This window comes from Delphinus delphis, chromosome 19, assembly GCF_949987515.2.
Source record: "Delphinus delphis chromosome 19, mDelDel1.2, whole genome shotgun sequence".
NCBI classification, from domain to species: Eukaryota; Metazoa; Chordata; class Mammalia; order Artiodactyla; family Delphinidae; genus Delphinus; species Delphinus delphis.
This window is the reverse complement of record NC_082701.1, coordinates 43,668,038-43,805,046: the sequence shown is the minus strand read 5'-3', so window position 1 is coordinate 43,805,046 and position 137,009 is coordinate 43,668,038. Positions and strand designations below refer to the sequence as shown.

Here is a 137,009-nt window from a genome sequence, read left to right as displayed (position 1 = left end):
TCCAACCCTGAGTTTCAATAAATAGAGGACAAAAGGGTCTGGTCACCCACCAAGCTGGGGAGACAAAGACCTGGAGTGCCAGACAGAGCACGCTGTCGTGTCTGTGACCTCGCAAGTGTACGTTGTCAAGCACACACCACCTAGGATCATCACACACGCAAAGCCCCCTTGCAGAACATCCTCACATGACACACCATCTTTACACACACACACACACACACACACACACGTACATACACATACACACACTTTCCTCAGACACGTAGGACTGAGCTCACATACATCTCCCTCGAAGACACACATGAGGTTAGGTATACATGTGCCTTTCCCTCAATGTTTGCCTTGGGGCCTGGGTTTCCCCTCCCAGCTCAGAGGAATAGGAACGAGGTGGGTCTTCCTGGCTTGGGCCAGATTATACCGTGGTCTAGGGGCTGGGTGTTGTGACGTTTGCCTGGCTGACCCCACAGAAGCCTGTGGTGTTGGACTGGGCCCAGGAGGGGAATCTGTGCAGGTCGAACATGGGGATGCTCCAGGTGTTGATGGCCAGCGTGATGACCAGGACCCCGATGATGTTGAGCATGAATCCTGCGCGGGCCTGGGGTGAGGAGAGCCAGTCTGGATGAGTGGGTGTTGAGCTGGGCCAGTACCCATTTCTTAGGTGTTCATAGGTGCTCAGGAGCTCCCTCACTAGCAAACCTCTCCCTGGGAAGTCCTCCCTTGGGTCTAACCTGCAGCACTAGGTGATGCCCCTACCACCAGCTTTAATCCCAGTGCTCACAGGGGAAAGGGGCGCTTCCAGAGCCCTGAGTCATTCTCTCTGAGTCCATATCCCTGGGTCCGGGTGCCTGGCATCTCGGTGCCTTCCCTAAGTTCCTCACCCCTCCTCTTCCTCTCAGTGGCCTAGGGCTGGCAGGGCCTGAAGATACTCCAACTGGGGATCACGTTCCAGCCTCCCCCGCTGCCACCCACCCCAACAGGGTCCACTCTAAACTCTGAGAATCTCAGCGGCTTTAAGCTACTTTGTGGTCCACCAAGATGGAAAGACAGAGCAGGGAGTGCTGAGGCGTTGGAGACCCCTGCCACTCACCATGTCTGTCACTTTGAGGCCCCCGAATGAGAAGGCGATGGCGTTAGGCGGGGTGGCCACAGGCAACATGAAGGCCAGGGAGCTGGAAAGCGTGCAGGGGAGCATGACGTAGAGAGGGTGGATGCAGATGGCCTGAGACTGGAGGGGGAGACAGTGGGGCAGAGCTGGTTGCAGTCTCCGTCCCAGAGGGGAAGGCGTGGTCCCCATTCTCCTGCTCCCCTCTCTGAGGGACAACCCCCATCCCCACCCCAATATACACTCTGGCCATGAACCCACCACTTCTGCCAGAAGGTACCTGGTGACCTGGAAAGGGCCCCTTGACTTCTCTGGAGGGGATAAGTGTGCAGCCCTGCCCTGTGGGGCGTGGGAAGGGGAGGGACCCATAAAACGGATCTCAAAGGGGCTTGTGGGTGTCATCATCAAAGGCTGTGGGAACGCGCCTGGAGAAGGGGCTGGGGACGCTCCGGGGAGCAATTTCATGCCGTCACCTCAGGAATGACAAGAACAGGAGCTGGCCCAGGGAGGTGGGCGAGGCCGCCAGTGATCCCCATCAGGATACTCCAGGGGTGATATCATCAGGGATGGAGTGAGTCAGGGGGCAGAGGGCCTTGGGGCCCAAAGTTACTGAAGAGCCTGGGGAAGGGTGGAAGCTCAGGGGTCTTTTCCCAGAAATGAGAGGAGGTGCAGACAGGTCATTCTGACCTTCAGGCAGGGCCCCGCACTTCTGCAGGCAGTGTGAGCAGAAGGGCTGCCTGGAGGAGGTGTCTGCAGGGCCAGCTCACCATGGAAGCCAAGATGGGCAGGAAGATTGTGGTGGTGGCCACGTTGCTGGTGCACTCAGTGAAGGTGGCGATCAGGAGGCAGAGGATTAAGGCAATGGCGGGAGGCGGCACACTTTCCAGTGGGGTCAGCTTGTCCCCCAGCCACTTCGACAGGCCCGATTCCTGTAGGCAGAGGAGGGTGATGTGTGGGAGCCTGGGCTGCCTGGGGCCCCAGAGTCCCCTGCTGAGGTTCTGGGAGGGTCCTGCTCTTGCCTGCGCCTCTCTAGAATCTTCAGAGAAAAGGGCAGCTTGGGAGGGAAGATGAGACCCAGCTGAAACCTGGGGGCCCCCTCTACTGCTCTTGAAGGACAGTTGGGTGTGGGCAGAAGGGTCAGATGGGAAGCGAAGGGGCTTTCTTGGGAAACCTGGGGCTTGGGGAGAGTAAAGACCTTTGACCCCATTTACTCCTGCTCTCCTGACCTCTCTTCAGGAGGTTCCTGGCCAACCTTAGCCCTTTGCCTGCCCCCTCCAGCCTAGCAGGTTGGGACAGGGGGCGACCTTGCTCCCAGCAAGGAGGGAGAAGGGGAAGGGCCCTGGTAGAGCCTGGGAAGAGGCCAACAGGGGGACGCGGACAGTTCACAGGGTCACAAGAGCTCCAAGGTCTTGCCTTGCCCACACCTATAATGCCAGACTGTGAGCCCCAGGGAGCTGGGACTTTATTATATACGATGTTGCCCGCTTAGCACCCAGCACCCAGCACAGCGCTTGGCGCAGTCAGTGAGCGCTTGTTGGAGGAACTAACCAATCCCTGACCCAGGATAGCTCCTGTCCGTGCAGTGAATGAGCTTAGCCAGAACACCGAGGCCTGGGGGTGCAGGTTCAGGGATTTCTGTCTGGGATGGAGGCTATGGGGAATGACGACCCGGTCCCCAGAGCCTGGCTGGGTATGAGCATGGTGCCCCCTGGTGGCCTCAGCTAGCAAACTGTGTCAACCCAATGCCAGCCAACTACTCCCTGATGCTAAAGCTTTGGCATTCTCTGTCTGGCAGGCGGTGAGGGGATGGACTGGGTGATCGCCGAGTACAGTCCCTGCTCACCAGAGAAGCCCCCACTAGGGAGAGTCCCTATGGCTTGTGTTTCCTCCCCCTCTCTTAGGGCTCTAACCTGTTTCTCCAGCTGCTGCAAAGGCTCTGCCCACCAGGGGGCTCCTAAGTGGGGGGTCAGGGCTCCCCTGTGTGGGAGAGAAGCAGGGCCCCTCTGTCCCTGTCACAGGGTCTCCCTCAAGTGGGTTGGGGAGGGAGTGGGGTCTGTCACCTCACTGCCCTTGGCCAGGGCAAAGCCACCGCCCAGAAGGAGCACGATATTCCAAGGCATCTTCTCTTTAACTATCTTCCAGTTGAGGAGGGCAGGAGGGGCCTTCAGCTTCTCTGGTTTTCCTACTCCCCAAGCAGAAGAGGATGGGTCACCAAGAGCCAGCAGGCTTTCCTCCCCTTCCCTTCCCCGCTCTGTACGGGTGGGTCCCTATCAGAGCTTAACGCATGGAAAAGAGGGACCCTCAGTTCCGCAACATCACGACTTTGTCCCTGAGTCCCTGTGCCCTTGGCAAATCGCCCCAGCTTCTCTGGGCTTGGTCTACTCCTGCCGAGTGTGGTCGAAGGGACGTCACATGCCAGAAGGCGGGGTCTGCCCAGAGGCCCTTCTCTGCCCCAGACCAGGTGCTTACCTGGTTCCTGAGTCAGCCCTGGGATCTTGGAGGGCACGATGAACAAAATTACACCGATTAAGATGGCTACTGTCCCGTCGGATGGCATGCTGCGGGCGGGGCAGGGAGGGCAGGCTTAGCGGCTTAGGGCTGCTCAGGGTCACAGGATGGAGGGGGGCTGGAGAGGAGCCCCTCCCACAGATGTGCCAACCCCTCCTGGCAAGTTCCCCCCACCTCAACCCAGCGTTACTTCCTGTTCTGCGTTGGGGGCCCTGCTCCCTTCCCTCCTCTTGGAAGTATTTCTCCTCCCCGCAGTGCTCACCTATTCCCATTCTCATCGGAAAAAGCCAGGTTACCCCAGCCGGTGAAAAAGCCTGGCTCCCGAGTGAACCAGAGCACCACCAATAAGACAAAGAGGATGGTGACAGCCTTTTCTGCAAAGGTCATGGGGCCCAGCCGCTTGTGCTCTCTCCGGATGACTTCGAAGGCTGCTCGCTCTTGTTTCCTCATCTGGTCCCCCAAGCCACAGTTCTTCCGGAAGCTACAGGTAGGGGTGGGGACAGTTCGTAAGGGCACTACACCAGGCAGGGGAGCAAGGGGCTGTGAGTGCCTGTGGTTTTGTTGTTGTTGTTGTTTTGGCCGGTGCCACGCGGCTTGCGGCGTCTTAGTTCCCAGGCCAGGGAGTGAACCAAGGGCCACAGCAGTGAAAGTGCTGAGTCCCAACCACTGGACTGCCAGGGAACTCCCATGAGTTGTAAAGGTTCCCAAGGTTCTGGAAGAAGAGCAGAAGACTCTGGAGCGTCATGGCTCTTATTTAGCAGAGGGGAGGCTGAGGATGGGAGATTGGGTTTCCCTGTGCTTGTCCCTGCTCCATGTGCCCCATTGACCCCTCTGTCCTTCCAGGAATTCTCTTGTGCTGAGCCCTCCCTTGCCCAGAGTGAGGAGGCCCTAGAGGTCTAGACCCCAGGCCTCCTTCTGGCCCTGACTCATCTCTCCCCACCTCCAATAGCCTTTCAGGAAATCCTCCCTTCCCTCTCTTACTGCTTCTGGGCATCCTCTGCCAGCCTGGGCCCCACCCACACTGTCTTCTGAGGCACAGAAGTCTGCAGCCCACTTCCATGTGCTTAACTCACTTTGACTTTTCACTTGGGCAAATCTCAACTCCCCTGCTGGACTTGTGAGTTCCTCAAGGGAAAAACCATGCTTCACACATCTTTGAATCCTTGATGTTGCTTAGCACTGTGCTGGTCTCTTTGACTAACACTTTGCTTTGTACCATCCCCAACCTCAATCCAGCCTCCCTGCACCTGCCCAAGCAATTTTACAGCAACAATGCTTAAAAACTCTCAATGGCTCCCCACTGCCTGGGCAGGATGGACAAATAACAACTTATACCCATAATAACAGTCATACCACCACTCTTAACCTGTACTATAGCAGACATCACTAATCAATCCCAGACTTGATTCCAGCTGAGCTCCAGCAAGGTCTCACATGATTTTCAACTCAGAGCTCTAGTGACTACTAGTAATCAAGGGCTGGAAGTAGGAATAGAACCTCTTTACTACTCTTGGCCTCAAGAGGAAGGTCCATACTCTTTATGTGGCACACGAGATTCCCCATAATCTTCCCCTGCCTACTTCTCCAGCTTCATATGCTGATACTCTTTTTTTCCTCTTTGTGTTTCAGTCACACAGAACTAGAGTTCCCCCAAACCCAGCATGCTCTTTCTTGCCTCTGTACCTTTGTACACAAGCTCTTCCTGCTGCTGGAATGACTTTACCTCGTTCTCTACCTGGCTGACTTCTAACTCTACAAGATTCAGTTCAGGCATCATCTCTGCCAGGGGACTTCTAGAATCTTCACTATCCTGGGCTGTCCTCCCACAGCACCTGGGCTTTCCTCTGTCACTGCTCCTACCTTATCATCACCCATTAGATGGTGAGCTCTGAGGACAGGGACTGTCTAATGCTTCTAGCGTTCTCAGTGCCTAGCAGAGGGCCAGGCACACAGTAGGAGCGCAACAAGGACTTTTGTAACTGACGATGCTCACAGCGTGTGCTTCTTAAGCACCTGCCAAAGGATTGGGGATTGTTATGGAATGGGACCTGGCCTGGGCATCAGGAGATCTGGTTTTCAATCCCAGCACTGACACATCTCGTTGTGTACCATGTCTTGAACCTCAGTTTGCTCATCTGATAGATGGGCTAATACTCTCCAAACAGTAATTCCCTCAAATGCGGGGGGCAAGTGCACAGAAGGGCCTTGGGAGGGAAAGGCCTTCTCACCGGGATGGTGATTATGCCCTTTTCCGCAGGGCTACCTGGGTACCAAACTGGAAGCTCCTAGAGGGTAAGGGCAGGCACCTGGACAGCTCTTACCCACTCCACCACTTACTTGAAGCCTAAGAAGAGGAACTGCAGCCACACCCAGGAAAGCAGCAGCAAGATGACCATGGTGGGGAAGGCAAAGAAAAACCAGGAGGCGAAGTTCACCACGTTGCCATTTTGGGGAAAGATCCTGAAGAGGGATTCAGGCTGCTGTGTGACGTTGCCCGGCGACCAGCCTGCTCCACTTGCCCCCCAGTCAGAATGCAGACCCCCTCCCACTCAGTCACTCACGAGTTGACCTGGCCTTGCAGTACCAGGTTTGTTGTGGTGCCAGTCAGGGTGGCGATGCCCCCGATGCTGGCCGAGTAGCACACACACAGGCTCATGCCCTGGGTGAAGCGGAGCTGCTCCTCGTTCCGCTGTGCCCTGGACTCCGAAGGAACAGGGGGCGCAGGGCCATCCTGCTTGTTGTCTGGGAACAAGGGAGAGCTCAGGTTGGGGATGGGCGCAGGGCCAGTTCTGGGGAGCCTGGTGGGAGCTCCAGGGTCTCTGGGGCACCTTGTCACTGAGCAGCCTAGACCCAGGCTGGGGGGAGGGCAGAGGCTGCTTCCAGGTCTGCAAGGGCCAGCACTCCCTGGAGTCTCAGGCCGGAGTGATCCCCCCAGACACCACCTGGCCCAACCCCTCTTCTGAGAGAGGGAAACTGAGGCACAGAGAAGGGAAGAGGACTGTCCAAACCACACAGGAAGAGTGGAGCCTGGACCCATGACAGCCCACCCAGGCTTCCGCTCTCGGCTTGCCAGGGTGACCTAGCATCTCGGTTTGCCCAGGACTGAGGGAATTCCCTGCCTTTTCATTTCAAAACCAGGAAAATCCCAGGCAAACCAAGGACACGTGGGTCACCGAACTTCTTGCTTCCCTCTTCTCTCCCTCAACGTGCCAGGATGACTACTCCTCTCGTGGGCATCGCCTCAGACCCTCCTCAAGGACTGAGGGTTCGGGGCAGGGCCTGGCGTCACCTTTCTCGTCAAGCTTGGTCTCTTCCTTCTGGGGACTCGGCTCCTGGAGTTCAAAGGTGGGGTTGTTCCTGCCCTCCTCAGCGTCCGTGCCCGTGGGCGTCCCGTGCAGCTGATCCAGGACGGCACGGGCGATGGGCACCATCATGGCAGTGGTGGCTGTGTTGCTGATCCACATGGACAGGAAGGCCGTGACCACCATGAAACCCAGGATCAGCCTAGCGATGGACAGACAGACACGCTGGTGCTCCAGCATCCCTTCAAGGGTACGCTGCCACCCCAGGTCCTCCAGACTTGGCCTGTGGGAACTCACAGGGAGGGCCGCACCCCGATGGTGAGAAGCACGCGGAGGGCGATGCGCTTGTGCAGATTCCAGTGTTCCACGGCCAGGGCCACTAGCATCCCCCCGATGAATAGCATGTTGCTGTCCTTCAGGTACTCAGTGCTGACCTGGCAGGCGGGGACAGTGGAGAAGGAGGAAGGGCTCCCCCCGTGCCTCTGGGCGTACAGGGTGCCGACACTGATATTCCCGCACATGGAGGTTGGTCCCCTGGGCTCTTGGACCCAAATGGAAATGGTCTTTGGATCATCTGCCATTGAATATTAACCAGTTTCCTGTCTTCCTGCCAAAGTCATTCTTTCTCCCCTCAGGAATGACTGAGACATCATCTAACCTGAATCCACTCCTGTCGCAAGCCATTGACTGAGACAGAAAGCATTTAATGCTCTTTCTAGAAACTAACGCAGCAGTTCTCAGTGTGGTCCCTGGGCCAGCATCATCAACAACCTGGAACTTGCTAGAAATGAAATGCTTAGACCCTGCTCCAGATCTCCTGAGTCAGAAACTCTGGGGTAGAGCCAGCAATGTGTTTAAATAGTTCTGCAGGTGATCCTGGTGCATCTGCTCAAGTTTCAGAGCCACTGAACTAGAAGGATACAAACTCTCTAGCTGGCTATCAAGGCCCCCTTTTCCTTCCCTCATCTAGGCCTAGTTGCTCCCACTTTGAATTAACTCTTGACACCAACCACGCACCTGGCATTTCTAGAATGCCTTCCCCCCTGTCTTCTAGTTGACTCCTCCCTCAGTGCTCCCCAACCTGCCAAGCAGAGGCAGGGACCCCTCTTCCATGTGCCCTGTCTGTGGTGAGGCTTCCTCCGTCATCAGCGTCCTAGGGCAGACCCCCCTCCACCCCTGGGAGCACGTCCTCCTGTGGGTGGGGAGGCTTACCACGGAGGCACCCATGATGCCCATCATGGGGAACATGACGGTGGGGAGGAAGGCGGTGATAGCCAGGGGCAGAGCCTCGGTGCACCAGAGGAACGCCATGAGGATGATGGTGTAGGCACAGTAGGCTTCCTGCAGGCGGGAGGGGAACGGCAAAGCTGTTGGAGGGGGCAGGCCTGTGTCCCAGAGTCATGTCACCTCCTGTCCCCAGAGAAAACAGGCCGTTTGTAACAGTGTGGGGAGAGCCTGTGAAACTCACAGTCCTGGATTCCTGAGCCCCAGGTCCCATTTAAAAATAGAAATAGAAAACAAAGCAAAACACTCACCACCTTGTCTTTAACCCTGGGGAGCCTAGACATTATAATCCAGCCACTGGATTATAATCCAGTCCCCTGGGGACTGCAGGGGGCTCAGGTGAGGATCCTTACATGAGACAGGGGCTCATCTAGATGAAACTGGGGCCTGGGAAATGCGGATCCCTGCCTGGCACCCTGGCCTTCCCTGCTTCATCAAGAGCCTGTAAGAGTATATTTATTTGTATGACGATTTAAGTAGTATTTGTTCCTTCTGCTAGGAGCTGAGTTCCATGAAGACAGAGTCAGTTTTGTATCTGGATCCTTGGAGCTCAGGACCCAGGAGGCTTCAGGGCAAATCTTTTCTGAATGAATAAACCACTGAAAAGTTTTAGGAATAGTGGGGTCTCCTTCCTAGTAATCCTGGCATGACCACTGTTTCACATAACTCCCCTATCCCCGCCTTGTGCGGGGAATTGTGGAGTAAACCCTGAGTCATGGTCTTGTGGGTCTTGGGGTACCAGAGGCCCCCCTTTCCCTCATGAGGCTCCCAAAGCTAGAAAGTCCTGACCTCAGGCCTGGGAGGGGACCTGGAGCAGGAATGAAGTCAGACAACCCCAGATGTCAGGGGCCCACCCTCCTTGACAGAGCCTCTCCGCAGGCCTGGGGAGGGAGGACGGGGGAATGATTAGCCAGAAGGAAGCCTCCAGGGAAGGGGGTGCCTGGCATCCAACCCTCCTCGGGACACCTGCCCACTCTTTGTTTGCCAAAGGAAGAGGCTGCCTGCTGGGACTATGGGCTGGGGACTCCTCCTCTCTTACCTGTCTCAACTGCCCTGCCCCTTTTGCTTTCTCCACCTGGTATAGGCTGGGCTCACCCCTTATACCTCACGCCTTTAGTACCCTGAAGCTTGAAGGAAGGTCTTGGGGAGAGGAAGCTGCTGTTTACCGAGGAACTCTTAGGAGCTGGGTGTTTTCATGTTTGTAGTTACAGCCGTGGATGTGTGTGGTGGTCTTATGTTATAGATGACCTCCAGAAGGTATGTGGCTTGCTCAAGGTCACAGAACTAGGGAGTGACAGAGCCAGGTTGGAACCCAGGCAAGGTGTGCAGGATTGCGTAATTCTAAGAGCACTCCCCGACTAGTCTACATCAGTGGCATCCTGGGGGGTGGGGTGGCACCCAGCCTGCCCAGCCAAGTCCGTCTGATGCCAGGCTCACTTTCTTTCCATGAAACTTCCACCACCTTTCTCACCCTGGACATGAACTCATTGGCACATAGGGTGGGGCCACCTTGATCCTTGAGCAGAGATCCACCCCTCCTCCTCCCCCAGCAGGCAGTAGATTCTGCTGAAGCTGCTGTTCTTTCAACCATTTTCTCACCTGCAGTGTGCACAGCCTGTTACCCATCTTCCCGTGGGGCTAAGGGCAAGCCAGCCCTCTGAACCCTGGTGTGCCCCCCATGCCCTCACCCCCCAGAATTCTCTGGCCAGAGACAAGGGGTGGGGGCTGGGCCGGATGCCTTTGCTGATTCAAGAAGAAAGCTCTGCTAATAACGACAGCAGAAGCATCGTCAAGGACTACTCCATGCCAGGCATGGTGCTCTATGCGCTTCAGGTGGTTTTTAATGACATTTAGTTGCTCTGTGAGGGAATGACTATTGTTCCCATTTCACGGATGAAGAAACAAAGGTGAAAATAAATTAAGTAAATGTCTCAAAGTCACACAAATCAGTGAAGAATCCAGGCCATCTGGTTCTTGAGCCCCAGCTTTTTGCTTCTCCCCTGAGCTTTCTCCCTTGCTACTGGAGGGTGTCCCCCAGCCTCAGGTGCGCTGTGACCAGCAGGGTGTACGGGAGTGAGTTAGGACTCTGGATCCAAATGGAACTGTCTTCGCTGGGGCCTGCCACTTCCTGTTGCCCGGCTCTGGGCAAGTTCCTTCACTTCTGGGTCCCCATCTGCACCCTCCAAAGAGAGCTGTGAGCATCAGTGTGTTGAATCTATGGCTCCTCTACTCCTTCACAACTTCCTGGTGTCCCTCTCCGTGTCTGTCCGTCTATCTCTGGATCAAAACCCAAGACCACTTTCAAAGTTCCATTCAGAAGCTTACTCTGGCCCTGGTGGCTCTGGCCCCGTGTCCCCATCCCACCCTCCTGGGTAGTCGGTCCAACTGTAGAGTTAGTTGGTCCGTAACTCGCTGACCTGCTTTTCCTGGTTCATGGGGCTCTTAAATGGGGCGTGGAATGCCAAGGATTCATGAAGTTGGATGGGAAAACAATTTCATCTTTTAGCTAACATCTAACTAAGGTTATGAACAGAGGCAACAAAACCATAGAGCTGCTGTTTTGTGGGGGTGGGCGGGGTGGGGGGGGTACCTCACCGTGCAGCTTGAGGGATCTTAGTTCCCCGAGCAGGAATCGAACCCGGGCCCACAAAGCGCCCCGAGTCCTAATCAGAGGACCACCAGGGAACTCCCAAAACCACATAGCTGTTAACGTTGCTATGGGCGATTTTGTCACAGATACTTGATTGTGGCTGTCAGCTGTTAGGTACCTGCACAGATTAGTGGTTGCAATGGACTCAAAATATATCTCAAAATATTGTTTACATCCATCACTCTTTTGAAATTATGGTAGTTATTATACCAACGCTAGATCTTATTTAATGCTTTAATAAGGAAGCATCTGTATTTCTGAATTGCAATTAATTTTTTCATAGTTTTATAACTGTATTTCAAAATGGTTGGTTTCCTTTGTCATCCTATACATTTTATTTCGTGCATTTCAAAGCAATATTCTGAGAAGGGCCCACAGTCTTCACCAGACAGCCAGTGGCATTCATGGCTCAGAAACGGGAACAGAACCTGGGGGATCCTTTCTCCTTGGCCCCGCAATGTGTCTGATTCCACGATCTGTATCCCCAGTGTTAGAAGTGGGAAGTCGGGAATCAGACCTGGGCTCCAGGGCCGCCTTATACTCTCTGCCTTGTTGCCCAGCTCAATGCATCTTGGGCTGGCCAAGCTCAGCTGGTGGCCTATGGCATGGGCCCCAACTGGCTTAGTCCCCAGTCATGCTACATTGCACGACTCCATATGCCATCGGCAGAGGGCACAGCCTGCGCCCTGTCTGAGGCAGCCCCTCCTGGAGCTCAGATGCCAGCAGGGAATAATTTTCTCTTGGCGGCTAACGCTCTTCTTTCTACCTCTGTCAGTACGTCCTCCTTCTGCGGTCCAGCAGGCTAGTTGTTCCCCAGCTGCTCCTTGGCTGTAGAATGTACTCCTTTCTCAGCCTGGGCTCTGGAGGACAGGGGTCAACTTTCTTTCACCTCCCTGTCTCTAGCCCCTCCCTCTTTTGCTGGTGCTGGCCTGGGTCTATAAATCCTTCCTTCCCACTTGGGCCCCTGGCCCTGCTGTGCCAGGAAACTACCGTGGTCAGATCCCCATTCCTCTCTTCCCCCAGGCTGTCCCTGTTATTGAGGGCTCATCAGGCTTTCACTGGACAAATAACCTCTCTGCTCCAGGTCTCCAGTCCTGCTGGTTCAACACCTCCAATGCTCCCCTCTACTTCTCTCCAGCTCTGGGCCAATAGCCTGGTCCAAGCCCCTGCATCTGTTACCAAGAGTTCTGCAAGAGCTTCCTTATTCACCTCCTAGCTTCCTCTTTTGCCCCTGAAATCTCTTCTTCTTGCTGTAGCCAGAGTGATCTTGAGGCACAAACCTGTTTAATCCACACCCTGTCCCCCAACACACACACACACACACACACCCCCCTAAAAGCAGCTCAAATCCCTGCAGGCTTTCCCACTGCTCTTAGGAAAATTTGGGGGCTGGTCTGTGCCTCTCCTCCTTGCTCTCTCTGGTCCAGCCACAGTGGCCCTCTTCCAGTTTCTCAAATGCTCCATCTTCCCTGTAGCCACAGGGCATTGGTACCTAATCTCCTCTCTTGTCTTCCCTCCCCACTTTGCTCACCTGATGTCTACTCATTCTTGAGACCTTAACTCAAATATTCCTTTTTCAGGGAAGCCTCCGTGTGTTTCAGGGGTATATTCCCCATTTTTCACAGCCTATGCCCCTGTACCTCTTCTGCATAGCACTCATCACGGTCTGTAGTTAAACATTTGCTTTCACAAATTTCTCATGATGAATATCAACCTTTGTTGCCAGACCTTACTCTCCAGGGAGCAGGGTCTGGGTCTGTTTCTGCTCACATTAGCAGGGTGCCTGGCACCTCTACGGAGCTGACACTGGATAAATGAGTGAATGAATGTCAGACACTAGGGTACAGACATGAATCAGACCTGGCCCCGGCCTTCGGGGAGTCTGAGTGCCCTGTGTGGGCTGGTCTGTAGTCATGGTGGGCTGCCTGGCAAAGCCAACAGTGAAGAGAAGAGATAAAGCCTCAGATGGCTTCCAAACCCCAAGGCTGGCAACTTGCTGCTTTTGTGATAGGAAACAAAGGTCAGAGGTCAGGAAACCTGAGCGCCCAGGCCCAGCTTTATTGCCACATGTCCTTGGGCAAGGTATTTAACCTCTCTCGGCTTGGGTTTTTTTTTTTTTTTTTTTTGATAAGTAATATTGAGCATTTCTAACTATACACACATTACTGTCTTTTATGCAGGGTCCTTTTCTACAAATGGGAATAAGAGAAACACACTCCTTGCTGGGTTATTATGAAGATGAGGGGTGTGACTGAGAATGTCTAAGCTGTAGAGGACTGTAGATGGCAGTGAGCAGATCGCTGGGTTGGCCTTGGCGCAGAAACCTGCTTCCGGGCTGCTGCGGAACCAGGGTGGATACATGACATACAAATGAAGATGGTAGTGCCAGGGAATCCAGGGTAGACTCTGGACACTGGGTGTGGGCAGGGTGGGGACCTGTGGGCATCACGGCCTTTACCCGTTACGGGCACAGAGCAGCCTGTGGCCATTGGGCAGCAGCAAAAATGCCCACACTCTCAAAGGTGTCACATCTTATTCGTCCTGGTGATTGAAGGTTAGCCCTGGGGTGGGCTACTCCCACTGCCCCTCTGCGCCTGGCAAGTAGGGATGCTGCTGGGGAGTGAGGCGAGGCCCTGGGTGGCAGCCAGCACCATTGCAAAGGAGAGACCAGAGAATGGAGTCCCAGAGATGGGGCCCCTTCTCTGAGCCTCCCTCCATCTGGACTGAGGAAGGCTTCCAGAGAGGGCACACTGAGCGGGTACTGAGGGATGAATAGGAGTTCTGTGGGTGGGCAAAAGGTGTTAGCATGAGGGAGTAAGCACAGAGGGAATGGAATGAGGCATAAAAGATCAAGATACATTCTTGTGGGGGAAGGGATGTAATGCTCGCCTGCCTGCCAAGAGAGGAATCTAGGACTTTATCTGGAAGACAAAGGTGAAAACGGGAGGAGGCCCTTGAAGGATTGTAAACCGAGAGGGTGACACTGTCAGGTTGGTGTTTCTATTAAAAGATTACGCTGATGCCGCCATATGTGTTTTTTAAAAATGTGTCCACAGGTGTTTGTATACACATAGGAAAATCTCTGATTCAGGGATTCTTACCCTTTTTTGGTACCAGGATTCCCTTAGCAGCCTGATGAAGCCTTCCAACTCCTTCTTAGAATAATGTTTTAAAACGCATTGAATAAAATGCACAGGATTACAAGGGACACCAATTATATCAAAATACAGTTATTAAAATATGAAAAAATGGGTAAGACAGTGATATAATGTGACTCTTAACTACTAAGCTCTTCACGGGCTAATGGCTACTGTAATTTCAAAGTCATGGTTAACATAATATGTCAAGGGACTGGCAACAGCTCTCATACGATTTGAAAATATCTCTGATACCTACTGGTGGCAAAGTCAAAAATATCGTTCTTTACTGTCGTGGTTTGTTGTCCACATTCATCACAGAAGGAAATGTTTCACCCTTTTGTGCTGTTGGACTTTGTGTAATGTGCATGTATCACCTAATTAAATAAATCAATCACCTCAAGATGAAAATAGGGGGCTTACACCTGCGGTACTGTGGCAGGTGGACTGGCAGACACAGAAGCTGGGAGGTGACAGGTGGCCCTGCTGGGATGTCCAGTGGGGAGATGACAGGGGCTCAGAGAAGTCATGGCAGTAGAGATGGAGAGAGAGGACGGACTCCAGAGATGTTAGGAGATGGAAGACAGAGGGTTTGAGTGATGGCTGCTGGGTCGAGTGGGAGGAGGAAAACTCCAGGTGCCTTTCCTGAGTGTTCAGGTGCGTAGTGACCCCAAGGAAAGGAGCCATGAGACAAGACTTGGGGAAGGAGGTGCAGAGTGGGGTGTGTGTGTGTGTGTGTGTGTGTGTGTGTGTGTGTGTGTGTGATATTCATTCCAGGAATAATAGGCCCATGCAAATGCCGAATACCTTGAGAGACTACACATAAAAGGCGACAATGGCCAGTCCATACGCAAATATATGTCCTACAATCTCTGCGGTAACCAGCCCTGTAGCCAAACTACCACCTGCATAGCAACTGACCCCAAATGGGCAGGATTTGCTCCATGACCGCCAGCCTCCTTAATTTTCGATCCCCACTTGCTCGCTACCTCCACTTCCAACTCAGGACTAATCAGTGAAAACCAAATGTGCTCTCCTAACAATCAGAGAGGATACCCCACTTCTAGTTAGCCCCCCTCCAGCTTCCCCCCCGCCAACAACCTCCAGTCAGGGCACCCCTGAAGGCTTCCCTCTTTCCACTCTAAAGCGTCCCCACCCCCTGCCTTTGAGGCTCTGCCGAAAGCAAGGATGGAGGCTGATTCCCTTCCTAGCCTCGTCTGATCTCATCTGAGTGCTCTCTGTTTAATTCCGCACCTTAACGTGAATGCGTTTGTTGCATCATCTTCTGCTTTAAGAGGCCAAAGGGAAAAACAATGGGTCTGAGTGTCTGAGAAAAACAATGGGTCTGAGTGTCTGAGAAAACAAAAGTACGGGGGAGAGTCCTGACATCACAGTTTGGGCCAGGGCCAGGTCCAGGCCCGCCTGCGTCCCCTAAAGAGCAAACCGGCAGGCGGGAGTTGAAGATGAGAGGAGCGTTCCCGCACTCCTCCGTGCATCTGAGCCCTACAACTGCCCTGGGCCCTGCTGCTGGATTCCGTTCAGGAAACCGTACTGCTGAAGAGTCTCCTTGGCTTTCCCATTCTTGACCTTCACCTAGCAGGTGCTGGAAGTGTGGACATGATTTGGTCATCTGGGGGTGAAGTTCGAGTTGGGGAACCTTCTCTCTCTTCTCCAGGGATCTCCCTGGATTTGGAGGCTGGCCCCTACTCCCAGGGCCTTCAGAGGCCAGAAAACCAGACTTCACGCAGTCCAGTGCTGATCGTGGCCACACTTAAGGACCACACCTCACTGCCCTGGGGGTGTTGACCAGACACACCCCGCCTTCCTGTTTCATTGGTGGGAACACCAAGGCCCTCATGAACAGAAGAAGTAGTCTATGGAAATAAGTCAGGTATCTACACAATGCCCGAGACTCTGTGTTGTGTTTTCCAGGGGCCCGGAATTCAGACAAGGGGCAGACGGTTCAGGGAAGCATTGTTTATCAGGGAAGATAGAGGCCTTCCAGGAAGGCCCCAGAAGCGAGGTCCAAATTCCTTGCACAGTTTTCATGCCCACAATCTTGGTCTGTCTTTGGGGTTCAGGAATAGCTTGCAGTAAGGGTATTTTAGTCACACAGATTTTAAAGTGCGTGTGCACGCACACACCTACTGTTCTTATATCCTAGGAATGCAGGGATTCAGAGTAAGAAATCCTGCCCTCTGTTCTTAATGTAAATACAGTCTGGATTTCAGCTAAGCTCTGTTCTGGCAAACATGGTACCACGGGCAGATAGTTTTCACAGATGATTCTGTTGGGTCCTGGGAGGTATTTGCATTTTCGACTCTAACTTACTAGCTCTTTGACCTCTGAGTAAGTATTTATCCTTCGTGACCCTCAGCATAAAATCCTCACTCCTTCCCCGGACGTTCTAGGGCTGACATTGGCTGGCCTCTCTCTACCTCTCTAAACTTAACCTCAGTCATCTTCTGCTCACTCAGGTCCACATGCCGTGCCGGCCTCATTTATCCCTCCACCTTGCCAAGCTCACCCCTGGCCTTGGCTTTTGCACTACGTGTTCTGCCTAGATGGCTCCTGGCCCAGAGCTGTGCTTGGCTAGCTCTTCCTTGCCAGTCAGGTCCTAGGGAAATATCAGCACCCCAGGAGGCCGTCTCTGATCACTGCATCTAGAGCAGTCCCTCCCCAGGCCATAGTCACAGCCTGCTGTATGGTTTTCACTGCATGGACAGTATATGCTTTTTGTGTGTCCCTCCACACCCCCTGCACCCCCAGGATCGCAAGTTCCCCTGAATCCTACCTCCCACCCCCTGCACCTAAACAGTACCTGTCACTTGTTCCCTAATAAATGAATGAACGGATGAGTGAATGAATAGATGTCAGGTTTCTGGCACACCGATGGTGCTTCTTGGGTATCTGGTTGCAGGGGTTGGGGAAGCACTGAGAAGACCTCAGGCCTCACTGGCTCCCAATCACTGGGACCCCGCAGTGGGCGATGGGCATTTCTAGGATTCTGTTGCTAACTCCTCAAACACTCCTTACTATTTCCAATCCCCACGCCTTTGCTCCTGCCATTTCCTTCACCTGGCCTGCCCTCTATTGATGCCTCTGACTGTTGAAATCTCGCTCAGCCTTCAAGGCCTAACTCAGACTCTCCCTTAACTCAGATGGAAGGATTTTCTCCTTCCTCTGAGCTCCTGCAGACTTCTGGCTATAATCTGTGTGGCATGAACACGCGGTCCTCTAGATTGAAAGCATCTTGAGGACAGAACATCTGTATTCCTTTTTGGTAACCCCCAGCACAGAGCAAGAGCTCGACAGACATCCCAGACTGAACGACAGTGGAAGGATTGGCTGACGGCTGGATGGACATGACGGTAGATGGCTCAAGTGGTGACTCACAACAGGGGACTACCTTGCATCCTTAGACAGCCTTAGCCAAGGCCAGATTCCAGTTCAGACTTTGCCTTTTTCTAGCTGGGACTTGAGGCAAATTCCTTTATTACTCTGGGCCTCAATTTACATGTCTGTAAAATGGAGACAACAGTAGTAACCTCACAGTAACTCAGAGGTTATTTCGAGAAATAAATGGGTTAGTGTTTTGAAGTGCTTGGTACAATGACTAGCACACACAAAAATACCGAAGAAATGTCAACAAGTATTATAAGGACACAGGCCTGAGCCTAGTCTGGGCCTCCTCTTTCCCACTTCAGGGCCCAGGGTCATGGAGGTAAGCTCAGGATCCACTGCAGAGAGCAGGGACTCAGCAGGAATTCACGACGGGGCCCTCTTTGCCCACATTCAGTCATTTGACAAGTATTTGTTGAACACCTACTATGTGCCAGGTACTGGGGGTTCTGCATGGAAAAAGACAAAGTCCCTGCCTTCACGGAGCCTACATTCTTATGTAGCGGGGGGGTCAGAAAATAAATAGAAAATAAAGGGATACAGGGCTTCCCTGGTGGCGCAGTGGTTGAGAGTCCGCCTGCCGATGCGGGGGACGCGGGTTCGTGCCCCGGTCCGGGAAGATGCCACATGCCGCACAGCGGCTGGGCCCGTGAGCCATGGCCGCTGAGCCTGCGTGTCTGGAGCCTGTGCTCCGCAACGGGAGAGGCCACAGCAGTGAGAGGCCCGCCTACCGCAGAAAAAAAAAAAAAAAGGGATACATCATTTCAGATAGCGAAAGCCCTTTAAATAACAGGTTTTTGTAATAAAAATGACCGGTGCTGCTCAGAGAAGCCTTTTCTGAGGAGGCGGATTTCAGCTGACATGTAAGAAGTGAGAGGGAGGCCTCTGGGAGAAGAACATTCCAGGCAGGAAGATGAGCAATTTGAGGAAGAGAAAGGCTGGAGAAGAGCAAATAAGAGGCAGGATACGGGGCAGGAGCCCCCAACGACTCGTGGCTACCCTGAGAGGTTTGGATTTTATTTTAAGTTTGACGAGAAGCCTCCATGGGGTTTTAAGCAGGGTAGCGATCTTATGTTTGGAATAGATCATCCTGGAGTTTGGGTGAAGAACGGTCTGGGGACGTAGAGAACAGACTTGTGGTTGCCAAGGGGGAGGTGGAGGTGGGCGGGGGATGGGCTGGGAGTTTGGGATTAGCAGATACAAACTATTATATAGAGAATGGATAAACCACAAGGTCCTACTGTAGAGCACAGGGAACTATATTCAATATCCTGTGATAAACCATAATGGAAAAGATTATGAAAAAGAATGTACATATATGTACAACTGAATCACCTTGTTATACAGCAGAAATTAACACAACATTGTAAATCAACTCTACTTCAATTAAAAAAAAAGAGAATGGTCTGGGGAGGAGTAGGGATGGGAGAGAAACGATGGCGGCCAGGACCAGAGTGGAGGTAGTGGAAAGTGATTCCATTCAGTGTATTTTTGGCGAAAACACTGGTCAACAGGATCTGCTGGTGCTTGTGGAAGTGAAGGAACGAAAGGCATCAGGAATGGCTCTGAGGTGGACAGTTGAGCCTTATCTTGAGGAATAAGATCGCAGGGAGAGTCGGCTGAGATGAGTAATCAGGGTTGTGATCTGGATATGCCAATGTGTATGCTGCATAAAAGGAAATGTTCAGGGCTTCCCTGGTGGCGCAGTGGTTGAGAGTCCGCCTGCCGATGCAGGGGACACGGATTCGTGCCCCGGTCCGGGAGGATCCCACATGCCGCGGAGCGGTTGGGCCTGTGAGCCATGGCCGCTGAGCCTGCGCGTCTGGAGCCTGTGCTCCGCAACGGGAGAGGCCACAACAGCGTACCGCAAAAAAAAAAAAAAAAAAAAAAGGGAAATGTTCAGGGGGGAGGTGTCCAGTGTTAGTTGGATAATACAAGTTTGGAAATTAGAGCTGGGGTTTCAGATTGGGGAATCATCAGCATAGAGATGCTTTTTAAGGCAGGAGACAACAGATCACCTGCGGGCGAGGATAGGGAGAAGTAGCCGGGAAAAATGGTCAAAGGAAAACCAGGAGAAGCCAAAAGAAGACAGCATAGCAAAGAGGAGGTGACCAGCTGTGACGAGCGCTGCCGAGGGGGTGAGGGAGGTGAGCATGGAACAGGGGTTTGGTGACACGGACGCTGATGGGAACTTGACAAGAGCCCTCTCGGTAGGTAGAGTCTTGGAGACTGGATCTGTCTGTCTAAGGAGAGACAGGTAGTGTAGTCAGTCTCTGAGGCCTTCTTTTGGGAGAGAGAGCAGAGAAACCAGGTATTTGTGGAGGGACTGTGGGACTGACGGAGGGTTTGTTTGTCTTTTCATGTGAGAGGGATTAGAGCTTGTTTGCATGCTGATGGGAGAGATGAGGCAAAGAGGGAAAAGTTGATGATGCTGGAGAGGAGAGGATAATTACAGGAGCAAAGTCCTTGAGAGGGACTGGTAGCCAGGGCCCCAGTGGAGGGGCTGGCCTCCACAGATGGAACCTGGGACAGTTCATCTGAGTCAGGACAGGGGAGACAACATCTGTAGGTGGGAAGCAGGCGGCAGGGAGGGGTACAGCACAGGGAACACAGGGGCTCCCGACACATCGCACTCCCACAAGGAGGCCTGGCTTCTCATCCTGACTCAGGCTTTCCTGAGTGACCGAGGGCAAGTTTCTAAATCTTTCTGGGCTGTACCTTCTTGGGGAGTAAAATGAGCATCACAGTTCCTGTCTGTCCTTCCTTCCGGGATTAACACACTTGGCTCAGCCTGTCTAGAAACCGATCTGATGGGTCCCTAGCATAGAGAGGCCACTGGCTTTGGCCTGGGATGAGGATCATCTCATAGGTCAGCCAGGCCCTGCCACCTACCAGGAGCTGTGCCACTACCTCCCTAGTTCTTTACCCTTCTGGGATACCTCGAACAAAAATCTTGCCTCGATTTCCCTGTCTGTGACTAAAGGAAGCAAATGGCTCAATGAGCAAGTGAGGGTGGGGCGGCGGGTGTGGGGTGAGACCAGGGCCAGGATTAGGTCTCAGCCTTCCGGAGGCAGGCAGCACAGGCTTTGTAGCCAGACCACACCCCCAGCTCTGCCACTGCCTAACTATGCCACTTGCCAGAGGGAGGTTTCCTGTGAAGCTTGGACTTCAAGGCCGCCTCCTGGACCTACCCTTCCCAAAGTCCCGTGTTAATTTTAGATTCAAGATCTTGTCTTCTTTTACTTACAAGGGGGGCCCCAAAGTGTATACTATCTGACCTCCAGAAAACAGGATCTGCCCTGGGATTTTGGGTGACTTAACTTCACTTTCCCCGTCTGTAAAATGGGAGTCAGACCTGCGTCATAAGATGGGAGAGAGGGTTCCTGGGTACATGGTACAGGGTGTGCAGTGGGGGCCTCCAGTAAATGAGAGCCGAAGTTATGACTCCTGCTGCTTGCATGGGGGTGGGCAGGAAGCAGTGGCATTTGCTCCTCCATTCAAGGTGTGCATCTGTATTGCCCACTGGCAGGATCTCCTCCTTCAATTCCCACCCCTCATCCGCAGGAGACTTAGCTCTTGGGATCACAGGTGAGCGCCTCCTCTTTCTGTTTGTACTCTTAAATGCACAAACTGTCTGAGGCCAGCTTCCTTCTAATCCCCTTCCTTCCCTCTCAAGCAGCTAGCCCAGCTCATACCCTCCCAGTCAACTCACCTGCTTCCACCTGCACCTCCTTTACAGCGCTAGGTTTCCTGCCTCCCAAGGGAGTAGATACCAAGTGCACCTAAGCAATTCACATTGGGCTCCTACTACTGGGTGCCGAACAAAAGCCCCCCCATTGACCTCTTACTCCTCAGGCCTCAGGAGGACCAGGTGGTGACAGCCTAGGCTGTCAGGCTAGGAGGGATGAATGGGTGATGCTGGTCCTAAGGATGCCCGACCCCAGGGCCACACGGCCCCTCCCCTGCTCCCTTGGAGCTTCTCTGTGCCCAGGACCCCACGTCCTTACCTTAGTCGGGATGAGGATGGGCAGAGGCAGCAGGAAAATGGGTAGGAAGAATACAATCAGGTAGAAGCGATAGGCCCACAGGCCCTGCCAGCAGGTGGCCATGGTGTGGATCCACGTGGGCTGCCGGGTCACCCTCCAGATCCAGGGAACTGCAGGACCGACCGTGTAGCAGGTAGCCGGCTAAGCAGGTTTATATAAAGCCGCTGGAGGGTTAACCATTGACCCACCCTGGCAATCAGAGTGTTTTTAGAGTCCGGGAGGTGACAGTCAGGAAGAAGGATCTGCAGGGAGTGTAAAGATCAGGAAGACTTTGCAAACAAAGGGAGGAGGGCAAGATCCGGGGATAAAGCCTTCAGTTTCTTTCAAGAAGTTGAGCCCAGAGTTAATTCCTTCTGTATGTGGGCTACTAAGGGCTGAATGTGGAAGGAGCAGGAGAAGGAAGGGCGCCTGGGAAGCCCCACAGCCGGCATCCACGGAGCAAGTCCCAGAGCACGCTCTCCAGCCCAGTCCCCCTCTCTCTTACTCCTCCAAAGAGGAGTTCTCTGAGCAGTTTTTACAGGGCCTTGGGTTGGGCAGCCCAGCCTCCAGAGACATCCTGCCCTCTGGGGGTTTCCAGTCTAGGACTGAGGAAGGGCTGCAGTAAGCCCTTCTCCTTCCAGGTATCAAGGAAACTGTCAGAGCCACTGGAACCGACCAACTCGTATGCACTGTGTGCTGTGTGATGCACTGACAGTCATTCTTTCGGCTGCCCTGAGCAGCACGTGGGATCTTAGTTCCGCGACCAGGGCTTGAACCTGCTCCCCCTGCGCTGGAAGTGCGGAGTCTTAACCACTGGACCGCCAGGGGAGTCCTCTGCAAGGACTTCATTTGGGAACAGTCACTTCCTTGTTGATGTATGATAGGGATACAGTAAAGGCTCACTTTTGTAGGTTCTCCCTGGCCCCCCACTCCCAACCCCAAGCTCCCATGGAACACCGGCAAAGATTGTTTCATATTTTGGAAACACGTTTAATCTCTCCATCCATCCATCCATCCATCCACCAAACAAGTATTTGACACTGATTATATCATCAGCCCTGGACTCAGTGTTAAGGAGGCAGAGAGATTAAAATGCCACTGGTAATAGTTAACATTTGCTCAGCATTCAGTACAAGCTTATTAGTTTACTAGTTCATTTACTCTGTACAACCACACCAGGAGTTAGGTGTTGCTATTCCATTTTACAGTTGGGGTAACCGAGGCCCCAAGACACAAGCCAGCCAGAATTCAAACATGCTTTAGGAGTGCCCTGGGGAGGTCCAAACCAGTATGGCAACTCCAGGTGAAAGGAAACAGTAGGAGTATTGAGCAAAGGCTCTTGGAAAAGGTGACACCTCAGTGAAGTCTCGAAGGTTGAGTCTAATTTGGCCCCAAGGTGACAGAGGTACGATCACAAGCAGCGGCAAGAGTGAACCAAGACCTGGAGGATGGAGTGTGTGGATATATCTACCCAGAGCCTCTGCCTCTTGCTACCCTCCCACCTCCCCACCCCAAACAGCTCAGAGTAGAAGCTCAATCCATATTTCTGTTTATTATTCAAGTGTGATGATCTGTGTGCCAGGACAAGAAGGCAGGGTGTCTCAGGGAGATGGTTTCAGGAAGTCAACACAGCCTGGGCAAAGATGTGAAAGGAAGAAGGTTCTGAGTGGTTGGAAAGTGAGTGTGTGGGACCAGGTCTGAGAGCTGGTGACCACGTTTCCAGGGAGTTCAGCAGCTTGGCCTGGGCGGCGATGCCAATGAGATTCTCCTAGAGCCAGTGAGGTCTGTGTGACACAGACCCCCCCACCTTGCCCCGACCCCAGTGCCCTCTGCAGGGTGGGCAGAGAGCTATGCATGGATCCAGGTCAAAGGGCTCCTGGGGCCAGGCTTCATGGGAAGCTACAGTGCAACGAAACAGACTGCCCTACCCCATCCCCCCGCCCAGCCCCCATTCAGGCTCTTTATGGCCTTTCCACTCCCACGAAGCCAACCTGCCACCTGCCCAGGGCAAGGTGAGGAAGAGTCCAGAAGCACGGGGAGAGACAAAGGGTTTCAGAGACTTAAGACATTCCCTGATTTTGTCTCGCCCTTGGAGGAGGCCTCTCCCCTGGCCTGCGGCTCTGGACGAGCCACAAGGGGAGCAGGGCTGAGCCTCCCCCAGAGGGACAACATCCACTGTGTGTGTAATCTGCATCCCAGTTTACCCAACTCTCCACACCAACCCTGTGATATAGGCTCAGAGCAGTGAAGTCCCTTGCCAGGGTCACACAGCATGTGTGAGCTGAGAGAGAACCCGATTCATATCTAAGACCATCCATGCTCTTTGCCTACCCTCCGGGCCCTGGGCCCCTGTGACGGTGCCGGGACAAAACTCAATTTTTCCAAACTAGATGGCTCCTGGGGGGGAATAGCTCAGTGGTAGAGCATTTGACTGCAAATTAGATGACCACTCTTTCACCGAGACCCCCCAGCTTTGTACGTATAGCCCCCTTCAAAGTCATAGACTCTTGGGACCCTTGCTGACTCTCTTTTGCGGACTGGTGTGGGGGGACTATCACATCCCCAGCAGCCAGGCCCCATCAGTGACTAATTCGTCTCAAAGGCGGGAAGTCTCCATCTATCACGTGTGTTCCAAGAACTTTCCCTTGCCCGGTAATCACAGGCAGGGCCCTCCTCTACCGGGCTTAGTTCAATTCTCATTTGCCCCACTTCCTTTTCCTTCAGTTAATGCTATAAATAACTATTCTGGTTTTTGTGACCCATAATGGACTATGGCAGGTGCTGTGACTATCCTTCTTCTGTCCTTGTCACCCTTTGGGTGACAGGCATCAGCACTATCTCAGGGAGGAGTGCCCTGTGACCATTGACCCTCCTTGAGAAGTTCATCTAAGAACAGCTGAGGAAGCCCTAGGGTGAGAAGAGATGCTCTCTGGCTCACAAGAACCGGTTTATCCTCAGGAGCAGTTGGCAGATAAGCTGGAGATAGAGCTGGGGCTGAGGCTGTGGCCCAAAGGTGAGTTTAGGAAGTTCACACCTGGACATGGGAGCCAGACATTCAGACAGAGGCTCCTGCGGAACTGGGTTGAGCAGGTTGGGCCTGGGGCCCACAGGGGTACAACCTAAGTGGACCTGGAAAGACAGGGATGGCTGGACACAGCAGGGAGCCCCAGGAATGATTTGTAAGACCTGAGACTACCCAGACTAGAGGAGAGAAGACAGGGTGTGAGGGTTGTCTTCAAATCCTTGATTGAAGTAGAGGGCAGAGGTATTCTCAAGGACAGAGAGAGACCACAGGTAGCAGGGTTAGGGAGCCTCACTGGTGCTATTTTCAAGGAATCTCCCTCCCCAAGAGAAAAAACAGAGCTGGGTGGAAGGTGATGCATTCCCCAGCACTGGAAGTGCTCCTCCCGGGTGGCTGGCTTGCCCTGAGACAATAGGGTGATGTGGACAGGGTCCCACACTGTGCAGGGGGCCGAGCACCTTGTTCACCCAGAATCTGACTCCAGGGGCCCTGATCTCTTCCCCTTTCTTCCACTGCCTCTCAAACTGGGTCCTCTCATTTTGTCTTATACATGTTCACATCTCCCCTCAGCACCTTGCAAGGTGCTTAAACAACACTACAAGATCCTCTCCTTGCATTCCTCTGCCTCAGCTCTTACCACTCCTGCCTTGGCTCAACTGTTTTCAGATCCTTAACTGCATTTTCTACGATCTCCAGGAAGTTGTCTACGCCCTTGCTTCTCTCAGACACATTCTCCCTGCGTCTCTCTCCCCACTTTACTGGATAAGTCTTGTTAATCTTTCAAGTCTCAGACTAAAACTAAACTTCCTTTGTGAACTCTCATCACAGAGTGAAGGAGAAAGCAGTTGTAGTTGCACTGCTCCTAAGTTAGCGCTAGAAGACCCTGTCACAGCACACATCACACTGCATTTTATTCTCCTGTTAACCTCCCTACATCCCCCACCAGAGTAGGTTCCATGAAGTCAGGGTCTGTCTGTACGGGTGTCCATATGCACCTCTTCAGCCTCTTGAGCTGATACTCAACAAATACATTTTGAAACAATGGATGGGTAGATGGATGAATAGATGGGTGGATGGATGGATGGGTGAGCAGATGGGATGTCCATAGGATAATTTACAAGGTTCATACCAGAGAGCCAAGCCCTCCTTCCAGCATGTTCTGAAGCTGGTCCCTGGATCTTCGGATAGGACAGATGCAGGTCATTGGTCAGGCAACAAGGCAAAGAAGTGGATGGGTTTTTACCACGATCAAGACTGTAAAGATGGGGCTTCCCTGGTGGTGCAGTGGTTGGGAGTCTGCCTGCCGATGCAGGGGACACGGGTTCGTGCCCCGGTCTGGGAAAATCTCACACGCCGCGGAGCAGCTGGGCCCGTGAGCCATGGCCACTGAGCCTGCGCGTCCGGAGCCTGTGCTCCGCAACGGGAGAAGCCACAATCGTGAGAGGCCCGCGTACTGCAAAAAAAAAAAACAAAAAAAAACCTCTTTTCTATTCCTGTTACAGGTTATTTACTGAGCATTTCCATCGATAACAATATCTGCCTGTAGTCAAATTAATAGATTTCTTTTAACAGTTCTTTGTATATTACAGAAGTGGATTCACACAGTATGTACTCGTTTGTCTCTGACTTCTTTCCCTCAGTGTTATGTTGGTGAGATTCACCCATATTGTTGCCTATAGTTGTAGTTCATTCATTCTTGCTGTTTATAATATTCCCTTGTGTGTATACCCACAATTTCTCTGTTTTGCTCCGGATAGACATTTGAGTTGTTTCCAGATATTTGGCTATGTTGTCAAGACTTGATATTTACTTTCAGCTCTTCAGGTATGTAGTAACATTGTATTGTGGCTCCATTTTGCAATTGCTGGTGACAAATGAAGTTGTGCAATTTCTCATATGTTTATCAGCCCATTTGAATATTCTCTTCTGTGAAATGTCTGTACAAGTCTTTTGCCCATTTAAAAAATTACACTTTTCTTATTGATTTTTAAGAGTTCTTTATATATCCTAGATGTGAGTCCTTTGCCAGATAAATGTATTACAAATATCTTCTATTCTATGGCTTGCATTTTCACTCTTTTAAGGGTGTCTTTTGATAAATCGAAGTTTTAATTTTTAATATAGTCTAATTTATCTATTCTCTCCCTTATAATTAGTGCTCTTTGTGTCCCGTTGAAAAAAACTCTTTGCCTACTCTGAGGCTATTAAAGCATTCTCCTATGTTTTCTTCTAAAAACAACCCATCTAGAATTTATTTCTGTGTAAGGTGTAATGTAGGGGCTAATTTTTTCTTTCTATATGGCTTTCCAATTGACCCAGTACCATTTATTAAAAAGACTATCCTGGGAATGGAGATCTCAAGAGATATTATTGTAGCTTATGAAGGGGATCTTTGAAAAATGTAAGTAAATATTAGGATTACTTTTTTTTTTTTTTTTTTTTTTTTTCCGGTACGCGGGCCTCTCACTGTTGTGGCCTCTCCCGTTGCGGAGCAACAGGCTCTGGACGCGCAGGCTCCGCGGCCATGGCTCACGGGCCCAGCCGCTCCGCGGCATGTGGGATCTTCCCGGACCGGGGCACGAACCCATGTCCCCTGCATCGGCAGGCGGACTCTCAACCACTGAGCCACCAGGGAAGCCCTAGGATTACTTTTAATGCTTTTGGTTGCTAGACTGTTGTTTCTCTGCAATAGAGCCCAAGAGGAGGTGAGGTGGAGCCAGCCCCAAAGAGTACTTTGTTACATTCTTTATTTCTAGGTGGAGTACTAAATATCTATTTTTAAAATTTGGACTTGATTCTCGCTGATAGATTTACTGTTAAAATAATTGAGCCTCAGAAGTCGAGAATGCATTCAGTGGACAATCCTTGGGTCCCAAGACCTTTTACAGTCGGCAGACAGAAGGATCTGAGGAGCCCAGGGTGGGAGATGGGGAGACCTCTGGAGGGATAGGCCTGAGCCTGGGTATGATGGACTTTGGGGTTAAAAATATGCCTTGGGAGTTCTCTGGCGGTCCAGTGGTTAGGACTCGGTGCTTTCACTGCAGCGGCCCTGGAGCAATCCCTGGTTGGGGTATTGAGATCGTGCAAGCCGCGCAGTGTGGCACAAACAAACGAACAAACAAACAAACAAAAACCCCTTGATGCCCTCTCAGTTACCTTTCTTCTTTGGGATGCTCTTCCCTTAGCTGTTTGGATAGAAACATAATTTCGTCAGTTTAACTCTATTGATTAAGATCTTGTTACCCCTATTCAGTGCCAGGCACTTGTTGGACTATTTACTTCATTATTTAAATCCTCCAAATAATCCTGAGAGTTTAGTATTTTTGTCACCATTTCATAGATGAAGAAATAGACTCAAAGAGCTTAGTTGGCTTTCCCAAAGTCACAAAGCTTGCAGATGTCCTAAAATTATATAATTTTCCCCTCTCCTACATCTCTGTCTCAGCAACTGATATAACAACCAGTCAGAAAATCAGCAAAGATAGAGAAGAACTAAAAAACGCCATAACTAACAGTATCTAATTGACATTTACAGACTACTCTGCCCAACAACAGCAGAACACTCATTCTTTTCAAGCACCTGGCACTGAATAGGGGTAACAAGATACTCTGGGCCATAAAACAAACTGTAACACGTCTAAAACAGTTGAAATCATACAGAGTGTGTTCTCTGACCACAGTGGAATCAAATTACAAATCAACAACAGAAAGGTAACAGGAAAATCTCCAAACACTCAGAAAGATAAACAACATATTTCTAAATGGTCCGTGTATCCAAGCAAAGTCTCAAAGTAAATTTAAAAAACACATTGAACTGAATGAAAATGAGGCATATTACAACATATCAAAATTTGTGGGACACAGCTAAAGCAGTGCTGAAAGAGGAATTTACGGGACTAAATGCTTACATTAGTAAAGAAGAAAAATCTCAAAGAATAATCTAAGCTTCCACCTCGGGAACCTAGAAAAAGTGCAAAATAAACACAAAGCTAGCAGAAAGAAAGAAATAATAAAGATAATAAAGAGCAGAAATCCATGAAATTGAAAACAGAAAATTTATTTATTTATTTATACTTAACAAAGTATCTTTAATGTTTATTTTTAAATTTAATTTAATTTTTTATTGAAGGATAGTTGATTTACAACATTGTGTTAGTTTCAGGTGTACAGCACAGTTATATATATATGTATATATATATGTGTGTGTGTATATATATATATGTATGTATATATATTCTTTTTCAGATTTGTTTCCCTTATAGGTTATTATAAAACTTTGAGTATAGTTCCCTGTGCTATACAGTAGGTCCTTATTAGTTATCTATTTTATGTTATAGTAGTATGTATATGTTAATCCCAAACTCCTAATTTATCCCATAAGTTTGTTTCCTATGTCTCTGAGTCTATTTCTGTTTTGTAAATAAGTTCATTTATATATATTTTTTAATTCGACATATAAGCGATACCATATCATATTTGTCTTTGTCTGGCTTACTTCACTTAGTATGATAATCTCTAGGTCCATCCATGTTGCTGCAAATGGAAAACAGAAAATTTTAAATAGAGAAGGTCAAATGGGAGGAAGAAAAGCTGGTTCTTTGAAAAGATCAATAAAGTTGAGAAACTTCTAGCAAAACTGACAAAGAAAAAACAGAGATCACATTTTTGCCTGTCCAGAATAAAGCAGCGACTATCACTACAGGCCCTGCAGACATCAAAAGGATAAGTGAATACTATGAACAACTCTACACACATAAATTTGACAACTTAGACGAAATGGACCAATTTCTCAAAAAGCACTAACTAATATAACTCACCCAATATGAAACATAAAATTTACATAGCTCCATAACTATTAAGGAAATTGATTTTGTAACTTAAAAATTCCCCCAAGAGGAATCTACAGACCCAGATTGTTTCACTGAAGAATTCTGCCAAATACAGGTATACCCCGGTTATCGAAAGTTTACTTTATGCTACTTTACTTTTATAAAAGACCTACATTAGTATCTGTTTTCGATAAGCAAAAGAAATCTGAAGAGGATTTTCATTTTTACAAAAGAATGCTAAAAGCAAAAATAGTGTCCAGAGTTTGTTTTGCAGCAAGCGTCACAGAAGCAGCACACATCCCTGGGCGGCAGGAGTGGCACTGCCAAGCTTCTTTTCTGGTAACTCCACTCAGCATCTCAGCATCAAGCTGCCATAGCTCTGAACTGTGCCTGTGAGCATCTGTGCTTTATCTCAACTTATTTTGTGCATCTGTTAGCACAATGTGTCCTAAAGAAGAAGCAAGATGTGTGTTTCTTTGATTTATTCCATTGTAGCTTAGGAAAGGTTTTCATAGGAACGCTCTACTTCCAGATAGCGGAGGAAACTTGTATATAAAGAAGAATTAACACCAATTCTACAGTCTCTTCCAGAAAATAGAAGAAGAGGGAACACTTCCCAATTCATTTTATGAAGCTAATATGACTCTGATACCAAAACCAGACAAAGACGGTACCAAAAAAGTAAACTACAGACCAATAGCTCTCATGAATATAGATGAAAAGATCCTTAAAAAAATAGCAAATAAAATTCAGCAATATATAAAAAGAATTACACACCGTGACCAAGAGGGGTTTATTCTAGGCATGCAAGACTGTTTCAGTATTTGAAAATTAAACAATGCAATGCATCATATTAACAGGCCAAAGAAGAAAAATCACATGATAATATCAATCATTGCAGAAAAAGCATTCGACAAAATTTAATATTTATTCATGATAAAAACTCTCAGAAAAATAGGAATAGAGAGGCACTTCCTCACCTTGATAAAGAACATCTACGGGGCTTCCCTGGTGGCGCAGTGGTTAAGAATTCACCTGCCAATGCAGGGGACACGAGTTCGAGCCCTGGTCCTGGAAGATCCCACATGCCGCGGAACAACTCAGCCTGTGTACCACAACTACTGAGCCTGCGCTCTAGGGCCCACGAGCCACAACTACTGAAGCCCATGAGCCACAATTACTGAAGCCCGCATGCCTAGAGCCTGTGCTTCACAACAAGAGAAGCCACCGCAATGAGAAACCTGCACACTACAACGAAGAGTAGCCCCTGCTCATCGCAACCAGAGAAAAGCCCGCGTGCAGCAACGAAGACCCAAAAGCAGCCAAAAATTTAAAAAAATAAAAAATAAATAAATAAAAATAAATAAATAAATAAAAGTAAAATTACAAAAAAAAGAGAACATCTACAAAAACCCTATAGCGAACATACTTAATGCTGAAAGACAATGTTTTTCTCCTAAGACTGGGAACAAGACAAAGACTCTCTACTCTCACCACTTTTATTCAACAAAGTACTGGAAGTGCTAGCCAGTCCAATAAGACACGACAAGGAGATGGAAGACATGCAGATCAGCAAGAAAGAGAAAACCGTCCCTATTTGCAGATAACATGATTGCCTGTGTAGAAAGAAATTTCAAAGGGATTCACAAAAAGAAAGAAAAAGAAAGAAAGAGAAAAAGGAAAAAAGAAACTCCAAGAACTAATGAATATGTATTCATTCGTACATTAGTACACTGAAATTTAACAATTGTTTAAATAACAATTTAAACAATACCGTTTACAAGCACTCGAAAGAAAAAAAGAAATACTTAGGTATAAACCTAACAAAACGTATACATCATTTGTATGCTGAAAACTATAAAATGCTGAAGGAAGAAATCAGAGAAGATCTAAATGAATGGAGTACACAGAGTGTTTATATATTGGAAGGCTCAACATAGTAAAGATATCAATTCTCCCCAAATTAACATACAGATTTAATACAGCCCCTATCAAAATTATAGCAGGAGTTTTTGCAGATATACACAAGGTTATTCTAAAATTTATGTGGAAACACAAAGGAACTAGAATAGCTAAAAACAATTTTCAAAAGAAAGATAAAGTGGCAAGGACAAGTCTACCCAACTTCAAGAGTTATAATATAGTAAGAGTAATCAAGACTGGTATTGGTGGGGAATTCCCTGGCGGTCCAGAGGTTAGGACTCTGCACTTTCACTGCTGAGAGCCAGGGTTCAATCCCTGGTCAGGGAATTGAGGTCCCACAAGCTCATGCAGCGAGGCCAAGAGAAAAAAAAAAAGGTCGATGAACCCATAATCAATGGAACAGAATAGTGAACCCAGAAGTAGACCCACACAAATATGCTCAGCTGATTTTTTTTTTTTTTTTTTTTTGGCTGCTCTGTGCCATTTATGGGATCTTAGTTCCCCAACCAGGGATTGAAACCCGGGGCCTCAGTGAAGGCTCAGATTCCTGACTACTGGACCACTAGGGAATTCCCCCAACTGATTTTTTTTATAAAGGAGCAAAAGTAATTCAGTGGAGGAAGAATAGCCTTTCAGCAAATGGTCCTGGAGCAGTTGGAGATACATAAGCAAAACAAACAAACAAACAAAAAACCTCAACCTAAACCTCACGTCTTATACAAAAATTAACTCAAAATGGATCACGTATTATGAAAATGAAAACCATGCAACTTTTAGAGAAAAAATGGGACAAAATCTTTAGGATCTAGGGCTAGGCTGATACCAAAAACACAACTCATACAAGCAAAAATTGCTAAGTCGGACTTCACCAAAATGAAAAATTTTGGTCTGTGAAAGACCCTGTTAAGAGGATGAAAGATAAGCGATAGACTGAGAAAAAAATCATTTGCAAACCACATATCCAACAGAGGACTAATATCTAGGACATAAAGGAACTTTCAAGACTCTACATTGAAAAAAAATCTAATTAGAAAGTAGACAAAAGATATGAAGAGAAATCTAATTGAAGAGAATATACAGATAGAACATTTCTTACAACTGCATGTAAATCTACAATGATCTTAAAAAAGAGTTTAATTAAAAAAATTAAATCCTTCTTTACAGATTGCAAGCATTTGCATGACAGAGGGAAGTAAAAATCCCTTTTTTAAAGATGTTGGGAATTCCCTGGTGGTCCAGTGGTTACGACTCCGCGCTTCCACTGGGGGCACAGGTTTGATCCCTTGTAGAACTGGTTTGATCCCTGGTCGGGGAATTAAGATCCTGCAAGGCACGTGACGTGGCCAAAAAAACAAAAAACAAAAACGACAAAAGACTTTGTTGGACTTCCCTGGTGGCGCAGTGGTTAAGAATCCGCCTGCCAATGCAGGGGACACGGGTTCGAGCCCTGGTCCGGGAAGATCCCACATGCCGCAGAGCAACTAAGCCTGTGCACCTCAACTACTGATCCTGCGCTCTAGAGCCCATGAGCCACAACTACTGAAGCCCGTGAGCCACAACTACTGAAGCCTGCGCGCCTAGAGCCCGTGCTCCACAACAAGTGAAGCCACAGCAGTGAGAAGCCTGCACACTAACGAAGAGTAGCCCCTGCTCACCGCAACTAGAGAAAGCCCACGTGCAGCAAGGAAGACCAAACATAGCCAAAAATTTAAAAAAAGAAAAAAAAAAAGACTGTTAATATTCTTCTACACACACACACACACACACACACACACACACACACACACACACACACGACTCCGTTGATAAAACAGTCTGGTCAATGAATCCTTAATTAATGACCATTTGCAATGAGAATTCCCAGCCCCAAAGCCTTAACGTCTCAGAGGAATGACTCTCCCAGGGTAGGATTTCCAGCTCAAGGCCAGTTCAGGGGGTATGGCCATTTTGTCAGGAGTCTCCCACAGCCCCTAACCCCCACTTGTAAATGTCCCTGGCTCTTGATAGCTGTGGGGCCTCTGGGCCTGCCCCATCTGTAAAATGGGAATGTCTACAGGTCTCAATGAGATAATATTGTTAAGTGTTTAATACAGTGACTGCGCCTTCTGTTGGTTTGCAAACTGGTCCGTGAACACAGAGGGCAAGGAGAGTCCAAATAAAGAGACAGCCACTCCAGAGGGGTAGGTGACAGGTTTAAAATCACGGGAACTTACACATCAGGCTTGTTTTGGGTGACTGCAAGAGGAGTAGATCTCCACACCCACCAGCCAGCATCTCTAAACTTTATGTAGAGGCCTTATCTGGGCTCAGTCGTATATGCCAACCAGATGGTCTCAAAACACTTGAGTATTTTAAGGCTGTGTCCTTGGGGCAGCTTCCTGGGGGGTGGGAGCAGGGAGAGGGAAGCTTCTAGAGGGGAAGGCAAGCTGAAGGCACATTCCAGGCACAGGGGAGCGTGTGAGGAGCTTCCGATTGCCCTGGTCTAGCTTGCGGGTCAGCTGGTGGTCCTGTCCTCTCAATTACCCCATCCTTCTCCTCCTCCGCCTCCTCTATTACCTCCTCTTCCTCCTTTTCTTTGAGAATAGGAACACCAATTACATGACGATTGCAAATAGCAGGTCGTGGATTGAAGCCTGATGGGATCTGGTGAAGAAATGCTGGCAATCAAGTCTTGAGAGGATAAGAAGTCTTGTGATCAAGGAAGCCTGGGAAATGAGGTGTGTGTGCTGAGAAGGAAGTTCCTGGTAGAAGGGCATGTGATATGTTGACAGACTAACATTTCAATAGTGTGTACTTTTCTCTCCAGTGAAAAGCCCCACAGAACCAAGAGGGCTAGTCTCTGGGAGGTTCACTGAGGCTGTGGTCTGACATTTGCAAGATTCTAGGAGAGTCCTGGGGTCATGCACTTCTACTCTTTTCAGTAGAGATGACTTAGAACTGGCTTGCTAGATGTAATTGTTCATATTCATACCTTTATAGGACCTGTCATTACATAAATCAACCCATTGAAAAGAATCTTCTCTCTTGACAATTATTTGTTTAGAAAATAACCTTGCTTAATCTGCTGGGTTCACTTTCAAGATGTAGAGTGAGGTCTCTATCTGCAGGTTGGGGACTTCTTTGGAGCTTGGAGAGCACTGTCATACCAGGTGTGGCCACCAGGGGACAAGCAAGAGAGCTTGGGTCAGGTCTAGAGAGAAAGTGCATTAGGAGCAGGATGCAAAGAGATAAGGAAGAAGACAGCTAAGGTTCCCAGTCACCAGGAAGCAGGGAACCTCCCAGGCCACGGAGATTGGAATTAGTCTTGCTGCCGAAGCCTGGTCCCTGGTGTTACCTGTGGGGTGGTTGTCAATGAGCCTGTGCACGGTCCCTAAGTCCTAGCCTGGGCCTTGGTGGGGTCTGCTCTGAAAAGACTGGTGCCCTAGAACCATACTGGCTGCCTGGCTGCTTTTAGGACCATCTGTCCCAGTGCTGTGCTGTTCAGAAGAGAGCCTTGGGTAGACCCTGCTAGAGCTGGACCCAAGGTTACCCTTTGCAAACTGCACTTAATCTTTTCCATCGGGCTTCCTTTATCTCCGGAATCTATCCAAGTTGCAGCTGGGTAGAGATCAGGGTTTTCTCCTGACTGGCAATCAACTCACCTTCTGATAAGAGCGTATTGCTCTGCACGCCCCACGCCTCACTGTGTACAACCTTGGGAGAATCAGGATGCCTCTCCCATGCCGAAAGGGGCACACGTGACCCAGCCAGTCTCTCCATTTCCTGGAAACTGGATTCTTGAGAGTAATGGAATAGGGTTACAGCTGCTTTCTCCTGACAACAGTGTCCAATAAAGTGTGTCTGATGGTTCCTGCTGCCTGGATTCCCAGAACTGTCCTGCATCTTGTCTTCATTGCGACCTGGCTGTTCGGCTTTCTTGGTATTCTGAGAGTTACCCTTCCAGGGCCTTTAAACAAATCCTTTTTAAAAAGGCAGCCAGAATATGTTTCTTTTCCTTGCAACTAGAGAATGCTAAGTGACACATGGGCTGAATCTCACGAGATGACATCAAGTGTAAGGGATACTTGAAAGGGCCTGCAAATGGGTCCCAAAGCCCCTGCACGTGGGCCGAATGGTGGACACAGGAGCAGAGTGTGAGACGAAAGCTTGGGGATTCCCAGAATAACACAGCAGGAGCCAGCAAGGCAGTGAGAGTGCGCTTCCCACCCCCCCAATTATGGTTTAATTAATGAGATCAGGTAATGGGGACAAGCCAGGTGACGCTCACACGGCGTCCTGTAGAGTGATCTGTTCCTGCAAGACAGGTCACTATGGGGAGGAGTCTGGAAATCCCTTCAAAGGAGGAATAATTGGAGGAGCAGAGTTGTTCAGCCTGGAGCAGAGAAAGCACGCTATCTTAAACAATTACTTATTCGATCCTCTGACAATTATTCCTGGCATGTCAGACACGGCTATATAAGGAAAGACACATAACTTACAGTTTAGTGCCCTGATTCGGGGGAGCAGAGCTCTGTGGCTGTGCCTGCTCCAGACGGGGAGTGGGCTTCCTGGAGGAGGGGGGTATCTGAGGTGAGTCTAGAAGGATGTGTAGGAAGGAGTTATTCCAGGAAATAGGCAGGGAAGGAGTGATGGGCATGGGAGAGGGACTTTTAGGCAAGGGCAGTAGCAGGGGCCAAGGGCTCTATGGGAAATGGGCAGAGTGTCTTGCATAGAGTGGGTGCTGTGTGTGAGGGAGCCGGCACCAGATCAGAAAGAGCCTCAGAGGTCAGGCCAAGGGAACTATTGAAGGTTTTTAAGTAGAGAAGTGACACAGTAAGATCTGCTTTGTATGTGTGTGTGTGTGTGTGTGTGTGTGTATATATATATATATATATATATATATATATGTATATATATTTATTTATTTATTTTTGGCTGTGTTGGGTCTTTGTTGCTGTGCACGGGCTTTCTCTAGTTGCCTCGAGCGGGGGCTACTGTTCGTTGCAGTGTGCGGGCTTCTCATTGTGGTGACTTCTCTTGTTGCAGAGCACAGGCTCTACGCACGTGGGCTTCAGTAGTTGCGGCACACGGGCTCAGTGGTTGTGGCTCGCGGGCTTAGTTGCTCCGCGGCACGTGGGATCTTCCCAAACCAGGACTTGAACCCATGTCCCCTGCATTGGCAGGTGGATTCTTAACCACTGGGCCATCAGGGAAGTCCAAGATTTGCATTTTTTAAAATATCACTGTGGAGAAAGATTTGGAAGCAGATGAAGCCTAGAATGTATGAGACAAATTAGGAGTTAGTTGGAATAGTCCGAGGAGAGAAGGGGCCTGGGCTGGTGGAGTGGCAGTGAGGGCAGGGAAGAAATGGATGGGTGAGCTTATTGGGGTGGTAGAATAAGGGGGAGGAGAGGAAAAGAACAGGTCACGGAAGGCCTCGTCCACCAGGTAAGACATTAAGTGGTGAGGGTGGCAGCTTGTCTGAGAGCCATCCTGGCCATGGCAACAGAATCTTGGGCAGTCAAATGCCACTTTGTCAGGACAGCTAGACTGTATCTGGTTTTCAGAGGCTGACATGCAGTAACCAGGCCCATAAGGGACTGCCTCATAGTTCCAAATACCAATGTGTTAACTCTTAGTAGGGAATCAAACTTCGGAAAATCTAAAGAGATCTTTAAAGAGGGACGAGAGTACATGTGCCCATCAACAGGCACTTCTACCCCACTCATCAAGGGCCCTGGAGGCTGGAAGGGTCATCAGGGGTCACCAAGGGAGAAGGAGAATGAAGGGGTGTGTGTGTGTGTGTGTGTGTGTGTGTGTGTGTGTGTGTGTGTAGACACTGTAAGGCTATTTATGAAGACTCTGAGCAACTTGTTGGCAAGGACTGTCAACTGAGGTCTCCATGCTGCCTGTGAAGTGAAGGCTCATGTCTGCCCAGTTCAACGTCTCTCATCCTGGAGTGGATAAATTACCAACTTTCAATAAGAACCTATTGTATAGCACAGGGAACTACTCAGTACTCTGTAATGACCTATATGGGAAAAGAATCTAAAAAAGTGTGGGTATATGTATAGGCATAATTGATTCACTTTGATGTACACATGAAACTAACAACAATGTAAATCAATTATACTCTGATAAAAATTAATTTAAAAAATTATCAAATTTCATCTTTCCCTTTGATCTCCATTTCCTGGATGTCTTCCTCGTCCTATTTTGGTCCACTCTTTTCATATGACACATTTTTCCACTACAAGGAGTGCCTTATTTCTTACATCCTGTGGAAGTTACGGATACAAAAGTTGATAAATAGATTTACATGTCATATGGTAGAGTCCATTCGTAGAGCTCATGAATGCTATAAAATTCCATATTACATAAATGTTTATGAGTATTTTTTTACAACTCAGCATTGTTTAATTTATACATGATTTTTTTTTTTTTTTTTTTTTTGTGGTACGCGGGCCTCTCACTGTTGTGGCCTCTCCCGTTGCGGAGCACAGGCTCCGGAACCGCAGGCTCAGCGGCCATGGCTCACGGGCCCAGCCGCTCTGCGGCATGTGGCGTCTTCCCGGACCAGGGCACGAACCTGTGTCCTCTGCATCGGCAGGCGGACTCTCAACCACTGCGCCACCAGGCAAGCCCAATTTATACATGATTTTTTTGGAGAAACATTAAAACATTGTTTTTGCAACAAGTTAATGACATGAAAAAAAAGCAGACGCGGGGGATGGTAGGGAATGGAGAGACTGTTCCAGAACAAAAGAGATTTAAGAGCCGTAAGGTGCCCTTAAAATGCATTGTGTGGGCTTGTTTGAAGTCTAATTCAAACACATCGGTCATAAAAAGACTTCTTTTGGAAACAGTTATTGAATACCCAGTATTAGATCATGGCAAAGAATTGTTGTTATATTTTAAGGTATGATAATAACATTGGGATTATGTGAGAAAATGTCTATATGTTTTAGAAATGTAAAATATGGGATGAAATGACAGAACAGAACACCATAATGTCTGGAATTTGTTTTAAAATACTTCAGCAAAGGACAAAAGTGAATGAATCTGCGGCAAGATTTTGGTAATTGCTGAATCTAAGTGATGAGTATATGGGGGGGTTCATTGTGCTCCTCTGTTTTGTGTGCCTTTGAACATTTTCATAATCATAAAAAGTTAAAGATGGATTAAACAGTAGCAGCAATGAAAATTAAATTTCTAGGGTAATTTCTTATCACCCTGTTTTCATTCTCTCATCTTACTGAGGAGACACAGAAATTAATTTTAAGGTTGGGAATGAGGGCTTGCTGATGCTGATTTTTCAACAGGGATTTTGTAGAAGATTGAGTGGAAGATTGTGATGTGGATGTGTTTCAGTGACCTTTCTTGAAAATTTTCAAGAGGAAATATTAAACACTTCTTTGCTTGAGAAAGGGCTCTAATGGGCTGGTTGCCTGCCAACAGTTTTGAAGACCCAGGAAGCAGCAGAGAGCAGGAGTGAGTAGTCTAGCTTTGGAAGCAGGCAGATAGGGTTCCAGTAATGTCTTTGATCCTTAATTACACAGGACTTTTTTTTTTTTTTTGCGGTACGCGGGCCTCTCACTGTTGTGGCCTCTCCCGTTGCGGAGCACAGGCTCCGGACGCGCAGGCTCAGCGGCCATGGCTCACGGGCCCAGCCGCTCCACGGCATGTGGGATCTTCCCGGACCAGGGCACGAACCCGTGTCCCCTGCATCGGCAGGCGGACTCTCAACCACTGCGCCACCAGGGAAGCCCTTCACAGGACTTTTGATAAGTTACTCAATCGCTAAAAGCCTCAGTCTTCCCCTCTATAAACGAGAACCGTAATAAGGTTTTATTAGGATTAGTTGAGATATTTCTGTGCTTGTCACATAGTGAGTAATCATTAACCATTAACTACTGTTATTATTCTTGCTGCATTTGGGTCACTGACATTTCTTTGTCGTTATTAATTTATTTTGTAATATGACTTTTTCAGTTTCCTAAGAAACATGCATATAGGAAAGAGTAGGGGAGATCCCACTCTCCGGAAGCTGGACGACTGCTCACATCAGTTTTTACCGGTTCTCTATTATTCATGGGAAACACCCAGGATCTCTCTGCAACACTGCTGCCTTTCCAGAAGTTGTTTTAGGATCCATAGTGGAGGGACATCTTTGCACTCGCAATTAACAGACTTGGAGTATATATGGAAAGCGATTCAGGTCCACACTTTGAAAACACAGGAAATGGAAATAGAGTAAAGAAAAGAAAATACAGACTTAAAAAGGGATTCAGATGTACATTTTGAAAACAAGAGTAATTGTAGAACACAGGTAAAGAATTTATCTGAAAGGAGATTCAGATACATATTCAAAAAAAAAGGAGGGGGGCCACGGTATTTGCTCTGAGGAATTAGGAATTCCTGCAAGAACCCTATGTTGGTATTCACCATCTGTGTTCCAGTTCATACCAGTGATCCTAAGGTGATTTATCCTGTGCTCCAGGTAGATGTTTTTGATCTTAATCCATCCTTTTATTTATTTTTTGGCTGCATTAGTTCTTCATTGCTGCGCGCGGGCTTTCTCTAGCTGCAGAGAGCGGGGCCTACTCTTTGTTGCGGTGCGTGGGTCGCTCATTGCTGTGGCTTCTCTTGTTGCGGAGCACGGGCTCCAGGCGCACAGGCTTCAGTAGTTGCAGCACGCAGCCTCAGTAGTTGTGGCATGCGGGCTCAGTAGCTGTGGCACACCGGCTTAGTTGCTCTGCGGCAGGTGGGATCTTCCCGGACCAGGGCTCGAACTGGTGTCCCCTGCATTGGCAGGGGGATTCTTAACCACTGCGCCACCAGGGAAGTCCCCCATCCTTTTAGAGACATCCCATTTCTTCATGTTTTAGATACACCCCTGGATACACAGTCCCATCATTTCACAGGCGTTCTTTATTTTTTTTCTCCCAGTTTTATTGAGATATAATTGACATACAGCACTGTATAAGTTTAAGGTGTCCAGCATAGTGATTTGACTTACATACATCATACCATGATTATCACAATAAATTAGGTGAACATCCATCATCTCATATAGATACAAAATTAAAGAAATAGAAAAAAATTTTTTTCCTTGTGATGAGAACTTTTTGGATTTGCTCTCTTAACTTTCATATATAACATACGGCAGGGTTAATTATATGGCTCATGCTGTACGTTACATCCCTAGCACTTATTTACCTTACAACTGGGAGTTTGTACCTTTTGACTGCCTTCTTCCAATTCCCCCTCCCCCCACCTTTGGGAACCACAGATCTAATCTCTTTTCCTTTGTTTTTGAAGTAGAATTGACCTATAACACTATGTTAGTTCCTGTTACACAGCATAGTAATTTGATATTTCTGTCCATTTCAAAATGATCATCACAACAAATCTAGTTACCATATGTCACCATATAGAGATATTACATAGTTATTGACTATATTCCCTACACTGTACCCTCCATACCCGTGACGCATTTATTGATATTTTGCAACTGGAAGCTTATACCTCTTAATCGCCTCACCTATTTCTTCCTCCCTCGACTCCCTCTTCTCTCTGGCAACCACTGTTTGTTCTCTGTATCTATAACTCTGTTTCTGTTTTGTTAGGTTTGTTTGTTTGTTTTGGTTTTTAGATTCCACATATAAGTGAGATTATACAGCATCTGTCTTTCTCTGTCTGACATTTCATTTAGCATAATACCCTCTAGGTCTATCCATGTTGTTGCAGATGGCAAGATTTCATTCTTTTCATGGCTGAGTAATATTCCGTTGTATATATATACCACATCTTCTTTATCCGTTCATCTATTGATGGGCACTTATGTTGCTTCTGAACATTGGCTAGTGCATATATGTTTTCTAATTAGTGTTTTTGTTCTTCGGATAAATACCCAGGAGTGGAATTGCTGGATTGTATGGTAGTTCTATTTTTAATTTTTTGAGGAACCTCCATACAGTTTTCCGTAGTGGCTGCACCAATCTACATTCCCATCAACAGTGCACGAGGATTCCCTTTTCTCCATATCCTCACCAACGCTGGTTATTTGTTGTCTTTTTGATGACAGCCATCCTGACAGGCGTGAGGTGACAGCTCATTGTGGTTTTGATTTGCATTTCCCTGATGATTAGTGATGTTGAGCATCTTTCCATGTGCCTGCTGGCTGTCTGTATGTCTACCTTGGGTACATGTCTGTTCAGAGTTTCTGCCTATTTTTCAATCGGATTGCTTGTTTTTTTGATGTTGAGTTGTACGAGTCACAAGTCTTCTTTTAAAATATTTAATTAATTAATTTATTATTTGGTTGCGCCAGGTCTTAGCTGCGGCAGGTGGGCTCCTTAATTGTGGCATGTGGGCTCCCCAGTTGTGGCATGTGAACTCTTAGTTGCGGCATGCATGTGGGATCTAGTTCCCTGACCAGGGATTGAACCCGGGCCCCCTGCATTAGGAGCGTGGAGTCTCAACCACTGTGCCACCAGGGAAGTCCCACAAGTCTTCTTTTAAATTTGCCCTTTTCTTTCACTGCTGAACACCTGTCACTCACTCTCAGGGCAATGAGCTCTCACCTTGGCCCAAACCCATTGCTCTCAGGTGCCTGGTGGCGTTCCGTCTTTTATCTGAAGTATATACTGCAACAGGGTCAGCTCAGGGTTTTCCCTTTTCCCATTCAGTCTTATAAAATAAGGGCAAATGTCAACCAAATGTCAAAATAACTGCATAGAAAAGCTAAGAATGGGGAAGGCTAGTGAGACAGCCTGAAGTGTTGGTTTGGGAGGGCTGCGAAGGTGTCCCAGATTAGCCTCTGACAGCCGACCTAGAAGCGTTGGAGTGTTTAAGTACGAAAGGGTCAGCGCTCGAACCGTGGAGGGCAGCTGTCTGCCTTGACAGGTTACGCTGTGGGGATGGGAGAGTGCGTCTGCTGCTGTCATGAGCGAGCCGGCCAGGGTTGGCTGGGGTTGCACCTTCTGCTTTCTCTCCCCCACTGACTGGGTTTCAGCCTCAGATATGCTTCCCTGAAATTACATCGGTCTCTGATATCAGGCCTGCCTGTCCCTAAAGCTTCAGTCCCACCTCTGAAAGAGGAGCTAATCTCACCCCAGATGTGTTGCATCTTGCTTGTTACATTCTCTAAGGGTGAGCTTATCAAGGGCCATGTTTGCTTCAGTCCTTCGTATTAAATGCCCGGCTGATCTGTCCTTAACCCATTGTGATCTGACTTCTACCCTTCCTGTGGAGCCCAATATCCAGGGCACAGGACAAAAATCTCCAATAACCGAGGCCCCATAGCAACTGTTGCCATGGGCTCTCCCGACCTAAACCGGACAGCCCCCAACTCCATATTAGGTAAACTGGTCACCATGTAGCATCCTGACCAATCACCTAATGCCATCCTGCCAGCAGGAATTTTCTTTGTCTCGAGGCTCTGAAAGTTGGCTGCTGGCCCACAAAGGGGGTGGGCTCTCCTTTGTCTATCAGGAAGCTGGCCTGCCGTATTTGCAGCGCCCCTCACTAACACTGCTCTTTGCTCTCAATAAACTCTCTTCTAAAATACTTCGTGTCTGGAAATTCTTCTTCCAACCCATGCACAGATCACAACACTTCCCTTCCCTTGTCTCACCTGCTGAAACTTCTGGGGCACCCAGCACTGACGTATCGCACATGTCACCAATGTCAGCTGCAAATTCTTCCCTCTTGGCTTCCTCAACATTCTCCTCTGCTTCTCCTCTTCCTCCCTCTCTACCTACTCCTTCTTCCTCTGTCCATCTGAACTCATTGTGCACCTCACTGCCTCCTGCCCAGGCTCCTTGTCACTTGTCCTGTCCTCTCAGGAGGGTCTGTCCACCCCCATGGCTCTCTCTATCAGAGGCGGCTGACTCCCAGCTCTGCCCTTCCTCACGAGCTCTGGGTGCACCTGCCCGTGGGAGCCCCCCTCCACCAGGATGTCACACACGGCCACCTCGAACTCAGTAAGATCCAAACTGAACTCCGCAAGGGCATCATCTGGCCCCTGCTGACTTCTCTGGCTTCACACTCTCTCCCCTTTGTTGTAAGGTGTAGCAATACCAGATTGTGGTGGCCTTACAGCTAATTAAATCAGCAAAGTATGGGAGGAAACAGAATATTTTTCAGATCCTTGGAATAGCAGCTTGACATAGTATCACAGTGATTCCATCTGCCTTCTGTTCAGAACCCATCAATACAGGCCCCAGAGAGACTGGGATCCTGTTCCCAGACAACGGCAGAGCTCGGTAAAGGGGCTGCAATCTTGCTGGCCTACAAGGCCAGGTGTTCTTTCCATGAGTGAAGGTGATGGCGGGGGAGTGGTGAACTGGCAAACACACACCCCACCTCAAAACAGGGGACAGTCTCTTTTTTTTTTTTTTTTTTTGGTGGAATCTTAGTTCCCTGACCAGAGATCGAACCCGGGCCCACAGCAGTGAAAGCACCAAGTCTTAACCACTGGACCACCAGGAAATTCCCAAGAGATCATATTTGTTTAATGGGGAGCACAGAGCAGTTCCCGAAATGGAAGCCAATTATTACTGTATCAGCACTATCGATACATCTATGAAAAGAGCATGTTTATATGGTCAGCCTAGGAAAACAGGGTACATGAACACCACCAAGGAAGGGAAGAGCGAGCCTGGTTGATGGTGCCACAATCACTTCAGTCCCCAGACAGCTGTTCTCAGTGGTGGCTTCCCTTGTGCAGGGAGAAGATAGCCTGCCCCCAACCCCTCAACCATCCTCCTTCCTTTGGCTCTGATTCCTGCTCACCCAGCACCTTTCTGATCAGTAATTCCATCACCCATTTCCCTGTACCGGGAACAGGCAGCCCTAGATGAGCAATGTGGCCAGTACAGTCTGTGAACAGCCTTCTGGTTGGCCCCCCAGTCTCGTGTGAGTTCATTCTCTGGTGCACTCAGAAAACCAGGTGCTTGAGACCATCACCGCTGGGGTTCTGAGCCCGGAACTGAGGAAGGGCCTGAGCAAAATTGTCCTTCCTCTGAACCCCTAGACATTACCCTCATGGTCACCCCCCAACTGGGTCAGCCATGAGGAACTCCTGCAGGGCCTCCCAGAAATCAAGAAGCCTGGGTTCAGTTACCTTATTTGAGAATCCAGGGAAAATAAAAATGAACACTTGTCAAGACAGGTTTTTTGGGTTTTTTTTTTTAATAGCTTTATTATTTTTTTTATTTTTATTTTTTTGGCCGTGCTGCACGGCTTGTGGGATCTTAGTTCCCCAGGCCCTCGGCAGTGAAAGCACGGAGTCCTAACCACTGGACCACCAAGGAATTCCTAAGACAGGTTTTTTTTGTTTTTTGGTTTTTTTGCGGTACGCGGGCCTCTCACTGCCGCGGACTCTCCCGTTGCGGAGCACAGGCTCCGGACGTGCAGGCTCAGCGGCCATGGCTCACGGGCCCAGCCGCTCCGCGGCACGTGCGATCCTCCCGGACCGGGGCACGAACCTGCGTCCCCTGCATCGACAGGCGGACTCGCAACCACCGCGCCACCAGGGAAGCCCCTAAGACAGGTTTTTATAGTACTTTTTTTTTTTTTTTTTTTTGCGGTACGCGGGCCTCTCACTGTTGTGGCCTCTCCCGTTGCGGAGCACAGACTCCGGACGCGCAGGCTCAGCGGCCATGGCTCACGGGCCCAGCGGCTCCGCGGCACGTGGGATCTTCCCGGACCGGGGCACGAACCCGTATCCCCTGCATGGCGGACTCTCAACCACTGCGCCACCAGGGAAGCCCCTATAGTACATTTTAAACATTTACATTGAATAAATTAACACATTTTAAGACACACAACAGAATGCTGTTTAACTGTGCTATTCACGGGATAATTGCATGGACCTGCCTTTCCCAGGGCGCAGAAAGCCCTCTATTTCTTCTCTCTGTTCGCCTGGTGACTCCATTTCACCACCTCATGCTTCAAAATTCAGCTCCTCTGTTGTGAATCCTTCTTTGACTTCCTTGTGAGGACGTTCTCTGAACTGATTTATGCAACTGCATACTTTTCTTATTGTAATTTGGAAGTGGTAGTGCTGCCTCCCACTGGCCTGGGAATTCCCTGAGGGAAGGGATTGTGTAAACGCTAGTATGTAACCCCAGCACCTGGCAGTGAGCTTGGCAAGCAGTCGATGCTAAGTGAACCGGATGGAGGGATGGAAAGATGAGAAGGTCCTATCAGGGACAAAGTGTTTAAAATGAGACCAAGAGCAGGAGTCCCAAGACAGGAAGTGGTCTGGGGAAGCTCCCCAGTCGGGTAAGTGGCTGGGGAGCTGTGCCTGCAGCCCTGCACTTCTCTGGATCCTGGACGGCCTTCCTGTCTAAGGCTCAGCTGGTCCCCTCACCTGGGACAGCCTCACTTCTTTCTGGTAAAATCCCTGCCCATCTTCAAGCTCGATTCAACAGCAACCACCATCCGTGGCACCTGGACCCAGTCACACAAAGTTCAGAGTTGGCATGTGAGAAGCAACAACTCGAAACAGGAAATGTTTTTACCCTATCTAAAAACAAGAACAGCTCTCCAGAAGCTGTGGTTGGCCACTTGTGAAAAGGAAGCAGAGGCTTTGGGTGGAAGTCATGACAAGACTGCCATTTGGATGAGGAATCTTTGCTGCACTTTCACAGTGGTTGGTTGTAAGACAGTGCTCTACGGGCATGAACCAACTGGGAGTGAAGAAACCATTGTAGCTTCCAGGGGCTTCTCCAAAGCTGGTCTACAAAACTTACTGAGCACATGGCCCAGGGCTAGACAACACTGTCATTAGATACTTTTCATTCCTGAGGCCATGGCAGACAGAACTAGTGGATCACATGACTCCTTCCCACCAAGCCAGAGAAGCAGCCCATCTCAATGTTGCAATCCAGATAGCTGCAATCAATCGACTGAGGTTGGTGCATGCCATCAAATCTATTTAACATTTCATTTTATCGCGTGCCAGGCCCATTGCTAGGAGATGCAGAGATGAATAAAACAATGTCTCTGGCCTCAAGTCTGGAGGCAGGATGTGGGTAGGAGTTGGGAAGAGACAATCCTGTGAACACGTACTTATAACCAGGTGATGTCTAAAACCAGGATTAGATGTCTGAATACAGTCCTGTGGAAGCACATACTAAGCAATGATTAATTCTGCCTGGAAGTACGGTCCAGAGATGGGTCTTGAAGGATGAATAGGAGTTGACTAGGCCAAGCAAGGTGGGAAGGGTATTCCTGGCAAAAGGACTAACATATACTAAGGCTTGGGATCCAGAAAACACTGGAGTGGGAAGAGGGAGAAGGAAACCTATACCCAGGGTGGGGAGGACTTTTCCCTGCATCTCTCTAAGCCACAGATATGACATCTGTGAAAATAATAGTACCTACCTCATAAAGTTGTGGTGAGGGTTGAATAAGATAATATGTAATGCCCCCACACAGTGCCTGGTTCAAGGAAAGTCAGCTCCTTTTTTTTTTTTTTGGTGGTACGTGGGCCTCTCACTGTTGTGGCCTCTCCCATTGCGGAGCACAGGCTCTGGACGCGCAGGCTCAGCGGCCATGGCTCACGGGCCCAGCCGCTCCGCGGCATGTGGGATCTTCCCGGACTGGGGCACGAACCCGTGTCCCCCGCATCGGCAGGCAGACTCTCAATCACTGCGCCACCAGGGAAGCCCGAGTCAGCTCCTTTTGATGTCTCCAGAATACCAAGGGGCAGAATTCCCTGGCAGTCCAGTGGTTAGGACTCCACGCTTTCACTGCTGAGGTCCCAGGTTTGATCCCTGGTCGGGGAACTAAGATCCCACAAGCCTCCTGGCATGGCCAAAAAAAATAAACCAGAATACCAAGGGACATGAAGTTGATCTCTGCCAACAGAGCCAGGTTAGGTTTAAAGTAGGAGAACATCAGATTTTTTTAATGTTATATTTTCCATGACTAAAATGCATGTTTATATTAGAAGAGTTGAAAATATTTTAAAAAGAGAAAGAAGAAAAAAAAACCAGTCTGAGGATTGTAACCTGGGAGACAGTCTTTCAGAAAGCTCTGAGGACTGTTCTACCTGTTATAGAAGCTTTTGAGACAAAAGGTTCTACATCAAAGTAACATATTGACAGTTTCCATAGTCCAAGAAGGCGAGTAGTGGGTTATTTTGACCTCTTTACAGGATTGAGAAAGAAATGTCTCCTAAAGAGTTACCTTGCTTGTGCCAGGAGAAAACTGCTTTTTTTTTTTTCAGGGGGCGGGGGGTGACTAGGCATTGCTGTGTCTTCTCAAGGGATCTAGTTAATGTATCATACAGCTGCTCATTGCACACTAAAGGGAGGGGGTGGTGGCTCAAATGGGCAGAGAGAGAATTTTATGGTTAAAAATGTTCTCGTCCTGCCTTGCAAATATTCTTATTTTATTGGTTAGAAGGGGCTTCTCGCCACGTGGGCACCGCAGACTCCAGCTCTGGGACGAGCCACACCCTGTCCCATTCCCAGAGATGGACCTTGGCCTTCCATCTCTCAGTCTTAGTTCTTTATCTAGGAAATGATTCTAAGATTTCAGCTGGGCACCCCTTCCTCACTGTAGCTGACCTAACTGGGCCAAGCTTTTGTACAGGTAGCGGGGAGGGAGGGGAGGGAGCCAACCCAGGGGCTTGTATGTTTAATGTGCCATTTCCTGTCTCTAGGAAGACCACAGGGTGGTGATGGCTGTGGGGAGCTTGGGCATCCTTCAGTCCACTGGTATCTAGCCAGCATCTACCTAGTTTGAGGCTCGGACTCCTTTTGGCTCAGGGGAGGGGGGAGAGTCAATAAGCCAGCAACAAGCCCATGCACAGCCATGATGGCCAGAAACGGAGCTCTCACCACCCCAAGAATCAGGCCTGTGGGTCATGGCACAAGGCTTGCCTCCAGAAATCCACTCAGCTGCCCCCTTGTCAGGGAAGGCAGCCTTTCCTGGCTCCGCTCCTTCCAGACCAGGCCAGTCTTCTGAATTAGTGCCCTCAGAGTCCCACGCTCTTCTCCTTTAAAGGTCTTTCCGCAGTTGAAATCTTAGTAGGATTTTTTTTTTTTTTTTTTTTTTTTGCTGTACGCGGGCCTCTCACTGTGGCCTCTCCCGTTGCGGAGCACAGGCTCCGGACACGCAGGCTCAGTGGCCATGGTTCATGGGCCCAGCCGCTGGGCGTCATGTGGGATCCTCCCGGACAGGGGCACGAACCCGTGTCCCCTCCATCGGCAGGCGGACCCTCAACCACTGCGCCACAAGGGAAGCCCTAATAGGATTCTTTGATGTCTCTCCCCGACCATTCTAGAAACTTCAGGGCCTGGTTGAGGGCTTTGTTTCCTCACTGCAGTCGACTTGAAAAAAATGCACAACATAAGAGCTGTGAGTTGAGTTTATTCAGTTTCTCACTGAGCTCTGAGAAACTGTTCCGAAGAGGTAACGGAGGAGCCGGGATATATATATAAAATTTTTTTGTATGTCTGGGACCATGCTGGGGGGGTGGGAGGGGCTCTGGAAACACAACAGTGTAAAGAAATAAAATGTTGCCTGTCATTCCAGTTCTACAAGGATCAAGCCGTTAGCCACTGCAGTCGCCCACCCAATGGAAAGAAAAACACCTAGTCGAACATAACAAGATTACTGCTAACCACAAAGAACAGGCATCTTAAGTTAATGATTGAGTACTTTTCTATGTTTGGGAAGACACAGGAATCTAGGGTGACTGAATTTTTTCTTCAGATGTGTCTCTTAACTACCTAGGGGCGGTGTCCAAAGCACAGAATTTCCCTCAGGTGCACTGTGGGTGGATGGATGGTGGGGGACCGCAGCGGCTAATGGCTGATTTCCAGAGCCTCCCCTAGGCATTGTCCCTGACATACAAGGAGCACTCAACAAATGCACTGATAAGGGAGAAAGCCAAGTAATACCGTTCCCTTTTACCGGCAATAGAACTGGCCCAGACAGGAGATCCAACTGCTTTATGCCCCTATTTCTATAGTAGGAGGACCAGGGAGCACAAGCCCACACCTAAGGGCCTCCCAGGTCCTCCACCTTCTTCTCCTCCTCCTCTGCTCCTCCAAGGGCACTGCAGAGCCAGGCCCCAGCCCCAGAAACAAGATAAGCTTCCCAGGGAAAGATCCTGTGGCAGGAGGGGAGCAAGTGACAGCCTGTTTACAACAACAACAGCACTTACAATGTATCAGACGCTTTTTCCACAGCAACTTTTTGAGGCAGGTTCTATTAGCACCACCATTTTAAAGGTGAAGAAGTGGAGGCACAAAGAGCTAAGTGGCATGTCCGAGATAGTAGCGGGGCCTAGGTGATGGAACTGAGGCAGTAGAGCTGGAGGCTGCACTCTTATCCACTGAGTCGCCCCTGTCACAGCGCAGAACATCAGCATAGACATCGGAAGTCATGTGTTCTTGGGCTTCCCTGGTGGCGCAGTGGATAAGAGTCTGCTGGCCAGTGAAGGGGACACAGCTTCAATCCCTGGTTCCAGGAAGATCCCACATGCTGTGGAGCAGCTAGGCCTGTGTGCCACAACTACTGAGCCTGTGCTTTAGAGCCCAAGTGCCACAACTACTGAAGCCCCCGCGCTTAGAGCCCGTGCTCCGCAACAAGAGAAGCCCCCGCTCTCTACAACCAGAGAAAGCCCTCGTGCAGCAACGAAGACCCAACGCAGCCGAAAATAAACAAAAAAAAATTTTTTTTTTAATTAAAAAAAAAAAAGTCGTGTGTTCTTCTAGCTCAGCCTTGAGTGTCCGATGTCCTTGTTTCTTCCTGAGTCAATTGAGATCCTTGATAACATCTAGCCAATAGAGTCGTTGGGACATTAATGCACTTAAGAGTTTAGTACAGTGCCCAGCACATAATAAGCGATCAATGAATGTTAATTATTGATATTCTTGTTACTGTTATGGGTGTTCTGCGCCTGAGGAGTGCAGGGCTGTATCCTGGCACGGTCTGCAGTTCAGGTCACTCTGTAGACCAGGGGTACGGGGTCCCTCGCCTCCCCTCCCCAGCCCAGAGAGGGAGGGGCCGAGAGGAAGGGGGCCCACCACTCCTGGCCCCGCCCCACCAGGCTTAAAAAAAGAAAAGAAAAAAAAAAAGACGTTGGGCGCAGGCGCAGAAAGCCGAGCTGTAAGCCTAGCGGCAACTCAGCATGGAGGGGCGCGCGAACTCCCGGTGCGAGCCCCGCGCCTGGCCCGCCGGGCCCGTGCTGTGCCGCGGCTGCGTGGAGCCTCTCATCTTCCTCGCCAACTTCGCCTTGGTCCTGCAGGGCCCGGTCACCACGCAGTACCTGTGGCACCGCTTCAGTGCCGACCTTGGCTACAACGGCACTCGTGACAGGGGCAGCTGCACCAACCATAGCGTGGACCCCACCGCGCAGGTAGGGGCGGCGGGGAGAAGCGAGGAGCGTGCCAGGGGCGGGCCCTGGGGGCAGCGGAATGGGCGGGGCCTGCGTAAAGGTTGGGGGCAGCCCAGTGGGTTAGGATATTAGGTGGTGGGCGGGGCCGGAGCAAAGTTGGGGCTTGACTGAGAAATGCGTTGCGGGGATGCTTAAAGTTGATCTAGGTAAAGCGAGTTTGAGGGTTAACAAAAGAGGGTGTCCACTGAAAAAAAATGCATAAACTGAGGGACTTCCCTGGTGGCGCAGTGGTTGGGAATCTGCCTGCTAATGCAGGGGACACGGGTTCGAGCCCTGGCCCGGAAAGATCCCACATGCCGCGGAGCAGCTAAGCCCGTGCGCCACAACTACTGAGCCTGCGCTCTAGAGCCCGCGAAGCCTGCGAGCCACAACTACTGAGCCCACGTGCCACAACTACTAAAGCCCGCGCACCTAGAGCCCGTGCTCCGCAACAAGAGAAGCCACCACAGTGAGAAGACCGCGCCGTGCAATGAAGACCCAACACAACCAAAAATAAATTAAAAAAAAAAAAAAAAGCACAAACTGAAAGTTGAGAATTATGTTTTATTTGGCAGACTTTCTGAGGACTCAGGCCCGGGAGGCAGTCTCTGAGATAGCTCTGAGGGACTGTTCCCAAGAGGTAAGGGAGGCGCCAGGATATATAGGAGTTTTGCAATAAAAACCAGGTAGTTGGAACATCAAAAGATTACTGTTAATTGAGGAAAACCAGACATCTCAAGTTACTGGACTTTTTTTTTTTTTTTTGGCTGCACCACCTGGCTTGTGGGCTCTTAGTTTTTTAACCAGGGATTGAACCCAGCCCCAGCAGTGAAAGCACCAAGTCCTAAAAATTGGACCACCAGGGAATTCCCACGAGTCAATGAATTTAGCACTTTTCTAAGTAAGGGAAGATGCAGGAGCCTGGGCTTATTGAAATCACTCCTCTGATATGCACCTTCGCTCTCTAGAGCCAGTATCCTGTTCTGTCCCATCCTGGGTCTGTACTTGGGGCTGGCTGCAGTGGCTGAGGACTTGGCTGTCGGCAGCCTGTTTGTCTCCATCCTGAGTTACATCAGGGCTCAGCATCAGGGGTGGCAGTAGTGGCTGAGGGCTCGATGGCCGCAGCATCCTTTGTTTGCCGATGCGGCAGGCAACAGTTTTCATTCACAGTGCTAAAAGTAAGAGAACGGATCTTGCCCATTTCCCATACCCCTCCAGTGTCAGTTTTTAAGAGTTGTACTAAAATTCTCTGAGGTTTAGGGCTCCAGAGAAAGTCCTCATCCCTGTATCTCCCAGGTTGGTGATGGTGTGGGCGATGGGCAGCCCAGAGTGAGGAACGGCACCCCGGTAATAAGACTCTTGCCTCCGCAGAAAGTGGAGACGCTTACCTCCCACTGGACCCTCTACATGAACATGGGCGGCTTCCTGGTGGGACTCTTCTCGTCCACCCTGCTGGGTGCCTGGAGTGACTGTGTGGGCCGCCGCCCGCTGCTGGTGCTGGCCTCCCTCGGCCTGCTGCTCCAGACCGTGCTGTCCATCTTTGTGGTACAGCTGCAGCTCCACGTTGGCTACTTCGTGCTGGGCCGCATCCTTTGTGCCCTCCTCGGCGATTTCAGCGGCCTCCTGGCTGCTGGCTTTGCTTCCGTGGCAGACGTCAGCTCCAGCCGCACCCGTACCATCCGAATGGCCCTGCTGGAAGCGTGCATCGGGGTGGCAGGGATGCTGGCGAGTCTCATTGGTGGCAACTGGCTCCAGGAGCAGGGTTATGCCAACCCTTTCTGGTTGGCCTTGGCCGTGCTGATTGCCATGACTCTCTATGCAGCATTCTGCTTTGGTGAGACAGTGAAAGAGGCGACACCCGCCCGGCTCTTCACACTCCGTCACCACCGATCCATCGTCCAGCTCTATGTGACCCAGGCCCCGGAGAAGTCCAGGAAGCACTTAGCCCTGTACTCGTTGGCCATCTTCGTGGTGATCACTGTACACCTTGGGGCCCAGGACATCCTGACCCTCTATGAGCTGAGCACACCCCTCTGCTGGGACTCTAGGCTGATTGGCTACGGTTCTGCGGCTCAGCACCTCCCATACCTCACCAGCCTGCTGGGCCTGCGGCTTCTGCAGTACTGCCTGGCCGACACCTGGGTGGCTGAAATCGGTCTGGCCTTCAACATCATGGGGATGGTGGTCTTTGCATTTGCTACCATTACACCCCTCATGTTCACAGGTAAAGTGTGTGTGGGTTCAGGGACCGTTTGTCTCAGAATTGCTGGGTGAAAACTGGGGACTGGCCACCTGCTGCCGCCAAATGTAGTTCATGCCCATGTCTTCGGAAACATCACTGTGCCCAGACAGACAGACAGACAACTAAGAAACCTCATAAAAATGCCATCTTTGTTATACAGAAAATATAGACCTTCAATAGCCAAAGTAATTCATTCACATTACCAACCATAAATATTGTTAGTAAGATAGAGCCAAAGACAAAAATATGGCTCTTACACTAATTGCTCCACTCCTTGGCCTCCCACAGCCTATATTCCTGGTGCTCTTAAGCAAAGTCCAAGCCATTAATGCCTTGATACTCACTTCTCTGATAAGAATCACAGGACCTATCTCAAATATCCTTGGTCAGCTTCTTTGGGTTTTTAAAAAAGCCAGTCTTCTCAGACCGCAGCTATCAAATTCCTGCTTGTGTTAGTTCTTCTTTTCTTTCTTTCCTTTTTTTTTTTGGTGGGAGGGGGCAGCTGTGAATGAGGAAGTTAACTTTCCTGAATGGACAGATTTATTTTAATAGAGCCCTAAAATGTGTACAGTCAGCCATTCTGTAATCACAGATTTCCTAATGTGGCCGCTCGCCTGGACAGTGCTGACGGGGACCAGGTACCTTTTTCTCCTGCCCACAGCATCTTCCATGGACTCGGTGCTGGGCTCAACGCCTTCGGGGGTGCAGAGATGTTGAAGACACTGTCATTGCCCTGGGATTTGGGGGCCTTTCCCCTGAAGGGGCCCTGGGGGGCCTCATCGTGAATGCACTTCACAGGCACCACTGTTTTTTAGCAGTTTGCAGTTTTTGTTGAGGAGGTAACAGTTGCACAAGGGAGAGAAATGGTTACGAAGGAAACAGTGTAAGCCTGTGAGTAACTAAATGTCAAGGGAAAAGGAACTTGCATTTACTGTGTGCTTGCTGTGCCCCATCATTGTCTCCTTCCCCGTCAGGGAAGTTCTTCCTGTGTCCAATCCGAGTCCCTCATGGGGTAGATACAGGACCTCTGCTACATCTCACTTGGGCACCCCTCTCCCCAAGCCCATTTCCTTGATGATTGTTTCTTTCCTCACAGGGTACGGGCTCCTCTTCCTGTCGTTGGTCGTCACGCCTGTCATCCGGGCCAAACTCTCCAGGCTGGTGAGAGAGTCAGAGCAGGGTGAGTATCAGGGTGAGCCTGTGTCTGGCTCCTCACGCCCAGTGTTTCCTGAACTGCGCAGAGGGTAGCCACGGGCCAGGAGGCAGCTTACCTTCCTCCCTCCCACCCTGGAGAAATAAGTAGCCAAGACAACTGCATTGCTGTCACAGCGCCCAGGGCTGGCAGGGAACCACAGCGATTTGGATTTTCAGACCACAGCGTTGGAATTTGCAGTCAGCAGCGTGCGATTATGTTCTTTTGCATAAGCCAAGCAGAGGATTTACTCTTTCCAGACTTCAGCTTTTCCATCTGTAAAATGGATGTGACGATGCCAGAGTTCCCTGCTTCTCTGGGGTCAGAGTGTCCAACTTTGTGATGTAGGTTTCACTGTCTCCACGTGGCGATGAAGCAGAGGCCCAGAGGGTTAAATTGATTCACCTGAGGTCACTCAGTAAGTGGTGGAACTAGGATGCACACCCAGGTCTGTTTCTAAGAGCAGCAGATCTGGGGATCTGGGTTTTAGTCCTGGCTCTGTCACAGCGGCTCTGTGATCTGGGCCTGTTTCCTCATCTGTAACATATGTGAATTGCTCTTTTTTTGTGTGTGTGGGGGAGGGGTTCTTTTATAGTTTTTTAAATTTAATTAATTAATTAATTTTTGGCTGCATTGGATCTTCGTTGCTGCACGTGGGCTTTCTCTAGTTGTGGCGAGCGGGGGCTACTCTTCGTTGCGGTGTTCAGGCTTCTCATTGCGGTGGCTTCTCTTGTTACAGAGCACAGACTCTAGGTGCACAGGCTTCAGTAGTTGTGGCACGAGGGCTCAGTAGTTGTGGCTCACAGGCTCTTGAGTGCAGGCTCAGTAGTTGCGGTGCTCAGGCTTAGTTGCTCTGCGGCATGTGGGATCTTCCCGGACCAGGGCTCGAACCCGTGTCCCCTGCATTGGCAGGTGGGTTCTTAACCACTGCACCACCAGGGAAGTCCTGTGAATTGCTCTTGATGACACCTGTAGGCCCTTCGAGCTCTGACAGTCTGATAGTTTAATCTCAACTTTTGTTGGGCTGTTGCTTATTTTGCAAAATTTGTGTTCTGCTGGCATATCGATTCTATTTATTTTTAAATTTTTGGCTGCGTTGGGTCTTCCTTGCTGCGCGCAGGCTTTTCTCTAGTTGCAGTGAGCGGGGTCTACTCTTTGTTGCCGTGCGCGGGCTTCTCATTGCAGTGGCTTCTCTTGTTGCGGAGCACGGGCTCTGGGCGAAAGGGCTTCAGTAGTTGTGGCTCACGGGCTTAGTTGCTCTGTGGCATGTGGGATATTCCGGACCAGGGTTCGAACCCGTGTCTCCTGCATTGGCAGGTGGATTCTTAACCACTGTGACAGCAGGGAAGTCCCATGCTGTCATATCTATAAAGAATAGCTTATCAGGCCTCTTGGTCTTAGATCCCAATCCGGAAACATGTGGCTCATCCACTTTTTCCCATCTGCCCTGGAAGTAGGATCTGGTGATGGCAGAGACTCTGGTGCCATGTATAGCCCACCATGGGTTCTGTTATCCTCAGAACCCATGTGCCTTCATTCATTCACTCAATAAGCATTTTTCTAGCACCTTCACTGTGCCCAGAGATGCCAAGGGGAACAGGAGAAAAGAACAGCTCTTACTAACTGCCTGCCTTCAGGGGGCCAGGCCCTGTGATAGGTGCATTACATGCGATTATAGTGTTACCAACAATCTATGAAAGGTATTATCCTTATTTAACAGAAGGGGGACAGAAACCCAGAAAGATAAGTGTCTTATTCGTTGATCACACAGCTGATAAGTGTTGAAACTGAGAATTAGCCCAGAAATTTATCCTAAACAGGAGATGATTCCAAAGGGGATAAACCTAAAACCATTTTATCAGACTTTATCAGACTTTTGCTAGGAGATATCACATGTACTTGTAATATAGAGGTTTAATAACAGCCATTTGTTTTGTAGCACAGGCGCTTTCCATGCATGACCTCATCGAAGCCTTATCACAACACATGATGTAGGAGTCATAGCTGAGGAAGGTGACACTCAGAGAGGTTAAGTGACTTGCTCCAGGTCACACAGCTGCGAGGTAGTGGTGTCAGGATTTGCATTTGGGTCTTTCAAATTCCTGAGTGTGCTATTTATTTCTTCACAGGTGCTCTCTTTTCTGCTGTGGCCTGTGTGAATGGCTTGGCCATGCTGACAGCCTCCGGCATCTTCAACTCGCTCTACCCAGCCACCCTGAACTTCATGAAAGGCTTCCCTTTCCTCCTGGGAGCTGGCCTCCTCTTCATCCCGGCCGTCCTGATTGGGTAATGCAGGGCCCTGACCCAGGCTCAAAATGGACCCCTTCACCCTAAATGTATCCTCTTCTTCCTCCTCCTTCCAACCTCCTCAGTCCTGGAGCTCTTCCCCTGTGGTGTCTCAGTCCCAGCCTGACTCTCCCCTTGCAGCTGGTTGCCTAATCGTCTGGGAGCGATTCCCCGGTAGCAGGGCAGAGGCTGGTAGGGGAAGGGTCAGGCTCACAGTGCTTCTTGGCAAGGCTATGTTCCCGCACCCAGTTCCCCTCATCCCCCTCCATTCCCATTTTACAGATGGAACTACGGTGGCAGAAATGTGCTAAAGGGAAGCCTGGAGAGCTTCCTCGGCTAGTTGTGACCGGGCCACATGCTAACCTGACCCACTTGTTTCTTCCCCCAGAGCCCTCTGTCTCTGGACATTGTCTTCCACCTCTCAGCTTGGGGAGGGGGATACCTGGACCAGCCCATCCGATAAAGCCTGTGTCACTTCTCCAGGAGTTGAGGGTCCCCCCGTGTTAAATCTGAACTCTCTCTCTGGTCTCTCACAGGATACTGGAAAGGGCTAATCATTGCCCTGAATTCCAGCAGTTTTCCCAGAGCCCCTGATCTGCCTGGACCAGAGGGCAGGGGGCGAGAGGAGCAACGTGAACGCCAACCAGCTGGAAGTACACGCCTCTGGGTCCCAGTCCTCAGCAGCAGCGGCAGCTCCCCTCAAAGGGCAGTGTTCACCTTGGCCCAGGTGGTCAAGCTAGACCAAGGCCCCCACCTCATCCACGCCGTGCCTGCCTGTGATTCTAGGATCTGGAATTGTAACCCAGACAGTCCCACTCAGGGCGGGCGGTGTGGGAGCCATTTGGAATGGGGATCTGTTAACCCTTTAGTCCATCAATCACATAGAACCCTCCAGGGGAGAGGAGAGGTCCTGATGGAGGGACCAGTTGAAGCATGAGGGCAGCACCTCTGCTTCCAACCCAAACTGTGCAGCCCACCGTGCTCAGATCACGGCCAAGCAGCTACCAGTCACTCCTTAGTGATGAATATGGTACCACTGGTCAGTGCCAGCTCTGGGGGAAGGGAGGGTCGTGGGAGGGACTTAGTGCCACCTGGAGGGAGAGTGCTGCTATCTCTGCGTGGGAATCAATCCCCTGGGCTTAGCAGTGCCAATCATAATAAGAAGTCTGTATAATCACCCTGGAATGAACCTTCCGGCCCCCAAGGCATTGGGCTGTGGGGCCTTCTGTTTTCCTGTTCCTAGTTTGCCCACTGTAGGTCAGATAGCAGTGGCTGCTGGAAGGGACAGGGGCCCCTGAGTTGCCATGGGATTGGTACTGGGCGTGGCCAGCTCAGTCCTCATCTGACTGCCCATTCTTTTCTCCGGAGCTGCTGGGAGGCGAAGGGCTGCCACGCTTGCATCAGGTCAGCAGAGAAGCTCCGGGCAGAGCCCTGGCCGCTCATTCCTCAGGGTCAGAGATCTACTCCCTGAAGACACCTTGCTCTGGTCTTCCTGGCTACACCAAACCAAGCAGAATCAGTTTTTGTTACCACTCAGCCCTCTAACACCTCCCATTGCTGGGCATTTCAGCAGGGCCATGTGCTGACACCATCCCTCGAGCATCTGTAGCTCAACAGGAACCTGGAGATGGGCCCGACTCCCCAGAGAATGAGGGGCCCATTTCTAGGGCGTTAGGAAAGCCTGGACCTGAAGTTGAAAGGCAGAATGGGATTTGGTATTAAGGCACTGGCTTTGATGAGGGCCATAAGCCCCCAAACAAATCAGATGACACTTGACTCTTCAAAACAGAATTGGCCACAGGGCATGGCCCCCTGCTGGTATTTCTACCCTCATTCTCTCTCACCTGCCCTGCTAGCCAGTTTTCTGGCTAGAAATCACGCAGGTAAAACGTGGCCCAGGGCAAACTAGGGTCAGCTGTGGCCCTCTGTAGCCTGGGCCTGTTTCCAGATTACCATCTCACTGTCCCCTGTCATTGGGAGATCAAGCAAGGAGAGGCCCCCTCCACTGACTGTCCCAGCAGTGAGGGTGGTAGGAAAAAGGCTCTGGGCTGGCCTCAGGCCCAGGCTCTACTCCGGGCATTGCCTCTGGTTCGTGTGTGGCTTTGAGCAAGGCCCTCTATGAAGGGTTAGATCAGCAATGCCTCTAATTGTCTGATCATGGTTGGACAAGTTAGGAAACACTAGATTAAATACTGTTTTAAGATCCTTCCTGTCTCATACATTCTAGAATGGAATGAATGCCTCTATTCATGGACCTAGGGGAAGGATAAATGAGTTGGAGCTGGACTTTTGACTTTTGAGTGTTTCTTGGTCGGTCATGAGCAATTCTTGGTCTTGGAGAGGGGTGGGGTGAGGCTGACTCAGCCCCGACCTGGGAGCAGCAGCTACAGCCCAGCCAAGCAGAAAACCCTGACCCCGCAGACCCGGCTGCAGTGCCAGAGCCGGCTGGGGGGCGGGGGGGTGAAAGGCTGTCTCTCAGCCCTTTGTCTCAGGACCGGCCCTGTGAGACCACGCCCAGGTGGAAGGTGCGGGCCAGGGTGCCTGCCCTGGCTGCGATCTGGGCAGTGTTTGTTACGGCCGGGGAGGCTGGCCCCTGAACACACTGGCCTGGCCAGGGGAGGCTCATCACTTCAGCTGCTCCGGTGGGGCCCGGAGGCTGGGCTGTGATTCCCCAGAGAGACAGGAGGCAGGCAGCAGTAGAGAGTATGCCAAACAGAAAAAGAAACAGTGCTGGGCAACCTCTCTGAGTACTGCCCATGAGGGACCTCAGGAGGGAGTGGGACTGATTGGGGACAAAAAGACAGAAGGCTTCCCCTGGAGGAGACTCATCACACTGTATTGTTATTGTCTCTGCTCTTGAGGGCAACATCCAGTCTGCCTCAGTCACCGTCGTATCCAGGACACCGGTGGGCATTCGTGCGGCAAGAAGGAAAAGGGTCAAGTGCAGTCAGAGGACCGGCTAGAGGCAGTATCTTTGACAGGGAGGCGAGTGGAAGGAAGGAGTTCCAAGCCTGGAGCGAGACCTTTGACTTTCTGACGATGTGGCCCAAGAGCTCCGAGGGGCCTGGCCAGCACCTGCAGGAGGTGGCTCTGGGAGCTGAGCCAGCCTTCAGGTGTGAACCCACTGCCCTCAGGAGGGGAGGGGAGGGGCAGGGCAGGTGCCCGCTGAGCCCATTAGCTGGAGCCTGCATTTATTGGAAGGAGGATGCTTTCTTGCTCTCCTACCCTGGTGGAGGAAGGGGCCGAGGGACACTCCTGCTCGGTTATTTCTTTACAGCCCCTGAGTCAGCCTTCTGTTGTGAAAGCCTGTCCCCCCACGGCTAGATTCTTTGGGGCAAGAGGGAAGCCAGCCGTCTGTGGAGCAAGCCGTCTGATTCTCAGTCCCCCCGGCAGAGGACTGAGCGCCAGGAGGCCAGGTCTGCATCCTGGGGCTGCCACTGGTGACTTGGGAAACTGGGCACGACATTCAGTTCCTTCTCTGTAAGATGGAGATAATGCCAGGTAAGGCTGCTCTGATGATTAGAGACCATGGAGTGAAGTGTCAGGGAAATGGCAAACGTTTGTGAGGCATTTGTGTTTCAGTCTTGCTTCCTAAGGTATCATTCCTTGATCGCCAGCTTCAGCCCAGGTGGGAGTTTGTGAGAAATGCAGGAACTCGGGCCCCACCCCAGGTGTCCTGAATGGGATTTTAACAAAATTCCCAGGTGATTCGAATGCACCCCCATGCCCTTCCTCAGGATCTTGCCTCTTCCCAGGGAACTACAGGTTCTGCCCAGGCTACTGCTGCTGCCACAGGAGGGCTGCCTCGCCCCAGCTCCCCCTGAGCCAGTTCGGGGGCAGCCTTGGACGGGTGAGGGGCTGAGGAAGGGAGCTGGGCCATGATGGGCAGAGGCGTGGCACACAGCACCAAGGCCAGGTAGGGTGGCTAGCTGCTCTTCGAGAGGCAGCGTCCCCTGCTCAGCCTCAAGCAGGGGGCTCCCGTGCACCGGTGAGCGCAGGCCGCGGCTGCAGACCAGCCAGAGTGAGGGCCGGCTCAGTCTCACCCTGACCCCAGATGTGGCAAAGGAGGATGCACATCAGGAAGGCTGGGAGTGGACCTGGGACCAGACCAGGCCAGCTAAGGGCACTGAGTGGTTATAGGGCAAGGCCACAGGATGGCAGGAAGTGGTGAGCCCGGGGCCAGGCGCAGTCTCGGTGGAGAGCCGTGGCTAGCCTCTCATCCCTAGCTGGCTCCTGGGCCCAAGCCCTTGCTTGGTGGTGAGGGTTGGCCATTGCACTGAGCCCTGCCCGAGGCTGCCTGCCTTCACTCTACTCAGGCTGGCTGTTGGCAGGGCAGCAGAGGGGTTAGCGTGCAGCACACTCCCAGGTCGGGGCTGAGTCAGCCTGCCCGAGACAGGACCTGGGGGCAGGGGCTAGGGGAGGTCTTAGCACCCCCAATGCCTGGCTTCCCTTCCCTTTCCAGATACTGAGGAAGCTGGGTTTGAGGTGGACGGTGAGGGTCGGGGGAGGCAGAGAGCCATTTCCTGAGAAGAGCCCAGGCTGTCTCAGCCCAGGGAAGCCGGTTTGAGGAGCTGTTCCATTGGGGGGGATGATGGAAATGGGGGGTCACGGCAGGGCTTGGGAATTAGGGACTGGTTAAGCGGGGCCCAGGGGTGCAGCACCCTCCAAACTGGTGTCAGAGCCCGCAGATGAGTCCCGGGAGGCGCGGCCCTGCAGGAAGCGGATGATCTTCTCGATGGTGGCCTCCTGGTACTCGTGGGACCACCTGTGGGTGCAGAGGCTGGTGGGTCAGAGGGCTGGGCAGAGGGAGCTGCTGGCTGGGGGCCTGTGTAACCCGCCCTGCCCCCTCCTCACTTGATGCCATTGAAGGCGAGCACAGCCTGCATGTCCTCGGGCAGGGCCTGGGGCTCTGGCCACTGGAATCCATCAATGACGGGCACGATGTTCTTGCCACAGTTCAAAGCAGTCACAATCTCCTAGAGGAAGAAGAGGGGAAGAGGAGGACACGTGGAGCCCCATCCAGGGACCTCGGGGCCAGGCTGAGCCTAAGGGGGGATGTTGGCCGTGAAGTCCACGTTGACTTCTCCCTCATCCCCTGTGGTATGATAAATCTACATTTGCCCTTTGTTCCAGGTTCTCGGTACAGAGCTCCTAAAGCCCTCTCGCATGACCTGGGGGGTGGGGCTGTGCCGAATAGCTTCAGGATGGGGGCTGGTGGCCAGGAAGACTAAGCTGTGATTAGAGGGTTGGAACTTTCAGTGCCCCCCTCACCTCCAGGGAGGGGAGAAGGGCTGGAGACTGAGTTCACTCACCAATGACTTAATCACGCCTACATAATGAGACCTCCATAAAACCCCTAAGGACTGGTAGGTTGGTGAACACATCTAGGTGTGGAGAGGGTGGCCCGGAGAGGGCATGGAAGCCCTGCCCACGCTCCCACCCACCCTTACTTTGCCCTGTGCATCTCTTCCATTTGGATGTTCCTGAGTTGTATCTTTTAAAACGAACCAGTAATAGTTAAGTAAAGTGCTTTCCTGAATTTTGCATGTCATTCTAGCAAATTATTGAACCTGAGGGGGGTGGTCATAGGAACCCCTGCATTTGTAGCTGAGTCAGACAGCAGTGCAGGTGGCCTGGGCCTTGCGACTGGGTCTGAAGTGAGGGCCGACTTGTGAGACTGATCCCTTAAACCACGGAGTCTGACACTGGCTCCCGCTGGGTAGTTAGTGTCAGAACTGAACTGAATTGTGGGACAGCCAGTTGGTGCTGGTGAAATGGAGAACTGGTTGTTGGTATGGGAAAAAGCCCGCACAAATTTGGTGTCAAGAAGTACATCGCACCCCCTGCATCCAAACTGATCCACCCTGAGCCCTGCCAGTTGTAGTCCTTATTTATTTCTCAAATCCTCTCATTTTTCTCCACCTCCACCCCCACCAGTGCCCTGCTCCAACCCCGTATTACCATTAGCCCCTACCGGGTCTCTTCTCATCCATTCTTGCCTCCTCTAATTCATTCTCCATGTTGCCCCTTCACCTAGCTACTCTTTGCAAAATGCAAATCTGATCATGTCACCCCCCCTACTTAAAACTTCACAACTCTACATGGCTCTTTGAATAAAGTTCAAGGCTCTGTGCGGTTGGCCGCAGCTCACTTCTCAAACTCTATCCCTGCGCTGTCCTCCCAGCCACACAGACCTTGCAGTCCCTTAGATTTGCTACCTCCCTCCCCCCACAGGGCTTCCTCTGACTAGAACACTCTTCCCTGCCCTTTCACCTAGCTAATACCAACTCATTTTTCTGATCTGAGCTCCATCAACTTTCCTAGGGAAGTCTTCCCTCACTTCCTGACCAGGTCAGATCCCCTGTTATAGGTTCTCATAGGTTCCACATCACATGCTACACTTAAAAATTTAAATTCACTAATGAGTAATTTACTTAATATCTGCTTCCCCACCAGACATAAAGGTGGGAACCATGTCCAGGTTTGACTCACCTTGTATCTCAGCATCTTTCACAAAGCCTTGCCCATAGTCTGCCTTTGCTAAATACTTAACAGTGGACTGGCTGAATGAATGAATGAGACAGCATAGCATTTAGGGGTTACGCTCTGGAATCATCAGATCTGGGTTCACATCAAGTCTCTGACACAGGTTCTGTCATTTGAGGCAAAAACAACAGGCTCTCAAAGCCTCTGTTTTCTAATTTCTAAAATAGAGTTAATGATAGTCCCTGTCTTGCAGGATTGCTGGGAGAAATAACTGTGCTATCCCATGGCAAGTGGTTAGGCTAGCGACTAGCATGCAGTGTATGCATGCAGTGTAGCTTTAAATAAATAACAAGTGTTATTACTTCCTCCTCTGTAAAGTGGGGATAATAAAACTTACCTCACTAGGTTGTTCTGAGGATATTCCTATTAATGGGTGCTCTGGTAAGTGCTTATTGAATGTTTTTTTCCTTTCAAGGGGGTACCACAAGGATTGGACTTTTTGAGTGCAGTTCACTTGTGGTTTTCCATATTGATTACCCACTAAATGTGGCTTTGAGGAAAGCAGTTTTAAAACCAGAGGCAATTCAGTACTAAAAACAACCAAGGAGGGATGATGGAGCCTTTGGGACTGGTCCAAGGCAAAGGCTCCCACCACCTGCCCGCTCCTCCCTCCTTGCAGTTGGCTGGGACAGTGATGGACGCCAGGCACCCTCGTGGAGCAGAGCCTTCCTGGGGAAGGAATCTGCATAACTTCAACCCTGATTGGCTTCTGGGGCACCTCTCCATTTTACAACTGAGAAGAAGGAAGCCCAGCGAAGGGGAGGGACTTGCTCCCAAGTCACATACATGCCCAGCCCAGGAGGGGGCCAGGTCTCTGACTCAAGCATTCAGATTCCAAGTCCAAGGCTATTTCAACCAAGCCCTCTGCCTCTCTGCTGAGCACTTGGATGAATTCTGGCCCTGCAGCAACTTATGTGGGAACCTTTAGACATTTGTTTCGTCCAGAATTACACAGAAGCAAAGACAGCACACTGCTCACTGTACCGATTCAGAGGCTGGCCAGTCTGACCTAGTAAACCTAGTAGATACGTATGTTTCTCCCAGTCATCTCAGCTTCATCAGAATCACTCATCTATTTAATCATTGATTCAATTATTCTAAAAACTCTTCAAGAGCCTACTTTGTACCATGCATGGTTTTAGGCATCAGGGATGCAGCATGAACAAGGCAAGGTCTGAGCTCTCACGGAGCTCACAGACACTCCTCTCTTTCTCTCAGAAGGCCGCCTGCCACCTGCTCTAAGCCATGATCCTCCAGGGTGTCTCTCTGACCCAACATCCCCTCCCCAAACCAAACCCAGTACTCAGACCCTCCTACATGGCCTCTGGGGCCTGACCCTCTTCCCCACTGTCAATCTGGGCTGCACCCTAGTGTGAAGCCTTCTCCCTAAAACCCACTGGTATGGCATCACTGCCCTCATGGGATCCCTTTTGCCAGTGCTTTCAGCACAGGTCTTCTCCCTGCCTTTAGGAACCCCATAACCTGGTTTCTTAGTTCTTATCCAGCCAGTGGTGTGCTGGTACATGTTTAACAGCTAGCTCTCCAGAGGGGGAAAAAAACAACCAAACAAATAAAATCCTGATTTGTAGTTTTTACCAATTTCTTTAGTGTAACTACTCCCACCATGGCTGATTTCAAGCTACTGGCGTGACATCACTGAACTCGGAGTTGGGAAAAGATGCAGTCAGTCTGGTGTCAGCTGATTCCAATCCTATCTCACCACCTCCCCTCCCACCCTTCAGAGCTGAGACATAGGACAAAGCTGGATCTTAAGAAAGTGCTTGGGCTTTGGAGTCAGATAGATAAGAGGAGTTCAAAGCCCAGTTCTGATTTCTGCCCAGGCAGTGTGGCCATGGGAAAAATTATTCTACTTCTCCGAGCCTTGGTTTCTTCATCCGTAAAATGGAGAAGGCAATACCAGTGATAATGCAGGTTTCTGGCACCCTTCTCATGCCTACTTTTTTTTTTTTTTTTTTTTTTTTTTTTTTTGCGGTACGCGGGCCTCTCACTGCTGTGGCCTCTCCCATTGCACAGCACAGGCTCCGGACGCGCAGGCTCAGTGGCCATGGCTCACGGGCCCAGCCACTCCGCGGCATGTAGGATCTTCCCGGACCGGGGCACGAACCCGCGTCCCCCGCATTGGCAGGTGGACTCTCAACCACTGCGCCACCAGGGAAGCCCCTCATGCCTACTTTTCTTCTTTGCTCCTGCTGTTGCCCTGCCTGAGATGCCTTCTCTTCCACTGGCCTAAATTCTTAAGACTCTTCTCAAGTTCTGCTTCCTTCACGACGCCTCCCCGGATTTTTCCAGCCCTTGATGTTTTTTTCCTTTCTCCATATTCTTATAGCAAGTAAGAGGTTCGCCTACCCGGCTTTACGTTGACACCAATTTATGTATGATCTAGTCATTCTGGTCATATCCTTGTCTCCTCAGCTGCTTTAGGACAAGGGCCCTATCCATATGACAACTGCTTCCCTTTGCCCTGGCCCCAGTTCCTGCTGACTAACGAGTAATGATTAATAACCTACAGATGAGATATAGATCCATCCATCCATTCTACAAGTTCCCAATGAGTTTTTACTATGCGTTAGGCACTCAGGATACAATGGGGAATTAAACAGTGGTAGTACTCACAAAAATTCTATTAATAATCGTAATTGCTGCTATCATACAGCAGTTCTTATGTGCCAGGCATTCTGCTAAGCACTTCACAAATTTTACCGCTTTTAATCTTCCTAACACTATCCTAGGGAGTTAGGTACTATAACTATCCCACTTTCCAGTGGTAAACATGAAGCTCATTAGGGTTAAGTAACTTGCCCAAAGCCAGAGCCAGGATTTAAACTCACAGCTTTGTGCTCTTAACCATTCCACTGTGCCTGTCACTATGCTCTCCTGCCCCCCTTCCCTCACAGAGGTTATTTTTCAAAGCATGTTCATCCTTCTCTGACCCTCACAACAATTCTACGAGGTGAACAGGACAGGTAAGTTACCCCCTTTTTGTAGACGAGAAAACTGGGGCTCGGAGAACCTAAGTAAGTTGCTCAAGTCCTATTACAGTCAGAGCCATGGCTCCTGACTTGCAGCTGGGCTATGGAGGTTGCTGGAGTATATGCAGGTGAGAAAGAATGAAACGGGAACCTTGTGCCCTGGGCCACAGGCCAATGCTGGGACCACAGAGGCCAGCACTTACCTTGTGCACCCAGTCCTTGCAGTCGTGGTCCTGCATGCACTTGTCCAGAGCCCCAGCCGACAAAACCAGCACAAAATTGCGGGCACCCATGATACTCTGAATGAGCTTGTCCTCGAACTTGCCCGCTTCCAGCTTCTCCACATCAATGAAGACACTGAAACCGTGCAGCTGCAGGTGCACCTTCAGGAGGCTGCAAAGAGGTCCTGTGTCACTGCCACGGCCTCCCCACAAGGCCCCAGGCAGCCTGCCTGTCCGCCCCTCGTCACCTGGCGAGCTGGGAGCCCGAGTTCCGGCGGTAGCTGATGAAGACGTCTGGAGTGTCCCCGCAGGGCTTGCAGCCGGTGCAGGGCAGCGGGGAGTGTAGCATTTCTGAAGCAGACAAGAGACGGCTTGGTGAGGGTGGGCCTTCCCCATCATTCACCACGAGGTACATCATCTCCTGCATACCCAGCCCTCTCAGCCCAGCCCAGGCAGGGTGGCTTGCTCCATAAAGGGTCAGAGAGGTGGAGAGATGGGGCCTACACTAGAGCTCCAGACCTGCACAGCCAGCTGCCCACAGGTACTCCAAACCCAACCCATCCCAAATCCTCCCCAGACCCCACTTCTTCCTAGTCTCCCACCAAAGCCAGAAACCTGGGTATCAGCCTCAACTCCTGCCTCTCATTCATTCAACAAATATTTACTAAGTGCTTTCTGTGTGCCAGGCAGTATTCTTAGTGCTTGGGATACAGCAATGAACAGAACAAACCCTGCCCTCATGGAGCTGACATTCAATGCTCAGGGTCAGGCACCATGCTCTGTGGATTCTGCCTACCAACATCCTGGACTCCAGCCTCAGGGCCGTGCCTGTGTCCAGGCCCTCAACTCCAGCGTCCTCAGTGGTCTCTCCAGATCCACACCTGCCCAGTCTAATCTTTTTGCCGCAGGCACCAGAGAGCTCTGCTTAAAATCCAAATCTGAGTGTGTCATTGCCCCCACTTCAAAGCTGTGCATGGCTCCCTACTCCCTACAGGAGGTGTTTGTAAGCTATTTTTGCTGTAGCACCCTCTTGTTTTTAAAAAATTAAATCTTGGGGATTTATTGGGAGCTGCAATGTAAAAATGATAGAACTTAATCTGCTTTGGTTGAAGCAAAAGAATGGGGCCAAAGCCCAGTCCCTTGTCCCCTGTGGGAGCTTAGTACATACTTATTGAATGCATGCATGCATGAAAAGGACCCATCTTATAATATGCACACAACAGTCACAGACAACGTTTGTCTCTTTACGAGGTATAAAGGCAGAGGTTGAGATCCCAGTTCTGTCATTTAATGACTTATAACCTTACAAAATGAATTTAAATCTCAGTTTCATCATCTGTAAAATTAACACCCATGATGGAACTGTCCTTTATCTTTGATTATGATGATGGTTACACAGGGGTATACATTCAAAACTGTTCAAACTGGACACTTTTAAGTTAAATTATACCACTTTTATTCTTTAAAAAGTTTTAAAAGCTGACTTTAAAAAAACAAACACCCACTGCACAGAATGGATGTAGAGATTAATGAGAGAATATCTCATTAATCATAATATCTCATAATCAGGACCTGGCCTCTAGTAATTGACAATAAATGTCAGCCAAATAGTAAATTAGTAAATTAAGTTAATAAATCAAGAGGGCTGCTAGAGCCCTAGGATCCACTCTGCTCTCACGACCTCCCTAAAGCACCCATACTTTGTCAGCTGTGGACTAACAGGATAAGCCCTCTGTCTTCCCGCCCACATCCCCTGTACCCAGCCCCCATGCTGTCTCACCTCCACACTTGCATGTACGGCTCCCTCTGCCTGGGCTGCTCTTCCTGCTGCCACCACTCTTTTCCCCACCCCCAACACATCCTTCAAGACCTGGTCAGGCATCTTCCCCTCTCCAAAGCCTAGGCCTGGGTGGACAGGGTAGGTGGTGCTTCCTCTAGGCTCCCACTGGAGTCCTGGGCATGCCAGCTCCTGCAGCCACGTGCCTGTTTATACATCTGCCTTCCTCCCACCCTCCTACCCACCTCAGACTGGGAACTTCTTGAGGGCAAGGTGCAACATATTCATCTGCATCCTCAGAGTCCAGTGCAGCACAGCCTACGTGCTCAATCAACCCGCAGTGAGGCTCTGAGCGCTCCCCCCCCCCGTGTGTCTCCCCTCACCCCTCCAGGGCAGGGGCAGGGGCAGGGGTAGGGGCCCAGGTGGGCAGGCTGACCTCTGGCGGCCGTGAGGATGCGGGCGCGGTGCACGCCCAGGTGGATGCCGCAGTCCTCCAGGAGCTGCTGCTCCGACACTCGGTGCAGCAGGGAGCGGTCCAGGCCGCAGCTGACCAGGCCATACGTGTATTGACGGAAGCGCGGGTCCAGGCTGCCCAGCCAGTCAGCCAGGTTGCTGCGGTCGCATGTAGCGTAGTTGGCGAAGGTCTTGAGCTCTGTGAGCTCCCTAAAGAATCTGCACCCAAGGGAGGAGACGATGCTGAGATCTTGACTGGGCATTGGCTAGAGGCGGAGGGGGCGTTTAGTTAGACCTGCCCGGGGCGGGGGAGTATGCGGGCTGGACCCTCCGTACCTCTTGCGGGTGAGGCCTGACTTCATGCCCAGGTCGGTCTGTAGTTCCTCATCCGTGAGCCGCAGAAGCAGGTCTCCATCCACTTGCTGCTCCTGGAGGAGGGGTCAGATGTAAGGAAAGGCTCCCATCCTCAGCATTTGCACCCCACCCAGCACAAGATCAAGAGCAGGGACCTGGAGATGGCGGTGGGGGAGGCGGATGGGACCCAGATGAGAACCGAATGACCCCGAAAAACACTGAGTACAGGCTCCCCACCCCCAAAAGTCCACCCTGGTGCCGCTGGCGTGCTGCGCCGGGATGGGGCGCGGTCGCCTGTGTGCAGGGCGCCCCTAGCGGCCACGCGGCCCTCGGGGATGCGCCTGCTCCGACCGCCGGCCGGCGACCCCGTGCGGCTCTACCCGGAAGCTCTCGCAGTACTGGGAGAAGCCGATCTGCTGCAGCCATGTCTGGACCTCGGCTTCCTTCCAGCTGGCCACGCTGGGCAGGATGGGCCGTGGCACCTCCTCGCCCAGCAGTCGCAGCGCGCGCTTCGCCAGCGCCGACGTGGTACCGTTAGTGGAGTAGGAGACGAGGCGTTTCAGGCTCTGGATAGCACCTATGTCGCTGAATACCTGGGGAAGTGCGGAGAGCGTGTCTTGGACCCACCAATTCACCAGCCGCCCCCAAACGTGCCCGGTCCCTTCCCTCGCCTCTTCTCACCGCTGAAAACCCCACCGTCTGCCCTTGCCCTGCCTTTATCCAATAAATCACCAGGTCCTGTGGATTCCCCCTCCAGAAGCTCCTTCAACTCTTGACCAGGTAAGTCGCTCTCATGCCTCCCCTCTACAGCTCCCATCTGCCCTGAAATCAAGTCGAGTTCTCAGTATGGCTGCCAGGCCTGGCACAGTGCAGCCCCTGCCCACCAATCCCCGCTCTACTCCCCCTTCACCAAGCCACCCACCCATGGAGGCTCTCCCACCTCTGGGCCTCACTCAACCTGTGGTGTTTCCAGACGCTTAGTTCTTCTAGCCTGCTTGTGGGAATCCTACTCATCCATTGGATCCAAATTGATTGGCACCTCCAACATGCAGCCTGCTTTGATTGCCCCACAGCTTGGCCCATACCTCCAGTTAGGCCTTGTGCTACACTCTGGATGCTACTGTTGTTAATTGATAGTGCAATTCCTACTGGACTGTAAGCTGAGGTCATGTCTTAGTCACCCCTGGAGTCCCATAACTGGCACACTGCAGGGCACAGAGTGAGGGCTCACTATGTCTATATTGAACTGCGCTCACTTGGCCTTGCTGGGAAAGAGGTGCCAGAGCTGGTGGTCATGGCTGCTGCCAAGACCCACTCCTTGGGGTCCTCACTCCCTACTTCCCTTTAACTCCCTCCTCCCAAAACAGAATGGCCTGTTTTGTAAAGCCAGTCCTCCCATGGCCCAACTCTGGGGTGCAGAGAGGAGAATCAAAAGCTCCTAGAACACTGGACCTTGGAAGAGGCCTCAGAGACCCCCTAACACAACAGTCTCTTCTGCATCTATGGGGACACACGTGATGGGTGACAATCACCTGTGAGACACACTCCTCTGATGACCTCTGTCCAGCCCCAGATGACCACTGTCGCACAGATAGGGTGGTCCATGCAGTGTGCTGTGTCACTAACCCCCCAAACCTCCAGAGGAATACAAAGGAGGGAGAGTGACATTATTGGATAATCTTAATTCTGTAATATTTAAAAAACTAACACCAGAAACTTTCGATAATTTAACTATTACTAGTCTCACATCCAGGGTAAGAACTGCTGCTGTGGTCCACTCCTTCAGTTTTCCAGAGGTCAAAGTGAGGCATATAGGGACTTCCCTGGTGGCACAGAGGATAAGACTCCGCGTTCCCAATGCAGGGGGCCACGGTTTGATCCCTGGTCAGTGAACTAGAACCCACATGCATGCCGCAACTGAGAGTTTGCATGCCACAACTAAGGAGCTCACAAGCCGCAACTAAGGAGCCTGCCTGCTGCAACTAACACCCAGCGCAACCAAATAAATAAATAGTAAAAAAAAAAAAAAAAAAAAAGAATATCCCACATTAAAAAAAAAAAAAAGTGAGGCACATAAAGGCCCAGAGAGGGGAAGCCAGGTACCCACAGTCACACAGCAATTTAAAGCAGAGGGCAAAGGCTGCATATCAGGTCCTGAGACTGGGGACCCTTTGGGACTTGGGTGGGAGTTATCTAGTTGACACATGGATGTCCTGCCTCTGTTTACTCCATCTCCTTTTTGGACTCCAGACCCAAATGACAGAATGGCCCACTGGAGCACCCCAGGTTGTCATCCCTCAGGCACTTCAAACTCCATCTGTCCCATTGAACTCACTTTCTCTCCACCCTCAAACTATCTCACCCAGTTCACCTTATCTCAGTAGCACTGTCACCATCCACTGGGTTGTCCAAAGCCAGGAGTATCCTCAGCTGCTCATCTTCCTTCACCCAGCCACCCACCAAGTTCTAACTCTGTCTCTTCAGTACCTCTGGAATCTGCTTCTCTCTGCCTCTGCTGTCATGCCCTGGTCCTCACCTCCACCATCCCAGCTGCCCCCTGCCATGGCCTTCTATCTGACCCCCCTGCCTGCAGCCTCACCCTTGCCTACCCCATCTCCACGCAGCAGTCAGGGTGATCTTTGTAGAACACAGAGATCATGCAGAGATGTATGTCCCCTACATAAAACCTTGGTCTTGCCTTCAAGGCCAGAATGATGGGTCCCTCATCTTTCTCCTTGTTTCACCTCTTATGTGTATTTCAAGTCCTAGTTTTTTGTTTGTTTTTGTTTTCTTTGTTGTTTTGTTTTGTTTTTGGCTGTGCCACCAGCATGCGGGATCTTAGTTCCCTGACCCGAGATCAAACCCGTGTCCCCTACATTGGAAGCGTGGAGTCTTAACGAATGGACCGCCAGGGAAGTTCCTCAAGTCCCAGCTGAATGTCATTTCCTCTGGGGCGCCTTCCCAGTTTCTCTTTAACCCCCTCCCCACCCAACCCCACACCCGCACCCACCTTGGTCTTGCCCTGCAGACTCTTGATGGCAGCCTCGGCACAGAGATAGAAAGCCCCGATGCACTGCGCCTCCAAGCGCGACGAGTCAAGCAGCGGCACAAGGCGCTGCAGGTCGTCAGGCCCGCGGCCCTGGCTGGTGTCACTGGCGTCCACCAGGCAGCGGGCGAAGCGGCCGGGGTCCAGTGAGGCCACTAGCGGCTCCACGAGGGCCAGCGTGCCCGAGCGCTCCACCTCGCGCTCCACCTCCTTGTTGGTGGCCAGCACCGCCACGGCGAGGCAGGCGTGCAGTCGGAGCATCTCGTCCTCGGAGAAGGCGAGCGGGAAGAGCCACTCGGCGGCGCGCTTCTCCACCATGCGCCTCTGCGCCGCCTGGCCCCCGTGCAGCGCGCAGTTGGCCAGCGCCAGCGCGCAGTGGCGGAGCAGCGGTGGGTCGGTGCGGCGGCACCAGTACAGCACCGCGTCCAGGCCGCCGGCCGCCACCAGCCGCTGGCACGTCTCCTCCGAGTGCTTGAACATGTGCTCCAAAATGCCGGCCACGCTCCGCGCCAGCTCCACCGGCTCCCGCTCTTTTGCCAGGTTCAGTATCACGCCCAGCCCGATGCGCGCCACTCGGTCCCTGCCGAAGGAAAGCGGGAGGGAGGAAGTGGAGCTGCCGCAGCCCGGGGTGCTTATCTTAACCCTTATGCTTTCTGGGCCTCGCTAGCGTCAAATAGTACATGAGTCTGGTCCTCCCTGCCTCCTCCACCTCCCTCATCTCCTGCCCTGGGACAACCAGACTTCTCTGATTATAAGGGTGCTCCATCCTGGCCACACCCATTTCTTCCCAGACACCCTTCCCTGGAGAATCAGCATGTGTAGTGGTTAAGAATTCTAGCTCTAGAGCAGATCTCCTGGGTCCTGGTTTCTTCTCTACCATTTTCTAGCTGTGGGACCTTGGGTACCTTCCTTTATCTTTATTGGTTTCCTCATCTCATAAATAGGATAAAGTGCATACCCACCCCATAGAGTTATTACGAGAACTAATGTAAAAATGCATTTAAAGTGCTTGGCACAGTTCCTGGCACATAGGAAAGACTCAATAAATGTTCATTTCATCAAAATTCTCTGCACTCTATGCTGTGTGACTGGGGTGTATTTATTCATTCATTCAAAACACCATTTATTGAGGACTTACTGTGTGCCAGGCACTGCAGTAGGGGCTGAAGTTAAACAGTGCCTAAGAGAGACTGGAGCTAATAACAGCTAATATGGAGACAAACAGTAAGCAAGTAAACAGCGAATGAACAGGATAATAGTTATCTGACCAAAACGATAGCAAAACCAGGTGCTGTGATGGAGAGTGCCTGGGTGGAGGGATATGTCTGAGGCAGTGACATCTGCGAGTTAAATGTCCAGAGACCCCTGCTTGCCAGTATCTGGAAGGAGAGCATAACAGGCAGAGAGAACAGCAAGGACAAAAGCCCCGAGGGCTGATGAGCTTGGCACGTTCCAGGAAAAGAAAGAAAGCCAGAGATGTTTGCAATGTCTAAAACAAACAAGGAAAAGTATAAAATCAACAAGGGACTCATATATAGAATATATAAATACATATTCAAATGAACAAGCAAAAGGCAGTAAATCCAACAGAAAAGGGGCGAAGGACACAAATGGGCAATTTATCAAAGGAAATTCGAAACGTTAACAAGCAAATAGAGATACTCTAATTCATTAGTAATCAGAGAAATAAAAATTAAACCAGCTATCACTTTACACCCATTAAATGGGTAAAAAGCAGAAGCTACTTCAAGTGGTTGAGGTGGAAGTTTCAAGGGAAGAGTGAGGAAAGAGTTCCTGGGGGCCGTTTGAGCCATCTCAAAGCATTTGGACTTCATCTTGATGGCAAATGGGGAGTCACTGAAGGGCTTCAGGAAGGGGAGTGACCTGGTTAACACATAGGTTTTAGGAAACTCGCTCTGGCTGCTGTGGGGAGGACAGGTCAAAGGGAGAGAGCTTGGAGGCCAAGAGAGGAGGCAGGAGAGTTGCCACACTCCAGGCAGAGGTGAAAGTGTCCTGTCTTCCTGACCTCCACCAGTGATGTCCCTCAAAGACTTATAGGCCCAGCCAGCTATGGAGTCCTTGCCCAGTGAGCACCACAGTGACCACAGTGCTTATGACTTTGTGTCCACTGCAGGGCCCAGCTGAGCCCAGAACATGGCCTGAGGCCAGGACAGCTTTGCTGAGCTGATCACTGAACTTCTCTGTAGCCCAAAGGAACAGATGGGTTCTAGTCATGCACTCGGGCAGACAGCACTGCAATTGTTCCTTTAACCAAGGAGAAAGCCAAGGCTCAGAGAGGTTACGTGGCATGCCCAGGTTACACAGCTGGTGAGAGGCATAGCTGGGATTTGAACTCACATCTTTCTGTCTCCAGGGCTCAAGATCCTTCGTCTGCACTTTGTGCTTCCAGAACAATCTGACTATATATACTCCAAGAATATCAGAACCAGGAAGTGCTTAAGAAGTCATCTAATCCAACAACACCCCGCCTGAGGCTCCATGAAGGGAAGGGCATGTTCAGGAACATCAATTCAGAAAGAGGACTTTATTCACATTTCTTCCTTTTTTTTTTTTTTTTGGCCGCGAGGCTTGCAGGATCTCAGTTCCCCGACCAGGGATCAAACCCAGGCCATGGCGGTGAAAGCCCGGAATCCTAACCACTAGGCCACCAGGGAACTGTGCAATTGTGCATTTCTTGAACCCCAGCCCTCACCTTCCCCTATGCACTTGGCACCTTTATAGAGTTGAACTCTGTGCTAGTTGTGACATTTATTCACTCAATTCTACAGTCTGAGAGGCTGTGGGTCTGGGATCAAATCACAGCTCCGAAAGAGGGGTAAATTGTCCATATATAAGCCTGTATATGTAATATACACATATATGCAAGTGCTTGTTATATGCAGAGACTCTCTCTTGGAAAGACGTACAAGAAACTTGTTTCACCGGTTTGCCTCCAGTGAACAGAAAGAAGAATGTTTAAGTGTGTATCATTTTTGTACTTTGCACTTGAATTTATGTGCCATGGTTGTTGTTTTTTTTTTTCCTTTTCCTTTCTTTCTTTTAAAAACCTGTCACCTCCACTTATTCACTGTGTATTCTTGGGAAAGCCATTTAACCTCATTATGGTCTCCTGAAGGGGGCAGGCTGTGACTTTAGAGGGCTAGCAGTAAGAGTGTGGTGGGACCAGGCTCAGAGCGCCCTACCCTGTTGGGCTTCTCCTGGTATTCGAGGGTCAGTGGAGCTGTGACCTAGGCTCCCGGGCAGTGAGTGTGGCAGCACCCAGGGAAGAAGAGAGCTGCAGGAAAGGGAATGGCAAAAGGAGTGGGTGCACTGATGGAAGAACCTTCTTTATGAGGAAGTTGGTTGGTGGAGGAAGGAAAAAATTTCATAGACACAAATTCTCAGTGTGTCATCACCCTCTTCCCTTCTTGCCCTCCCAGCCTCCTCTCGGAGCAGTGCAGAGGTGTGGGGAGATTATGCCTTTCTCTGGAAGGATTTTGATCGGGACCTGGCTCGCTGGGTTCTGTCCTTGGTCCTGAAGCGATGCCAACACCAACACGTTGTTTCTTGGGACCAGAGACACCGGTTAGTGCGCCTCCTTTCTCAGTAGTTCTGAACCAGGTGAGGATTGTTATTTTCAACCTTGAAAAGTATCAGTTCTATTTGCATCTTGCAGCCCTCCTCTTCTTAGGGTGCTGGCTGCACCCATTCTCCAGGAGTTCTAGTTATAACTGCCCTATCCCACATACCAGGCCTACAGGACACGCCCTTCAGTGCTAGCCCACCACATCCAGTGAGCACCCACTCCATTTGCTAGCCCTCCACATTCACAGCCCATCCCCAACAGGACACCTGTTGTTAGATAGAAGATTAATGACTTACTGAACAAGCAGAATCCTAACTGGGCCTCCCAACTTAAATTGCTTCATTCATGCACTTTTGAAAGTTGTATCATTTCCACCATCCACAAGCTTATCTTTACTTTTTGAAAAGGGCAAGGAAAACGCCCCTAATCCATGCCCATCACACCTTTGAGAGCTTCATAAATGGAAAGCGGCCCTTCCAAAACCCTTCTAAACCTGAAGGGCCCGAGAATTCAGCATGAGACTGGAGTGTGACAGCCTGGTCTCCTCCGGCATTAGAGGCGCAAGGAAGTGGGTCAGTGGTCCTCATATTCCAGGGGAGATCCCAAGAGGCAGGGAAGCATAGCAACCAGCCTTCAGTTGGACCCCACCTACTGTATCTTGGCACGTGTGGGGAAGATGTAGGGAACACATACTCTGGCCCCTGCCTAGCTCCACACCTCAGTTTTCTCTTCCCCCACCATCCATCCCAACTGAAAACACCCATCGTGTTTCCCATGAGCAGGCACAGCATGAGATCATGTCTGTCCTGTTACATGAAGCAAAATGAAAAAGGAGGAAGCAGGAAGTGGACTGCTGGGGGTGGCAGGAAGGCAGCAGGTAACCTTAGGTAAGCACTCATTTCAGCCTGGGGGAAGAGGAAAGGGGTCCCCCCTCCTATTTTCTGAGCAATGCTCTCTTTCTCTTTTAGTGGGAGTGAGACGGTATGGCAGAGAGAAGGTAGCACGGAAGGATATCCAGGCCCATCGGGAGGAGGGCTGTGGGTTTAGAGGGCTTGGGCAATGGGATCCCAGCTCCATCCTCAGAACCAGGGACAGATTCCTGTCCTGCTACTCCATTCCTCCCCTCTCTCATTTCTCACCCCACCAGCTCTGGGAGTGAATCCTGGCTGCACCATTAGTTCACTGTGTGACGCTGGGCAAGTCACTAAACTTTCCCAGGGCTCAGTTTCCTCATCTGTAAAATGGACACGCTGGTCCCCAACAGGGATATAATGCAGGGGTTTGTGAGGTGAGGCAGGAAAGGCACCGTGCGAGGCACACGGGAGACCGAGGCACTCGACCGCCCTTGCGACCCTATACCACGCGGCGCTCTCCGCCCCAGCCCGGCCCCCTCACCGGTTCTCTGCCACCAGGATCTGCTCCAGCAGGCGGGCAGCCTGCACGCGCGTCTCCAGCTCCGGCGCCTGGAGCAGGCGCAGCAGCAGGTCCAGACCACCGTCCAGGCGGATGGCGTCGCACAGACCCTGGGCTACCTCGCGGCCCATGGCTGGTAGCAGCCAGGCCTCCTCCACCAGCTGGAAGACCTCGGCTAGGCTGGCTCCCACGGCCCGCACGCCGCCCGCCTGCTTCAGAGCCGACAGCGCCTGCTGCAGCTCGGGCAGCGCGCGCTCCAGGGCGCCCTGCACCTCGGTGCTCGCCCCTGGCGACACCTCGCGGGGCCCGCGGCTGCCCGCCGCCCACCACGGCCCAGCGCAGCCGCTCCCGTCCGGCCCCGGCACCGCTAGCCGCTCGGCGCCCGACCGTGGGCCCGACATGGCGAAGAAGCGGCACAGCTTGTAGGCGGAGAGAAGCAGCGTCAGGACCATGGGCACGGGGTTTCAGGGGACATCCCTGGAGAGGCGGGGCCGGGCGGAGCGACCCAGACCTTGGGAAAAGGAGGAACCAAGAGGGGACCAGGGGGAAGATGATGCAAGAGGGAGGGTGGAGAGAAAGGTAACAGGCAAGGGCACCGACCAGAAGTTTGGGGGAGGGGTGAGGGCAGGATATAGGACGAAGAAGTTGGGGAAGGGGATGCAGGCCCAGATGCAGGGGACAGGCGGGAGGAGAGAGTGGGAAGGCGAGGAATGGACCCAGGGGCCAGAGGGTCTAGAAAGCAGCAACCAGAACAAAGAGCGGTTCCAGTCTCGCCTAGGTTCGCAGGGATGCTCTGCAGGAGCCCCGCCCCTGAGAAGCTGTGGTCGGGGAGCCGACGCCCCGCCTCTCGGTCTCGCGGGGCTCCTCCCTTGCCGCCTGCGTAGCCCCACTCCCAAGTCTTCTCCAGCTACGCCCACACGCTGGCCGGGCCTCTCCCCCTAGTCACGTTCCCTGCCCCCTCTACTGGTGGCAGGGGAAGGAGGTGGGAGGCGGAAGGACTGCTCCGGTTTTACGTCGGAGACACTGGGATGACACTGGAATGTGAGGGCAACACGGTTGAGGGTGCCTCTGCCCTACTAGTGGTTAATGCAATCATAATAGCAACTCTTGAGACGCTTTATGCCTGTTTCTCAAGTAAGTCTTACATCGTGCCTACGAGGTAGCAATTACTGCTCCCATTTAACGGCTGAACCGACTGAGGTCCATGGAGAAGTTTCTCCAAAGTCACACTCCCCTCTGATTGTAGAACAGAAAAAAAGCATCGGAATCTCTGAGGATCACTCCCTCCAGGTGGTGGGAGGACTTCCAGAGGTATGTGAACCCCTGAAAGTGGGCACAAAATCAGGCGTTGTGTGCCAGTGAGCATTTTCTAGGTAGAGGGATCCTATTTCTCACTGGAGCCTAGAAGTGTGGGGAACTGGGCCACTTGTTACCGATGGGGGAGGATGAGGGTGGGGTCAGGGAGTGGCCTGCTGAGAAGCAGTAAATTAGTGGAAGACTCAGGAATCACATCCAGTCCAAAGGGTTAATATTCACCCAACTTACCGTGCTGTGAAGACCAGCTTGGGGACATCAATTGCACCCTGGAGATGAACCCAGAAATGAAACTTTGTTCTTTTATGATAAAAAAAAGTGTCCCCAGCTCCCACCCCCTCTTTCACCGCCCTAAATACACAAGGGGTGGGTGAACCACCCAGCCAGGGATGTGCCTGATCAAACAGGTCACAGGTCAATAACCACTAATGGAGAATGAAGTTGGAGCTACTCCAGGAGTTGGGCATTTTGTCTGCTTCAGCTCCCAACACCCTGTGAGGCGAGTATGATTAATCTCATTTCGCCAAAAAAAAAGAACTAAGGCAGGTAAAGCAGTTTGCCCCAAGGTCCCACAGCCCGTGAGCGGCAGAGTGGGACTTCTTTCTGCCCTCCAGATTCACTGTGCTAGTGCACTTCAGAGATGCCCCGGAGCTTGGTAAGGATCCTATTCACAGCTCTCCCAGGCCCGGAGTTCCAGGAACATGACCCTCTGCTGCAACAGCCTCTGGGGTCGGGTCACTGGGGGCTGGGCTGGGGGTTGAGCAAACAGAGCAGTAGAAAAGGCAGCTCCTCTCCTCTGGTTCCCCTCCTCCTTGTCTTGCCACTCCCTCCCTTCCTCAGGCATCAGAGCAGAGACCGCAGAGAACCTACTTCACCAGGCTCGAGGCTGGAGGCCCCGCCATGGCATCCCCAAGGCCCCTTCTGATGCTGGCCCTGCTGGCGTGGGTGGTTCTGGCTGACCAAGGTGCCGGAGGGTGTTGGTGGCCATTTGGGTCAATGTAGGGTGGGCAAGGGTGGTCTGGCCTTGGCCGTGCCAACTGATACCCCCTCCCCACAGAGTCGTGCAAGGGCCGCTGCACTGAGGGCTTCAACTCCGACAGGAAGTGTCAGTGTGACGAGCTCTGCTCTTACTACCAGAGCTGCTGCTCCGACTACGTGGTCGAGTGCAAGCCCCAAGGTGCGTTCAGAGTGGCTGGGCGGGCCTGGGGTCCCCTCTGCAGCTGGAGACTCACTACCACCCTCCCCGCCTGCAGTGACTCGTGGGGATGTATTCACTCTGCCAGAAGACGAGTACAGCTTCCACGACTACCGCGAGGAGACCAGATCCAATACCAGCGTCCAGGCACAGCCAGAGAGCCCCACCCAGACCTTTGTCCGGCAGGCCCAGCCTGAAGAGACTACTGAGCAGACACCTGTTCTGAACCCTGAGGAAGAAGCCCCAGGACCTGGGCGGGGGAACTCAGAGCCTGAAGTGGGGACCCTCATGCCCGAGACTGGTAATCTAGGGATCTCCGAGTCCCCAGCAGAGGAAGAGCAGTGCAGTGGGAAGCCCTTCGACGCCTTCACCGACCTCAAGAATGGTTCCCTCTTTGCCTTCCGAGGTGACCTGAGGGGCAGGTTATTGGGGTAGGGGTCTGCCCCAGGAGCATCCTGCCTCACACAGCCTCCCTCCCTCTAGGGCTCTACTGCTATGAGCTGGATGAAAAGGCAGTGAGGCCTGGGTACCCCAAGCTCATCCGCGATGTCTGGGGCATCGAGGGTCCCATTGATGCTGCCTTCACCCGCATCAACTGTCAGGGGAAGACCTACCTCTTCAAGGTGCCAGACCCAGGGGCTGTGGGTCAGGGCCGAGCGTATCCTAGGCAGAGGCTGAGTGCTGCTGTGCCCAGGATCAAAGTAGGCAAGAAGGCTGGATTCTGGCCTGTGGTCCCTGGCTGGGGCTCTGTGAGGACACAGAAGCCCAAGGCTCCAGGTCCTGGGTGACAAGCCTGGAATTAGGCCTGCCGCCTTGGGTGGGGACTCTGCCTCTGTGCACAGCCAACTGCCTCCTCACCCTCTTCTCCTTCCCGACCCCTTAGGGTAGTCAGTACTGGCGCTTTGAGGATGGTGTCCTGGACCCCGATTTCCCCCGCAACATCTCTGAAGGCTTCAGGGGCATTCCGGACAACGTGGACGCAGCCTTGGCCCTCCCCGCTCATAGCTACAGTGGCCGGGAGCGCGTCTACTTCTTCAAGGGTACTCGGGAGGTGGGAGGCAGGGTGTGCACGCGCTGCAGCAGTCTTGGTCTTCTTTAAACTTCACTGGCGACAGGCCTCAGATTATCCCCACCCCCCTCGCCAGGAGCTCCTAACTTCCGAAGCCTCTGGGCTTTGCAGCCTTGCTCATGGCCACCCTTCCGCAGGGAAACAGTACTGGGAGTACGAGTTCCAGCAGCAGCCCAGCCAAGAGGAGTGCGAAGGCAGCTCCCAGTCGGCCGTGTTCGAACACTTTGCTCTGCTGCAGCGGGACAGCTGGGAGGACATCTTCAGACTTCTCTTCTGGGGCAGTTCCTCTGGTACAGAGGGAGGGCAACTCTTGCGTCCCCATCCAGAGGGCTGGGATCCCCCAGGGTAGAGGTAGGGCTGAGCTGGCCTGAGGGGCTGTGACTGTGCATCTATCGGTCAAAAGCTGTTTGCTCAGGCCAGACTTTGCTTCTGTTGACCTTTGTAGGGGAGGCCTGCCTCCACCCGGACCCCACACCTTGGACTTTGCCTAGCACAGCCAAGAGCACAGCCAGCAGAAGGAGGAGCTGTAGCTGAGGCAACGGGGGAGGGATATGGTGGAGGGAGGCCAGGGGAAAGCGTATCGAACAGGTAGTCGGAAGGCTGGGATGCTGGGCTCTGCCATTAACTTGCTGTGTGTCCTTGGACAAGGCATAGCCCGTCCGTGACCTCCAGGGCTCCCCATTAACCCCTTCCTTGCCACAGGTGGTGCTGGAAAGCCCAGGTTCATCAGCCGGGACTGGCATGGTTTGCCTGGACAAGTGGACGCGGCCATGGCTGGCCACATCTACATCTCAGGCTCAGCTCCCCGCTCCTCTCGGACCAAGATGACCAAGTCTGCGCGTCGCAATCGTAAACGCTACCGCTCGCGCCATGGCCGTGGCCGTGGCCGCAGACGCAGCCAGAACTCCTACCGGCAATCTCGCTCCACCTGGCTGTCCTGGTTCTCCAGTGAGGAGTTGGGCCTGGGAGACTATAACTATGATAACTACGAGATGGACTGGCTTTTGCCTGCCAACTGTGAGCCCACCCAGAGCGTCTACTTCTTCTCAGGAGGTGGGAGCCCTCGCCAGCCCTGTAGCTGGTCTAGCTGGGTCATCCCTGCTGTCCCTGGTCCTCATGGGCTGAACACAGCCCTTGAGTGGTGACTCCAAAATGCCAGGCCGGGAGTCCTCTGGTGCATTGTGGATGTTCACTTACCCTTCCAGGAGAGACCCAGGTCTTAGGACAGGATGGGCAAGGCCAGGCAGGGTCTCATGCACCCTCTCCCAACCTCTCTTCCAGACAAGTACTACCGAGTGAACCTTCGCACGCGGCGAGTGGATGCTGTGATCCCTCCCTACCCACGCTCCATCGCCCAGTACTGGCTGGGCTGCCCAGTCCCTGCCCACGAGTAAGAGTCCGAGTCCAAACAGCTGGGCCTCTGCTGCTCCCTCCTCCAACATCCTCCTCCCAGCTCAATAAAGATCCCTTGGCCCTGAGTTTAAGACTACTGTCCTGACTGGGGTGGACAGGCAGGAGGCAGGGATCTGCCTGGGTAAAACAGGGGACCTTGGGCAGTCAGGGTGACTTGGGGGAGGGGACAGAGAAGATCCTTCTTTGTGTCCACCCTGTGTTGGGCTCAGGCCCTCTCCATGAGCCAGAAAAGCTGTGGGTTGGGAGAGCCTCGTGAGAGAAAGCCTTCCTCGCACACGGAGCAGCCCCCAGCAACACACCAGCAACTAAGCAGGAGCTTGGACCCCTCTGAGGACGACAGGAGTCACCAAGCTACCCTACCCAGCCCTGGGTTTGTTTTGCCCCTTGTCATTGACTATGGTGTTGGAAGGGGCAGGGGGGCAGGAGGTGGTGGGTTCCAGCTCAGCTTTTCTGCCCATCCTGGACCTGAAGTGCTGTTAGCTCAGACCCTTGGGTCCCTGGGGAAGCGGTCACTGTGCTCCCCCAAACCTATCCCTATGATAATGGGCCTTTGAGGTCTCTGTCTTGGGTCTGGGGTGCAGAGCACTGAGGCAGGAGACACAGGAAGGGCAGGAACTGAAAGGAAATTCAAATGCACCTATTTCTCTTAGAAAAGTGGCCCAGAAGACTTCCAAACGATGAGTACACTGTAAAAACAAACATCTTTCTCAAAACCCCTCAAATGTACTTGTGGAACCTCCTCCGGTTCCAAGTTCCCGGACTGTAGGAAGTCCCTCTGGGCTCTTGAAGGGCCAGGGACAAAGGGCTAGGTGCAGGCAAAGCTCTAAAGCAGAACTGAGGGTGATCTGGTGGCGACATCTGCTCCCAGCCCTGCTGAGGGGAGGGTGGCTGCCGCTCATCTGCTGTCCAGCTTCTCATCCTGTCCAGCTTCCCCAGCCCCATCCTCAGTTGTGGGATAAGACTCCACCCGCTCTCCCCCAAGGCAGCCAGCACCAGAGCCCCAGGAGGAGCATCTAGAGAGTGATCTCGTTGGCTTCCTGGACGGAGCCCTGGGAGGATTTTCACAAAGTACAGGATTTCAGACACAGACTGCCAGAGTTTGAGCTTCGAGGAGCGGGGCTGGGGCCAGCTTCTTTTGTGAAGCCCCAGAGGAACAGGGTTGCCCCACCCATACCCCTGCAAGCCCCCTTTTCCTCCGGGGCTTCTCAGCCCTCCTCAAGCTGGATGCTAAACCTCCCGCCTCCTGGAGGCGGGGCCAGCCTTCTGAGCAGGATAAAACTCCACGCGGAGGGGAGCGGTGTGGGCACAGCCTTGGCATGGCCATCGGGCTCCTAACTGTGCCGGCCCCATGGCCAGTCCAGTGGACGCGTCCCCTGCAGGTGATCTGGTGCGGAAAGGGTGGGCAGGGCGAGGATGTGGGGAAGGTATGACGGGGAAGGTTGAAGAGGGGTGGGGAGTAGGGGCTTCACGGTCTGTTGGCTTTGATGCTGCAGTGGAGGCTCTTGCAAGGAGTCCTGACTTGACCCCCATCCTGGCCTGCAGGCCATGCCAGTGGGTTGGGTCCCCACCGGAGAAAGAGGACTACCTTCAGCAGAGGGCAGCTGCTGGAGTTGGAGCGGGTGTTTGCAGCACGGCCTTACCCCGACATCGGCACCCGTGAGCACCTGGCCCGGGTCACCTGCCTTCCTGAGGCCAAGATACAGGTGAGCTGTGCCCCTCCCCCTGACCTCAGGGTCGGGTGCTCTCACACAGCAGATTTCTAAGCTTGAGCCACAGTCCCTTCTCTCTGGATATCCTGCCTCCAGGTTCTGCTTTCCCTGTACCTGGGGGGAGGGGATGCTGGCACCGGAAGAGACTCCTTCTTTCCTTACCAGGTGTGGTTCCAGAACCGCAGAGCCAAGAGAATCAAGAGTAGGAAGCCAGGAGGCCTAAGTCCCAGGCCCGAGCCTCCCCAGAGATCCCTTCCTCTTCCGGACACCATCCAGCAGTCCTGGGAGCCCCGCACCCTTGGCCAGCCTCCACCCTCCAACAGCACAGCTCAGTGTGCCTCTGTGTGTCGACATGCCTCCTGTCCAGCTCCTGGCTTGGGTTCAGGGCAGGGCTGGGTAGGGGCTAAAGCTACGGCCCCATGGGGACCGGCTGGGGCTTCAGGGGTCCACGTCTCTTCAGAGCGAGCTGCTCCCCAGACCTCACTGGGCAGCCTGTCTGACCTCATCTATGCCTCGGCAATTGTCACCAACCCGGACCACTCCTAATCTAGGTCTAGAACTTGCAAGTCCCTTCCTCTGGCTCCTGTAGCCCATCCTGCCCCTTAAGACTGAACACACCAGAAGTGGGTCCCCTGCCCTCTCCTTTTACACGAGGGAGTTCTCTTATGGGAAGAAAGATTAGCTCAGGGATCCCTCTCTCCGCTGTCCTCCAGGCCAGCCTAGACGCGGGTGCTATGGAGTGACAAGGGCCTGGCTTCTGCTACCCAGCACCTGCCCCTCCAGGGACACCTGCCCATCATCTTGGCAGGAGGTACCTACAGAGGGATGAGGTGGGAGCCCATGTTTCCCACTTCTCCTGCCAGGCCTGGTCCCCAATTCTTCTCATGCCAGCTGACAACACGTCCTCCCTCTAAAGGAGAATGGGCAGCTGCCCCTCACCCAAGGGCCCTTCGGGCCATTACCTAACTGACTGTCAAGTGAGCTAGGAGAGTGCCGATCCTAATTTACAGATCAGGGCCCCCTCTCCTGTCCTCCTGCCACCTGGATGAATTAATCACAACCGTGGATCTGAAGAGGGAGTGATGTTAAAGTAATAAAGTAGAGATAGGAATGCAGGGCTTACGTTTATTTAATTTTCACAAATATCAGATTGGCTGCCCTCTGACCTGGGGCTGCGGAGACAACCTGACAGATTTCGGGATGGGGTGGGTGTGGTGCATGTGGTAGCATTGGGTTTTGATATCGCTGTCGTCTGTAATACCAACTAATCTCCAAATAAAACCCAAACTCTGTACCTTAATCTGGATTGTTGTGTGCTGCAAATGAATTGGGACGACGGGGGCCGTTTGCTTTTGAAATTTATCTCCATCACCTAATCCCTAAACAGGGCCAGGTTCCCCGCAGATTCTGGGTGGGAGGTATTACCCAGGCTTCTGCTGGGATTGGTTAGAGGGAGAGTTAATCGAAGGGCTTAGGGCTCTGGCTGACAGACCCTGGAGAGATGGGAGCCTCAGCTGCATCCCCTGCTCCCGGTCCCACTCGTTCCAGGACACTCCAGCTGCCTCCACTCCTGGAGCTGCTCTGCCTCAGAAAGAAAATCTTGGGATCTGCAGTTGGTCTGTGCCGGATTCAAATCCTGCCTGCTGTGTAGTCTTGGAACTCTGCAAAAGTCTATGAACCCGAAAAATGGGGATGATAATACTCATCTCCTCTCTGTGTTGGGAACGAGAAGCAATAATGTAGGTGAAGGGCTTCACGTGGTGCGTGACACGTTGCAAAAGCTCTCAACGCACGCTAGTTCCCGCTCACTCCCCCTACGGCGGGCCATGAGAAACTGGGAAGGTCCCAAACTTCTTGCTCCTCTGGCCTCCTGCCAAGGACTCCCCTTTCTCCTTGGGAAGCCCTGGACCCAGACTGCACTGGAGAAAGCACGGTATAGTGAAACAGAGGGAGTGGCTGGGGCTGAGAGCAGAGTTCCCTTCTCTGGGATGAGAACTAGAGGACGGGTCACCTGATTCCTATTTCTCATTCTGCCTTTGCAGATGGACGCCACCTGCACCATGGCCATTTCCTCAGCAGGCACTAAGGCTTTGACTGCTTTAGTCTCAGAAGCCAGCCCATAAAGGAGCTCTATATTAATGCCACAGAAACCTATTGGCTTGTGAGTAGGGGGCTGGGGTCAGGTAAGGATGCCATCCCAAGAAAGAGGAGTGTGTGGGGAATTGACTCCAATGGCATCCTGAGAAGATGCCCTGGGTCAGAAGCTATTTAAGAAGCCCTGCTCCACGGGAATTCCCTGGCGGTCCAGTGGTTAGGACTTGGCCCTTTCACTGCTGTGGGCCCAGGTTCGATCCCTGGTCGGGGAACTAAGGTCCTACAAACTGCTTGGCAAAAAAAAAAAAAAAAGGTCTGCTCTTTATCTAAAATTTGGAAGTCTTTCAACCTGAATCCAGGTACATGGTGGCTGTGAAAACTTGAGGATATGTGGGCCCCCCGGCCCACGGAGTTTAGCACAGGTAAGTACAGCCATGACTCTCCACAAAGCTTCAGTGTAAGCTTTTTTTTTCTCTCTCATGTTTCAGGGTTTTATAACAACTTATTTTGCACAATAATATCTTTATATAATAATTTTTATTTTAAAATGTATTTATTACTATAATCTACTTAATCACCTTACTGCTGATTTTTAAGTTGAATCCAATATAGAATTTTATTTTTTTTGGCCTCGCCGCTCAGCTTGCAAGATATTAGTTCCCCAACCAGGGATTGAATCCAGTCCCACGGAACACCAAGTCCTAACCATGATGTCTCCATGTTGCCTGTGAAGTGAAGGCTCATGTCTGCCCAGTTCAATGCCTCTCACCCTTCTCACCCTGGAGTTGATAAATTACCAAATTTCATCTTTCCCTTTTTTTTTTTGGGCTGCACCACACGGCTTGCAAGATCTTAGTTCCCCAACCAAGGATCAAACCCATGCTCCCTGCAATGGAAATGCAGAGTCCTAACCACTGGACTGCCAGGGAATTCCCTCCAATATAGAATTTTATTATTAGACATAACTCTGAGATGAACACTGGCATGTATTACAAACATCACTTACAGATATTGATAAATCACTTTTTTGTGTGGGTAGCTTTTATTTTTATTTATTTTTTAGGGGGGTCCTATTGAATTTTATTTATTTGGTTTTGGTGCTTTAAAATTTTTTTTAATTTTATACTAGAATATAGTTGATTACAATGTTGTGTTAGTTTCAGGTGTACAGCAAAGTGATTCAGTTATACATATAGATATATCTATTCTTTTTCAGACTATTTTCCATTATAGGTTATTACAAGATATTGAGTATAGTTCCCTGTGGTACACAGTAAGTCCTTGTTGATTTATCTATTTTATATAAAGAAGTGTGTATATGTTAATCCCAACCTCCTAATTTATCCCTCCCCCAACTCTTTCCCCTTTGGTAACCGTAAGTTTGTTTTCTAAGTCTGGGAATCTGTTTCTGTTTTGTAAATAAATTCATTTGTATCATTATTTAGATTCCACATATAAGTGATATTATATGATATCTTTAACTTACTTTCACTCAGTATGATAATCTCTAGGTCCATCCATGTTGCTGCAAATGGCATTATTTCATTCTTTTTTATGGCTGAGATAAATTGCTTTTTAAAAGGGCTGTTGGTATGCCTTTTTTAGATACTTATTTTTATTTTTTTATAAATTGATTTATTTTTTTATTTATTTTTGGCTGCCTTGGGTCTTCGTTGCTATGCGCGGGCCCTCTCTAGCTGCGGCAAGCGGGGGTCACTCCTCGCCGCGGTGCGCGGGTCTCTCACTGCGGTGTCCTGTTGCCGAGCACGGGCTCCAGGCACGCGGACTCAGTAGTTGTGGCGCCTGGGCGTAGCCGCTCCGCCGCACGTGGGACCCCCCGGGCCCAGGCCCCAAACCCGTGTCCCCCGCACTGGCAGGCAGACTCCCAACCACTGTGCCGGCAGGGAAGTCCCTACTTTTTTTTTTTTTTTTTTTTGCGGTACGCGGGCCTCTCACTGTTGTGGTCTCTCCCGTTGCGGAGCACAGGCTCCCGATGCGCAGGCTCAGCGGCCATGGCTCACGGGTCCATCCACTCTGCGGCATGTGGGATCTTCCCGGACCAGGGCACGAACCCGTGTCCCCTGCATCAGCAGGTGGACTCCCAACCACTGCGCCACCAGGGAAGCCCCCTACATATTTTTTAAATACCTCTTTTTGCTGATCCCTGATGTAGATCATAACTGTCCAGATATCTTTAGGTCAGTGTGTGAAATGTTTTCTCTAAGAAGAGTTGAAATGGAGGATGGTTCTATATTACTGACTAAAGCCAAAGGACAAAGTGATGATCAGTTTAATCCCCAAGTCTGTCTCATGGCACATGAGTTGTCAGGCTCCCTAGTACCAAAGCTTAATGGTGACCCCACAAAAGTATAGGCAGTATTCTCCACTCTTCCCTCGAGCACCCTAAGTATGAAGTAAAAGAAAGGAGAGACAATATAGAAAATTAGGAACTGCATCAGACACAATGAATACTTCAACCTCAGACTCCTGAAGGTCAGGAAGAGAAAAAAAGAGCTAACAATTATTAAGCACATGGTGAGAATGAGTTCCCACTCCATGTTAGTACTTCATATGTACTTTCATTTGACCAATTTTCTAACTTTAGGAAGAGACTGAATAGTGTTAAGTGTGGAGAATGGTGACATGACAGCCAAGAGCCAGGGGTTCTAGTCTTGGCTCTAATAAGCTCTGTGGCCTTGGACAGACCAGGTGATCCTCCTGAATATTAGTGTCTTTGTGAATTGCTTGGTTGGGAAAATTAATCTAAGTTTTTGTGGCATTTAAAAATTCTGTGGTTCTCTGTTGTTTATTTATATTTTTGGCTGTGTCGGGTCTTTGTTGCTACGTGCCAGCTTTCTCTAGTTGCGGCGAGTGGGGGCTACTCTTCATTGTGGTGCGCAGGCTTCTCATTGCAGTGGCTTCTCTTGTTGCGCAGCACGGGCTCTAAGCACATGGGCTTCTGTAGTTGCAGCACGTGGGCTCAATAGTTGTGGTACACAGGCTTAGTTGCTCTGTGGCATGCGGGATCTTCCCAGACCAGGGCTTGAACCCGTGTCCCCTGCATTGGCAGGGCAGGCAGATTCCTAACCACTGTGCCATCAGGGAAGTCCCTGGTTCTCTGTTCTGATTTATATGTTTCAGAATAAAATCTGTGTATTTTTTCCCTCATTTTTCTTACTGTTCTCGGCCCCAATACCCCAGAGATATTCATTGTCAAAGGTGGAGAATGGAATACAGACCAAAGCAAATAATTCAAATAGATTTTTTAAGCACATAGCATAGATATTGGTCTGAAGGTTAAAGTTCTTTCCATTTGCAAGACCCAGTCACTTGAGAAGGGATGATGTCTACAAGAATTCTAAAAATCTGGCTTGGCTTTGCTTATCAGGCGCAATGAGTGACTCAGTGTAGCTTTTTAACTCAATCTTAAACAGTCTGGGTTGCTAGAAACACTGTACAACGCCACCTGCATTTTTTCTCACAGTTGACATTTCTTCCAATCAACAACAGAAATCCTAAGATTTCTCAATAAAGTTATCCGAGGCGTAACAGAAGGGCCTAAGCCCTCCCTCTCTCTCATGCAGAATATTGCCCTGAGAGGCTGACTTGCTATAATTCAAGAAATTGGCAATATTGTAGAGGAAACATCTACTGAGCCAATGAGTGTATAATTTCTAAGAACAGAATAGTGTCCTGGGAAAAAAGAAGACCATGGGAGCTCATACACTGAACAAACGGAAAGACAGAATCCACCATTAGGAGCAGATCCTGACCAATTCTCACAACTATGGAAATCTTCGGGCTTTTGTGTTGTTGTGAGATTTGAAATAAGAATACACTGGATACAATAAATATTTATTGGATAAATAATAATGCTGCTATAATTTCTAAACGTCTTATACAGATTCTATCAATACACCACTAATCTAAGTTCTTAGAAGTTTAACAGTACATAGAGACTTCAGGACAACCTAGGAGTCTTTGGCTCCATTTAACAGAGGAAGAACCGAAGTAGATCATTTGACCTCTCTCAGCCTCAGTTTTGCCTTCTGGAAAAGGGGCCTAAAACCACTTCCTTTTCCAACCTCCAGGATTGTTGTGAAGACAAAAAGCAATCATGTAAAACAATTAGTCAACTGTGAACTTTTACATACTATTGTTTTGCACCTATCCAAACATGTTTAAGAATCCACATAAAATAACCTACATTAGGCTAATGTATAACAATATGTACACATATCATATATATTATAAAGTGTATACTCATATTTATATAATTATACATGTAGTTAAATCTGAAAATAGTCCCCTGTCTACCAATAATATCTCCCTTTATTAGTTGAGACAATTCACAGTAGGCATACTCTCCCCACAAATACAAACAAGCACAAGGGGTTTTGCGATTAAAAGCAAACATACTGTTTTGCCATCTGAACTGTTTTCATTTTTGGAAGCAGAGCAAAGGGTGATAGGAAGGTGGGAGGTTTAAGGAGGGCTGGTGAGTGGTGGAGACGGGCAGAAGCATATAGAAAATCTGAGCAAGGCAAGCAGAAGGAAGAAGATGAAAACAGAAACTAAGATTCCAAAAACGTAGCTGCCTTGCTTCTGAGTCCACCGTCCTGTACCACCCGGCTTTCTCTTATTTGATGTCCTCTAATTGGTTCCTCTTCCAGCACAAACTGAAGAAAGGGAATCCCTTCTGCTTTCTTGGAGTCTTCTGATCTAAATTACAGGTCTGCATCAAGATGTGTGGAGCAAGGATGACCACTGGTTTCTGCACCTGGGCAAGTTCAAGGCAGTATGGTCTACTTCTGGAAAGGCCTGGATTCTCTTTACTTCCAATGGAAGAAAAAAACCCAGCCCCAGCAATGCCCAGAATGGACTGTAGAAGGCAGATGGGCACCGGGTTCAGGAGAATGTACAGATAGACCAGTTCTTTCCAGTCGTTGTCTGAGTCTCCTCTACTGCCCACTCTGTAAATTGACAGAGGATGGGGCTCCCTGCAGGAACAGCAGGTGGTCTTGGCTCGGCCCTCTGACTAACCGGAGCTGAGTACAGAGAGCCTGATGGGTTGACTGAGAATCAGTGATTGGCAGCTGGGAGCCTGGAGTCTCCAGACTTTGATGATGAAGCACGGTTACAGCTCTCCCAGCTCACCTTCCATCACCCTCACCATGATGTAGAGCTCAGCCAGACCCACCACAGAGGCCACGATCAATGCTGCCAGTACCTGCTGGGAAGTGAGAGAACCAGGCTTAGGGGATGCAGGCCAGCTTCCAGCTCTGCAGCCTCTAGCACCTAATAAGGATGGAGAGGACCTCAACCCAGCCCATAAGTTGGGGGGAAGGAAAGAAAAGAGAATCTGGATTCTCTTGAGGTTATTACCTACCTCTATGACTGTTGGCTGGATCTAATGTCCCCCTTGTTTATCACATAAATACCTAACCTGTTCAAGGCATTTTCACATATGTCCTCCCTTTCCCACTAACACTCCCACCTGGGGCACCCTGCCCTGACCAGTACCTACTCACCGAGGTCATTTCTGTGAAGATATACTGGCTTCCAAGGTAAGTGCAGACGAAGGCAGCTGCCACCGTGACAATGAAGTTAAAGATGGTGATGACCAGAGCCTTCACTGACCTCACTTTGGGGAGGAGCCCAAGGAAGAAACCGTTAGGTCAGCATCCTCCAAGAGGCCCTTTTATCTCATGGCTGCCTCCCCCCTCAGCTGGGTTTCCCTCCAACAGCAAGCCTGAATAGCTCAGGCTTAAACCCAGAGCACTGGAGTGGGAAGCAGGGCCATGACTGACCAGTCCCAGGACAGGCTTTAGCAACCTGATTTCCTAGTACCTCACCTTGCTTTCCCAGGTCACTGAGGGTTCCACCATGCCTTGAATCCTCGGAAAAAGAAAAAGCAAAGGATTTCAGAATGGAAGCAGCTCAGAGGCAGCCCAGCAAGTATTCATTTGTCAGTCTGGGCTCAGCCCTCTTTATTACCCAACACATTAGTTCTGCCTTCTCCATGGATTTTGTCTGGGACCAGTTGGATTCTTCTCTGGACCATAGGTCAAGCATTTCAGAGAAGAGACATAGGTTCCCAGTACCCATGTACCCCTCTCCTGCTCCGGGGCAGGAGCATACAGAGAATAGGACGGAGCCACGTCAGAAGAATGGCTCCAGGCTCATCCCCACCCTCTATAACCTTTAAGACTCAGTCACCATCTGAGCCCAGAGACTCAGTAAATGAGTTGGGAATTGTATTTGGCTTGTACGCAGCACAGAGCTTCTACGGTCCCTTAATAGTATACAAGCCAAGTTTCCATGTTGCTTCTTTCATTTGTACCTCTTCCCAGAGCAGGGCCCTGCTTTCAGGGGCTACACAGTCCGTGTATTGAAGAGCGGGCCCTTACCTGACAGGTGACATTGCGGGTGATCCGCTTATATTCCTCATTGGCCAGATGTATCTTAATCTTCTCCAGACGGGCAACTAGCTCTGGGTTCTGAGGCAGAAAAATCAAATGAGAAGAATGATACTCCCAGCTTGCTAGAAAGCATGTCACAATCACTAGTTTCAGGCGACAAAGTACTAAGAAGACCCACGTACCAGTTCTGCCTCCAGTGCTTTGGAAACTATTTTTTTTTTTTTAAATTTCAGTTCTCCAAGCTGTCAGACTAGGAGGACAATATCTGGTTCCCCAACCCCAGCATTCAAGGATTTAAAAGACAAATTTTTGAGTCCAAATGTTGATTCATAAATTTGGATGTATCATGAGTAAACCCAACTCAACCAACACCCACTCTCACAAATATATCCCTTACATACCCGAGGAGGCTTCACAACCTCTGGGAGATAGATTTCACTGCCTTCTAGGAGCTCATGAAGGTATAGTGTGGAACCTAGGAAAAAAAGATTTCCACAAACATAATGATGCATAGAGCTGAGGTTGAAGGATTAACATCAGAGAAGGGTCTAGCTCTTCAGTTCTTTCTACCAAAATAAAACATGGCCATGCCTATACCAATTCATCTCCAGGATCATTTTCAACTGGGAAGAAACTAGGACAATCCCATGTAAGTATCTCCTAGTGCTACATACTGACTTTAATTGTTGGCTCTCAATTACCCTACCAATGTCACAGCCAATAACATGTAAGCCATTTATATTTGCCTTTAAGTTAGGTAATTTCTGTGGCCACAACAGAACTTGCCCTAAATAGGTTTAAGGCGTAGTGGTGGCAAATACTCACAGGACACTGTACTAGATGATCTCTATGGTCCTTTTTAGTTCCAATAATTGAAGAATTACCCTTCACACTTCTGGGTAGGCTGTTAATTCCGGCAAAAGACCTCACATGTCAGTTAGTCCTACTGCCCCCCTTTACATGTTCAGGGAACTGAGGCCCAAGGAAGAAAAATGACTTCTCCAAGAAGAGTTAATAGCAGAGTTAGGTCTAGAACTTAGATGCTACTCCCCGTTCAGATCTTTCAACACACTTTTCCATCATCCTATATCTAAAAACAAAAACAAAAAAATCCCATTAGGGAATTCCCTGGTGGTCCAGTGGTTAGGACTCCGCACTTTCACTGCTGAGGGCCCGGGTTCAATCTCTGGTTGGGGAGCTAAGATCCCACAGGCTGAGCGGCGCAGCCAAAACAAAACAAACAAACAAAAAAACCCATCAGATTTGGCGCTTTTGCTAAGAAATCCAGATTCCCAAACAGGGCAAGCTCACTATGCTAAGTTGTTTTTTAGTGTGGCTTAAAAGAAAGAAACTGAACCTGTGCAGTGGTATTGGGTTAGAACTTGGACTTCCTCAAGGGTCAGGTGGGCCAAAGTGGGCCTGGAAGTTAAGAGGAGACTCAAGAGAACAGAAACTGCACAAGTAAATTTTGTCATCCACGAAGAATTCCCATGGAAATTATGAAGGGAGTGGGCTCCCCAGGGTTTATGAGGTGACTCTTGGGCTGGCCAGATGATCATTCCATGGGTGAAGGAGAGTGATGGATTTGAAACCCAGTCCCCCTAAAACTGAGTTCCCTTAATGAGTTTATAATTAATCTCTCTATCCAAAACTTTATTCCCTTTCTTGTCCCCTCTAACCTCAATCCTTTGCTAACAATACTAATGAATCAGAGTCAGATGACTAAAACTGCTATTGCTGATGACATCTTTAATGTACTAAAAGTGCTGTTATAGATATCATCAAAAACCTGCAAACTCAGGTTGTTTCTCCAGGGCAAGGTAAGCTAACAGACGCCGGAGCCATGGACCACCTGGCCTGAGAATCCTTAATCAGAGACATCCTGACTCGCAAAACGACAATTAGGAAATGTCACATGACAGTGATTATTCCCAGTCTCTTTGTTCTTCTCCCTTAAACGAAAACCCCTTAACTCAAAGACCAAGCTGAAATGGATCTGAAGCTTGTCTCCCACTCCCTTGCTTGGCACCCTGCATTGAACACTGTACTTTCCTTCACCACAACCGTGCCTCAGTAGATTGGCTTTGCTGGGAGTAACGCAAGCCGCGAGTTTGGATCCGCAACAGATACATCCCTCATAAAAATGATAGAGGTAGGAAAAAAGACCTCAGGAGAGACTAAACTCTGGAAAAAAGGAGGCGACTCTGGACTGGAGACTGGGGCTCACCCCTTTCTCTCAGGTACTGATGCAGGTCCCGGATGAGGCGGAAAGAAACCAGGCGAGCGGGGCCAGCCGGACGATCGCCGCCCTTGTGCTTCTTCCCTAGCACGGCCTCAAGTTCTTCCCGCAGCTTCCCGGGCAGCTGCTCTGGCTCCAGCTCTCCACCGGGGCTCAAAGCGCGTACAAGTCGCTCGCCGACTAACAAGGAAGACGCCATGACTAGCCGACTTTAAGGTCAGGTGACCCCGGGCTGGGACTTCCGGCCGCCTGTGCCGGAAGGAGCGCGAAGCTCGCGGGGCGGGGCAGAGGACCAAGGGGGCGTGGAAGCGGCGCGGGGCAGTGTGGGGCGGGGGCGGGACGCCGCCCGGCGGCGGGTCGAACCCTGTGTCAGCAGCGCAGCGGGTACTCGGGCGGGACATGGCGGGCTGTGTGGCCCGGCGGGCCCTGACCGTGGGCAGTCGCTGGTGGTCCCGGTCGCTGACCGGGGCCCGAGGGCCGAGGCCGCTCTCTGCGGCGGGTGGAGCTGGGACCTTCCCACCAGTGGCGACCACGACGACGCGGAGGCACCTCTCGTCCCGGTGAGGGACGAAGCACGGGGGCCGAGCCCGGAGCCCAGGGAGCGTGTCCCGGGCCAGAGGGGAGGCCAGGGAACCCGGCCGGCTGGGGGTGATTGGAGTTCGACCCGGGAGAGGGTTCTGGCCGGGAGCCGACTGCGCTGCCCGCGACGCGTGCCAGGAGCGGACAAGGGAGCGCGGCCCAGAGCCCTGGGTTGTGCAGGGCTGGCTCTGAGGGGGAACTAGTAACCCTCCCGGAGCGAATCTTACTTCCCAGAATGTGGGAATCCGAGCGCCGCTGTTAGTGGGCAGCTCTTTAATTAAGTCCTAGGGCTTTCCCCCAGCCCGTGACTGGGCCAAGGCCTCCCACAGAAAGATGCTAGAAGTGGGAAACAGGATCCGAATCTGCGCCCTGCGTGGGTCCCAGGTTTCAATGTGACCTTGGGGACACACTTTCTCTTTATGTGACTTGGGGAATGGGGTTTGAGGCCATGGGGATGGTGTGAGCAGTGTCTCTAGGGATGGGCCAGGCAGATCAAATTGGGGCAGGTGAATCAAGTGGCAGGAAACATAAAGTTCACATCTCCAAAATAGTAAGAAAACAGTGCTTTGAAGGACCCCTAGAAAGAGCAGCCCTGTCCGGAGAGACCACTGTAAGAGCTGACCTTTTAGTGGGTGAGATTAGACACGGACACTGGAGAGAGATGATAGCTATTTCCAATTTAAGGCTCCTGTAAAAACTGATTAAATCTGAACAAAAACTAGATTGAGAGAATAATACTAGGTGTAGTGCAGGGGTGAGGACTGCAGTTTAGAGGGGGAGATGGACATGGAATTATAACACAAAATAAGTATTTTTTGAGCACCGTTTATACACTAGATTTTGAGGGAGCACAGGCTAATCAGACACAGGCGTTGCTCCCAAAGAACTTGCAGTCTCTAATGGAGATAAGACAGGGACACAAATAACTGAAATGCAAGGTGGAAAGGGCAGTTAAAATGCTGTGGGAGTTCAGGAGGGTGGGTCAGGGAAGGAATGGAGGCAAGGGATACAATTAAGCAGGGTCTGAGGGCATGATATGAGGAATGCTGAGAGTCAAGAGAGAAGAAAGTGATCTGGGAGCAGTCAGATCTTATGGAGGCATCTGTGGCTGGACCTCAAAGGAGGAAAGGCAGAATCTCTGTGGAGTGGTGGCTTAGCAGGACCCTTACCTGCTTCAGCTGGCCCCACTGCTGCTACCCTTCTCTGCTGTCATTGCCCTGGCCCCTCAGTATCCTAGTAGCTTTTACTGATGGATTAGTACCCTTCACTTCTTAGCTGTTCAGTTGCTTGTTCTTTTCCTTCCTAATCAGAAACCGACCAGAGGGCAAAGTTTTGGAGACAGTTGGTGTGTTTGAGGTGCCAAAACAGAACGGAAAATATGAGACTGGGCAGGTGAGTGCTGGGCTGCGTCATCTTTCATTTGCACTGTGTACTCTGCTTCTGAAAGGGTCAGAGTTGGTCACAGGCCTGAAAGTTATGGTTTTCTGCCTTGGTGTTTGGTGCCAGACCAGAATCAAGTTTTTTTTTTTTTTTTTAAGACGGGTTTTCTGTTTTCCTGGATTTGAGTACATTTCATGTGTCATTGGGTTCTGTTTCCAAGTTAGTGTGGACAGAGATGGTTTGGACTGTATTGAGGAGAGAGTCCTGTTGCTGAAGAGTCATCTAACATAGTGGCTGGTAGGAAGCCAGTGGAGGGAGCTTTCAGAAAAGCAAACCTGCTTTCTGATGCTTTGTCATAGTTGAACTGATTGCAGTGAAGTAAGCTCTGGGTGTGAGGCTCTTTTTCTGTGTCAGCTTTGTGCCAGATCCACTGAGATAGATTTAGGCCCCTTGTAGGTAAGGAGGACTTTTTGTTTATTCAACTTTTTTTTCCCGTATGCCTACAATGGACTAAGCTTTATGCATTGGTGTTAAATCAGAAAGCAATGCCTTCATGGAGTTGACAGTCTAGAAAGGAATTACAATATGCAAATGGTCAATGGCTGTACAGTGTGCTAACTGGAGAGGAGGTGAGGGAAGGCTTCCTAGAGACCTCAGCTATGGCCTAAAGGATGAGTAGGGGCTTCCCTGGTGGTGCAGTGGTTAAGAATCTGCCTGCCAATGCAGGGGACACGGGTTTGAGCCCTCGTTCGGGAAGATCCCACATGCCGCAGAGCAACTAAGCCCATGTGCCACAACTACTGATCCTGCGCTCTAGAGCCCGTGAGCCACAACTACTGAGCCTGTGTGCCACAACTACTGAGCCTGTGCTGTAGAGCCTGTGCTCCGCAACAAGAGAAGCCACCGCAATGAGAAGCCCACGCACCGCAATGAAGAGTAGCTCCCAAAGCCCGAGCACAAAGACCCAATGCAGCCAAAAATAAATAAATTTAAAAAAAAAAGGATGAGTAGAAGTCAGGCAGGTAAAGAGGCAGTAAGCATGTTCCAGAGTTGGTCTGGGTGGATCACAGAGTTCAAGGGAAAGAGTAGCAAGACTTTGTGCTGGAGTTGCCACCACTTGTGCCACTTAGGGGTCGGGGCCCCACCTGGATGGACCTGCTGGACTGCACACTGACTGAGGCCTCTCTTTTCTCCCAGCTTTTCCTTCACAGTGTTTTTGGCTACCGAGGTGTTGTCCTGTTTCCCTGGCAGGCCAGACTGTATGACCGGGATGTGGCTTCTGTAGCTCCAGAAAAGTAAGTTTCCCTATCATTGTGCCTCACAGTATCCTCAGGAGGAGGCCTGACTCATGGCAGACATACATAATTGGGGTCCCAGCACTGAAGGCAGCATCCTTCTGGGCCTTAGGAGCGGTCCCAGAACACTCCCTTGGCACTAATACCCATGGAGACAAAAGTCTTAAGCTAGGAGGTCCCTTTAGGTCTCCCCAAGATGCTCTCCCAAGGCATTCTCAATTTGCATTATAAGTACCCCAGAGGGCATCTGGGGGACTAGGCTTCTTGATTTCTTGATGTTCAGTTAGAATCTTTCCCTTAATCTCTTATCATCACTAGAGTACATTAAAAAAGAAAAGGCCCAGCTCCATTAAATGATCACAGACAGCCCCTGGGATGTGAGAAGAGTGGGGTGCGCTGGGCTCCAGGGACTAAGGCAGCAGTTTGATTTTCTCAGCTTGGCCCTTTTTTTTCTAAGAGGCATCCAGAGAGTGAGACAAATAATGACTCTAAACCACACTCTGTTGCTTGCCCCTGACTGAGGAATGCTGGGCCAGGGTGTGCTGCACAGCTACCCAGCTGGTGCTAAGCTCCTTCAGCTTGGGCACTGGTCTGTTGAGGTGAGGGGGTGGTAGGGAGCTGGGGCAGGCACTGCTTCCGTTTCTCTGGGGTTGATCTTGGGCTTCTCCTGCCCCATAGAGCAGAGAACCCTGCCGGCCACGGCTCGAAGGAGGTGAAAGGCAAAACTCACACTTACTATCAGGTGCTGATTGATGCCCGAGACTGTCCACATATAGTAAGTAAGCAAGATGGTTGCGCCTGGGGTTCCTTTCCATGGGAAAGCCCCGAACCGTGATGGGGACTAAGAAGGAGAGGGGTCAAACAGGCCCAGATCAGCACTGGGCCCTAAGTCCTCAGGACTGGATAGTGACCGAGAAGATCCCTGACTCGCTTCTTGCCTTAGTCTCAGAGATCTCAGACAGAAGCTGTGACTTTCTTGGCTAACCATGATGACAGCCGGGCCCTCTATGCCATCCCAGGTGAGTAAGGAGCATCTGAGTGGTGCCTGTCAATGAGGGGGGTCTGGTGTGTCTCAGGGAGAGGATTCTGAGGCCTTTCTGCTGTCCTTTAATCTGCTGGGAGGGAGTATAGACGCTGAGAGCAGTGGTGCCAGGGTCGTCCCACCCTGCCATAAGGCCAGGAATTGTGTTTCTTTTCAGCCCCATTCCTCCCCGCCTCCTATGTGAGTTTCACTGTCTCTTTGTCTCTGTCTCTCTGCCAGGCCTGGATTATGTCAGCCATGAAGACATCCTCCCCTACACCTCCACTGATCAGGTTCCCATCCAGCACGAGCTCTTTGAAAGATTTCTTCTATATGACCAGACAAAAGGTAACTTCTGTCATAGAGGGAAGGTGGAGTGGGAGGGCCCTTTCTTCAAAGAGAATATCCCAGCAGCAATTTCAAAGCTCTATTTCTACAATCTTATTTAATCTCCCATTAGACCTGTCAGGTAGATGGCTATTATCTCCTCCTTACAGATATGGAAACAGACTCAGGGATGATGAGAAGGGACTCAAGGTTGCTAGGTAGTGGCAGAGTGAGGTCTGAAAACCAGGGCTCCTAACTCCCAGTCCATTTCTCTTCCTCTGATGTCACATACCTCCTCAGGGCTTATTCTTGGTAGGCAGTTTTGTGTGTTCTTCCAGCCTGTGCTCTTGCTCACGTTTGGGTGTCTTGTTTACCTGGGCCACCACTGGGAAGGGTTTTCTAGGAGGAGCAGTTGGGCAGGGTGTAACGCCCTGGACGCTGGCCTGGACTAACCAGTCGATCTCTTGCCCCAGCACCCCCTTTTGCGGCTCGGGAGACGCTACGGGCCTGGCAAGAGAAGAATCACCCCTGGCTGGAGCTCTCCGATGTCCACCGGGAAACAACCGAGAACATCCGTGTCACCGTCATCCCCTTCTACATGGGCATGAGGGTATGTGCCCAGCCTGGGACCTCCCCTCAGGGCTAGACCCCCAGGTTCTGTGTGGTGTCCCCAGTGACTGGGGGTGTGGGTTCCAAATTTAAACCACGTGCCTGTGGTTCTGCTTTCAAGTGCTGCATGTATTGATTGGGATTGAGCAGCCTCTTGGCAACAGCTGACACCAAGACCTAGAGCAAGGAAACTCTCAGATCCCAGGAAGGAGGCCTCCTGGCTGACTCTTCCTTCTCTTCCGGCTCAAAGGGAGCCATGTCTATGAAGAATATACACATACTTGTTTAAATCAGTGTAGGCTTATCTTCCCACTTTTTATGCATTTATTGAGCTATTTCTTGCTTGGCCGTAAGCTAGGTCCTGGGGATACAAATATAAATGAAACCCTGTCCCCTGCCTTTCAGGAGCTCATGGTAGTGGCGGGAGGCCAACATACAGCATTCCAAGTATTGAAATAAGGTTGGGATATGGAAAGGCCGAGGAGGAGGACAGCAGCTTGGACCAGCAGTAATGTGGGGGAAGACAGGGAGGGTGGTGAGAAAGGGAAGAGCCCCAGGGCTGGTTTTTGTTGGCATCCAGCTCTGTTCGTGATCTTGATAGGAATGAAGAGGAAGGGCGCCAGGGATGGACCCAAGGGAGGCTGCCTCCCTCTGGGCTTGTTGGCCATAGTTGAGACATCATCAACCCACAGATACCTGTGGCTTTGTTCTGTCTTTGCAAGTACCTGGAATACATCCACTCCCTTGGAGAGATGTTGATTGGAATAGACTTGTTCCTGCCCTCTGGGCCTGAAATTCTTTGTGTTTTTTCCCCCAGGAAGCCCAGAATTCCCACGTCTACTGGGTGAGTGTCTCCCTCGGGAGGAGGGGAGCTCAGGAGGTGTACCTGTGGGCACAGGTTGGGAGGTGGGCAGGTTTATCTCTGGGGGTGGGAGGTGAGACGGTGCAGTGCCGGTGTTGGTCTTTGTTGCCCTGTGCTCTCCTAGAATTCCAAGGGAGCTGGCCCAGGGTCTATTCCTTCTCAGATGTGAACTCTCTCCCCTACCCCTGCAGTGGCGTTACTGCATCCGCTTGGAGAACCTCGACAATGACGTAGTACAGCTCCGGGAGCGACACTGGAGGATATTCAGTCTATCCGGCACCTTGGAGACAGTGCGGGGCCGAGGGGTGGTGGGCAGGGTGAGCATCTTTGGGCCAATAATGCTCAGTTTCTAGTCCTGCCCAGCAGGCCTAGGAGCTTAGTGCATGGTTTCCTCCTCCTCTGTGGTTAGGGACAGAGGCTTAGTGTGTGAAAGCTTAGGGCTGTTTGGGGTGAGAAACCTCACCCGTGAGATCGGTTTTCTTATAACGCATTTCACAGATGAAGAGACTGAGACTGAGACTGTTGTTTAACTAGCCCATGGTCCTGTAGCTAGTAGAGGCAGGGCCTGGGTTTGAATCCAAGTGAGTCTGCCATCAAAGCTTGTGGTTGCCAGCCTATTAAAAAATCTACTGGGATGCCCTTGGGTGGGGCATGGACCCGCCACCGCTCCTGGTCGTCCTTCCTCTGCCTCTTTACACGTGTTCATCCTCTGCTGGTCCTTGAAGAGATCTGATTTTGCAATTCCTGCGTTACCCTACCCAGTCTCCAGAGAAATAAAGTCATGAGAGGACCACATTCAACAGGCATTCATCCATGTTAGCAGGGAGCTGGGGAAGCAGCATGGGGTGGAAAGAACAGGGCTGTGGGGTTAGTCTGTTTTCAAATGCCCACTGTGTTGTTTATTTACTGCATAACTTTGGGCAAGTTAACCCAAATCTACGTTTCTTAGGATCACACCTGTTACCTTATGATTACCAGCAGACTTAAGTTAGCAGAAGTTTGCTGAGCACAGTGTGGCTCCTGGCACTTAGGTGCTTGGTGAATGGGTGCTGGACAGGGTATTTACAGAGTAGATCCTGGGCTTAGCATCTTTGCCTGTAACCTCAGCCATTCAGCCTGAGATTATCTTTCCCAGGGTCAGAATAAAAGGCCCAGGGCAATGGCTGTGCTGTGGAAGGTGCTGGTCGGCTGTTATGGTGGGAGGCATGAGGGGGCATCCAGCCCGGACTGGCAGTCAGCATGTGGCCCCGGGGTACAGGGAGCTTGTCTGGCCTGACCTATTTGCCTGAACCCTCACAGGAACCAGTGTTATCCAAGGAGCAGCCCGCATTCCAGTACAGCAGCCACGTCTCCCTGCAAGCTTCCAGTGGGCACATGTGGTGAGTAAGCATATGCTGGGGCAGGGGCAGCTCAAGTCCACGGACACTGCGGGTCAGAAAAAGTGAGAGCTTGTAGCTTGCAGTTAACTCTGGACCAAGTGAAGTCCTGAGGTGGAGCCTTATCTGCTGTTCATTGCTGTGTGGGTCTTGTCTGATTTATGACTGTTTTCCAGTTCCCTGTGATTTTGTAGAACGAGGACTTAGGTCAAAGAGGTCTGGTGACTTTGATGCTGCACTGAGTTGCCCACGTAGTTGGGTTTTTTTCCCTGGTGTTTCACTCCTTAACCTGAAAGTATAGTTGGGTAGCTTATGCAGGGTGTATCTAAGGGCCAGATTCAGGAGAGCTTCATTTCTTCTTCTCACGTAGGGCCAGGATAGGCTCTTGGGTCTCTGATCAATGTTGTCCTGGCATGAGCCAGGCAGAAGAGAGCCCAGGCCTGTCTTATCCTGCCTCAGTTCTGGCGCTGAGGACATAGGGCTCTACAGGCTTCAACCCTCACTCCCTCTAAACCAGTTTCTCTCACAGGGGCACATTCCGCTTCGAGAGGCCTGATGGTTCCCACTTCGATGTCCGGATCCCTCCCTTCTCCCTTGAAAGCAATAAAGATGAGAAGACACCACCTTCAGGCCTTCACTGGTAGGCCAGCTGAGGCCCTAAGCACCCAGGCTCGGACCCCAAAGAACAGCTCACATCCCACAATTGCTGCAGAACTCTGTCATGGGCCACAGTGGGTCTCTTAATTGTTTGCACCTTTTGATTGTGGGGTTCTTATTTTGGCGGGTGGAGTATAACTGTTTTCTCCAGAAGACCCACGTAGGACTCCTCCAAGGGTGGCCTTCCCCGTAAGCCCTGCCTATGCTGTGTTCCAGTAAACCTTTCCATCAGGAACTCTGTGTTCAGCTGCCATAGGTCTGGAGGAGTTTCCTAGCCTGTCACACAAGTTGTTTAGAATGTGAGGTTTGGTCAATAAACCAGTGCACGCTTGGCCCCCCTTGCCATTTCTGCCCCCCGGGTCTCAGGCTCCCTTTTTGACCCGGCAGGGGCCCTTGGTTGCTGTCCTTACTGCCCTTCCAGGAAGCTGCCCCTTCAGCTAGAGTATCTGTCTCTTTCCTGAGTCTGGGGGTTGGCCGATGTCTCCCAGGTCACTCAGCCAGTGAGGTGGGGGCTGGACTGGACTCTTGTTCCCTTTACCCTCTGCCAAGTGCAGAGCGGGAGGCCAGCGTCAGGATCAAAAAAGTGGCTCGGCTCTTTGTGCTGGCCAACTATTGGCATTTCTGGCCTCCGTGGGCCTGGGGGAGAAGTGAGGCAAGCCTGTCAGGTTTTCTGGAGCAATGGGCTTGCCAGCACAGGTCTGTCAAGCCTCCAGATCACAACTGCAGAAACTCAGCCAAGGAGCGTTAGGTATGGACAGTGATGAAGCCAGTCTGCTTTCTGAGCTTCTCACAGATCTCCAAGAGCCAGAGATAAAATGTGCTGCATTTTTGCCCTGATTCTTAGGATTCCTGCTCCTCCACTACTGTAGTGATTGTTACAGAGGTTGTTTTCTTGAATTAATATTAAATTTCAGTTCCAACCCTTATTAGTGGTGTCCTTAATCCTCCACCAGGGGGAGCCTGGGTTGCAGGGCAACTGAGTGCAATGGGGCATAGGACCCAGTGAGAACATAATAAGGTCAGGTGGTGAACAGAAATACAATTATGATGTCCACAGCAGCGAGCTGACCAAGCTATACTCACTGTAAGCACAGCTCTGTACCACTGAAGTGTAACACAATTTTATTAGAAATTAGTGTATTTTTCCATCACCTATGTTGAGCAACAAAGAATTGTAGTTACATGATAAAGGAGTTCTGTCATGTCAGGACCTGTGCCATCCTTTAAGCAGAACTTGGTCAGGTAACAGAGTGATTAGAACCTAATCCTGGTCCATGTAGTTAACAGCAGGCTTCCAGTTGTCTCAGAAACTGACAAGAAGGTTTGACCTTCATCCACACTTTTTGTTTACATTCCCCTGGGCTGCTCAGAGTTGAAAAATTCACACAGCCGAGAGCTGCTTTCTAAGTGGGGCTGGGAAACTCAAAGAAAATACCCCAAACCCTTACACCACAGTCTGATTTTAAAAGCTAAGATTACTTCAGTGAGTTCAATGTTAGTATTCAATATTTAAAGACCAAAGAGATATTTTCAATTGGACAACATAAGTGCCCAGAGTCCCAGAAAGACTACTCACCACTGAGACAGCTGAGGATCTGAATGTCAAAGCAGTAAAGAGAGGCTACAGGGGCTGGGGAGGTCAAAGGACAAGCATTAAAATGCCTCAGTGGGAGCTGGGACTTTGAGTATTAAAGGGCTTCAGGAAGGCAGCTGAGGAAACAGACCAGGGCCCTCAAGCAGAAGCATTCCAGTCGCTGTGGGAAAGCCACAAAGCCAAAGCCAGAATCCGGTCAAAGAAATGGATTTGTCTTCATCTTGTTACTCCAGTGAAGGCTGGAAGAACCGTTTGTAGCTGATCACCAAGGTGCCTCACCTGAAGTCTTTATACATTCAAGACAGCGACAAGTGAAAAACGCTTAATTAAAGTCACCTTTCCCCTGCCCCACCATGTCATTTCAGGTCCTTGTGAGTGTCTGCTAACCCTGGCCTGTCATTTGCCCATAGGCTCATGGGTCAGCCGTGAAGAGCTACCTAGCTATAGTAAGAGTAAAGAGACATGAACTTGGTAAGCTATGTCCCTTCCTGACGGAGTGGGTACTGCCAAGTGCTATGCTGCTTTGTTAGGCTGGCTGAACAGCTCCCTCACTGGCGGCATTCTTTTGGAAAAGAATTCGGATAAGCAGCCTCCTAAGGGCCAAGCCAAGCAGAAGGGAATGAATACCAAAGCCCTGAAGAGGAACCTGCACCCTTGCCCAAGAGCCAGTGCTTGCATCTCCACAGCCAAGTACCCAACAATAAAAATGAAGAAACCTTTCAAGGCTCTTAGGCTACTCACATTATCCTGTGTTCAGGGACTCACCACTGGGCAGAACCACCATTCCGCAGCCAGGACACAAAACCAATAGCATGGATGCAGGGCAGGGAGATGTATGGCCAAGCACAGCCGCCTCTGCACAGGGCCTCCAGGAACGTGGGGCTCTGCGCTTGCTGTCCTCAGCTGATGGCAGGCAGGTGTGGTGCCCGCGGGCTCCGCAGCCTTCCTGCTGCAGCTCATGCTCCTGGCTGCAAACAGCTCCCGGCCCGCATGATGGCTCTTTGGGTTTAGAGTGAGGACAGCATGCCTTGGAGCCAAGGGCAAGAGAATCAAAGACCAATCATGGAAGACTCTAGAAGTCAGCACGTGACCCTAAGATGTAGGGGCAAAGTATCCTTTCTTACAGGGGTGTTATGAGGACCATAGGTCCTAACTCACACATCCTTACCCCCTCAGTGCTCCCTGGGCCAGCTGCTTGGCCAGTTTGGCAAAGCCAAAGATGGTCAGTTTTTTTTTTTATTGCTTCTTTCCCCTCCCTCAGATTGATTCTACAGGGAAAAGGGGGTTAGGATCAGAGAAGGATGACGTGGGTCAGGGCAGAATACAAATCTCCTGAATAAAAGTACAAAGTGCTTTACAGAAACAGATCCCAAAGGCATCAAAAGGGCCGAGGGTTCTGTTTTACCCAGGGTCTTGGAACCCTGGAGCAGAAATACCCAGTCTCCTCATTATTAGACTTAAAACTAGTCATTTCCTAGATTATTTTTTAAAAACCAAACTCATTAAGCCTGTGCTTAAACACCTTAGGAAGAAAGAAGCCCCACCTTCGGTAAGAAATTGGGTCTCCACAGCACCAGAAGCCACCTTCCCCACAGAGTGAACCCATTCCCCATGGGCCTCCCCTGAGGCCTAAAGTAGCCCTTCAGCAGAGCAAAGGGGTGCTCAGCGAAGGGCCACGGGGAATGCTCTTGGCAGGGGGGTGGGCAGGTCAGTCCATTCAGCCCAGGGGCAGCAGCGGCTCCCTGTGGCAGAAAGGGAGATGCTGAGCAAAGGGGCTGGGACTCAGTCATCCTGAAGTGCTCAGGGAGCTAGGAAAAGAAACGCAGTCCCTCCCCTGCTCAGGCCCTCTGACCTCCCAGGCAGGGCCTGTCATGCCTCTGGGTGCTGGAGCAGAGACCCAAGCCAGCAGCAGCGTGGGGTGGCCAATGGGGCGGGGTTCCACAAGACAGGAGACAGGGTATCTCGTGCCCTGACTCCGGGAGGGTCTTGTCAGTCGCGATGGGCAGACTGGTGGCCGAGCTGCCGGTCATCATAAGTGCTATACCGCTTGACGTGGATGCGGCGGACACGGTCCCGCAGTTCAAAGGTTTCCTCGTCTTCACTGGGGGACGCCTGGCTGCGGTTCCGGCTTGTGGCCTCCAACAGGGAGTTGTCAGGGACTCGGGGGGTCTCGTAGAGTAGAACGTTGAGTGTCTCCTCATAGATTCGGGCCTCTGGGAATTCCACCTGGGGCAAGGGGGACGAGAGGACCGAATGAGGCTTTACCCCAAAGAGGGAGCAGCATGTCAGGGCCCCTGGCCCTGTGCTGACTCCATAAGGCCTCCAGAACTCTCTCAAGAGACATGACTTTCTATCTCAAGAGGGAGGGCGGGGGTCTTCTTCTGAAGGAGGCGTGAGGAGACGGACTCTACGGACACAGAGACGCGGAACGCTAGCACCCTCCCCCTGCCTCACCCAATCCCAGACCAATGGACTAGTGTGTGTAGAGGTTATGGCCTTGGCTCTGTGGTCAGGCCTAGGTGCAAATACAGCTCCCCCACTTATTAGCTGTGGGGCCTTGGACTTAACCTTGCTGTGCCTCAGTTTCCACATGTTAACATCTACCTCAGTGAGTTGTTGTGAACATTACATGAAAGATGCCAAATGCTTAGCAGAGAGCCTGACGCACAGTAAACGAAAAAGAAAAGCTTGGCTGCTCTGAGGCCTTCACGTGCACACAGCTCTCCCTGAGATGAGCTGCCCTTCCACCCCAGCAATGCTCTGCCGTCTCCAAAACACACTGGCGGCGGGGTGCGGGTGCACAGCTATTCTCCAGGGAGGCACCCATCTGCTTGCAGCCGGGGCAAAGAGAGTTAGCTATCTCCTATCAAATCCCTTACATGTGCCTGGCATTGCGTTGTCACTGCAGAGGCTAAGCTGATTGACCAGAAACACCCAACCAGCGGGGGCCAGAGGAGATCTGAACAGCTATTTCTACTAACCTGCACTGCTTCTCCTAAGAACTGTCTCATTTTCATAACAGCTCTGTTAAATTCACACTCTTATTCTCAGATTTCTAATGAGGAAACTGAGGTCCAGATGGTTTACATGGCTTATCCAACATCAGAAAACTGATAAATGGTGGGACCAGAATTTAGATCTGACTTGGGCCAACTCCAAAGACCCGGTCCTTCCCATGGCATCAGGCTGTTCCCTGCTGGTCAACAGCCCTGCCTCTCAGCTGACCAAAGCAAAGTTCTATACCATTCCCTAAACCCCACGCATTGGCTTGTGTCCTTGAGCAGCACCATCACGGCAAGTTTGGGAAAGACAGCAAAATGTATGCCCGGTGGCAAAAGGTTCAGCCCCACTCACGCGGCAGAAGCCCCATACCTTGGTCTGCTTCTTCTCGGTGGCGTACACGATGGACGTGCAGCACACCTCTGCCAGCTTCCGACCCTGCCCGTAGAAGGACCAGCAGCAGATCTCGTCGCCGATGACATCCTTGATGAAGAGCACACGGCCGTTGAAGCGCAGGGAGAGCTTGTCGAACAGCTCGATGTTTTTCAGCAGGTGGTCATCGGAGTTGCTGAAAAATCAGTGAGGGCCCGGGGGCCTGGGAGTGAGGGAGGTCCCAGCAAGGGGCGGGTGCTGGCCGGGATCTCTCCTCCCCTCCGCTGTCGTGCTCATGAAAGGAGGAAGAGTCAAGATGCCAGAGGGACAGCGAGAGAAAGGGTCATGGGGCCCCATTCGGGTTTGGGGGCCTGTGAGGAAAAGGAGGTGAGTTGGTTTTAAGTTAAAGCAGAGAGGACTGAGGGAGGGAGGTCTCCTCTTACCAGGCTGGAAGGAAGGAGGCTCGCTGCCATCTCAGCAGGAGGACCCCCTTCCCTGGCTGTGGGGTGTGACGCTGGCAATATGTCTGCCCACGGGGAGTCCCTGAGAGGGTTTGGGTCTCCGAGCCTGCAGCCTCCTGCATATACTTAACTATGGCCTGTTGAGAGGCCACTGGGGGACAAGGGGGACACTGGCCCAGCTATGAAGAGCGAGGGCTGCCTGAGGAGGAGTCCCAGCCCCTTGGCTTCCCAGCCTTCCTCCAGCCCATAGAGAATGCAGGGAAGACACCTGGCCCGCTGCCTAACATGACACACGTTAAGAGGCTGTTACATGTTCAGTCCCATCTACATCCCAGCCAGGGCCCCACATTGAGTTCCAAATGCCTCGGCTCTGATTTCCCTCCTACTATGTTCTCTTCCCGAGACCCAGACTCACGCCAACTGTGCCAGGCGTGCAGGTGGCCTCCCTTGGGTCTGCTGCCCGATTTCTGTCTGCTCAGCCCTCCCCGCTGCTTCTATGGCCCTTCCCTGGGCAGTGCACCCCACCCCTCATCAGGTGCCCCCCCTACCTGGTGTAGGAATACTTGTTGTTGCTTCTGTTGTATAGCAGCTTCACCACGGGCTGTGAGGGAAGAGAGCATGAAGGCCAACGGCCCGACACCCCCAGCCCGCGGCCCTCGGCGATCCCTCGGAAGTCCCAGTACCTTGGTGGAGGATTCGATGAGCCTCTCCTCTTCCTTCAGGGATGTGATGACGGGGACGTTGCACACAGGCTGGTAGGAGTCCTTCTTGTCCTGGGTGACACACAGCCAAGAATCTTTTTTCGAGATCTTCTGTTTGCCAGGCTTAGCCAGGCTTTCCCCAGGAGCCGTCAGAGCCCCGCTGCCATGGCCACCCCCTACTTGTTGAGGAGGCATCAGGTAGAGACAGGAGGCCCCTGGCAATAGAACTGCCAGCTGGCAAGCAGACCCCCATTCCCAGAAGCCTAAAATCCAGATATCCAGGCAGATAAACTAGAAGCACGGTCTACTCACACCGCCTGAGTCCGTCACCTTATAAAACGACCGGCTGCCGGCTTGCTTGGCCTGGGCAACAGCTGGTGTGTCTAACTAGGTTTGGATTCATCAATCGTACTGACACGTAGCCTTCCAGGAACTGGACCCTACCTCCCTGAAGGAGGGGGCCCATCCCGACCTCATCAACCTGGCTGACTCTGCCTCCGTACCTGCAGGGCAGTCTGGCACATGTTCACCAGCCCCTGAATGAGGTAATATTTTGCTTCAGCCATCAGTTCCTTGATTTCTTGCCGGTTTTGAGGGAGGATGATGGTGTCATCTCGGAGGTAATTCAAAATGGTGCCAAAGTGCTTTCCACATCGGTCTATGAGGATCCAACCTAGGGATTCAGACAGGCCCCAGAGGGTTACTGTTTGCCTCCAGGTACCTCAGAGCAGGTAGCAGGCAAAGGCCACCTGACGAGCCTGGTGGCAGGTGATAAGGGGCACAGAGCCCACAGCACTGGGTAACGGGAGTGGGAACAGAACCTCCAGCTGTTAAGTCCATGGTTGCTTTTCACCCCTCCTCCCTGAAGCCAAGAACTGGCACATACCGTGGGAGACACAGGCCCTCCAGGCTCTGCGGAGGCCCACAGAGTTTGTCTAAGCTCAGGAGTGCTCAGGCCCACCTCCCGGCAACACAGAAACACCTGGCCCTGCTCGCCTTTGGCCCGCTGCCCAGGCACTATGGCAATGGCTCTTTTGAGAATCTAGTCCTATGTGAATATTTTAAAAGTATGGATCTTCTCCCTGGAAAATATGTAAATACACAACATTCTATGTATAACTTCAAAGAATTCTGAAGCTCTACTAAGAACTCCAGGTGAAGGAGTCCTGCACTAGGTGAACAGGAAAAATGAATCTAGATTCCAGATCTGCCAGGCTTGAGCCACGCCCTGAAATCACTTCCTCAGGAACTTCTCCTTCCTTCCCCACCCCACCCAACAAGCCCCAGCACCTCACCTTCTTTGTCGGTCAGCACCTCCATGCGCCCACTGAACATGGCCTTGAGCATGGTGTCATGCCGGGTTAGCGCCCGCACGGTGGTGTAGTACAGGGAACCACCCACATTGAGCTGGACGTATTTGTTGCCCAAGCCTCCTCCCTTGAAGCCGCTTAGCTTGGGCTTGGCCCCTGACGCTGGGCACAGACAGGTATCCCCCGACATCTCCCGCTGCAGGTAGATCACCACACGGCAGGAGGTTGGCTTGGAAGGCCCCGCCGTGGTGGAAGGGTCACGAGTGAGTGGCCAGTGGAGGCCAGAGCCTCACACTCTCAGCGCTGTGAGCAGGAGATGGGAGAGAAGACAGGAGTCAGCAGAGGAGAGCCCTCAGCCAGGAGGCAACAGGAAGAGAAACACTGACCATCCAGTCATTCTCTCCTTATGAGCCCAAGTCTCCCTGGCGAGGCTAAAGCCCTAGGCAATGGCAAAAAAGACATTCCTGCTGTTCTTCATGGTACCAGGAACCAGGTCTGGGAGCACAGTCTCCCAGAACCCGATGCTGGTCACCTCACCAGTCTCCCTGAGACTTGGCCCAGCTCTGGGTGGCAAGGAGGCCAAGTAAACTCTTGGAGCTAATCAAAGACAGCTCCAGGAACAGACTGGGCAGAGCAGAAGTCCTCACCCTGGGGATCCACCAGTCAGATTCCAGTTGTTTTCTTCTCAGTGTTCCCAGGATCCAAGATTTCCGGCCAAACCTACTGGGAATCCAGCCAGCCTAGGAGTTTCCCAGGAGTCTGAGGGACAGGATACACTTCCTTTCTAACGATTCTAGGCTCAGGAGCAGCCTGCACCAGTGCTTCCTTTGAGCACCATCCAGAGTCTGGTTTCAGGAAGGCAAGTAACAGCAGCTTCAGGAGAACATGGATTGAGCCAGGCTGGAGTAAGCTGGCCAGTATTCCTGGCAGAGGTTACCCTAGCTCCCCCCAAGGTTTCCTGACCTTCACCTTTTTTGGCATCAGCCCTATCCCAAGTTCCTGAAATTGTCACCATTTTTCAGGATAGAACAACTACAGGATGGCTATTTTTGCTTCTTTTTCCTGAGAACAGGTCCAGCCTTATCTCCTTCTCTCTTCCTGCCCAACAAGAATGGGGAGAAAGGGCCAAAAAAGACCAGATGATAAATTTAAAAACAATTAGGTGATTTGGAAACTGAAACACTGACGGGAGTTCACAGGAGGGAGAAGCAAGCAAAGCAGAGAAGGGCAAAGCCAGATCACCCCTTATGATCTAATTCTATATGTGTTTTGGCTTTCTAAAGAATCGCTAAAATTCATTCACTGAACGAAAACAAAAAGCAAACATTCTTTGCATGTTTATTATGTTCCAGGTACTATTCTAGGCATTTAATATATATCAGCTCATTTAATTCATTTGTCAATAAAACAATATTGCGTACCTACCAAGTTAAGCAGGAGGGATAAAGAGATGAAAAGATATTGTCCTTGACTTCAAGGAGTTCAAAGAAGCATGATAATGTCAGTTAACAAGAAAAAAAACAATAAGCGTTAGCATTTATCATGCCCCTGGCTTTGTGCCAGGTACTGGGGATACAGAAGAGAACAAACAAGTCAGCCTCGTGGAGCTTACATTCTAGTGGGAAGACAACAAACAAGAAAATGAATAAATAAGCAGGCAATTCCAGAAGGTGAGAAATGTAATAATAAAGATAATAAAACAGAGAGTGACTAGGAAGAGGTACTATTTTAGATGCGGAGCCAGGGAAAGCCTCTTTGGGAAGGTGACTTTCCAGCTGAGCTCTAAGAGCATTCCAGACAGATGGAAGAGTAAGTGCAAAGTTCCTCAGTCAGACACAAATTTTAGGAACAGAAATAAGGCCAAGATGGCTGGTGCATAGAAAGAAGGGGGAAGTTGGCTGGATGTAAACTCAGGGAAGGCAAGGGCCGGATCATATTGAAGAGTTTGGATTTTATACTAATTGCGATGGGAATCGATTGTAGGGTTTAGAGCAGGGGAGTGATATGATCTGAGATCACTCTGGCTACTGTGTAGAGAATGGACCGCAAGGGTGCAAGAGACCAAGTGGGAAGACTGGAGGAAGCAGTAGTCTAGGTAAGAGATGATAAAGGCTTGGACTGCAGTGCTGGTAATGAAATTAAAAAAAAAGCGAAATGACCTCATTTCATCATCACAACTTGCAGAAGTTTACCTCGTTATCTCTTTTAAGTGTAACCCAGAAGTGCACTGGTTTTCCCACGTTTACTGCTCCACTCTCCAAACAGTGCTTAGCACAATGCTATGCACATTTAAAAGTATTTGTCAGTTTGTTAGACTGAAATTGTCCCCGAAAAGATTTAGGTAGGTCCCTGGGAGGAATGTCCGAGGAAGGCCCAGGGCAGGTGCTGTATGAAATACTGAATTCCTTTGGTGGCTTGTCATGTACGTATGAGATAAGCCCCCACCAGCAGATTGCTCAATCAGTAAGTAAACTTGAATAGTGTGAGGTCACCTAACCTTCCTCTGCCCACCCCAAAGGAATAAATCCACTCCTTAACAGGTTTTAACAAATTCCCTATGTATTTTGTGTCTAGCCCAATTTCCCCAGGATCAGAGAAAAGGAGCTCACTAAAGGCTAGGCAGCTGCCAACAGAGGAAGACAAATCCAAGCTAATCTATTCTTTTCCTACAAAGCAATTGCTTTGAGCCCCTGGATGACGTCAGCTCAGATTCCACCGGCTCAGATTCCGCCCAGGCCAATGGGTTCCAGGAATCCTGTGGCAGGTGACGCCCCAGAAAGTAACTCCGGTGAGAATGAAGTTTCCACTGAGAGCCTCAATGCTCTTCCTTCCGGACTTTGTGTGTGGATATTTGGGGATGCTAGGGGCGTATCCGTGTCACACTCGGCGAAGCGAATGGCAACCCAAGACGAATAAAGGACAAACAACCACGGCGGTGTTACAAGGTGGGGTCCTAAGGAAAGAAGGTCCCAGAAATTCGTCATACTGGGGATGGCGAGGGGAGGAGCCGATCTTGGTTAGAAAGGGCGGATCTAGCAGAAACCCAAGGTGTAAATCTTATGCTTTATCCAAAGGGTCTGGGGAAATTCATCGAGACCCAACCTCTCCGTGGCCTTTGTAGAGTCTTCCCCAGCCCGTACCCTTCCCTACTATCGAGAAACCAAGACCGGTTCTGACACCCACCCCCAGGGCAGGATTTCAGCTCTCCACCTCCCTTCGCCGTCCCACGCCTTTTCCCCAGGACTGGGAGGGACTCTCTTTGCTCAGCCCAGGACCCGTCCATCCCTTCCCCTAGGGCATGGGCCGGCTCGGCTCTCACCCTCCCAGGTGGCGCCTCTCCTCTCAGCTGGGTTGCAAGTCGACACCGTGCCGCCCCTAGACTGTGTCCGCCTGCCCTCCAGCAATCCCGGGCCTTAAACTCCCATCCTCTACCCGCGGACTCCGCCCCAAGCCAGCGGGAGCCTGAGACTATAAGGCGGGGCAGGCCCAGCACCCAATCAGGGCGGAGGGAGGAGCCCCTGAGAGAATCCCGCGGTGAGCGCACAGCTACTTCCGGCAGCCTTTCCGGCGCAAAGGCCTCTGGGTCTTGTAGGCAGCCGTCTCTCCTCTCAGGCCTCTGTTTCCCAGCAGGCTCTGCGGGTGTACGGGCTTACGATGTCGGGAAGTGATGTTAGGCGTAAACAGGTCTTGTAGCCGTGGCCGCTGCTGAGGCTGGCGAGCAGGGCGCCGGCTGCCACTGACCGGAGAGAGAAGCTGCCTGTCGACGTCAGCCTGGGTCGCAGCCGCCGCCGCCGGGGTAAACAGGTAAGCCATGAACTTCGGGTCGGGGGACGTGGGCGGGCCCGGGGCAAGATGAGCCTGACAGGCCCGCGGCCCGAGGAAAAGCCTTCCCAGGGTGAAAGAAACGTGGGAATTCCGCCCGGCTCTGGGACCGGTTTTACCCCCGGCTAGGGCCTGGAGCTTTACGCGCTGATGCTCGCAACCAGTTTAGGAGGAAACTGAGGCTCAGATAAGTTCAAGGAGTTTACGTAGTGAAGACAGCCAGCTCCATCACCCAGGTCTTCCTAATTTTCCCCACACCCCACGGATGGAGCCTGCTCGTAGCGCCCAGCGTGGGTCCGGAAGAGCCCGGGGGCCCGGGGGGTGGAGAGCGCGTTACCACCCTGATCTTCAGGGAGCTTAGTCCGGCTTTTGTGCCCGGTGCTCCTCAGGTGCGCGTGTGGTGGTAGCTGGGAGAGAATGCCGTAGTCGGCTGTGAACCCTCTGCCTACACTTGCTCTTCGGTCTGACCCATCTCATTCAACTATGTGCCTTCCAACCGTGCAGCTGGCTCCGGCCAGATACACGGGAATCTTGCCTGACTCTCCTTCACTCCTCCTCAAACCCCTGCATTCAATCATCCTTTACTAAGTCCTATCAACTCGACTTACAAAACATCTCAAATCGGAACACTTTTCTTCAGCTCCAAGCCTTGGTTACTGAAATAGCTTGCTCTGTTTGTTGTCACAGCCATTCATGCCACAGACATTTGCTGAGTGCCAGTTCTGTGCAGGCACCATGCCAAATGCTCGGGTAACAGTGATGAACAAGATAGTTGTAGCTCCATCCTCTTATTCCCTCCAACCCATTCTCCATCCTGGGTTAGAGTGATCTCTCTAAAAGGCATATTTGACTATGCCACTCTGCGGGCTGCCCATTAATTACCCTTATGAGAAAATCCAGGCTCATTGCTGCAGCTTTCAGAGCCCTCTGCCATCTAGCCCTAGCCTCCCCACCTCGCCTCATCCCGTTTCTCTCTTCCCCTTGCTCAGTGTTTCTACCACGCTAGCCTTTTGGCTCTTGGAACACATCACATTTCTCACAGCCTCAGCATCTTCACACATGCTTTTCCTTCTGCCTGGAATACCTCCTCCCCCTTTAACTTGAAAAACTTCTGGACACCCTTTAGGTCTCAGAGTGTCACTTTCTCAGAAGACTTTTGTTTACAAATGTTTTTTGTAATTTTGTTTACATATGAATTATGTCCTCCTGCTTCGGCTTCACGTAGCACCATGTGCTTTTCTTCATACTGTTATCACAATTCATGATTATCTTTTTACTGTCTGTCCAGAGGTCAGAAGCGAAAGCATTAAAGCATTTTCTTCACTTCTCTATCCCCAGAGCAGGGACTCAGTAGATGTTTGTGAATAAATGCAAGCTCTCAGGGAAGAGAGTGGAAGTTGAAGCAGATCTTTGTGCCCTCAGGTTACTTGAAGCAGTTGTTCTAATTAATCAGCTGGTAGGTGTTAAATGCTTAGACTATATGTGTAAATAGAACAAATAGGAAGACAGATCTTTTTTAAAAGCCCAATTATAAGGGAGCTCTGGATGATTAAAATGTTTCAAGATGAAGATGCTAGCCAACTTACTTGAATGGGCTCCAGTGAGGCCAAAGGCTTGGACCACGGTCATACACAGCCAAACATACATTAGTTGGCCCACACAGTGTTGGATGTTTTTTTTTTTTCCTTGCTTAAAAGTTTTGAATTAGATACTCTCCTTTAAAAGTCAGATTTCATATATTAATCTGGATTTCTGGTCCTCTTGAAAATCAGTTCTTGCAAGAATGGAGCTTAAGTCTTTTTAACCATTGCTCTTCCTATGGCACACCTACCCCGGGAAGTCACTCGCAGAATCACCCCATTGAGAACAGAACTTCTCTAAGGAAGCTGGAAGGGAAACAGGTGAGGCTGGGGGAGGTGGGAGGGAAGGGCTGGCGCAGGGCCAGGTTGTGGTAGCCTTCGGAACACCTGGGGTGTGGGAATTGGTATAGCAGCCAATGGCTAGACCTCAGTAGCATTGCCTCCCTTTTTAGACAGGGTATGTGCTCTCTTATTTTTATTTTATTTTATTTTGTGTGTGTGTTTAAGCCAGAACGAGGGTGAGTTTTCAGTGTTTCCTTCCCAGAGTTGAGGCATCCTTTGGACCAGGAATGCAAGGTGGCCTGGGAAGGGAGAAGTTATCTCTGCTGGTTCTCTTGTCTACGGAAAAAAAAAAAAAGCCAAACTCCTTAGCTTAGCACACAGGGTGTTTCTGATCTGGCTCCATCCGACCTTTCCGGCTCCATCCTCTGTCTTTTCATCTTCTAGGCAGGATAGGCCCTTCCAGTGGCTTCATGCTCTTGTCCAGGCTGTTTTCTCTGCTTGGAATGCCTTTCCTTGGCCCTTATCGGTATGTTCTTGATGATATTTCACTTCTTTTTGTGTTTTCTGCTAGAAAGAGACTGACCCCTTTGGGTCCCAGTTCAGGCAGCTGTGCCTGTGGCGTACATTTTGGGTAATATTCCTACACCTGGCTTCTTATTTTTTTAACCTTAATTTTTAATTCACTCAGATTTTCTTTTACTTGTCTTTTATGTTGTTCCTGTACTATATTTGAAAAGCTTTTTTATGTCTTTTTGGGTACATAGCTGTGGTTAAATAAATATGCTTATGGCTCACAACTTTGTTCACATGTCACTTCCTCACCCCAAGTTAACTGTTCTATTCTCCTCCACGCTTTAGTGATATTTCTGTAAAAGCACTTAACACAGTATTATTTTTCAGTGTACATGTCTGTCTTCCTCCAGCTAAACTCTGTGCTCCTCCAGGGCGGGCACCATGTTGTACTCATCTTTACCCCCAGCATCTAGCAGTGTTGGCATGTAGTAGGCCCTCAAGAAATGTGTGTTGAATGAACGATGCCTGTGACAAGCAACTGGACTTTATTCTTTCCTGACCCTTGCTCCTATGACACACCTCTTCCTGGCTGACACTGTTACCCCTTCAGAGCAGGACTGCTCTTCTCTAGGGAAGCTGGAAAGGAAACAGGTGAGGCTGAGAGAGGCAGAGGCAGAGGGAAGGGGGAGCCTTTGGAACATCTGGGTTTTTGGCATTGGTGTCCGGGGCCAGGAGTGGGGCTGGGCTGGAAGGAGGCATTTCCTTGAGTGGCTGGGAAGTGATCGGGGATTGGGGCTGGTTTCTTTACAGCCATGGCCAAGGACATCCTGGGTGAAGCAGGGCTGCACTTTGATGAGCTGAACAAGCTGCGGGTGTTGGACCCAGAGGTTACCCAGCAGACCATAGAGCTAAAGGAAGAGTGCAAGGACTTTGTGGACAGTGAGTGTCATCTGGGGAGACATGGTGCCACTCAGCTTTGTGCCCCGCCCCCACCCCCAGACTGCAGCTTTTGGCCCTGCCACAGTGGAGCTGCTGGCTCCCAGAAGGTTGAGCCTGGCCTTCATGAATTCCCGTGTGCCACCCACCTTGTCTACCTGCCTTCTTGTGTAGTCCCAGAGCACCAATCAAAACAAACACTGCAATGGAGAGAGGAGGGTATTTGTTTAGATATGCCATCTCAGGAACCTTAAACTTCAGAACTATGGCTTGGGGGTGGGAAGTGGAGTTATGATTTGATTTCTTGGGAGAAATAGTGTTCTCAGTGCCCGGCTTGCCTTTATTGATGGATTGATTGATTGCCATGCCTCAGGGCATGGCCATAAGTAAATAAATAGTTCCCTGACCAGGGATCAAACCCGTGCCCCCTGCAGTGGAAGTGCAGAGTCCTAATCACTGGACTGCCAGGGAAGTCCCTGACTTGCCATTATTTGGAGTGAAAATTTCTAGAGGCAGTTCAAAAGACTCATTTTTTTTAGCTAGAGATACCCGGGATGCCTTCTGTCCCAGCAGCCAAGCAAACCCAGTAGCAGTGAATACAGAGCAGATCTAGCTAGAGCAGGGATTTCTGAGCTTTTGGACATCTGTAGGCTGTGGAGAGAGCTTGACTGGTGAAAGGTAGCGTGGGTTCTCTCACCAGTCTTCTGATTGCTGTGTGCACGTCGTCCTACCCTCTGGGCCTTAGTTTACTCCTCAGTAACATGGGGTTCCACTACACCCAAGGACATTGAAAAAAGCAAATGCGAGATTAAGTCCCTAAATGCTTTGAGCTTTTTATTAGCTCAGGTCATAGGTGGAAAGCCCCTACCCCACCATTAACTGAAATCTAGTGTCTTATCTGAGGCTTGTCTAGAGGCAGTGTTCACGTCCTGAGGCGGTTCTTTCATGAACACAGCCCTTTGTGCCTCAAGATCCAAATACGCCCCAGTCCAGCTCTGGGCACCTGGCCACGCTTCTCTAGGTTCAGACCAAGGGTGTCAGACACCAAATGTTTTCTGACACAAATTAGAAGGCGCAGTTAGCCCTGCCCTCTTGCTGCAAGAGAATGCTGAGGGAGAGTGGTGATGCTGAGAAAATAAAAGATTGTTTTGTTCTTTCCCCAAAAGAAATTGGCCAGTTTCAGAAAATAGTTGGTGGTTTAATTGAGCTTGTTGACCAACTTGCAAAAGAAGCAGAAAATGAGAAGATGAAGGTAAGATCAGCATGAGTTTTGTCTAAATCTTGGCCTGGTTCACTAGCCTCTCATCCTTCTGCCCTCTTGACTTATTTGGGGGTAGGGGAAGGTGGGCGGGGATTCTTTAATTAGAACAAGATTTTAAATAAGAATAGCCTTGCAAATATTGAATGATTATGTTGTACACCTGAAATAATTCCTGGTCCAGTTAACCTACTATTGAACTCTTATATGCCAGTGTACTTTCAGTCATTGTTTCCTTTAATCTTCACGTCATCACTGAGATAGGTGTTTACCCTCATTTTATAAATGAAAAAATGAAGGCGTGCATAGTGTAGATGACTTGGCAAAGGACACAAATGGCACACCAAATGGGCCACCGTGTGCCAGGCTCTGGGGACACTCCTAGGTCTGCGTCAGAGCTGCAGTTCCGTTCTCACCAGGCACTTTGGGATCGTGAGGTTAATTAAGCCTTTCTGACTGACTCCTAAAGCTCTGAGGCTCAACTTTCCCCACGCTGCGCCCCACCCTCCACCGGCCCCAGGCAGCGTCCCTTCCCCACTTGAGGACTTTAATGAAGCCATGGCTTTCTTTGGCAGTATCGTGTTTTTCTAGGCCATTGGTGCTCGGAACTTGCTCAAATCTATAGCAAAACAGAGAGAAGCCCAACAGCAGCAACTCCAGGCACTAATAGCTGAAAAGAAAATGCAGCTTGAAAGGTAAGAAGTTCTGACATAAAGCAGGTTCTTTACTGAACTGCAGTTCTATTTTTCCTTTTCGAATGGTCACCTCTTGTCCTTATTCTTCATCATCGTTCTCCCAGGAATAGTGTCTTAACTTGTCATCCTGATTAAAATAAAAATAAAATTACATTTCATGGGAAAAAAATGTCACTATCAGACAGCCTCTAGTAGTTTGAGAGCACGAACACTCAGGTAGTGAGTGTCCAGAGTTGGCTGGCTCTCTGAAAGGAAGACTCGCAGGGCTGGAGACTTCTCATGGGTGGCCCTAGGTAGGGCTTTGCCTCTTATTTTTTCTCTCTTTCTTGCCCTCACTAACTTCATTTTGAACTCACACCGTTTCTTGGAATCATCTAAATCACTTAACATTCTACTCTAGAAGAATTAAGTCCATGGTTTATTTCATCCATTTTGAGGGCTTCTAACAATTTTGTTTTTCAGGTATCGGGTTGAATACGAAGCTCTGTGTAAAGTAGAAGCAGAACAAAATGAATTTATTGACCAATTTATTTTTCAGAAATGAACTGAAAATTTCATTTTCTAGCAGGAGGGCAAAAAAAAGAAAAAACCCCACAACCCCCAAAACAAAAAAACCTCTGTACCAATCCAGTGACTTGACTAATGACCCAAGTGTGTTGTGTGAGATGGTGTGTGAGGAATGCAGCATCTCTGAAGGCAATAAAACAAATCTGGGGGAGCTTGTTTCAGACGTCAGTGCCTATCTGCAGGCGAACACCCAGTGGCCACTGTGGTCCAGGTTCTCACCTCTTGCATTCTCAGTCTGAACTGAGCGGCCTATAAACTTTTTTTGTAAATTCACAAAGCTTTGGAAGGAAAAGCAATAAATTATTATTTTCAAATGGCTTGATCTACCTCTTTTCCTGGTGCCCTTGAAATGTACATTTAACCCTTTGTAAGAGAACCCTGGGCTCTCTAGCCCCTGGTCCACAAAACAAACCAGGCAGTGGTCAGCAGCTACCTTTATTTTGACCAGACACAGGAGTCAGACGATGCTCCCAACAATCAGACCATTAGGGCTTGTAAGCAAAACAGGCAAAAAGGGGGAACTAACCAGAACCAGCATCTACCATTTTCCATGTGTGTTCACAAGTTTCTTTGTTTTTTTTTTTTTGAGTTGGCCTCGAGTATGAATTTAGAGAAAGCTAGCAGAATACCAAGTACTAACGTGAAGAGACCCTATATGCACACTCTGGACCTGTCATGCACAGCTCCCCGCCACCCGTTGCCTTTGACTGGGAATGAGACAGGAAGGAATTATTAAACTATTTGGTAGGACGAAGTTATCCAGTAGGAGGGACACCTCCAGCGCAGGTTTGAGACACCAGATGTGAAAGGAACTTATGTTAGGTGGTCTGTAAAAAGTAACAGAAGACTGAGGCTTGGGAAGAGCATAAACAAGGAGACTTTAAAAAATCTCTTCTCCTGGGACAACCTGTTTAAGACGGGAACAGTACACCTTCCAATGTGACCCATTTCTGACTGAAGGTCATGCCAAGGTTGAACGTTTAAGGAAAACTAAGTTTAACCCTCTTACAGAATAGCTCACCCCCACCTAGGTGTGGGGACAAGAAAACAGTTTTTAATGAACATCACAGAGGCACAGCTTCAAGCTTAAAAATGGCCTGAGACACCCCAGTGACACGCTGTAGAGTCATGAGTCAAAGGGTTAGTCACAGGTATACTGTGGATCAAATGACTCATGAACATGCCAAGTAGGCCGTGTTGCTTGGAGGTTTATCTGGTGTCTGGTCTGGTCCTGCCTTTAGTAATCCTACAATGGCACTTGGGCACACAGTGAGGCCTTTGGCACCACTTCCCTATAACCTAGCCCTCACCCCTCTGCTCATCCTCAGGTGATCGGTCTGTTTATGCCAGTGCCCTTGGAAGACGAGGGTTTGATGTGCCTCCTGCCAGTGCCTTGGCCTTGTGTGTTGCTGCTGGTGTGTTTCAAATACTACTGAAAATATGGGTTCTGAGCATTTTCCTGGTACTGGGTCCAACAGGAAACTGCCCCGTGGTCACCTCTCCCCTGGACCCGGGGTGATTTTTCCTCATTTTTTCTTTCTTTTCTCCTCAGACTTGTAGTAGGGGTTGTGCAACATGAAAAGCAGAAGTACAAGAGGGATGAGAAAGTAGGGCATGTAGACAGACATAAGGAATAGTCGTTCGTGGAAAGTCTTAGGTCCTTGTCCTCTGAAACAACTGGCTTTGGAGAAATCCTCGAGTAGAAATGTGGAGAGGATTGGAATCAGAGTTGTCATCGTTTGAACCGAGTAGATGATTGCAGGGGTGCGGATCCACCTGCAGCCTCCTGAGGTCATCGAGGAGAGAAAGAGATAAGGGTTAGATCTGCTCATGGCTCCAGGTATGTCCACAGCATCCTCCACCCTGTCTCTGCCTGCTCCCTTCAGCTGAATCATTCTAGCTCCTTTTCCACCAAGTGGAAACTGGATGTGATATAATAATGCCCAAGGTGCAGACTTATGTGACAGCTGGAGCCCTAGCCACTGACTGCCAAAGAACACTGGGTGGTGTCAGAATTAATTCAGAAAAACTCTAGGGCAGTTAAATCGCCATTACTAGTTAAACCAGGTTGGTCTAAAATGCAATTGGGGGAAGGGGAGGAGGCGGGGGCAGCCCTGTCAGCAACATCTCTTTGCTAAATAATTATATATAGGTGAGAGGGATCAAGAGATTCTGCTAAGAGATGGCTTGGGGGTTCCAGTGGGAGAGAAGCTGTACAAGCTTAGTTACCATGAACACTGGTATGGCCACCTTCTTTTTAAAGGCATTCGTCATGGGGACACTGTAAGAATAATTTTTAAATGAGAAGTTAAGCCATTTAGACATTAGCTTGATGCTACTGCTTAAAAGCCAGTATGATACCACCCAAAGCAGAAAAGTAAACGCACCGACCAAAAAGAAATTCTGTTGGGGGGGTGAGGTGGGGGGGGGAGGGACAATAAAAAGGAAAAAGTTCAAACTTGAAAGTAGCCTCAGGTTTCATGTGTGTGAGAGATTTCCAGTTGACTGAGGCAGTCCTGCAGCCCAGCTGACCACAGACACTAGCCTGAGCCACATTAATGTCCCTATACAAGATCTATCCTGGCCGTTCCCACCAATCCTATATCACCCTCATACAGCCTCCAGGGACCACTCCCCTCTCCCTTGGTAAAACTTTCCCAAAAGATTTCTGGGACCTGGTTTCAGAGCAAAAATGGGATTTCCCCATTTACTAACCTTTGAAGAAGGCATATGTTGCGACAGGAAAGAAAGGCAGCTGAAACACAAGCTCGCAAAACAGGAAGGACTTAAACCACACCGGGGGGTTCTGTAGCAGGGGGTCTTTGAACTCCTCAGTATACCACTGCCGCAGGTTTCTCAGCTGGGAAAAGATGAGGATCACAATGAATACAGCTACCTGGCAGGACAGGCTTCAGCAGGTCCAACCCGCTGGCAGAGCCTCTCACTACCCAGCTCCCTTGGCAGCAGACGGCACACCCAGCTGGCTTTTGTGGTGCAGCCTAGATGGTCATTTAATAAAAACTCACTGGCTCTAACTGAAATGTTACCTTCTCCCAGCAGCTTTCCTCAGCTCTTCCAGCCCGTGTGCTACCCAGCATGTCTGTGATAACACATGTCCAGGTGTGGATACTGTCAGGAGCAACAGTATGTGGCACTTAGTAGGCTCTCAGCTGAACGCACAAACGTGAAGTATCTGCCAACAATAGCCTTCTTTATAAAGAAATGATGTGAAAACCATCCTGACGTTTGTCCTTTCAAAATAGCAACTGCACAGCAAGCTCCAAGGGCCAGATTGCCTCAAATACAGTTTGTCTTTTTTTGGGGGGCGAGGTGCGGGGGGAAGTGTAAGGGAGGTAAATCTAACCTCTGCGAAGTTGCAATTTTAGACAAGCTAACTTATCCCCAAATCTCAAGTTCCTTGTCATTCTTTACCCCCCTAATTCTAAAGTTTTTTTCTCTTTTAGGAGATCAGTAGTATATTTGCAGAGGAACAGACTCTGCCTCACTCTGGAGAGTGAGTGGTCTCAGTTCTAGCTTGGGCCCCACCTTCGTGATGACACTGTCAAATCAAAAGATGCAGATCCATATAGACGAGGCTGCAGGCAGGGGAAGGAAGCAGGAGGGTTTGAGGCTGCCCATTTTGTGCTCTTTTAAGAGCCCAAAGCCTAGGGCTCTCCACACTACATAGACTACTGAAGGTCTGTCACATTTCACATTTAACCTCCTGGAGATGGCATCTTGATATTATGATAAATCAAGACAGCTTCCAAGATGAGCATTTGGCTTACAATGGAAAATCCAAAGATATTTTCCCTGTTAATTTTTAATCTAAAGATAAAGGCTCACTATTGTGAAATAGAGGCCTCTGTGCTGCAAGTGAGCTTTAAGCAAACATCCAGAAACAAACATTCTGTTAGCATAATATTAATTACAAAAAGGCCTTAGCTAGATAATCAATTTATTGACCAAGTGATCTTGAATTTGACTTGAAATTTAAATTCACAGCAATATCCTTAGCTTCCTTCTAAGCACTTTTCAGGATGGTAATGTGGTAGAAAATATTCATAAATATTCACTGCACCTCTCCGGGGCTCTATTTTCTCATCTGTAAAACAAGCAACTTGGACTAAATTTTTTAAGATCCTTCTTTGCTTTCTAGATTTACTTTAAAAAAAAAAATTGGAAGGATGTATTTTGAAAGATTTATTGCAGAATTTAAAAGGCATTCTGGTTCATTTGGGCTTCCCTGGTGGCACAGTGGTTAAGAATCTGCCTGCCAATGCAGGGGACATGGGTTTGATCTCTGGTCCGGGAAGATCCCACATGCCGCGGAGCAGCTAAGCCCGTGCACCACAACTACTGAGCCTGCACTCTAGAGCCTGTGAGCCACAACTACTGAGCCGGCGTGCCACAACTGAAGCCCACACGCCTAGAGCCTGTGCTCTGCAACAAGAGAAGCCACTGCAATGAGAAGCCCGCGCACCGCAACGAAGAGTAGCCCCCGCTCGCTGCAACTAGAGAAAGCCCACACGCAGCAACAAAGACCCAATGCAGCCAAAAACAAATTTATTTTTTAAAAAAAGGCATTCTGGTTCATTCGAACTTCACTTTCTATTTAATTCGTATACATTCAGATTCACCTATTTCATAAATCCAGGCAGATTTGTACAACACTGTAATTTCTAAGGGCTGCAGGATGATAACAGCAAAATTTAAAACACAGCTGACCCTTGAACAACACGGGTTTGAACTGTGCAGGTCCGCATATATGCAGTTTTTTCCAACAGTAAATACTACAGTACTACACGGTCAGTCGGTGGCTGGCTGAATTTGAAGATAGGAACTTGGGTATGGAGGGCTGACTATAAACTGTACATGGATTTTCGACTGTGGAGGGTCAACGTCCTTAACCCCCAAGCAGAGTGATGAGCATGGTACCCAGGGGCTGAGTGCCTGGCTCTGAGTACTGGCTCTGGGCAAAGCACTTAATCTCACTAAACTTGTTTCCCAGTTATAGTACCTACCTCGCTGTTGGTAAGATAAAAAGAGTTAATACTTACAGTCATTAGAACAATGGCTAGCACACAGTAAATGTTAAGATTACTTAATGTAATACATATTTGGAGAAGTTCAATTTAATCCTATTAAAATCTCAGCATGCAACTGGTCATTAATAATTATTAGGTAAGACCCCCCAAAATAAAACTGTTTCCATTTATAACTGACTCACATTTGACTCAACTTATCATTGTTATCCATTAAAATATTCACCTGGCCTACGCACATGGATTTCTAGACCGAAGTTGCTACTGAACAGTCTTGCACTCCTCTTAGAACGAGCGCACAAACTTTCAGCATTTAGATGCTCACTTGTTTTCCCGTATTTTAACAGAAGCAATGCTACCCAGCTGCAGATGATACTACAAAATGCTTCCCATCCTCTCCATGTTCTAATCCAAACTAAATTCTTATTGTTTCACAGTAAGAGTTTTTCCAAGTGTTGATCTGCTTCAAACCAAGAAAGATATTTGCAAATTTTAGCCTAACCATTATGTGATCTCCACAAGCTTTTTAGTTCTGGAGAAATTCCTTCTATTTAGGGAGGAAAAACACAACAGATGTTAAAATTTGGCATTTTTCAAAGAGAATGTGAAAATAACTCAGGGCTTTTATTATTATTTCCCCATACAGAAGCAACAAAACCATCATTGCCCACCCCAAAGCAACAAGGGTGAATAGAGACACAGGCCTTCCAAGCTGGGTGGCCCTTGTGTTACTAAGGTCTTTAAACAGTATCATAGACAGACAGACAGACACACACACACACCAACAGTTACAGAGTTTCTGGTCAGATCCTGCCTATGTTGGCCCTTGACCTTGTACAACAAGTCAACTTAAAAAAATAAAGTTGAGAAAACTACCAAATCAAATATATAAGTTTAAATGGGGTCTTTATGATTTTGGAAACATTTTAATTGTATTTTGTGAGTGGAGAGCAAGAACTTGTGGGAATGGCACATTCACAAAAGATAAGAAAACCAACAGCTGTTAAGTCTGGAACGGTTGGCTACCTGGAGTAACATAACTGCTATGTATGTATGTATGTATGTATGTATTTATTTTGCCTGTGCCGGGTCTTAGTTGCGGCACTTGGGATTTTCGTTGCGGCAGGCGTGTGGGATCTAGTTCCCCGACCAGGGATCGAACCGGGCCCCCCAAATTGGGAGTGCAGAGACTTACCCACTGGACCACCAGGGAAGTCCTATGACTGCCTAGTATTAAAGGGACTCATAACATCAGAGACTGTGAACAGGCAGCCTGCTTGAGTTCTGCTGGCCCCACAGACTTTGCACAGACATGGCTCTCCTTTCTTCAAGGCAACTAATGGCTAATGCGGAGCTGTGACAACCTGTTTAGAAGGATCATGTACCACCTGGGCCTGTGTCGTAGGCTGAATAATGGCTCCCAAAGACATCCACATCTTAATCCCTGGAACCTATGAATGTAACCCTATTTGGCAAAAGTGACTTTGCAGATGTGATTAAGTTAAGGATTTGGAGATGGGAAGACTATCCTGGTTATCTGGTGGGCCCTAAATGTAATTACAAGTGTCCTTATAAAAGTTGGGCAGAGGGAGATTGGACTAAAGAAGAAAAGGCAGCAAAGTGATGGACCGAAGCAGAGATTGATGTGATGTGGCCACAAGCCAAGAACACCCACAGCCACCAGAAACTGGAAGAGGCAAGGAACAGATCCGCCACTACGACCTTCAGAAGGAACGAGGCCTACAAGACTCATTTCAAACTTCTGACCTCCAGAACTGAAAGATAATAAATTCGTGTTGTTTTAAATCACTGTATTTTTGTAATTTGTTACAGAAGCAATAGGAAACTAATACATCTTGTATATGTTTGAGCTTGTGATTTAACTCATCTCTCTCCTACTTGACAGTTGAAGCTACAGAGCCCTGACTTGCCCAAGGAACTCAAGAAGTTCTTGGAAGAACCACGTCCCCAGACAATGCTCTTGCCACACACAACCTACACTTTTCCCAGGAAAAGGTAGGTCAGAGGTCTTCCCATTTATGCTTGGAGCTAGAAACAAACCAGACTACGGAGTGGGGGTTTATTGTTGAGCAGTGGCTCTTAACCTTTTGGGGAGGGTCAGACCCCTGGAAAAGTTGATGGAAGCTATGGAAAACAAGGCACACACAATTTTGCATGCCCTCTTAGGGGTTCATGGACCTCAGGTTAAGAACCCCTGCTCTGCAGAGAAAAAGCATTTAAGGAGAAACAGAGGTAAAATCAAATCTTTAGGTAGACACGTCAGGCTTGCCTATAGTTCTGCAGACAGATTGGAGAAGTGTAGAACTGAGGACTGGAATTCTGCGATAGAAGGTTATAGGGTCCAGACATGAAAATAAAACTCAATAAATAAAAAGCATTTAAAGCAAAAGTTAAAGTTTGGGGTAAAGAATGCTCTCCAACAACCAGGAAATGGGGCTTTCGCCCCCGTTTCTACTCAGATGCTCATTCTTGCTCAAACCCAATAAAAAAGGCCGATTTGAAAAGGTGTCGTTTACTTACGAGCTTTTGAAGTTGCTGGATCCTAATCTTGAAATCAGGACGCTCTGCGAATGTCCCTTAGAGGGGTCTAATACTACTTGCGTTATTTCTTTGGGATTAGTCGGTATTTTTAAAGCTCTCCCAAGAAACACAACTTGAAAACAAATCCAACATGTGTCCATAATTTAGACACTGGTTCATCCAGGCTACTTCCCTCAAATACTGACAACTGACCAGAGCTGGGGTGTGTGAGTCTTAAACCCAGGGAAGAACTGTCTTTAAAAGGAGCAAGGTGTTTGGCCCCAGGAGCCTTGGGGAAGCGGTTGGGAGAGACAAAGAAAACCCCGAGGAAGAAGTCGAGTTGAAGGGTAAGGAGGGGCCGGAGCGCCGGCGGGACCCAAGGAAGGCAGGAGGGAACCCTGAGTGGGCGAGGCGGGGCGCCAGGGCGAGGCGGGGCGCCAGGCAGGCGGGGAGATCACGGGGACGCCGGGGCAATCGCTACGCCGAGGGGCGCCAACCTCGGCGACCGGCGGCTAGGACAGACGGCGCCCTCACCTCCACGGGGTAGAGATCGCGCGGAAGCACCGCCTGCAGGTCCACGAGCAGGGTGATGGGGATGTGGGAGAGGAAGTAGAGGCCCAGCAGCCACTCCAGGCCGCGCCGGGCGCCCAGAGGCCCCATCATCCGTCGCTTGGCAGAGCAGGAGCCCAGACTACGCTGGAGGGAACGCGACGTGAGAATAGGCCCGCAATCCCGCCATCCCAGGAGCCCGCGCCCCGCCCCGCCCCGCCTCGAGGGCGACGAAGGCCGCTCCCATTGGCTGAGAAGCCGCGCGCGGGCCGGGAGCGTCCGCCGAGGAGGCCAGCGGACCGTTTCCATTGGCCGTGGGGACCACCGCGTGACTTGGGGGCGGGGCTGCTCGGCTGCCGCGTGGGGCCGCTCCGGGCGTGGGGCTTGCACAGCCAGAGGTCCTGCCTGTCGCGGGGCCTTCCGGCCTTCTCTCCGCTATCGCGTGTCATCCGTGGCCCTTTCGCTCATTACTCTTACGTTCCTTCGCTCCATCCGTTCAGTGCTTGCTGGGAGGCTCCTGTGTGCCCGGCCGTGGGCGCTTATGGAGATGGAGCGCCCAGTGCAGTGGGGTGTCACTCATCAGGGCGGGCCGGACAGTGCGTGGTGGTCCGGGCCATGGCGGCAGTCACGGGCCGTGGGAACAGCAGGCAAAATCCCTGTCCCTCCGGAGTTAGGGTCCCTGAAGCCTTCTGAAGGATGTGTAGGAGGCAGCCAGCCTCAATTAAGAAAGAAGCACGGGGATATAGTAGGAGGTAAAACTGATAATTCGTGGTGATTGGCTGTGGAGAATGAGGGAGGCTCAGTGGTTCATTTTTATTCTGCAAATATTGATCTTTAGTTATATGCTGGGTGCGGGTCTGCCCTGGGACAGGATGGGTGGGGCTGCCATTCACTGAGAAGAGTGAGGTAGAGGAGAAGTGAGTTGAAGAGAAGGTAATTTGGTTCTGGCCATGGTGTCACTGAGCGGTAGCCTCTGCGGCATCTGAGTGGAAAAGTCTAGCAGGCAGTTGGCCGAACATGTCTGAAGATGTAGATTTGTGAGGCATCAGCGTTTGATGGGAGTTGAAGTTTTGAGAGCAGAAGGCCTGTGAGAGATCTTAGGTGACCTGCAACCTTAGGGGTCATGGGACGAGGGGACTGAGATACAGGTAGACAGCAGGAGTGTGATGTCTCAGAGGCACGGGCAAGGAGGGAGGGTCAGCTGTGTCAGAGCAACACCTGTGACCTTGTGCAAGCAGCTGTGGCTGGTGGAGGCAGGAGCCTGATGACAGCAGGGCAAGGAGATGGGGAAATCGAGGCAGGGAGCTAGACATCTGATTATGAAGGGGAAGAGAGACGGGGCAGTGGGTGGAGGGGGATGTGCTCAAGAGAGGCTTATTTATGTACTTTTCAGATGAGAGAGACCGGAGTACTTTCATTTGTTTAGATGCTGCTTTAAGTTTCTCAGTCCGGGGAAAGGTCGTCCATGTAGGAGGACGAGAGCAGGAAACGTGGCTCAAGGCCGCCGAGGAGCTGGAGAGACTGGACCAGGTTTCGGTCAGAGGAGTGCTGTGCTCCCCAGGGTGGGCCCCGTGGCACTAGGACAGAGAACTGTGGTCAGGGTAGAGGACCCAGCTGAGATGTGTGGCCATTGATCTGGAGGCCCCACTCTCCTAGGCTGTGTGCTTTTCTCCATCATGAGATCTGCACAGAAAAAGGCTGTTCGACTTGTCCAGGGTTGGGGTTAGAAAGACAGTGGTGATGTTGAGGAGTTGAACAAGAGAGTAACTGAAGAGACGGAGCCCGCAGTTCAAGCAGGGTAGGGAGTGAGTGACGTAAGGCCAGAGGGGGCTGGTAGACTGGGAGAAATTGGAGAAATGAATGGATTTGAGGCCTTGCTGAGGAATGAGCGCTAATGTGATGGGAGTAACTGGATGGATGGGCCGGAAGGTTGGGAGAGTATGACATGCGGGTACAGGTGTGTGGGTTCCGGATCTCAGACGTTCTGCCCATGGGAAGCTGTGGCTGAAATGGAGTGGAGGGGAAGGTATTTGGAGATGAAGTCAAGGGACGGAGAGCCAGGATGTGGGATGGATGGGCCACAGAGGCCACCTTGGATGGTGGTGGCAGTCGGGTGGAGAGAAGGCTGTGAGCTCATTGCCAAAGTCTTCGGTAAGTAAGGGGAGTGACCAGGAGGGAGGTGGGCATGGGTTGAGGTCTGGCTTAAACCTTGGAGAGTGGAGGGGAAATGGATGTGGCCTTGGGGAGCAGGGAGGCTGGTGACCCCACCTCCTGACCCTGAGCTAGCGGACTGTGAGAAATGAGCAGCCAGTGCTGGGGAGGGCCGTGGGGAAGCCGAGCCCTTAGGGGCAGGGGAGCTAGGTGTCATCTACTGCAGGAGGTAAGGGCTGAGGGTGTGGAGGGCTTTGTGAACCCCATAGTAGAGGGGTTTAGGCTCTGGAGAGGAGAGGGGTGTTTACTGGGGAGGAGAATCAGAGCAGGGTGGAGGGAGAGCACAGCAGGAGAGGCAGTGGAGGTTCCTTCTGGGATGGTGAACAAGGGATAAACATTGTGAGAACACAAAGTTCTGGCATCCCCAGGGCCTCTAGGGGGTAGGCTGGAGCGCTCCTGCACAGCTGTACTCAGGAGGGGGCCTGGCAAGAGCACCCCCCCCCCCAAGAACGGCTTTCAGGACATGGCAGACACCTTTTAAGCTGTAGTCCATGCTGACTGTAACTGCTTGCCACGGGGAGGGAGCGTTGGGCCCCCAGGCTGGGATTTGCCCAGGGAATGGCGTTAAGTGTACAGCTGTTAAAGTGACTTCCTCCAAAAGCATCTCACTCAGCCAAGTTTGTTATCTGTAGATAAAGATTTTCAAGGCCAAGCACTTCTGGAAGGCTCTCCATCCAACAAAATCTCTGTCCAGCTGCTGTCTTATGTTTGAAATTCCTTTAGTGGGGGAACCAAAGCTTGACAAGGTCAGATAAGTAGTAGAAGATAAATGGCCCTGGGGAGGAGGACAGGGTTAATCAGCAGATTCTCACCAAAAGCAAGTGTTGAGTGAAGAATGACTTAAAAAAAAATGTTCTGAGCAGCTTCCTTGTCCTTCTGAGTGAGAAGAGGTGATGTTTCACCTTTTGAAAATTATTTGTATTGTGATGAGACAAACACCACTAGCCCGACAATGGACCCTGCAGTGGTGGAAACAATTCTAGCCCGTAACCCCAGCCGAAAAGTGCTCGGAGAAGGCCTGCGCTAGACCTGCCACCTTCCTCTTGGGCAGCAACTATGCAAGGCTCTTTCCTCTCCTCTCTGCTTTTGTTTCACTCTTCTCTCTCCTTAAAATGCACTCACCCCCCTCACCCCACCCCTGCCCGCCTCCCCATTCTTAGGTGTTTTAAGTTCCAAAGGCCTGCTGCCCTGACTGCCTCTGCCTGGGGGATCGTTGCTGTCTCTGAACCTCGGAGGCTTTGCCTCTGACATGTTCATTCTTTTCACTCTGAGCAGCACTGATCTGAGTACATGTCTACACCATTTTAGGTGTACGGTTCAGTGGCATTAAGTACATACACGTTGTTCTGCAACCATCACCACTGTCCACCTCCAGAACTTTTTCATCATCTCAAACTGAAATTCTGTACCCATTAAACAATAACTCCCCATCCCCCTCCCTCCTCTCCCCAGTAACCCCTATACTATTTTCTATCTCTTTTCTAGGTACCTCATATAAGTAGAATCATTCAATAATTTTCCTTTTGTGTCTGGCGTATTTCACTTAGCATAAGGTCTTCAAGGTTCATCGATAGATCATGTATCAGCATTTCTTTTTTTTAACTAACGTATAGTTGATTAACTAAAGTAAAGTAATGTTTTGTTTCTGGTGTACATCAAAGCAATTCAGTTATTTATATTTTCTTTTTAGAATTCTTTTTTATATATTCTTTTAAGTAATATATATATTTTCATATTCTTTTTCACCATGGTTTACTACAAGTACTGAATATAGTTCCCTGTGCTATATAGTAAGACCTTGTTTGTCTATTTTTATGTATGTTAGTTTATATCTGCTAATCTCAAACTCCTAATTTATCCTTCCTCCCCCTTTCCCCTCTAGTAATCATAAGTTTGTTTTCTACGTCTGTGAGTCTGTTTCTTTTTTGTAGATAAGTTCATTTGTATCTTTTTTTTTTTTTTTAGATTCCACATATAAACAATATCATATGATATTTGTGTTTCTCTGTCTGGCTTACTTCACTTAGTATAATAACCTCTAGGTCCATCCATTTTGCTGCAAATGGCATTATTTCGTTCTTTTTTATAGCTGAGTAGTATTCTATTGTTTATATATATATATATATAAACTTCTATATATATATAGACAATATATTCTATTGTTATATATATTTATACACACACACATCTTCTTTATCCATTTATCTGTTGATGGACATTTAGGTTGCTTCCATGTCTTGACTACTGTAAATAGTGCTACTATGAACATAGGAGTGCATGTAGATCTAATCTCTGGAGACAAGCAGACCATTGGTTGCCTGGTGCTGATGGAAATGGTTGGGAATGGGACAAGGGAATATTCTGGGTGATGAAAATATTCTGTATCTTGATTGTGGTGGTTGTTACATGGGTGTATATATTTTTCAGAAGTCATAAAGCTATACCCTTAAATTAAGTCTTATTGCATGTTATACTAAGCTCATAAAAAGTCACTTAACATCATTAGTCATTAGAGAAATACAAATCAAAACCACAATGAGAAACCACCCCACATCTAAGATAACTATAATTTAAAAAGCAGCAACAACAGAAAATAACAAGATTAGAGAGAATTAACAAGTGTTGGGGAGAATGTGGAGATACTGGAACGCTGTACCTTGCTGGTGAGAATGTAACATGATGCAGCCACTGTGGAAAAGTTTGGTGGTTCCTCAAAACGTTAAAATTACCATATGACCTGGCAATTCTACTCCTAGGTCTATACCTAAAAGAACGGCAAACAGGGATTCAAACAGATACTTGTACTGATACATAAATGTCATAGCAGCATTATTCACAACAGCGAAAAGGTAGAAACAAGCCAAGTGTTTATCAGTAGATGAATGGATAAACGAAATGTGTTATATACAGTTGACCCTTGAACAACATGGGTTTGAACTGCATGGGTCCACTTATACTTAGATTTTTTTCAATAAATACATACTACTACATGGTCTGTGGTTGTTAAATTCATGGATGTGAAACCAAGGATGCAGAAGGCTGACTGTAAACTTTACACAGATTTTTGGCATGGAGGGTCAGTGCTTCTCACCCCTGTATTGTTCAAAGGTCAACTGTACTTACAATGGAATATCATTCAGCCGTAAAAAGTAATGAAGTTACGATACATGCTGTAACATGCATAAGCTTTAAAAACATGCTCAGTGGGGCTTCCCAGGTGGCGCAGTGGTTGAAAGTCCGCCTGCCGATGCAGGGGACACGGGTTCGTGCCCCGGTCTGGGAAGATCCCACGTGCCGCGGAGCGGCTGGGCCCGTGAGCCATGGCCGCTGAGCCTGCGCATCTGGAGCCTGTGCTCCGCAACGGGAGAGGCCACAACAGTGAGAGGCCCGCGTACCGCAAAAAACAAAAAAAAAAAAAACGAACAAAAAACCAAACATGCTCAATGAAAGAAGTTGGATACAAAAGAACAAATATCTAGGAAAGGAGAATGCTTAGAGACAGAAAGATTAGTGGTTGCAAGGGGCTAGGAGGAGGGAACTGGAGTGATTGCATAATGGGTACAGAGTTTTGTTTGGGGTGATGACAAAGTTTTGGAAATAGTGATGGTTGCAGAACATTGTGAATGTAATTAATGTCCCTGAAATATACACTTAAAATGGTTAAAATGACCAATTTTCAAAGAACTAAAAAGAAACAATTTTTAATTTCAGCAAAAGTTGAAAGCAAAAAAAATTAAGATTTTAATTTTGTAAAGGTAATGGTTCTCAGAGATATAATTTGATACTTTTATCTCTACCTGCCTACCCTACATTTTCACTGTGACGTCTAAGAGATGCCTCCACCTCAGCTATGTCCAAAGCCATGACTTTCTGCTTCCACTCTGTTCCTCCAGATTCCTTCCCCCATAGTTGACCCCTCCTCTGTTTCTCAGGCCCAAACAATGGCATCATTCTTGGCTCCTTCCTTTTTCACAAACTCCAGATGTGAATTGAAGAAAAATAAAGCTGATTCTATCTTTGAAATATATCTAGACCTACTCATATATGAGCACTTGCTTTATTACAGGATTACTACTGGTGAACAGCGAAGTAGATTTTCAGTAAATGGTGCTTCATCAGCTGACAATCTAGATGGAATGAAATCAAACAAAAATCAATTCCAAGTGAATTATGGATCTAAATGTGAAAGGCAAGATAAACTGGAAGATGACACAGTAGAATATCTTCATGATCTCAGGGTGTGCAAAAATCTGAGGGCAGGAGACTTTGGTCTGCTGTGTTGTATCTCCAATGTAGACGCCCAATATTTACAGAATGAAAATAAAAGAAACTTCAACGTTCTCTTGAGCGATATACACACATACAAGTACTTGGATCATTGTGAAGACACACAATGTTCTTAAAGGTAAGATTTAATGTCATATAAATGTCACTTCTCATTAGTCTATCATCTAATGAAATCCTAATTAAAAACCCATTCAGGGAATTCCCTGCGGTCCAGTGGTTAGGACTCCGTGCTTCCACTGAGCAATGAGGTGTGATAAGGCCTACCAGGAGGTAAACAATATTTTAAAGCCACAATTATTACCATTTTGTTGAATCTAGGACACTGTGTATTATAAGGTGCATCACTGGTTCGTGTGCCGCTAAGAAGAACACTGCCAACTAGCCTATGACTTCTTAGTTGCCTCCTGATTCAAAGATCTCACAGGTGTGAATGGCACTGACGCATGGATTCTCAGACAGATTAACAACAAAAAAAATTAAAATGCCAGAATAGACCCCAAAACCTACGTGATTAGTAGAAGATTAATATTGCAGATAGCTGGGAAAAGAGGGACCTTTCATCGACTGGTATTGAGAAAATTAGGTGGTCATCTAGGAAAAAAGCCTCCTATCTCACACCTGATACACACACACACACACACCAGCTGGACCAAAGATGCGAAACCAAAAAACAGTTGTAGAAGAACTTGAGGGATAATAATTTTTATATTATCAGAATAGGGAATACCTTTCTAAATATGTCATAAATTGAGAAGCCACACAGAAAGACTGATAATCTGACTTCTTGAAAGCAAAACCCAGAGGCAAGGCTGACACTGCCCCACAATCTAAGTGAAAATACAAAAGGTAAGCTGTGAAGTAGCCTGGCTGCTCCTCCCACAGAGGGCTTGACCCACCCCATCGTATTTCCAGGGTCCTCATTCTCCCCAGACCCCCAGTCACATGGCTGCTGCCAGTGCCAGTCTATATGGGACCTCAGCCATCACCTAAAATTCGAGGGTTATTTTATACAAACATAGTGGGTTGAATGGTGGCCCCAAAAGATGTGTCCCCTAGAATGTACAAAGGGACATTTTCTTTTTTTTTTTTCTTTTTCTTTGCAGTACACGGGCCTCTCACTGTTGTGGCCTCTCCCGTTGCGGAGCACAGGCTCCGGATGCGCAGGCTCAGCGGCCATGGCTCACGGGCCCAGCCACTCCGCGGCACGTGGGATCTTCCCTGACTGGGGCACGAACCCGTGTCCCCTGCATCGGCAGGCGGACTCTCAACCACTGCGCCACCAGGGAAGCCCAGGGACATCTTCTGAAAGAAGGGTCTTTGTGGAATGAGTGAAGGATCTGAGATGAAGTCATCCTGGATGAGGATGGAGGAAAGTGCTTGGAGCCATGCCAGTGACAGCACGCATGCCGAGTTGCAGGCCACATGGGATGGTCGGGTGGTCCTGGTCTGGGTGCTCTTCTGGAAGTTTCCATTTACCTACCCGAGCTACCCCTCCGCTCCTGGACCCCACTGCCTGGGGAGAACTTACAACAGCAGGTACAGGTAACACATCCTCTTTAATGGGTGGCAGCCCGGCAACTCCTGCAAAAGGTCCGGCAGAGGCCCATTCAGACTGGGCCATCCACACGGCATGGCCCCTCACTCCCAACCACCAGCCCAGCCCCGCAGCCGCTGACAGGGCAGGGAGCGTGGCCTGAGGAGCAACTGCAAGCGCTCTTGCTGCCTGGGAGGGTGTTTCCAGACCTTGATCCAGGCACACCTGGGAAGGGCTGGCTGGCTGACTCAGGCTGCCCAGATCGGCCAATCCTTGCCCATCAGGGGCTCACAGTTGCAGAAAATGGGCCTTGCTGCACCAGCCAGGTCCAAGGAACAGGTGTGAGGTCCTGAGGGTCAGGATGGACATGGGGCTGTGACTTCGGCTTGTTTTCTAATCCTTTTAACTGACCCATGAGTGGGAGGCAACTGCAAGAAGACCCTCTCCTCACAAGAGGGATCTAGGTGTCAGGGAGAGGAGGGCTGGTGGGCGGAGACAGAGGCCTGGTGCCTGGGTGCAGTGGAAGCCTCTGGAAGAGCCAGTGGAAGGAGGCTGCACAGAGTGAAGCCCAGGGTCGCAGACATGTCCAGGAGCTGCTGTGTGTTAGTTCAGGCCCTTCTCTGAGCTGCTCAGGGTCAGCTCTGACGGACAGGTGGGGCTGGGGTGCTTTGCTTCGAGGGCTATGGGCGCAGTTCCTGTGTGCCCAGCCCTGCGGGGGTGCCTGCCCAGGTGGGCCCTGTGGGCTGCTGGGTGCCTGCCCAGGTGAGCTCCATATCCTGGGAGGTGCCTGCACAGGTGGGCCCTGTGCCCTGGGAGGGGGCTGCCCAGGTGAATCCCATGCTCTTGAATGTGCCTGCCCACGTGAGCCCTGCGGGCTGCTGGGTACTTGCCCAGGTGAGCTCCATATCCTGGGAGGTGCCTGCCGGAGAGAGCCTCCTGTGCCCTGGGAGGGGCGTGTGAGCTAGCGTCCTCTCTTTGCAGCCGGCACGGAGTTGCTTAGCGACTCCCCCGTGGACACCATGGACACTGCTGGGATGAGATGAGAACCAGGAGAGGCTGCTGGTGTCTGAACCTCTGCCCGGGCCCGTCTAGAGCAACGAGGTCAGTAGGTGGGTGCTGGCTGCTGTGCTGCGTGAGGGAGGCCCCATGGGTACCTCTTGTTTCTTCCACCTGACACCACGGAGGCACCCCCCCGCCTGGGACAGAGGGTACAGCCTGCCCCAGGCAGGTGGGAATTCCTGGTGACCCTGTCGGGGACACCAGAGGGACGGAACAGGCAGGAGGGGAGTGGGCGCCCACGCAGAGCCATGGGGCTCGGGGCCCAGGGGGCCTTTCTGGGTCTGCGTTGGGAGTGGACGAGCAGTGGTGAGTGTGACCCAAGAAAGCTGCCCTGGTGACATGAGACTGACCCCGCTCAGGGAGACAAGCCTCCCAGGTGACTCCCAAAACAGGATTGGAAGACAAATCCTGTTAAAAGAAAGTTTTGTAACATGAATCCTGCTGAAGGAGAGGTTTT

At 50.3% G+C, this 137,009-nt stretch overlaps 10 protein-coding genes across 16 annotated transcripts in view; 5 read left to right on the top strand and 5 right to left on the bottom strand.

The window, feature by feature from the left end:
- Positions 1-21,494, bottom strand: part of SLC13A2 (solute carrier family 13 member 2) — a 21,608-nt gene extending 114 nt beyond the window's left edge. The window contains exons 1-13 of the mRNA XM_059997795.1: positions 21,393-21,494; positions 8,125-8,253; positions 7,210-7,346; positions 6,900-7,114; positions 6,172-6,352; positions 5,948-6,070; positions 3,873-4,091; positions 3,572-3,660; positions 3,163-3,284; positions 1,870-2,031; positions 1,088-1,225; positions 419-595; positions 1-7 (exon numbers count right to left, since the gene is read on the bottom strand). The exon at positions 1-7 is cut by the window's left edge and continues 114 nt beyond it. Coding sequence (XP_059853778.1) covers positions 425-595; positions 1,088-1,225; positions 1,870-2,031; positions 3,163-3,284; positions 3,572-3,660; positions 3,873-4,091; positions 5,948-6,070; positions 6,172-6,352; positions 6,900-7,114; positions 7,210-7,346; positions 8,125-8,253; positions 21,393-21,494 — 1,788 coding nt within the window. The 3' untranslated portion in view covers positions 1-7; positions 419-424. The remainder of the gene's footprint in view (positions 8-418; positions 596-1,087; positions 1,226-1,869; positions 2,032-3,162; positions 3,285-3,571; positions 3,661-3,872; positions 4,092-5,947; positions 6,071-6,171; positions 6,353-6,899; positions 7,115-7,209; positions 7,347-8,124; positions 8,254-21,392) is intronic.
- A 28,716-nt stretch (positions 21,495-50,210) lies between these two features.
- Positions 50,211-58,948, top strand: SLC46A1 (solute carrier family 46 member 1). The gene is made up of 5 exons (XM_059998290.1): positions 50,211-50,550; positions 51,940-52,792; positions 53,907-53,990; positions 56,132-56,288; positions 56,825-58,948. The coding sequence occupies exons 1-5, from the start codon at positions 50,323-50,325 to the stop codon at positions 56,880-56,882; spliced, it is 1,380 nt and encodes a 459-aa protein (XP_059854273.1). The 5' UTR covers positions 50,211-50,322; the 3' UTR covers positions 56,883-58,948.
- Positions 58,949-59,089: 141 nt separating this feature from the next.
- On the bottom strand, positions 59,090-81,511 carry SARM1 (sterile alpha and TIR motif containing 1). 3 transcript variants are annotated; one of them, XM_059997033.1, is made up of 9 exons: positions 81,450-81,511; positions 71,640-72,255; positions 69,010-69,222; positions 68,612-68,703; positions 68,259-68,494; positions 66,294-66,396; positions 66,028-66,217; positions 61,143-61,264; positions 59,090-61,053 (listed from the first exon to the last, which is right to left on the bottom strand). In XM_059997033.1, exons 2-9 carry the CDS (start codon positions 72,153-72,155, stop codon positions 60,924-60,926), a joined length of 1,602 nt encoding a protein of 533 aa, XP_059853016.1. In that variant the 5' UTR covers positions 72,156-72,255; positions 81,450-81,511; the 3' UTR covers positions 59,090-60,923. The 3 variants fall into 3 exon arrangements, with proteins under 3 accessions (XP_059853016.1, XP_059853015.1, XP_059853014.1); XM_059997032.1 differs by lacking the exon at positions 81,450-81,511 and adding an exon at positions 76,657-77,391; XM_059997031.1 differs by lacking the exon at positions 81,450-81,511 and adding an exon at positions 76,657-77,206 and having other exon boundaries at positions 69,064-69,222.
- Positions 78,793-81,730, top strand: VTN (vitronectin). The gene is made up of 8 exons (XM_059997034.1): positions 78,793-78,952; positions 79,046-79,165; positions 79,242-79,589; positions 79,667-79,806; positions 80,067-80,223; positions 80,390-80,542; positions 80,955-81,305; positions 81,534-81,730. Exons 1-8 carry the CDS (start codon positions 78,889-78,891, stop codon positions 81,644-81,646), a joined length of 1,446 nt encoding a protein of 481 aa, XP_059853017.1. The 5' UTR covers positions 78,793-78,888; the 3' UTR covers positions 81,647-81,730.
- A 1,283-nt stretch (positions 81,731-83,013) lies between these two features.
- SEBOX (SEBOX homeobox) lies at positions 83,014-84,660 on the top strand. Its single transcript, XM_059996637.1, has 3 exons — positions 83,014-83,063; positions 83,194-83,368; positions 83,540-84,660. The coding sequence occupies exons 1-3, from the start codon at positions 83,014-83,016 to the stop codon at positions 83,918-83,920; spliced, it is 606 nt and encodes a 201-aa protein (XP_059852620.1). The 3' UTR covers positions 83,921-84,660.
- A 5,122-nt stretch (positions 84,661-89,782) lies between these two features.
- Positions 89,783-94,340, bottom strand: TMEM199 (transmembrane protein 199). 2 transcript variants are annotated; one of them, XM_059997035.1, is made up of 6 exons: positions 94,118-94,340; positions 92,292-92,365; positions 91,879-91,968; positions 91,324-91,366; positions 91,000-91,112; positions 89,783-90,701 (listed from the first exon to the last, which is right to left on the bottom strand). In XM_059997035.1, the coding sequence occupies exons 1-6, from the start codon at positions 94,326-94,328 to the stop codon at positions 90,606-90,608; spliced, it is 627 nt and encodes a 208-aa protein (XP_059853018.1). In that variant the 5' UTR covers positions 94,329-94,340; the 3' UTR covers positions 89,783-90,605. The 2 variants fall into 2 exon arrangements, with proteins under 2 accessions (XP_059853018.1, XP_059853019.1); XM_059997036.1 differs by having other exon boundaries at positions 89,783-90,698.
- A 124-nt stretch (positions 94,341-94,464) lies between these two features.
- Positions 94,465-104,435, top strand: POLDIP2 (DNA polymerase delta interacting protein 2). 2 transcript variants are annotated; one of them, XM_059996821.1, is made up of 12 exons: positions 94,465-94,689; positions 96,019-96,100; positions 97,286-97,383; positions 98,062-98,158; positions 98,327-98,402; positions 98,645-98,752; positions 99,205-99,341; positions 100,158-100,184; positions 100,394-100,519; positions 101,502-101,581; positions 102,108-102,218; positions 104,195-104,435. In XM_059996821.1, the coding sequence occupies exons 1-12, from the start codon at positions 94,529-94,531 to the stop codon at positions 104,202-104,204; spliced, it is 1,113 nt and encodes a 370-aa protein (XP_059852804.1). In that variant the 5' UTR covers positions 94,465-94,528; the 3' UTR covers positions 104,205-104,435. The 2 variants fall into 2 exon arrangements, with proteins under 2 accessions (XP_059852804.1, XP_059852805.1); XM_059996822.1 differs by lacking the exon at positions 104,195-104,435 and having other exon boundaries at positions 102,108-103,161.
- A 17-nt stretch (positions 104,436-104,452) lies between these two features.
- On the bottom strand, positions 104,453-113,110 carry TNFAIP1 (TNF alpha induced protein 1). 3 transcript variants are annotated; one of them, XM_059996824.1, is made up of 7 exons: positions 112,993-113,110; positions 109,659-109,976; positions 108,867-109,036; positions 108,346-108,435; positions 108,211-108,263; positions 107,202-107,397; positions 104,453-106,055 (listed from the first exon to the last, which is right to left on the bottom strand). In XM_059996824.1, exons 2-7 carry the CDS (start codon positions 109,861-109,863, stop codon positions 105,819-105,821), a joined length of 951 nt encoding a protein of 316 aa, XP_059852807.1. In that variant the 5' UTR covers positions 109,864-109,976; positions 112,993-113,110; the 3' UTR covers positions 104,453-105,818. The 3 variants fall into 3 exon arrangements, with proteins under 3 accessions (XP_059852807.1, XP_059852808.1, XP_059852806.1); XM_059996825.1 differs by lacking the exon at positions 112,993-113,110 and adding an exon at positions 110,321-110,342; XM_059996823.1 differs by lacking the exon at positions 112,993-113,110 and having other exon boundaries at positions 109,659-110,251.
- Positions 113,111-113,283: 173 nt separating this feature from the next.
- On the top strand, positions 113,284-119,360 carry IFT20 (intraflagellar transport 20). The gene is given in 7 exon segments (XM_059996828.1): positions 113,284-113,477; positions 116,281-116,488; positions 116,491-116,521; positions 116,681-116,809; positions 117,973-118,058; positions 118,656-118,759; positions 119,222-119,360. Coding segments are annotated over 6 exon segments (480 nt in total). The 5' UTR covers positions 113,284-113,477; positions 116,281-116,440; the 3' UTR covers positions 119,304-119,360.
- On the bottom strand, positions 119,270-127,650 carry TMEM97 (transmembrane protein 97). The gene is made up of 3 exons (XM_059996827.1): positions 127,447-127,650; positions 122,042-122,186; positions 119,270-121,112 (listed from the first exon to the last, which is right to left on the bottom strand). The coding sequence occupies exons 1-3, from the start codon at positions 127,573-127,575 to the stop codon at positions 120,853-120,855; spliced, it is 534 nt and encodes a 177-aa protein (XP_059852810.1). The 5' UTR covers positions 127,576-127,650; the 3' UTR covers positions 119,270-120,852.
- Between the last annotated feature and the right edge of the window lie 9,359 nt (positions 127,651-137,009).

Excerpts from the sequence above, each read along its gene's own strand:
- TMEM199 (XM_059997035.1), bottom strand. The coding sequence starts at position 94,328 with ATGGCGTCTTCCTTGTTAGTCGGCGAGCGACTTGTACGCGCTTTGAGC. Across the intron at positions 91,367-91,878 it reads CCCGCAATGTCACCTGTCAG|GATTCAAGGCATGGTGGAAC; the intron begins GTAAGGGCCCGC and ends TCTTTTTCCGAG. Across the intron at positions 90,702-90,999 it reads TCTTCACAGAAATGACCTCG|CAGGTACTGGCAGCATTGAT; the intron begins GTGAGTAGGTAC and ends CTCACTTCCCAG.
- TMEM97 (XM_059996827.1), bottom strand. The coding sequence starts at position 127,575 with ATGATGGGGCCTCTGGGCGCCCGGCGCGGCCTGGAGTGGCTGCTGGGC. Across the intron at positions 122,187-127,446 it reads GCGATCTCTACCCCGTGGAG|CTGAGAAACCTGCGGCAGTG; the intron begins GTGAGGGCGCCG and ends ATCTTTTCCCAG. Across the intron at positions 121,113-122,041 it reads AACATATGCCTTCTTCAAAG|GAGGCTGCAGGTGGATCCGC; the intron begins GTTAGTAAATGG and ends CGATGACCTCAG.
- POLDIP2 (XM_059996821.1), top strand. The coding sequence starts at position 94,529 with ATGGCGGGCTGTGTGGCCCGGCGGGCCCTGACCGTGGGCAGTCGCTGG. Across the intron at positions 100,520-101,501 it reads GCCGAGGGGTGGTGGGCAGG|GAACCAGTGTTATCCAAGGA; the intron begins GTGAGCATCTTT and ends GAACCCTCACAG. Across the intron at positions 101,582-102,107 it reads GCTTCCAGTGGGCACATGTG|GGGCACATTCCGCTTCGAGA; the intron begins GTGAGTAAGCAT and ends TTTCTCTCACAG.
- SARM1 (XM_059997032.1), bottom strand. The coding sequence starts at position 77,126 with ATGGTCCTGACGCTGCTTCTCTCCGCCTACAAGCTGTGCCGCTTCTTC. Across the intron at positions 66,397-68,258 it reads CATCCTCACGGCCGCCAGAG|AAATGCTACACTCCCCGCTG; the intron begins GTCAGCCTGCCC and ends TGTCTGCTTCAG. Across the intron at positions 61,265-66,027 it reads GCAAGGACTGGGTGCACAAG|GAGATTGTGACTGCTTTGAA; the intron begins GTAAGTGCTGGC and ends TTCTTCCTCTAG.
- SEBOX (XM_059996637.1), top strand. The coding sequence starts at position 83,014 with ATGGCCAGTCCAGTGGACGCGTCCCCTGCAGGTGATCTGGTGCGGAAA. Across the intron at positions 83,064-83,193 it reads GGTGATCTGGTGCGGAAAGG|ATCCTGGCCTGCAGGCCATG; the intron begins GTGGGCAGGGCG and ends GACTTGACCCCC. Across the intron at positions 83,369-83,539 it reads TTCCTGAGGCCAAGATACAG|GTGTGGTTCCAGAACCGCAG; the intron begins GTGAGCTGTGCC and ends TTTCCTTACCAG.
- TNFAIP1 (XM_059996824.1), bottom strand. The coding sequence starts at position 109,863 with ATGTCGGGGGATACCTGTCTGTGCCCAGCGTCAGGGGCCAAGCCCAAG. Across the intron at positions 109,037-109,658 it reads GGTGCTGACCGACAAAGAAG|GTTGGATCCTCATAGACCGA; the intron begins GTGAGGTGCTGG and ends CTGAATCCCTAG. Across the intron at positions 108,264-108,345 it reads TCATCGAATCCTCCACCAAG|CCCGTGGTGAAGCTGCTATA; the intron begins GTACTGGGACTT and ends CTTCCCTCACAG.
- VTN (XM_059997034.1), top strand. The coding sequence starts at position 78,889 with ATGGCATCCCCAAGGCCCCTTCTGATGCTGGCCCTGCTGGCGTGGGTG. Across the intron at positions 79,166-79,241 it reads GGTCGAGTGCAAGCCCCAAG|TGACTCGTGGGGATGTATTC; the intron begins GTGCGTTCAGAG and ends CCCCGCCTGCAG. Across the intron at positions 80,543-80,954 it reads CTTCTGGGGCAGTTCCTCTG|GTGGTGCTGGAAAGCCCAGG; the intron begins GTACAGAGGGAG and ends TCCTTGCCACAG.
- SLC46A1 (XM_059998290.1), top strand. The coding sequence starts at position 50,323 with ATGGAGGGGCGCGCGAACTCCCGGTGCGAGCCCCGCGCCTGGCCCGCC. Across the intron at positions 53,991-56,131 it reads GGTGAGAGAGTCAGAGCAGG|GTGCTCTCTTTTCTGCTGTG; the intron begins GTGAGTATCAGG and ends ATTTCTTCACAG. Across the intron at positions 56,289-56,824 it reads ATCCCGGCCGTCCTGATTGG|GATACTGGAAAGGGCTAATC; the intron begins GTAATGCAGGGC and ends GGTCTCTCACAG.